Source organism: Toxotes jaculatrix, chromosome 20 (genome assembly GCF_017976425.1).
Source record: "Toxotes jaculatrix isolate fToxJac2 chromosome 20, fToxJac2.pri, whole genome shotgun sequence".
NCBI classification, from domain to species: Eukaryota; Metazoa; Chordata; class Actinopteri; family Toxotidae; genus Toxotes; species Toxotes jaculatrix.
The window spans coordinates 16,861,138-17,005,316 of NC_054413.1; the positions used below are offsets into that span (position 1 = coordinate 16,861,138).

Sequence of the window (144,179 nt, forward strand, 5' to 3'; positions counted from 1 at the left end):
ATGTCATAAAAAACGTCATAGTATAGTAAGGCGTCAAAATCGGACAAAAAAAGTCATACTTTAGTATGACCTCAAAATGTCATAAAAAACGTCATAGTATAGTATGGCGTTTTTTTCGGGCAAAAAAAGTCCAAATTTTTTTCGGCCTCAAAATGTCATAAAAAACGTCATAGTATAGTATGGCGTTTTTTTCGGGCAAAAAAAGTCCAAATTTTTTTCGGCCTCAAAATGTCATAAAAAACGTCATAGTATAGTATGGCGTTTTTTTCGGGCAAAAAAAGTCCAAATTTTTTTCGGCCTCAAAATGTCATAAAAAACGTCATAGTATAGTAAGGCGTCAAAATCGGACAAAAAAAGTCATACTTTAGTATGACCTCAAAATGTCATAAAAAACGTCATAGTATAGTATGCCGTTTTTTTTCGGGCAAAAAAAGTCCAAATTTTTTTCGGCCTCAAAATGTCATAAAAAACGTCATAGTATAGTATGGCGTTTTTTTCGGGCAAAAAAAGTCCAAATTTTTTTCGGCCTCAAAATGTCATAAAAAACGTCATAGTATAGTATGGCGTTTTTTTCGGGCAAAAAAAGTCCAAATTTTTTTCGGCCTCAAAATGTCATAAAAAACGTCATAGTATAGTATGGCGTTTTTTTCGGGCAAAAAAAGTCATACTTTAGTATGACCTCAAAATGTCATAAAAAACGTCATAGTATAGTATGGCGTTTTTTTCGGGCAAAAAAAGTCCAAATTTTTTTCGGCCTCAAAATGTCATAAAAAACGTCATAGTATAGTATGGCGTTTTTTTCGGGCAAAAAAAGTCCAAATTTTTTTCGGCCTCAAAATGTCATAAAAAACGTCATAGTATAGTAAGGCGTCAAAATCGGACAAAAAAAGTCATACTTTAGTATGACCTCAAAATGTCATAAAAAACGTCATAGTATAGTATGCCGTTTTTTTCGGGCAAAAAAAGTCCAAATTTTTTTCGGCCTCAAAATGTCATAAAAAACGTCATAGTATAGTATGGCGTTTTTTTCGGGCAAAAAAAGTCCAAATTTTTTTCGGCCTCAAAATGTCATAAAAAACGTCATAGTATAGTATGGCGTTTTTTTCGGGCAAAAAAAGTCCAAATTTTTTTCGGCCTCAAAATGTCATAAAAAACGTCATAGTATAGTATGGCGTTTTTTTCGGGCAAAAAAAGTCATACTTTAGTATGACCTCAAAATGTCATAAAAAACGTCATAGTATAGTATGGCGTTTTTTTCGGGCAAAAAAAGTCCAAATTTTTTTCGGCCTCAAAATGTCATAAAAAACGTCATAGTATAGTATGGCGTTTTTTTCGGGCAAAAAAAGTCATACTTTAGTATGACCTCAAAATGTCATAAAAAACGTCATAGTATAGTATGGCGTTTTTTTCGGGCAAAAAAAGTCCAAATTTTTTTCGGCCTCAAAATGTCATAAAAAACGTCATAGTATAGTAAGGCGTCAAAATCGGACAAAAAAAGTCATACTTTAGTATGACCTCAAAATGTCATAAAAAACGTCATAGTATAGTATGGCGTTTTTTTCGGGCAAAAAAAGTCATACTTTAGTATGACCTCAAAATGTCATAAAAAACGTCATAGTATAGTATGCCGTTTTTTTCGGGCAAAAAAAGTCATACTTTAGTATGACCTCAAAATGTCATAAAAAACGTCATAGTATAGTATGGCGTTTTTTTCGGGCAAAAAAAGACATACTTTAGTATGACCTCAAAATGTCATAAAAAACGTCATAGTATAGTATGGCGTTTTTTTCGGGCAAAAAAAGTCATACTTTAGTATGACCTCAAAATGTCATAAAAAACGTCATAGTATAGTATGGCGTTTTTTTCGGGCAAAAAAAGTCCAAATTTTTTTCGGCCTCAAAATGTCATAAAAAACATAGTATAGTATGGCGTTTTTTTCGGGCAAAAAAAGTCCAAATTTTTTTCGGCCTCAAAATGTCATAAAAAACGTCATAGTATAGTAAGGCGTCAAAATCGGACAAAAAAAGTGATACTTTAGTATGACCTCAAAATGTCATAAAAAACGTCATAGTATAGTATGCCGTTTTTTTCGGGCAAAAAAAGTCCAAATTTTTTTCGGCCTCAAAATGTCATAAAAAACGTCATAGTATAGTATGGCGTTTTTTTCGGGCAAAAAAAGTCATACTTTAGTATGACCTCAAAATGTCATAAAAAACGTCATAGTATAGTATGGCGTTTTTTTCGGGCAAAAAAAGTCATACTTTAGTATGACCTCAAAATGTCATAAAAAACGTCATAGTATAGTATGGCGTTTTTTTCGGGCAAAAAAAGTCCAAATTTTTTTCGGCCTCAAAATGTCATAAAAAACGTCATAGTATAGTATGGCGTTTTTTTCGGGCAAAAAAAGTCATACTTTAGTATGACCTCAAAATGTCATAAAAAACGTCATAGTATAGTATGGCGTTTTTTTCGGGCAAAAAAAGTCATACTTTAGTATGACCTCAAAATGTCATAAAAAACGTCATAGTATAGTATGGCGTTTTTTTCGGGCAAAAAAAGTCCAAATTTTTTTCGGCCTCAAAATGTCACAAAAAACGTCATAGTATAGTATGGCGTTTTTTTCGGGCAAAAAAAGTCCAAATTTTTTTCGGCCTCAAAATGTCATAAAAAACGTCATAGTATAGTATGGCGTTTTTTTCGGGCAAAAAAAGTCCAAATTTTTTTCGGCCTCAAAATGTCATAAAAAACGTCATAGTATAGTAAGGCGTCAAAATCGGACAAAAAAAGTCATACTTTAGTATGACCTCAAAATGTCATAAAAAACGTCATAGTATAGTATGGCGTTTTTTTCGGGCAAAAAAAGTCCAAATTTTTTTCGGCCTCAAAATGTCATAAAAAACGTCATAGTATAGTATGGCGTTTTTTTCGGGCAAAAAAAGTCATACTTTAGTATGACCTCAAAATGTCATAAAAAACGTCATAGTATAGTATGGCGTTTTTTTCGGGCAAAAAAAGTCCAAATTTTTTTCGGCCTCAAAATGTCATAAAAAACGTCATAGTATAGTATGGCGTTTTTTTCGGGCAAAAAAAGTCCAAATTTTTTTCGGCCTCAAAATGTCATAAAAAACGTCATAGTATAGTAAGGCGTCAAAATCGGACAAAAAAAGTCATACTTTAGTATGACCTCAAAATGTCATAAAAAACGTCATAGTATAGTATGGCGTTTTTTTCGGGCAAAAAAAGTCCAAATTTTTTTCGGCCTCAAAATGTCATAAAAAACGTCATAGTATAGTATGGCGTTTTTTTCGGGCAAAAAAAGTCATACTTTAGTATGACCTCAAAATGTCATAAAAAACGTCATAGTATAGTATGGCGTTTTTTTCGGGCAAAAAAAGTCCAAATTTTTTTCGGCCTCAAAATGTCATAAAAAACGTCATAGTATAGTATGGCGTTTTTTTCGGGCAAAAAAAGTCCAAATTTTTTTCGGCCTCAAAATGTCATAAAAAACGTCATAGTATAGTATGGCGTTTTTTTCGGGCAAAAAAAGTCCAAATTTTTTTCGGCCTCAAAATGTCATAAAAAACGTCATAGTATAGTATGGCGTTTTTTTCGGGCAAAAAAAGTCCAAATTTTTTTCGGCCTCAAAATGTCATAAAAAACGTCATAGTATAGTATGGCGTTTTTTTCGGGCAAAAAAAGTCATACTTTAGTATGACCTCAAAATGTCATAAAAAACGTCATAGTATAGTATGGCGTTTTTTTCGGGCAAAAAAAGTCCAAATTTTTTTCGGCCTCAAAATGTCATAAAAAACGTCATAGTATGGTATGGCGTTTTTTTCGGGCAAAAAAAGTCCAAATTTTTTTCGGCCTCAAAATGTCATAAAAAACGTCATAGTATAGTATGGCGTTTTTTTCGGGCAAAAAAAGTCCAAATTTTTTTCGGCCTCAAAATGTCATAAAAAACGTCATAGTATAGTATGGCGTTTTTTTCGGGCAAAAAAAGTCCAAATTTTTTTCGGCCTCAAAATGTCATAAAAAACGTCATAGTATAGTATGGCGTTTTTTTCGGGCAAAAAAAGTCATACTTTAGTATGACCTTAAAATGTCATAAAAAACGTCATAGTATAGTATGGCGTTTTTTTCGGGCAAAAAAAGTCCAAATTTTTTTCGGCCTCAAAATGTCATAAAAAACGTCATAGTATAGTATGGCGTTTTTTTCGGGCAAAAAAAGTCCAAATTTTTTTCGGCCTCAAAATGTCATAAAAAACGTCATAGTATAGTATGGCGTTTTTTTCGGGCAAAAAAAGTCCAAATTTTTTTCGGCCTCAAAATGTCATAAAAAACGTCATAGTATAGTATGGCGTTTTTTTCGGGCAAAAAAAGTCATACTTTAGTATGACCTCAAAATGTCATAAAAAACGTCATAGTATAGTATGGCGTTTTTTTCGGGCAAAAAAAGTCCAAATTTTTTTCGGCCTCAAAATGTCATAAAAAACGTCATAGTATAGTAAGGCGTCAAAATCGGACAAAAAAAGTCATACTTTAGTATGACCTCAAAATGTCATAAAAAACGTCATAGTATAGTATGGCGTTTTTTTCGGGCAAAAAAAGTCATACTTTAGTATGACCTCAAAATGTCATAAAAAACGTCATAGTATAGTATGGCGTTTTTTTCGGGCAAAAAAAGTCATACTTTAGTATGACCTCAAAATGTCATAAAAAACGTCATAGTATAGTATGGCGTTTTTTTCGGGCAAAAAAAGACATACTTTAGTATGACCTCAAAATGTCATAAAAAACGTCATAGTATAGTATGGCGTTTTTTTCGGGCAAAAAAAGTCCAAATTTTTTTCGGCCTCAAAATGTCATAAAAAACGTCATAGTATAGTATGGCGTTTTTTTCGGGCAAAAAAAGTCATACTTTAGTATGACCTCAAAATGTCATAAAAAACGTCATAGTATAGTATGGCGTTTTTTTCGGGCAAAAAAAGTCCAAATTTTTTTCGGCCTCAAAATGTCATAAAAAACGTCATAGTATAGTAAGGCGTCAAAATCGGACAAAAAAAGTCATACTTTAGTATGACCTCAAAATGTCATAAAAAACGTCATAGTATAGTATGGCGTTTTTTTCGGGCAAAAAAAGTCATACTTTAGTATGACCTCAAAATGTCATAAAAAACGTCATAGTATAGTATGGCGTTTTTTTCGGGCAAAAAAAGTCCAAATTTTTTTCGGCCTCAAAATGTCATAAAAAACGTCATAGTATACTATGGCGTTTTTTTCGGGCAAAAAAAGTCCAAATTCTTTTCGGCCTCAAAATGTCATAAAAAACGTCATAGTATAGTATGGCGTTTTTTTCAGGCAAAAAAAGACATACTTTAGTATGACCTCAAAATGTCATAAAAAACGTCATAGTATAGTATGGCGTTTTTTTCGGGCAAAAAAAGTCCAAATTTTTTTCGGCCTCAAAATGTCATAAAAAACGTCATAGTATAGTATGGCGTTTTTTTCGGGCAAAAAAAGTCCAAATTTTTTTCGGCCTCAAAATGTCATAAAAAACGTCATAGTATAGTATGGCGTTTTTTTCGGGCAAAAAAAGTCATACTTTAGTATGACCTCAAAATGTCATAAAAAACGTCATAGTATAGTATGGCGTTTTTTTCGGGCAAAAAAAGTCATACTTTAGTATGACCTCAAAATGTCATTAAAAACGTCATAGTATAGTATGGCGTTTTTTTCGGGCAAAAAAAGTCCAAATTTTTTTCGGCCTCAAAATGTCACAAAAAACGTCATAGTATAGTATGGCGTTTTTTTCGGGCAAAAAAAGTCCAAATTTTTTTCGGCCTCAAAATGTCATAAAAAACGTCATAGTATAGTATGGCGTTTTTTTCGGGCAAAAAAAGTCCAAATTTTTTTCGGCCTCAAAATGTCATAAAAAACGTCATAGTATAGTAAGGCGTCAAAATCGGACAAAAAAAGTCATACTTTAGTATGACCTCAAAATGTCATAAAAAACGTCATAGTATAGTATGGCGTTTTTTTCGGGCAAAAAAAGTCCAAATTTTTTTCGGCCTCAAAATGTCATAAAAAACGTCATAGTATAGTATGGCGTTTTTTTCGGGCAAAAAAAGTCATACTTTAGTATGACCTCAAAATGTCATAAAAAACGTCATAGTATAGTATGGCGTTTTTTTCGGGCAAAAAAAGTCCAAATTTTTTTCGGCCTCAAAATGTCATAAAAAACGTCATAGTATAGTATGGCGTTTTTTTCGGGCAAAAAAAGTCCAAATTTTTTTCGGCCTCAAAATGTCATAAAAAACGTCATAGTATAGTATGGCGTTTTTTTCGGGCAAAAAAAGTCCAAATTTTTTTCGGCCTCAAAATGTCATAAAAAACGTCATAGTATAGTAAGGCGTCAAAATCGGACAAAAAAAGTCATACTTTAGTATGACCTCAAAATGTCATAAAAAACGTCATAGTATAGTATGGCGTTTTTTTCGGGCAAAAAAAGTCCAAATTTTTTTCGGCCTCAAAATGTCATAAAAAACGTCATAGTATAGTATGGCGTTTTTTTCGGGCAAAAAAAGTCATACTTTAGTATGACCTCAAAATGTCATAAAAAACGTCATAGTATAGTATGGCGTTTTTTTCGGGCAAAAAAAGTCCAAATTTTTTTCGGCCTCAAAATGTCATAAAAAACGTCATAGTATAGTATGGCGTTTTTTTCGGGCAAAAAAAGTCCAAATTTTTTTCGGCCTCAAAATGTCATAAAAAACGTCATAGTATAGTAAGGCGTCAAAATCGGACAAAAAAAGTCATACTTTAGTATGACCTCAAAATGTCATAAAAAACGTCATAGTATAGTATGCCGTTTTTTTCGGGCAAAAAAAGTCCAAATTTTTTTCGGCCTCAAAATGTCATAAAAAACGTCATAGTATAGTATGGCGTTTTTTTCAGGCAAAAAAAGACATACTTTAGTATGACCTCAAAATGTCATAAAAAACGTCATAGTATAGTATGGCGTTTTTTTCGGGCAAAAAAAGTCCAAATTTTTTTCGGCCTCAAAATGTCATAAAAAACGTCATAGTATAGTATGGCGTTTTTTTCGGGCAAAAAAAGTCATACTTTAGTATGACCTCAAAATGTCATAAAAAACGTCATAGTATAGTATGGCGTTTTTTTCGGGCAAAAAAAGTCCAAATTTTTTTCGGCCTCAAAATGTCATAAAAAACGTCATAGTATAGTATGGCGTTTTTTTCGGGCAAAAAAAGTCATACTTTAGTATGACCTCAAAATGTCATAAAAAACGTCATAGTATAGTATGGCGTTTTTTTCGGGCAAAAAAAGTCCAAATTTTTTTCGGCCTCAAAATGTCAAAAAACGTCATAGTATAGTATGGCGTTTTTTTCGGGCAAAAAAAGTCCAAATTTTTTTCGGCCTCAAAATGTCATAAAAAACGTCATAGTATAGTAAGGCGTCAAAATCGGACAAAAAAAGTCATACTTTAGTATGACCTCAAAATGTCATAAAAAACGTCATAGTATAGTATGGCGTTTTTTTCGGGCAAAAAAAGTCATACTTTAGTATGACCTCAAAATGTCATAAAAAACGTCATAGTATAGTATGGCGTTTTTTTCGGGCAAAAAAAGTCATACTTTAGTATGACCTCAAAATGTCATAAAAAACGTCATAGTATAGTATGGCATTTTTTTCGGGCAAAAAAAGTCCAAATTTTTTTCGGCCTCAAAATGTCATAAAAAACGTCATAGTATAGTATGGCGTTTTTTTCGGGCAAAAAAAGTCCAAATTTTTTTCGGCCTCAAAATGTCATAAAAAACGTCATAGTATAGTATGGCGTTTTTTTCGGGCAAAAAAAGTCCAAATTTTTTTCGGCCTCAAAATGTCATAAAAAACGTCATAGTATACTATGGCGTTTTTTTCGGGCAAAAAAAGTCATACTTTAGTATGACCTCAAAATGTCATAAAAAACGTCATAGTATAGTATGGCGTTTTTTTCGGGCAAAAAAAGTCCAAATTTTTTTCGGCCTCAAAATGTCATAAAAAACGTCATAGTATAGTATGGCGTTTTTTTTCGGGCAAAAAAAGTCATACTTTAGTATGACCTCAAAATGTCATAAAAAACGTCATAGTATAGTATGGCGTTTTTTTCGGGCAAAAAAAGTCCAAATTTTTTTCGGCCTCAAAATGTCATAAAAAACGTCATAGTATAGTATGGCGTTTTTTTCGGGCAAAAAAAGTCATACTTTAGTATGACCTCAAAATGTCATAAAAAACGTCATAGTATAGTATGGCGTTTTTTTCGGGCAAAAAAAGTCCAAATTTTTTTCGGCCTCAAAATGTCATAAAAAACGTCATAGTATAGTAAGGCGTCAAAATCGGACAAAAAAAGTCATACTTTAGTATGACCTCAAAATGTCATAAAAAACGTCATAGTATAGTATGGCGTTTTTTTCGGGCAAAAAAAGTCATACTTTAGTATGACCTCAAAATGTCATAAAAAACGTCATAGTATAGTATGGCGTTTTTTTCGGGCAAAAAAAGTCCAAATTTTTTTCGGCCTCAAAATGTCATAAAAAACGTCATAGTATACTATGGCGTTTTTTTCGGGCAAAAAAAGTCCAAATTCTTTTCGGCCTCAAAATGTCATAAAAAACGTCATAGTATAGTATGGCGTTTTTTTCAGGCAAAAAAAGACATACTTTAGTATGACCTCAAAATGTCATAAAAAACGTCATAGTATAGTATGGCGTTTTTTTCGGGCAAAAAAAGTCCAAATTTTTTTCGGCCTCAAAATGTCATAAAAAACGTCATAGTATAGTATGGCGTTTTTTTCGGGCAAAAAAAGTCCAAATTTTTTTCGGCCTCAAAATGTCATAAAAAACGTCATAGTATAGTATGGCGTTTTTTTCGGGCAAAAAAAGTCATACTTTAGTATGACCTCAAAATGTCATAAAAAACGTCATAGTATAGTATGGCGTTTTTTTCGGGCAAAAAAAGTCATACTTTAGTATGACCTCAAAATGTCATTAAAAACGTCATAGTATAGTATGGCGTTTTTTTCGGGCAAAAAAAGTCCAAATTTTTTTCGGCCTCAAAATGTCACAAAAAACGTCATAGTATAGTATGGCGTTTTTTTCGGGCAAAAAAAGTCCAAATTTTTTTCGGCCTCAAAATGTCATAAAAAACGTCATAGTATAGTATGGCGTTTTTTTCGGGCAAAAAAAGTCCAAATTTTTTTCGGCCTCAAAATGTCATAAAAAACGTCATAGTATAGTAAGGCGTCAAAATCGGACAAAAAAAGTCATACTTTAGTATGACCTCAAAATGTCATAAAAAACGTCATAGTATAGTATGGCGTTTTTTTCGGGCAAAAAAAGTCCAAATTTTTTTCGGCCTCAAAATGTCATAAAAAACGTCATAGTATAGTATGGCGTTTTTTTCGGGCAAAAAAAGTCATACTTTAGTATGACCTCAAAATGTCATAAAAAACGTCATAGTATAGTATGGCGTTTTTTTCGGGCAAAAAAAGTCCAAATTTTTTTCGGCCTCAAAATGTCATAAAAAACGTCATAGTATAGTATGGCGTTTTTTTCGGGCAAAAAAAGTCCAAATTTTTTTCGGCCTCAAAATGTCATAAAAAACGTCATAGTATAGTATGGCGTTTTTTTCGGGCAAAAAAAGTCCAAATTTTTTTCGGCCTCAAAATGTCATAAAAAACGTCATAGTATAGTAAGGCGTCAAAATCGGACAAAAAAAGTCATACTTTAGTATGACCTCAAAATGTCATAAAAAACGTCATAGTATAGTATGGCGTTTTTTTCGGGCAAAAAAAGTCCAAATTTTTTTCGGCCTCAAAATGTCATAAAAAACGTCATAGTATAGTATGGCGTTTTTTTCGGGCAAAAAAAGTCATACTTTAGTATGACCTCAAAATGTCATAAAAAACGTCATAGTATAGTATGGCGTTTTTTTCGGGCAAAAAAAGTCCAAATTTTTTTCGGCCTCAAAATGTCATAAAAAACGTCATAGTATAGTATGGCGTTTTTTTCGGGCAAAAAAAGTCCAAATTTTTTTCGGCCTCAAAATGTCATAAAAAACGTCATAGTATAGTAAGGCGTCAAAATCGGACAAAAAAAGTCATACTTTAGTATGACCTCAAAATGTCATAAAAAACGTCATAGTATAGTATGCCGTTTTTTTCGGGCAAAAAAAGTCCAAATTTTTTTCGGCCTCAAAATGTCATAAAAAACGTCATAGTATAGTATGGCGTTTTTTTCAGGCAAAAAAAGACATACTTTAGTATGACCTCAAAATGTCATAAAAAACGTCATAGTATAGTATGGCGTTTTTTTCGGGCAAAAAAAGTCCAAATTTTTTTCGGCCTCAAAATGTCATAAAAAACGTCATAGTATAGTATGGCGTTTTTTTCGGGCAAAAAAAGTCATACTTTAGTATGACCTCAAAATGTCATAAAAAACGTCATAGTATAGTATGGCGTTTTTTTCGGGCAAAAAAAGTCCAAATTTTTTTCGGCCTCAAAATGTCATAAAAAACGTCATAGTATAGTATGGCGTTTTTTTCGGGCAAAAAAAGTCATACTTTAGTATGACCTCAAAATGTCATAAAAAACGTCATAGTATAGTATGGCGTTTTTTTCGGGCAAAAAAAGTCCAAATTTTTTTCGGCCTCAAAATGTCAAAAAACGTCATAGTATAGTATGGCGTTTTTTTCGGGCAAAAAAAGTCCAAATTTTTTTCGGCCTCAAAATGTCATAAAAAACGTCATAGTATAGTAAGGCGTCAAAATCGGACAAAAAAAGTCATACTTTAGTATGACCTCAAAATGTCATAAAAAACGTCATAGTATAGTATGGCGTTTTTTTCGGGCAAAAAAAGTCATACTTTAGTATGACCTCAAAATGTCATAAAAAACGTCATAGTATAGTATGGCGTTTTTTTCGGGCAAAAAAAGTCATACTTTAGTATGACCTCAAAATGTCATAAAAAACGTCATAGTATAGTATGGCATTTTTTTCGGGCAAAAAAAGTCCAAATTTTTTTCGGCCTCAAAATGTCATAAAAAACGTCATAGTATAGTATGGCGTTTTTTTCGGGCAAAAAAAGTCCAAATTTTTTTCGGCCTCAAAATGTCATAAAAAACGTCATAGTATAGTATGGCGTTTTTTTCGGGCAAAAAAAGTCCAAATTTTTTTCGGCCTCAAAATGTCATAAAAAACGTCATAGTATAGTATGGCGTTTTTTTCGGGCAAAAAAAGTCATACTTTAGTATGACCTCAAAATGTCATAAAAAACGTCATAGTATAGTATGGCGTTTTTTTCGGGCAAAAAAAGTCCAAATTTTTTTCGGCCTCAAAATGTCATAAAAAACGTCATAGTATAGTATGGCGTTTTTTTTCGGGCAAAAAAAGTCATACTTTAGTATGACCTCAAAATGTCATAAAAAACGTCATAGTATAGTATGGCGTTTTTTTCGGGCAAAAAAAGTCCAAATTTTTTTCGGCCTCAAAATGTCATAAAAAACGTCATAGTATAGTATGGCGTTTTTTTCGGGCAAAAAAAGTCCAAATTTTTTTCGGCATCAAAATGTCATAAAAAACGTCATAGTATAGTATGGCGTTTTTTTCGGGCAAAAAAAGTCCAAATTTTTTTCGGCCTCAAAATGTCATAAAAAACGTCATAGTATAGTATGGCGTTTTTTTCGGGCAAAAAAAGTCATACTTTAGTATGACCTCAAAATGTCATAAAAAACGTCATAGTATAGTATGGCGTTTTTTTCGGGCAAAAAAAGTCATACTTTAGTATGACCTCAAAATGTCATAAAAAACGTCATAGTATAGTATGGCGTTTTTTTCGGGCAAAAAAAGTCCAAATTTTTTTCGGCCTCAAAATGTCATAAAAAACGTCATAGTATAGTATGGCGTTTTTTTCGGGCAAAAAAAGTCCAAATTTTTTTCGGCCTCAAAATGTCATAAAAAACGTCATAGTATAGTATGGCGTTTTTTTCGGGCAAAAAAAGTCCAAATTTTTTTCGGCCTCAAAATGTCATAAAAAACGTCATAGTATAGTATGGCGTTTTTTTCGGGCAAAAAAAGTCATACTTTAGTATGACCTCAAAATGTCATAAAAAACGTCATAGTATAGTATGGCGTTTTTTTCGGGCAAAAAAAGTCCAAATTTTTTTCGGCCTCAAAATGTCATAAAAAACGTCATAGTATAGTAAGGCGTCAAAATCGGACAAAAAAAGTCATACTTTAGTATGACCTCAAAATGTCATAAAAAACGTCATAGTATAGTATGGCGTTTTTTTCGGGCAAAAAAAGTCATACTTTAGTATGACCTCAAAATGTCATAAAAAACGTCATAGTATAGTATGGCGTTTTTTTCGGGCAAAAAAAGTCATACTTTAGTATGACCTCAAAATGTCATAAAAAACGTCATAGTATAGTATGGCGTTTTTTTCGGGCAAAAAAAGACATACTTTAGTATGACCTCAAAATGTCATAAAAAACGTCATAGTATAGTATGGCGTTTTTTTCGGGCAAAAAAAGTCCAAATTTTTTTCGGCCTCAAAATGTCATAAAAAACGTCATAGTATAGTATGGCGTTTTTTTCGGGCAAAAAAAGTCATACTTTAGTATGACCTCAAAATGTCATAAAAAACGTCATAGTATAGTATGGCGTTTTTTTCGGGCAAAAAAAGTCCAAATTTTTTTCGGCCTCAAAATGTCATAAAAAACGTCATAGTATAGTAAGGCGTCAAAATCGGACAAAAAAAGTCATACTTTAGTATGACCTCAAAATGTCATAAAAAACGTCATAGTATAGTATGGCGTTTTTTTCGGGCAAAAAAAGTCATACTTTAGTATGACCTCAAAATGTCATAAAAAACGTCATAGTATAGTATGGCGTTTTTTTCGGGCAAAAAAAGTCCAAATTTTTTTCGGCCTCAAAATGTCATAAAAAACGTCATAGTATACTATGGCGTTTTTTTCGGGCAAAAAAAGTCCAAATTTTTTTCGGCCTCAAAATGTCATAAAAAACGTCATAGTATAGTATGGCGTTTTTTTCGGGCAAAAAAAGTCATACTTTAGTATGACCTCAAAATGTCATAAAAAACGTCATAGTATAGTATGGCGTTTTTTTCGGGCAAAAAAAGTCCAAATTTTTTTCGGCCTCAAAATGTCATAAAAAACGTCATAGTATAGTAAGGCGTCAAAATCGGACAAAAAAAGTCATACTTTAGTATGACCTCAAAATGTCATAAAAAACGTCATAGTATAGTATGGCGTTTTTTTCGGGCAAAAAAAGTCATACTTTAGTATGACCTCAAAATGTCATAAAAAACGTCATAGTATAGTATGGCGTTTTTTTCGGGCAAAAAAAGTCATACTTTAGTATGACCTCAAAATGTCATAAAAAACGTCATAGTATAGTATGGCGTTTTTTTCGGGCAAAAAAAGTCCAAATTTTTTTCGGCCTCAAAATGTCATAAAAAACGTCATAGTATAGTAAGGCGTCAAAATCGGACAAAAAAAGTCATACTTTAGTATGACCTCAAAATGTCATAAAAAACGTCATAGTATAGTATGGCGTTTTTTTCGGGCAAAAAAAGTCATACTTTAGTATGACCTCAAAATGTCATAAAAAACGTCATAGTATAGTATGGCGTTTTTTTCGGGCAAAAAAAGTCATACTTTAGTATGACCTCAAAATGTCATAAAAAACGTCATAGTATAGTATGGCGTTTTTTTCGGGCAAAAAAAGTCCAAATTTTTTTCGGCCTCAAAATGTCATAAAAAACGTCATAGTATAGTATGGCGTTTTTTTCGGGCAAAAAAAGTCCAAATTTTTTTCGGCCTCAAAATGTCATAAAAAACGTCATAGTATAGTATGGCGTTTTTTTCGGGCAAAAAAAGTCATACTTTAGTATGACCTCAAAATGTCATAAAAAACGTCATAGTATAGTATGGCGTTTTTTTTCGGGCAAAAAAAGTCCAAATTTTTTTCGGCCTCAAAATGTCATAAAAAACGTCATAGTATAGTAAGGCGTCAAAATCGGACAAAAAAAGTCATACTTTAGTATGACCTCAAAATGTCATAAAAAACGTCATAGTATAGTATGGCGTTTTTTTCGGGCAAAAAAAGTCATACTTTAGTATGACCTCAAAATGTCATAAAAAACGTCATAGTATAGTATGGCGTTTTTTTCGGGCAAAAAAAGTCATACTTTAGTATGACCTCAAAATGTCATAAAAAACGTCATAGTATAGTATGGCGTTTTTTTCGGGCAAAAAAAGACATACTTTAGTATGACCTCAAAATGTCATAAAAAACGTCATAGTATAGTATGGCGTTTTTTTCGGGCAAAAAAAGTCCAAATTTTTTTCGGCCTCAAAATGTCATAAAAAACGTCATAGTATAGTATGGCGTTTTTTTCGGGCAAAAAAAGTCATACTTTAGTATGACCTCAAAATGTCATAAAAAACGTCATAGTATAGTATGGCGTTTTTTTCGGGCAAAAAAAGTCCAAATTTTTTTCGGCCTCAAAATGTCATAAAAAACGTCATAGTATAGTAAGGCGTCAAAATCGGACAAAAAAAGTCATACTTTAGTATGACCTCAAAATGTCATAAAAAACGTCATAGTATAGTATGGCGTTTTTTTCGGGCAAAAAAAGTCATACTTTAGTATGACCTCAAAATGTCATAAAAAACGTCATAGTATAGTATGGCGTTTTTTTCGGGCAAAAAAAGTCCAAATTTTTTTCGGCCTCAAAATGTCATAAAAAACGTCATAGTATAGTATGGCGTTTTTTTCAGGCAAAAAAAGACATACTTTAGTATGACCTCAAAATGTCATAAAAAACGTCATAGTATAGTATGGCGTTTTTTTCGGGCAAAAAAAGTCCAAATTTTTTTCGGCCTCAAAATGTCATAAAAAACGTCATAGTATAGTATGGCGTTTTTTTCGGGCAAAAAAAGTCATACTTTAGTATGACCTCAAAATGTCATAAAAAACGTCATAGTATAGTATGGCGTTTTTTTCGGGCAAAAAAAGTCATACTTTAGTATGACCTCAAAATGTCATAAAAAACGTCATAGTATAGTATGGCGTTTTTTTCGGGCAAAAAAAGTCCAAATTTTTTTCGGCCTCAAAATGTCACAAAAAACGTCATAGTATAGTATGGCGTTTTTTTCGGGCAAAAAAAGTCCAAATTTTTTTCGGCCTCAAAATGTCATAAAAAACGTCATAGTATAGTATGGCGTTTTTTTCGGGCAAAAAAAGTCCAAATTTTTTTCGGCCTCAAAATGTCATAAAAAACGTCATAGTATAGTAAGGCGTCAAAATCGGACAAAAAAAGTCATACTTTAGTATGACCTCAAAATGTCATAAAAAACGTCATAGTATAGTATGGCGTTTTTTTCGGGCAAAAAAAGTCCAAATTTTTTTCGGCCTCAAAATGTCATAAAAAACGTCATAGTATAGTATGGCGTTTTTTTCGGGCAAAAAAAGTCATACTTTAGTATGACCTCAAAATGTCATAAAAAACGTCATAGTATAGTATGGCGTTTTTTTCGGGCAAAAAAAGTCCAAATTTTTTTCGGCCTCAAAATGTCATAAAAAACGTCATAGTATAGTATGGCGTTTTTTTCGGGCAAAAAAAGTCCAAATTTTTTTCGGCCTCAAAATGTCATAAAAAACGTCATAGTATAGTAAGGCGTCAAAATCGGACAAAAAAAGTCATACTTTAGTATGACCTCAAAATGTCATAAAAAACGTCATAGTATAGTATGCCGTTTTTTTCGGGCAAAAAAAGTCCAAATTTTTTTCGGCCTCAAAATGTCATAAAAAACGTCATAGTATAGTATGGCGTTTTTTTCGGGCAAAAAAAGTCCAAATTTTTTTCGGCCTCAAAATGTCATAAAAAACGTCATAGTATAGTATGGCGTTTTTTTCGGGCAAAAAAAGTCATACTTTAGTATGACCTCAAAATGTCATAAAAAACGTCATAGTATAGTATGGCGTTTTTTTCGGGCAAAAAAAGTCCAAATTTTTTTCGGCCTCAAAATGTCATAAAAAACGTCATAGTATAGTATGGCGTTTTTTTCGGGCAAAAAAAGTCATACTTTAGTATGACCTCAAAATGTCATAAAAAACGTCATAGTATAGTATGGCGTTTTTTTCGGGCAAAAAAAGTCCAAATTTTTTTCGGCCTCAAAATGTCAAAAAACGTCATAGTATAGTATGGCGTTTTTTTCGGGCAAAAAAAGTCCAAATTTTTTTCGGCCTCAAAATGTCATAAAAAACGTCATAGTATAGTAAGGCGTCAAAATTGGACAAAAAAAGTCATACTTTAGTATGACCTCAAAATGTCATAAAAAACGTCATAGTATAGTATGGCGTTTTTTTCGGGCAAAAAAAGTCATACTTTAGTATGACCTCAAAATGTCATAAAAAACGTCATAGTATAGTATGGCGTTTTTTTCGGGCAAAAAAAGTCATACTTTAGTATGACCTCAAAATGTCATAAAAAACGTCATAGTATAGTATGGCGTTTTTTTCGGGCAAAAAAAGTCCAAATTTTTTTCGGCCTCAAAATGTCATAAAAAACGTCATAGTATAGTATGGCGTTTTTTTCGGGCAAAAAAAGTCCAAATTTTTTTCGGCCTCAAAATGTCATAAAAAACGTCATAGTATAGTATGGCGTTTTTTTCGGGCAAAAAAAGTCCAAATTTTTTTCGGCCTCAAAATGTCATAAAAAACGTCATAGTATAGTATGGCGTTTTTTTCGGGCAAAAAAAGTCATACTTTAGTATGACCTCAAAATGTCATAAAAAACGTCATAGTATAGTATGGGGTTTTTTTCGGGCAAAAAAAGTCCAAATTTTTTTCGGCCTCAAAATGTCATAAAAAACGTCATAGTATAGTATGGCGTTTTTTTTCGGGCAAAAAAAGTCATACTTTAGTATGACCTCAAAATGTCATAAAAAACGTCATAGTATAGTATGGCGTTTTTTTCGGGCAAAAAAAGTCCAAATTTTTTTCGGCCTCAAAATGTCATAAAAAACGTCATAGTATAGTATGGCGTTTTTTTCGGGCAAAAAAAGTCCAAATTTTTTTCGGCATCAAAATGTCATAAAAAACATCATAGTATAGTATGGCGTTTTTTTCGGGCAAAAAAAGTCCAAATTTTTTTCGGCCTCAAAATGTCATAAAAAACGTCATAGTATAGTATGGCGTTTTTTTCGGGCAAAAAAAGTCATACTTTAGTATGACCTCAAAATGTCATAAAAAACGTCATAGTATAGTATGGCGTTTTTTTCGGGCAAAAAAAGTCATACTTTAGTATGACCTCAAAATGTCATAAAAAACGTCATAGTATAGTATGGCGTTTTTTTCGGGCAAAAAAAGTCCAAATTTTTTTCGGCCTCAAAATGTCATAAAAAACGTCATAGTATAGTATGGCGTTTTTTTCGGGCAAAAAAAGTCCAAATTTTTTTCGGCCTCAAAATGTCATAAAAAACGTCATAGTATAGTATGGCGTTTTTTTTCGGGCAAAAAAAGTCCAAATTTTTTTCGGCCTCAAAATGTCATAAAAAACGTCATAGTATAGTATGGCGTTTTTTTCGGGCAAAAAAAGTCATACTTTAGTATGACCTCAAAATGTCATAAAAAACGTCATAGTATAGTATGGCGTTTTTTTCGGGCAAAAAAAGTCCAAATTTTTTTCGGCCTCAAAATGTCATAAAAAACGTCATAGTATAGTATGGCGTTTTTTTCGGGCAAAAAAAGTCCAAATTTTTTTCGGCCTCAAAATGTCATAAAAAACGTCATAGTATAGTATGGCGTTTTTTTCGGGCAAAAAAAGTCCAAATTTTTTTCGGCCTCAAAATGTCATAAAAAACGTCATAGTATAGTATGGCGTTTTTTTCGGGCAAAAAAAGTCATACTTTAGTATGACCTCAAAATGTCATAAAAAACGTCATAGTATAGTATGGCGTTTTTTTCGGGCAAAAAAAGTCATACTTTAGTATGACCTCAAAATGTCATAAAAAACGTCATAGTATAGTATGGCGTTTTTTTCGGGCAAAAAAAGTCCAAATTTTTTTCGGCCTCAAAATGTCAAAAAAAACGTCATAGTATAGTATGGCGTTTTTTTCGGGCAAAAAAAGTCCAAATTTTTTTCGGCCTCAAAATGTCATAAAAAACGTCATAGTATAGTAAGGCGTCAAAATCGGACAAAAAAAAATCATACTTTAGTATGACCTCAAAATGTCATAAAAAACGTCATAGTATAGTATGGCGTTTTTTTCGGGCAAAAAAAGTCATACTTTAGTATGACCTCAAAATGTCATAAAAAACGTCATAGTATAGTATGGCGTTTTTTTCGGGCAAAAAAAGTCCAAATTTTTTTCGGCCTCAAAATGTCATAAAAAACGTCATAGTATAGTATGGCGTTTTTTTCGGGCAAAAAAAGTCATACTTTAGTATGACCTCAAAATGTCATAAAAAACGTCATAGTATAGTATGGCGTTTTTTTCGGGCAAAAAAAGTCCAAATTTTTTTCGGCCTCAAAATGTCATAAAAAACGTCATAGTATAGTAAGGCGTCAAAATCGGACAAAAAAAGTCATACTTTAGTATGACCTCAAAATGTCATAAAAAACGTCATAGTATAGTATGGCGTTTTTTTCGGGCAAAAAAAGTCATACTTTAGTATGACCTCAAAATGTCATAAAAAACGTCATAGTATAGTATGGCGTTTTTTTCGGGCAAAAAAAGTCCAAATTTTTTTCGGCCTCAAAATGTCATAAAAAACGTCATAGTATAGTATGGCGTTTTTTTCAGGCAAAAAAAGACATACTTTAGTATGACCTCAAAATGTCATAAAAAACGTCATAGTATAGTATGGCGTTTTTTTCGGGCAAAAAAAGTCCAAATTTTTTTCGGCCTCAAAATGTCATAAAAAACGTCATAGTATAGTATGGCGTTTTTTTCGGGCAAAAAAAGTCATACTTTAGTATGACCTCAAAATGTCATAAAAAACGTCATAGTATAGTATGGCGTTTTTTTCGGGCAAAAAAAGTCATACTTTAGTATGACCTCAAAATGTCATAAAAAACGTCATAGTATAGTATGGCGTTTTTTTCGGGCAAAAAAAGTCCAAATTTTTTTCGGCCTCAAAATGTCACAAAAAACGTCATAGTATAGTATGGCGTTTTTTTCGGGCAAAAAAAGTCCAAATTTTTTTCGGCCTCAAAATGTCATAAAAAACGTCATAGTATAGTATGGCGTTTTTTTCGGGCAAAAAAAGTCCAAATTTTTTTCGGCCTCAAAATGTCATAAAAAACGTCATAGTATAGTAAGGCGTCAAAATCGGACAAAAAAAGTCATACTTTAGTATGACCTCAAAATGTCATAAAAAACGTCATAGTATAGTATGGCGTTTTTTTCGGGCAAAAAAAGTCCAAATTTTTTTCGGCCTCAAAATGTCATAAAAAACGTCATAGTATAGTATGGCGTTTTTTTCGGGCAAAAAAAGTCATACTTTAGTATGACCTCAAAATGTCATAAAAAACGTCATAGTATAGTATGGCGTTTTTTTCGGGCAAAAAAAGTCCAAATTTTTTTCGGCCTCAAAATGTCATAAAAAACGTCATAGTATAGTATGGCGTTTTTTTCGGGCAAAAAAAGTCCAAATTTTTTTCGGCCTCAAAATGTCATAAAAAACGTCATAGTATAGTAAGGCGTCAAAATCGGACAAAAAAAGTCATACTTTAGTATGACCTCAAAATGTCATAAAAAACGTCATAGTATAGTATGCCGTTTTTTTCGGGCAAAAAAAGTCCAAATTTTTTTCGGCCTCAAAATGTCATAAAAAACGTCATAGTATAGTATGGCGTTTTTTTCGGGCAAAAAAAGTCCAAATTTTTTTCGGCCTCAAAATGTCATAAAAAACGTCATAGTATAGTATGGCGTTTTTTTCGGGCAAAAAAAGTCATACTTTAGTATGACCTCAAAATGTCATAAAAAACGTCATAGTATAGTATGGCGTTTTTTTCGGGCAAAAAAAGTCCAAATTTTTTTCGGCCTCAAAATGTCATAAAAAACGTCATAGTATAGTATGGCGTTTTTTTCGGGCAAAAAAAGTCATACTTTAGTATGACCTCAAAATGTCATAAAAAACGTCATAGTATAGTATGGCGTTTTTTTCGGGCAAAAAAAGTCCAAATTTTTTTCGGCCTCAAAATGTCAAAAAACGTCATAGTATAGTATGGCGTTTTTTTCGGGCAAAAAAAGTCCAAATTTTTTTCGGCCTCAAAATGTCATAAAAAACGTCATAGTATAGTAAGGCGTCAAAATTGGACAAAAAAAGTCATACTTTAGTATGACCTCAAAATGTCATAAAAAACGTCATAGTATAGTATGGCGTTTTTTTCGGGCAAAAAAAGTCATACTTTAGTATGACCTCAAAATGTCATAAAAAACGTCATAGTATAGTATGGCGTTTTTTTCGGGCAAAAAAAGTCATACTTTAGTATGACCTCAAAATGTCATAAAAAACGTCATAGTATAGTATGGCGTTTTTTTCGGGCAAAAAAAGTCCAAATTTTTTTCGGCCTCAAAATGTCATAAAAAACGTCATAGTATAGTATGGCGTTTTTTTCGGGCAAAAAAAGTCCAAATTTTTTTCGGCCTCAAAATGTCATAAAAAACGTCATAGTATAGTATGGCGTTTTTTTCGGGCAAAAAAAGTCCAAATTTTTTTCGGCCTCAAAATGTCATAAAAAACGTCATAGTATAGTATGGCGTTTTTTTCGGGCAAAAAAAGTCATACTTTAGTATGACCTCAAAATGTCATAAAAAACGTCATAGTATAGTATGGGGTTTTTTTCGGGCAAAAAAAGTCCAAATTTTTTTCGGCCTCAAAATGTCATAAAAAACGTCATAGTATAGTATGGCGTTTTTTTTCGGGCAAAAAAAGTCATACTTTAGTATGACCTCAAAATGTCATAAAAAACGTCATAGTATAGTATGGCGTTTTTTTCGGGCAAAAAAAGTCCAAATTTTTTTCGGCCTCAAAATGTCATAAAAAACGTCATAGTATAGTATGGCGTTTTTTTCGGGCAAAAAAAGTCCAAATTTTTTTCGGCATCAAAATGTCATAAAAAACATCATAGTATAGTATGGCGTTTTTTTCGGGCAAAAAAAGTCCAAATTTTTTTCGGCCTCAAAATGTCATAAAAAACGTCATAGTATAGTATGGCGTTTTTTTCGGGCAAAAAAAGTCATACTTTAGTATGACCTCAAAATGTCATAAAAAACGTCATAGTATAGTATGGCGTTTTTTTCGGGCAAAAAAAGTCATACTTTAGTATGACCTCAAAATGTCATAAAAAACGTCATAGTATAGTATGGCGTTTTTTTCGGGCAAAAAAAGTCCAAATTTTTTTCGGCCTCAAAATGTCATAAAAAACGTCATAGTATAGTATGGCGTTTTTTTCGGGCAAAAAAAGTCCAAATTTTTTTCGGCCTCAAAATGTCATAAAAAACGTCATAGTATAGTATGGCGTTTTTTTCGGGCAAAAAAAGTCCAAATTTTTTTCGGCCTCAAAATGTCATAAAAAACGTCATAGTATAGTATGGCGTTTTTTTCGGGCAAAAAAAGTCATACTTTAGTATGACCTCAAAATGTCATAAAAAACGTCATAGTATAGTATGGCGTTTTTTTCGGGCAAAAAAAGTCCAAATTTTTTTCGGCCTCAAAATGTCATAAAAAACGTCATAGTATAGTATGGCGTTTTTTTCGGGCAAAAAAAGTCCAAATTTTTTTCGGCCTCAAAATGTCATAAAAAACGTCATAGTATAGTATGGCGTTTTTTTCGGGCAAAAAAAGTCCAAATTTTTTTCGGCCTCAAAATGTCATAAAAAACGTCATAGTATAGTATGGCGTTTTTTTCGGGCAAAAAAAGTCATACTTTAGTATGACCTCAAAATGTCATAAAAAACGTCATAGTATAGTATGGCGTTTTTTTCGGGCAAAAAAAGTCATACTTTAGTATGACCTCAAAATGTCATAAAAAACGTCATAGTATAGTATGGCGTTTTTTTCGGGCAAAAAAAGTCCAAATTTTTTTCGGCCTCAAAATGTCAAAAAAAACGTCATAGTATAGTATGGCGTTTTTTTCGGGCAAAAAAAGTCCAAATTTTTTTCGGCCTCAAAATGTCATAAAAAACGTCATAGTATAGTAAGGCGTCAAAATCGGACAAAAAAAAATCATACTTTAGTATGACCTCAAAATGTCATAAAAAACGTCATAGTATAGTATGGCGTTTTTTTCGGGCAAAAAAAGTCATACTTTAGTATGACCTCAAAATGTCATAAAAAACGTCATAGTATAGTATGGCGTTTTTTTCGGGCAAAAAAAGTCCAAATTTTTTTCGGCCTCAAAATGTCATAAAAAACGTCATAGTATAGTATGGCGTTTTTTTCGGGCAAAAAAAGTCCAAATTTTTTTCGGCCTCAAAATGTCATAAAAAACGTCATAGTATAGTAAGGCGTCAAAATCGGACAAAAAAAGTCATACTTTAGTATGACCTCAAAATGTCATAAAAAACGTCATAGTATAGTATGGCGTTTTTTTCGGGCAAAAAAAGTCCAAATTTTTTTCGGCCTCAAAATGTCATAAAAAACGTCATAGTATAGTATGGCGTTTTTTTCGGGCAAAAAAAGTCATACTTTAGTATGACCTCAAAATGTCATAAAAAACGTCATAGTATAGTATGGCGTTTTTTTCGGGCAAAAAAAGTCCAAATTTTTTTCGGCCTCAAAATGTCATAAAAAACGTCATAGTATAGTATGGCGTCAAAATCGGACAAAAAAAGTCATACTTTAGTATGACCTCAAAATGTCATAAAAAACGTCATAGTATAGTATGGCGTTTTTTTCGGGCAAAAAAAGTCATACTTTAGTATGACCTCAAAATGTCATAAAAAACGTCATAGTATAGTATGGCGTTTTTTTCGGGCAAAAAAAGTCCAAATTTTTTTCGGCCTCAAAATGTCATAAAAAACGTCATAGTATAGTATGGCGTCAAAATCGGACAAAAAAAGTCATACTTTAGTATGACCTCAAAATGTCATAAAAAACGTCATAGTATAGTATGGCGTTTTTTTCGGGCAAAAAAAGTCATACTTTAGTATGACCTCAAAATGTCATAAAAAACGTCATAGTATAGTATGGCGTTTTTTTCGGGCAAAAAAAGTCAAAATTTTTTTCGGCCTCAAAATGTCATAAAAAACGTCATAGTATAGTATGGCGTTTTTTTCGGGCAAAAAAAGTCCAAATTTTTTTCGGCCTCAAAATGTCATAAAAAACGTCATAGTATAGTATGGCGTTTTTTTCGGGCAAAAAAAGTCATACTTTAGTATGACCTCAAAATGTCATAAAAAACGTCATAGTATAGTATGGCGTTTTTTTCGGGCAAAAAAAGTCCAAATTTTTTTCGGCCTCAAAATGTCATAAAAAACGTCATAGTATAGTATGGCGTTTTTTTCGGGCAAAAAAAGTCCAAATTTTTTTCGGCCTCAAAATGTCATAAAAAACGTCATAGTATAGTATGGCGTTTTTTTTTCGGGCAAAAAAAGTCATACTTTAGTATGACCTCAAAATGTCATAAAAAACGTCATAGTATAGTATGGCGTTTTTTTCGGGCAAAAAAAGTCATACTTTAGTATGACCTCAAAATGTCATAAAAAACGTCATAGTATAGTATGGCGTTTTTTTCGGGCAAAAAAAGTCATACTTTAGTATGACCTCAAAATGTCATAAAAAACGTCATAGTATAGTATGGCGTTTTTTTCGGGCAAAAAAAGTCCAAATTTTTTTCGGCCTCAAAATGTCAAAAAAAAACGTCATAGTATAGTATGGCGTTTTTTTCGGGCAAAAAAAGTCCAAATTTTTTTCGGCCTCAAAATGTCATAAAAAACATCATAGTATAGTATGGCGTTTTTTTCGGGCAAAAAAAGTCCAAATTTTTTTCGGCCTCAAAATGTCATAAAAAACGTCATAGTATAGTATGGCGTTTTTTTCGGGCAAAAAAAGTCCAAATTTTTTTCGGCCTCAAAATGTCATAAAAAACGTCATAGTATAGTATGGCGTTTTTTTCGGGCAAAAAAAGTCATACTTTAGTATGACCTCAAAATGTCATAAAAAACGTCATAGTATAGTATGGCGTTTTTTTCGGGCAAAAAAAGTCATACTTTAGTATGACCTCAAAATGTCATAAAAAACGTCATAGTATAGTATGGCGTTTTTTTCGGGCAAAAAAAGTCCAAATTTTTTTCGGCCTCAAAATGTCATAAAAAACGTCATAGTATAGTATGGCGTTTTTTTCGGGCAAAAAAAGTCCAAATTTTTTTCGGCCTCAAAATGTCATAAAAAACGTCATAGTATAGTATGGCGTTTTTTTCGGGCAAAAAAAGTCATACTTTAGTATGACCTCAAAATGTCATAAAAAACGTCATAGTATAGTATGGCGTTTTTTTCGGGCAAAAAAAGACCAAATTTTTTTCGGCCTCAAAATGTCATAAAAAACGTCATAGTATAGTATGGCGTTTTTTTCGGGCAAAAAAAGTCCAAATTTTTTTCGGCATCAAAATGTCATAAAAAACGTCATAGTATAGTATGGCGTTTTTTTCGGGCAAAAAAAGTCCAAATTTTTTTCGGCCTCAAAATGTCATAAAAAACGTCATAGTATAGTATGGCGTTTTTTTCGGGCAAAAAAAGTCCAAATTTTTTTCGGCCTCAAAATGTCATAAAAAACGTCATAGTATAGTATGGCGTTTTTTTCAGGCAAAAAAAGACATACTTTAGTATGACCTCAAAATGTCATAAAAAACGTCATAGTATAGTATGGCGTTTTTTTCGGGCAAAAAAAGTCCAAATTTTTTTCGGCCTCAAAATGTCATAAAAAACGTCATAGTATAGTATGGCGTTTTTTTCGGGCAAAAAAAGTCATACTTTAGTATGACCTCAAAATGTCATAAAAAACGTCATAGTATAGTATGGCGTTTTTTTCGGGCAAAAAAAGTCCAAATTTTTTTCGGCCTCAAAATGTCATAAAAAACGTCATAGTATAGTATGGCGTTTTTTTCGGGCAAAAAAAGTCCAAATTTTTTTCGGCCTCAAAATGTCATAAAAAACGTCATAGTATAGTATGGCGTTTTTTTCAGGCAAAAAAAGACATACTTTAGTATGACCTCAAAATGTCATAAAAAACGTCATAGTATAGTATGGCGTTTTTTTCGGGCAAAAAAAGTCCAAATTTTTTTCGGCCTCAAAATGTCATAAAAAACGTCATAGTATAGTATGGCGTTTTTTTCGGGCAAAAAAAGTCATACTTTAGTATGACCTCAAAATGTCATAAAAAACGTCATAGTATAGTATGGCGTTTTTTTCGGGCAAAAAAAGTCAAAATTTTTTTCGGCCTCAAAATGTCATAAAAAACGTCATAGTATAGTATGGCGTTTTTTTCGGGCAAAAAAAGTCCAAATTTTTTTCGGCCTCAAAATGTCATAAAAAACGTCATAGTATAGTAAGGCGTCAAAATCGGACAAAAAAAGTCATACTTTAGTATGACCTCAAAATGTCATAAAAAACGTCATAGTATAGTATGGCGTTTTTTTCGGGCAAAAAAAGTCCAAATTTTTTTCGGCCTCAAAATGTCATAAAAAACGTCATAGTATAGTATGGCGTTTTTTTCGGGCAAAAAAAGTCATACTTTAGTATGACCTCAAAATGTCATAAAAAACGTCATAGTATAGTATGGCGTTTTTTTCGGGCAAAAAAAGTCCAAATTTTTTTCGGCCTCAAAATGTCATAAAAAACGTCATAGTATAGTATGGCGTCAAAATCGGACAAAAAAAGTCATACTTTAGTATGACCTCAAAATGTCATAAAAAACGTCATAGTATAGTATGGCGTTTTTTTCGGGCAAAAAAAGTCATACTTTAGTATGACCTCAAAATGTCATAAAAAACGTCATAGTATAGTATGGCGTTTTTTTCGGGCAAAAAAAGTCCAAATTTTTTTCGGCCTCAAAATGTCATAAAAAACGTCATAGTATAGTATGGCGTTTTTTTCGGGCAAAAAAAGTCATACTTTAGTATGACCTCAAAATGTCATAAAAAACGTCATAGTATAGTATGGCGTTTTTTTTCGGGCAAAAAAAGTCATACTTTAGTATGACCTCAAAATGTCATAAAAAACGTCATAGTATAGTATGGCGTTTTTTTCGGGCAAAAAAAGTCCAAATTTTTTTCGGCCTCAAAATGTCATAAAAAACGTCATAGTATAGTATGGCGTTTTTTTCGGGCAAAAAAAGTCATACTTTAGTATGACCTCAAAATGTCATAAAAAACGTCATAGTATAGTATGGCGTTTTTTTCGGGCAAAAAAAGTCCAAATTTTTTTCGGCCTCAAAATGTCATAAAAAACGTCATAGTATAGTATGGCGTTTTTTTCGGGCAAAAAAAGTCCAAATTTTTTTCGGCCTCAAAATGTCATAAAAAACGTCATAGTATAGTATGGCGTTTTTTTTCGGGCAAAAAAAGTCATACTTTAGTATGACCTCAAAATGTCATAAAAAACGTCATAGTATAGTATGGCGTTTTTTTCGGGCAAAAAAAGTCATACTTTAGTATGACCTCAAAATGTCATAAAAAACGTCATAGTATAGTATGGCGTTTTTTTCGGGCAAAAAAAGTCATACTTTAGTATGACCTCAAAATGTCATAAAAAACGTCATAGTATAGTATGGCGTTTTTTTCGGGCAAAAAAAGTCCAAATTTTTTTCGGCCTCAAAATGTCAAAAAAAAACGTCATAGTATAGTATGGCGTTTTTTTCGGGCAAAAAAAGTCCAAATTTTTTTCGGCCTCAAAATGTCATAAAAAACATCATAGTATAGTATGGCGTTTTTTTCGGGCAAAAAAAGTCCAAATTTTTTTCGGCCTCAAAATGTCATAAAAAACGTCATAGTATAGTATGGCGTTTTTTTCGGGCAAAAAAAGTCCAAATTTTTTTCGGCCTCAAAATGTCATAAAAAACGTCATAGTATAGTATGGCGTTTTTTTCGGGCAAAAAAAGTCATACTTTAGTATGACCTCAAAATGTCATAAAAAACGTCATAGTATAGTATGGCGTTTTTTTCGGGCAAAAAAAGTCATACTTTAGTATGACCTCAAAATGTCATAAAAAACGTCATAGTATAGTATGGCGTTTTTTTCGGGCAAAAAAAGTCCAAATTTTTTTCGGCCTCAAAATGTCATAAAAAACGTCATAGTATAGTATGGCGTTTTTTTCGGGCAAAAAAAGTCCAAATTTTTTTCGGCCTCAAAATGTCATAAAAAACGTCATAGTATAGTATGGCGTTTTTTTCGGGCAAAAAAAGTCCAAATTTTTTTCGGCCTCAAAATGTCATAAAAAACGTCATAGTATAGTATGGCGTTTTTTTCGGCCTCGAAATGTCATAAAAAACGTCATAGTATAGTATGGCGTTTTTTTCGGGCAAAAAAAGTCCAAATTTTTTTCGGCGTCAAAATGTCAAAAAAAACGTCATAGTATAGTATGGCGTATTTTTCGGGCAAAAAAAGTCCAAATTTTTTTCGGCCTCAAAATGTCATAAAAAACGTCATAGTATAGTATGGCGTTTTTTTCGGGCAAAAAAAGTCATACTTTAGTATGACCTCAAAATGTCATAAAAAACGTCATAGTATAGTATGGCGTTTTTTTCGGGCAAAAAAGTCCAAATTTTTTTCGGCCTCAAAATGTCAAAAAAAACGTCATAGTATGGTATGGCGTTTTTTTCGGGCAAAAAAAGTCCAAATTATTTTCGGCCTCAAAATGTCATAAAAAACGTCATAGTATAGTATGGCGTTTTTTTCGGGCAAAAAAAGTCATACTTTAGTATGACCTCAAAATGTCATAAAAAACGTCATAGTATAGTATGGCGTTTTTTTCGGGCAAAAAAAGTCCAAATTTTTTTCGGCCTCAAAATGTCAAAAAAAACGTCATAGTATAGTATGGCGTTTTTTTCGGGCAAAAAAAGTCCAAATTTTTTTCGGCCTCAAAATGTCATAAAAAACGTCATAGTATAGTATGGCGTTTTTTTCGGGCAAAAAAAGACAAAAAATTTTTCGGCCTCAAAATGTCATAAAAAGCGTCATAGTATAGTATGGCGTTTTTTTCAGGCAAAAAAAGACATACTTTAGTATGACCTCAAAATGTCATAAAAAACGTCATAGTATAGTATGGCGTTTTTTTCGGGCAAAAAAAGTCCAAATTTTTTTCGGCCTCAAAATGTCATAAAAAACGTCATAGTATAGTATGGCGTTTTTTTTCGGGCAAAAAAAGTCATACTTTAGTATGACCTCAAAATGTCATAAAAAACGTCATAGTATAGTATGGCGTTTTTTTCGGGCAAAAAAAGTCCAAATTTTTTTCGGCCTCAAAATGTCATAAAAAACGTCATAGTATAGTAAGGCGTCAAAATCGGACAAAAAAAGTCATACTTTAGTATGACCTCAAAATGTCATAAAAAACGTCATAGCATAGTATGGCGTTTTTTTCGGGCAAAAAAAGTCATACTTTAGTATGACCTCAAAATGTCATAAAAAACGTCATAGTATAGTATGGCGTTTTTTTCGGGCAAAAAAAGTCATACTTTAGTATGACCTCAAAATGTCATAAAAAACGTCATAGTATAGTATGGCGTTTTTTTCGGGCAAAAAAAGTCCAAATTTTTTTCGGCCTCAAAATGTCATAAAAAACGTCATAGTATAGTATGGCGTTTTTTTCGGGCAAAAAAAATCATACTTTAGTATGACCTCAAAATGTCATAAAAAACGTCATAGTATAGTATGGCGTTTTTTTCGGGCAAAAAAAGTCATACTTTAGTATGACCTCAAAATGTCATAAAAAACGTCATAGTATAGTATGGCGTTTTTTTCGGGCAAAAAAAGTCCAAATTTTTTTCGGCCTCAAAATGTCAAAAAAAACGTCATAGTATAGTATGGCGTTTTTTTCGGGCAAAAAAAGTCCAAATTTTTTTCGGCCTCAAAATGTCATAAAAAACGTCATAGTATAGTAAGGCGTCAAAATCGGACAAAAAAAAATCATACTTTAGTATGACCTCAAAATGTCATAAAAAACGTCATAGTATAGTATGGCGTTTTTTTCGGGCAAAAAAAGTCATACTTTAGTATGACCTCAAAATGTCATAAAAAACCTCATAGTATAGTATGGCGTTTTTTTCGGGCAAAAAAAGTCCAAATTTTTTTCGGCCTCAAAATGTCATAAAAAACATAGTATAGTATGGCGTTTTTTTCGGGCAAAAAAAGTCCAAATTTTTTTCGGCCTCAAAATGTCATAAAAAACGTCATAGTATAGTAAGGCGTCAAAATCGGACAAAAAAAGTGATACTTTAGTATGACCTCAAAATGTCATAAAAAACGTCATAGTATAGTATGCCGTTTTTTTCGGGCAAAAAAAGTCCAAATTTTTTTCGGCCTCAAAATGTCATAAAAAACGTCATAGTATAGTATGGCGTTTTTTTCGGGCAAAAAAAGTCATACTTTAGTATGACCTCAAAATGTCATAAAAAACGTCATAGTATAGTATGGCGTTTTTTTCGGGCAAAAAAAGTCATACTTTAGTATGACCTCAAAATGTCATAAAAAACGTCATAGTATAGTATGGCGTTTTTTTCGGGCAAAAAAAGTCCAAATTTTTTTCGGCCTCAAAATGTCATAAAAAACGTCATAGTATAGTATGGCGTTTTTTTCGGGCAAAAAAAGTCCAAATTTTTTTCGGCCTCAAAATGTCATAAAAAACGTCATAGTATAGTAAGGCGTCAAAATCGGACAAAAAAAAATCATACTTTAGTATGACCTCAAAATGTCATAAAAAACGTCATAGTATAGTATGGCGTTTTTTTCGGGCAAAAAAAGTCATACTTTAGTATGACCTCAAAATGTCATAAAAAACGTCATAGTATAGTATGGCGTTTTTTTCGGGCAAAAAAAGTCCAAATTTTTTTCGGCCTCAAAATGTCATAAAAAACATAGTATAGTATGGCGTTTTTTTCGGGCAAAAAAAGTCCAAATTTTTTTCGGCCTCAAAATGTCATAAAAAACGTCATAGTATAGTAAGGCGTCAAAATCGGACAAAAAAAGTGATACTTTAGTATGACCTCAAAATGTCATAAAAAACGTCATAGTATAGTATGCCGTTTTTTTCGGGCAAAAAAAGTCCAAATTTTTTTCGGCCTCAAAATGTCATAAAAAACGTCATAGTATAGTATGGCGTTTTTTTCGGGCAAAAAAAGTCATACTTTAGTATGACCTCAAAATGTCATAAAAAACGTCATAGTATAGTATGGCGTTTTTTTCGGGCAAAAAAAGTCATACTTTAGTATGACCTCAAAATGTCATAAAAAACGTCATAGTATAGTATGGCGTTTTTTTTCGGGCAAAAAAAGTCCAAATTTTTTTCGGCCTCAAAATGTCATAAAAAACGTCATAGTATAGTATGGCGTTTTTTTCGGGCAAAAAAAGTCATACTTTAGTATGACCTCAAAATGTCATAAAAAACGTCATAGTATAGTATGGCGTTTTTTTCGGGCAAAAAAAGTCATACTTTAGTATGACCTCAAAATGTCATAAAAAACGTCATAGTATAGTATGGCGTTTTTTTCGGGCAAAAAAAGTCCAAATTTTTTTCGGCCTCAAAATGTCACAAAAAACGTCATAGTATAGTATGGCGTTTTTTTCGGGCAAAAAAAGTCCAAATTTTTTTCGGCCTCAAAATGTCATAAAAAACGTCATAGTATAGTATGGCGTTTTTTTCGGGCAAAAAAAGTCCAAATTTTTTTCGGCCTCAAAATGTCATAAAAAACGTCATAGTATAGTATGGCGTTTTTTTCGGGCAAAAAAAGTCCAAATTTTTTTCGGCCTCAAAATGTCATAAAAAACGTCATAGTATAGTATGGCGTTTTTTTCGGGCAAAAAAAGTCATACTTTAGTATGACCTCAAAATGTCATAAAAAACGTCATAGTATAGTATGGCGTTTTTTTCGGGCAAAAAAAGTCCAAATTTTTTTCGGCCTCAAAATGTCATAAAAAACGTCATAGTATAGTATGGCGTTTTTTTCGGGCAAAAAAAGTCCAAATTTTTTTCGGCCTCAAAATGTCATAAAAAACGTCATAGTATAGTATGGCGTTTTTTTCGGGCAAAAAAAGTCCAAATTTTTTTCGGCCTCAAAATGTCATAAAAAACGTCATAGTATAGTATGGCGTTTTTTTCGGGCAAAAAAAGTCCAAATTTTTTTCGGCCTCAAAATGTCATAAAAAACGTCATAGTATAGTATGGCGTTTTTTTCGGGCAAAAAAAGTCATACTTTAGTATGACCTCAAAATGTCATAAAAAACGTCATAGTATAGTATGGCGTTTTTTTCGGGCAAAAAAAGTCCAAATTTTTTTCGGCCTCAAAATGTCATAAAAAACGTCATAGTATAGTATGGCGTTTTTTTCGGGCAAAAAAAGTCCAAATTTTTTTCGGCCTCAAAATGTCATAAAAAACGTCATAGTATAGTATGGCGTTTTTTTCGGGCAAAAAAAGTCCAAATTTTTTTCGGCCTCAAAATGTCATAAAAAACGTCATAGTATAGTATGGCGTTTTTTTCGGGCAAAAAAAGTCCAAATTTTTTTCGGCCTCAAAATGTCATAAAAAACGTCATAGTATAGTAAGGCGTCAAAATCGGACAAAAAAAGTCATACTTTAGTATGACCTCAAAATGTCATAAAAAACGTCATAGTATAGTATGGCGTTTTTTTCGGGCAAAAAAAGTCCAAATTTTTTTCGGCCTCAAAATGTCATAAAAAACGTCATAGTATAGTATGGCGTTTTTTTCAGGCAAAAAAAGTCCAAATTTTTTTCGGCCTCAAAATGTCATAAAAAACGTCATAGTATAGTATGGCGTTTTTTTCGGGCAAAAAAAATCATACTTTAGTATGACCTCAAAATGTCATAAAAAACGTCATAGTATAGTATGGCGTTTTTTTCGGGCAAAAAAAGTCATACTTTAGTATGACCTCAAAATGTCATAAAAAACGTCATAGTATAGTATGGCGTTTTTTTCGGGCAAAAAAAGTCCAAATTTTTTTCGGCCTCAAAATGTCATAAAAAACATAGTATAGTATGGCGTTTTTTTCGGGCAAAAAAAGTCCAAATTTTTTTCGGCCTCAAAATGTCATAAAAAACGTCATAGTATAGTAAGGCGTCAAAATCGGACAAAAAAAGTGATACTTTAGTATGACCTCAAAATGTCATAAAAAACGTCATAGTATAGTATGCCGTTTTTTTCGGGCAAAAAAAGTCCAAATTTTTTTCGGCCTCAAAATGTCATAAAAAACGTCATAGTATAGTATGGCGTTTTTTTCGGGCAAAAAAAGTCATACTTTAGTATGACCTCAAAATGTCATAAAAAACGTCATAGTATAGTATGGCGTTTTTTTCGGGCAAAAAAAGTCATACTTTAGTATGACCTCAAAATGTCATAAAAAACGTCATAGTATAGTATGGCGTTTTTTTCGGGCAAAAAAAGTCCAAATTTTTTTCGGCCTCAAAATGTCATAAAAAACGTCATAGTATAGTATGGCGTTTTTTTCGGGCAAAAAAAGTCCAAATTTTTTTCGGCCTCAAAATGTCATAAAAAACGTCATAGTATAGTAAGGCGTCAAAATCGGACAAAAAAAAATCATACTTTAGTATGACCTCAAAATGTCATAAAAAACGTCATAGTATAGTATGGCGTTTTTTTCGGGCAAAAAAAGTCATACTTTAGTATGACCTCAAAATGTCATAAAAAACGTCATAGTATAGTATGGCGTTTTTTTCGGGCAAAAAAAGTCCAAATTTTTTTCGGCCTCAAAATGTCATAAAAAACATAGTATAGTATGGCGTTTTTTTCGGGCAAAAAAAGTCCAAATTTTTTTCGGCCTCAAAATGTCATAAAAAACGTCATAGTATAGTAAGGCGTCAAAATCGGACAAAAAAAGTGATACTTTAGTATGACCTCAAAATGTCATAAAAAACGTCATAGTATAGTATGGCGTTTTTTTCGGGCAAAAAAAGTCCAAATTTTTTTCGGCCTCAAAATGTCATAAAAAACGTCATAGTATAGTATGGCGTTTTTTTCGGGCAAAAAAAGTCATACTTTAGTATGACCTCAAAATGTCATAAAAAACGTCATAGTATAGTATGGCGTTTTTTTCGGGCAAAAAAAGTCCAAATTTTTTTCGGCCTCAAAATGTCATAAAAAACGTCATAGTATAGTATGGCGTTTTTTTCGGGCAAAAAAAGTCATACTTTAGTGTGACCTCAAAATGTCATAAAAAACGTCATAGTATAGTATGGCGTTTTTTTCGGGCAAAAAAAGTCCAAATTTTTTTCGGCCTCAAAATGTCATAAAAAACGTCATAGTATAGTATGGCGTTTTTTTTGGGCAAAAAAAGTCATACTTTAGTATGACCTCAAAATGTCATAAAAAACGTCATAGTATAGTATGGCGTTTTTTTCGGGCAAAAAAAGTCCAAATTTTTTTCGGCCTCAAAATGTCATAAAAAACGTCATAGTATAGTAAGGCGTCAAAATCGGACAAAAAAAGTCATACTTTAGTATGACCTCAAAATGTCATAAAAAACGTCATAGTATAGTATGGCGTTTTTTTCGGGCAAAAAAAGTCATACTTTAGTATGACCTCAAAATGTCATAAAAAACGTCATAGTATAGTATGGCGTTTTTTTCGGGCAAAAAAAGTCATACTTTAGTATGACCTCAAAATGTCATAAAAAACGTCATAGTATAGTATGGCGTTTTTTTCGGGCAAAAAAAGACATACTTTAGTATGACCTCAAAATGTCATAAAAAACGTCATAGTATAGTATGGCGTTTTTTTCGGGCAAAAAAAGTCCAAATTTTTTTCGGCCTCAAAATGTCATAAAAAACGTCATAGTATAGTATGGCGTTTTTTTCGGGCAAAAAAAGTCATACTTTAGTATGACCTCAAAATGTCATAAAAAACGTCATAGTATAGTATGGCGTTTTTTTCGGGCAAAAAAAGTCCAAATTTTTTTCGGCCTCAAAATGTCATAAAAAACGTCATAGTATAGTAAGGCGTCAAAATCGGACAAAAAAAGTCATACTTTAGTATGACCTCAAAATGTCATAAAAAACGTCATAGTATAGTATGGCGTTTTTTTCGGGCAAAAAAAGTCCAAATTTTTTTCGGCCTCAAAATGTCATAAAAAACGTCATAGTATAGTATGGCGTTTTTTTCGGGCAAAAAAAGTCCAAATTTTTTTCGGCCTCAAAATGTCATAAAAAACGTCATAGTATAGTATGGCGTTTTTTTCGGGCAAAAAAAGTCATACTTTAGTATGACCTCAAAATGTCATAAAAAACGTCATAGTATAGTATGGCGTTTTTTTCGGGCAAAAAAAGTCCAAATTTTTTTCGGCCTCAAAATGTCAAAAAACGTCATAGTATAGTATGGCGTTTTTTTCGGGCAAAAAAAGTCCAAATTTTTTTCGGCCTCAAAATGTCATAAAAAACGTCATAGTATAGTAAGGCGTCAAAATCGGACAAAAAAAGTCATACTTTAGTATGACCTCAAAATGTCATAAAAAACGTCATAGTATAGTATGGCGTTTTTTTCGGGCAAAAAAAGTCATACTTTAGTATGACCTCAAAATGTCATAAAAAACGTCATAGTATAGTATGGCGTTTTTTTCGGGCAAAAAAAGTCATACTTTAGTATGACCTCAAAATGTCATAAAAAACGTCATAGTATAGTATGGCATTTTTTTCGGGCAAAAAAAGTCCAAATTTTTTTCGGCCTCAAAATGTCATAAAAAACGTCATAGTATAGTATGGCGTTTTTTTCGGGCAAAAAAAGTCCAAATTTTTTTCGGCCTCAAAATGTCATAAAAAACGTCATAGTATAGTATGGCGTTTTTTTCGGGCAAAAAAAGTCCAAATTTTTTTCGGCCTCAAAATGTCATAAAAAACGTCATAGTATAGTATGGCGTTTTTTTCGGGCAAAAAAAGTCATACTTTAGTATGACCTCAAAATGTCATAAAAAACGTCATAGTATAGTATGGCGTTTTTTTCGGGCAAAAAAAGTCCAAATTTTTTTCGGCCTCAAAATGTCATAAAAAACGTCATAGTATAGTATGGCGTTTTTTTTCGGGCAAAAAAAGTCCAAATTTTTTTCGGCCTCAAAATGTCATAAAAAACGTCATAGTATAGTATGGCGTTTTTTTCGGGCAAAAAAAGTCCAAATTTTTTTCGGCCTCAAAATGTCATAAAAAACGTCATAGTATAGTATGGCGTTTTTTTCGGGCAAAAAAAGTCATACTTTAGTATGACCTCAAAATGTCATAAAAAACGTCATAGTATAGTATGGCGTTTTTTTCGGGCAAAAAAAGTCATACTTTAGTATGACCTCAAAATGTCATAAAAAACGTCATAGTATAGTATGGCGTTTTTTTCGGGCAAAAAAAGTCCAAATTTTTTTCGGCCTCAAAATGTCATAAAAAACGTCATAGTATAGTATGGCGTTTTTTTTGGGCAAAAAAAGTCATACTTTAGTATGACCTCAAAATGTCATAAAAAACGTCATAGTATAGTATGGCGTTTTTTTCGGGCAAAAAAAGTCCAAATTTTTTTCGGCCTCAAAATGTCATAAAAAACGTCATAGTATAGTAAGGCGTCAAAATCGGACAAAAAAAGTCATACTTTAGTATGACCTCAAAATGTCATAAAAAACGTCATAGTATAGTATGGCGTTTTTTTCGGGCAAAAAAAGTCATACTTTAGTATGACCTCAAAATGTCATAAAAAACGTCATAGTATAGTATGGCGTTTTTTTCGGGCAAAAAAAGTCATACTTTAGTATGACCTCAAAATGTCATAAAAAACGTCATAGTATAGTATGGCGTTTTTTTCGGGCAAAAAAAGACATACTTTAGTATGACCTCAAAATGTCATAAAAAACGTCATAGTATAGTATGGCGTTTTTTTCGGGCAAAAAAAGTCCAAATTTTTTTCGGCCTCAAAATGTCATAAAAAACGTCATAGTATAGTATGGCGTTTTTTTCGGGCAAAAAAAGTCATACTTTAGTATGACTTCAAAATGTCATAAAAAACGTCATAGTATAGTATGGCGTTTTTTTCGGGCAAAAAAAGTCCAAATTTTTTTCGGCCTCAAAATGTCATAAAAAACGTCATAGTATAGTAAGGCGTCAAAATCGGACAAAAAAAGTCATACTTTAGTATGACCTCAAAATGTCATAAAAAACGTCATAGTATAGTATGGCGTTTTTTTCGGGCAAAAAAAGTCCAAATTTTTTTCGGCCTCAAAATGTCATAAAAAACGTCATAGTATAGTATGGCGTTTTTTTCGGGCAAAAAAAGTCCAAATTTTTTTCGGCCTCAAAATGTCATAAAAAACGTCATAGTATAGTATGGCGTTTTTTTCGGGCAAAAAAAGTCATACTTTAGTATGACCTCAAAATGTCATAAAAAACGTCATAGTATAGTATGGCGTTTTTTTCGGGCAAAAAAAGTCCAAATTTTTTTCGGCCTCAAAATGTCAAAAAACGTCATAGTATAGTATGGCGTTTTTTTCGGGCAAAAAAAGTCCAAATTTTTTTCGGCCTCAAAATGTCATAAAAAACGTCATAGTATAGTAAGGCGTCAAAATCGGACAAAAAAAGTCATACTTTAGTATGACCTCAAAATGTCATAAAAAACGTCATAGTATAGTATGGCGTTTTTTTCGGGCAAAAAAAGTCATACTTTAGTATGACCTCAAAATGTCATAAAAAACGTCATAGTATAGTATGGCGTTTTTTTCGGGCAAAAAAAGTCATACTTTAGTATGACCTCAAAATGTCATAAAAAACGTCATAGTATAGTATGGCATTTTTTTCGGGCAAAAAAAGTCCAAATTTTTTTCGGCCTCAAAATGTCATAAAAAACGTCATAGTATAGTATGGCGTTTTTTTCGGGCAAAAAAAGTCCAAATTTTTTTCGGCCTCAAAATGTCATAAAAAACGTCATAGTATAGTATGGCGTTTTTTTCGGGCAAAAAAAGTCCAAATTTTTTTCGGCCTCAAAATGTCATAAAAAACGTCATAGTATAGTATGGCGTTTTTTTCGGGCAAAAAAAGTCATACTTTAGTATGACCTCAAAATGTCATAAAAAACGTCATAGTATAGTATGGCGTTTTTTTCGGGCAAAAAAAGTCCAAATTTTTTTCGGCCTCAAAATGTCATAAAAAACGTCATAGTATAGTATGGCGTTTTTTTCGGGCAAAAAAAGTCCAAATTTTTTTCGGCCTCAAAATGTCATAAAAAACGTCATAGTATAGTATGGCGTTTTTTTCGGGCAAAAAAAGTCCAAATTTTTTTCGGCCTCAAAATGTCATAAAAAACGTCATAGTATAGTATGGCGTTTTTTTCGGGCAAAAAAAGTCATACTTTAGTATGACCTCAAAATGTCATAAAAAACGTCATAGTATAGTATGGCGTTTTTTTCGGGCAAAAAAAGTCCAAATTTTTTTCGGCCTCAAAATGTCATAAAAAACGTCATAGTATAGTATGGCGTTTTTTTCGGGCAAAAAAAGTCATACTTTAGTATGACCTCAAAATGTCATAAAAAACGTCATAGTATAGTATGGCGTTTTTTTCGGGCAAAAAAAGTCCAAATTTTTTTCGGCCTCAAAATGTCATAAAAAACGTCATAGTATAGTAAGGCGTCAAAATCGGACAAAAAAAGTCATACTTTAGTATGACCTCAAAATGTCATAAAAAACGTCATAGTATAGTATGGCGTTTTTTTCGGGCAAAAAAAGTCATACTTTAGTATGACCTCAAAATGTCATAAAAAACGTCATAGTATAGTATGGCGTTTTTTTCGGGCAAAAAAAGTCATACTTTAGTATGACCTCAAAATGTCATAAAAAACGTCATAGTATAGTATGGCGTTTTTTTCGGGCAAAAAAAGACATACTTTAGTATGACCTCAAAATGTCATAAAAAACGTCATAGTATAGTATGGCGTTTTTTTCGGGCAAAAAAAGTCCAAATTTTTTTCGGCCTCAAAATGTCATAAAAAACGTCATAGTATAGTATGGCGTTTTTTTCGGGCAAAAAAAGTCATACTTTAGTATGACCTCAAAATGTCATAAAAAACGTCATAGTATAGTATGGCGTTTTTTTCGGGCAAAAAAAGTCCAAATTTTTTTCGGCCTCAAAATGTCATAAAAAACGTCATAGTATAGTAAGGCGTCAAAATCGGACAAAAAAAGTCATACTTTAGTATGACCTCAAAATGTCATAAAAAACGTCATAGTATAGTATGGCGTTTTTTTCGGGCAAAAAAAGTCATACTTTAGTATGACCTCAAAATGTCATAAAAAACGTCATAGTATAGTATGGCGTTTTTTTCGGGCAAAAAAAGTCCAAATTTTTTTCGGCCTCAAAATGTCATAAAAAACGTCATAGTATACTATGGCGTTTTTTTCGGGCAAAAAAAGTCCAAATTCTTTTCGGCCTCAAAATGTCATAAAAAACATCATAGTATAGTATGGCGTTTTTTTCAGGCAAAAAAAGACATACTTTAGTATGACCTCAAAATGTCATAAAAAACGTCATAGTATAGTATGGCGTTTTTTTCGGGCAAAAAAAGTCCAAATTTTTTTCGGCCTCAAAATGTCATAAAAAACGTCATAGTATAGTATGGCGTTTTTTTCGGGCAAAAAAAGTCCAAATTTTTTTCGGCCTCAAAATGTCATAAAAAACGTCATAGTATAGTATGGCGTTTTTTTCGGGCAAAAAAAGTCATACTTTAGTATGACCTCAAAATGTCATAAAAAACGTCATAGTATAGTATGGCGTTTTTTTCGGGCAAAAAAAGTCATACTTTAGTATGACCTCAAAATGTCATAAAAAACGTCATAGTATAGTATGGCGTTTTTTTCGGGCAAAAAAAGTCCAAATTTTTTTCGGCCTCAAAATGTCACAAAAAACGTCATAGTATAGTATGGCGTTTTTTTCGGGCAAAAAAAGTCCAAATTTTTTTCGGCCTCAAAATGTCATAAAAAACGTCATAGTATAGTATGGCGTTTTTTTCGGGCAAAAAAAGTCCAAATTTTTTTCGGCCTCAAAATGTCATAAAAAACGTCATAGTATAGTAAGGCGTCAAAATCGGACAAAAAAAGTCATACTTTAGTATGACCTCAAAATGTCATAAAAAACGTCATAGTATAGTATGGCGTTTTTTTCGGGCAAAAAAAGTCCAAATTTTTTTCGGCCTCAAAATGTCATAAAAAACGTCATAGTATAGTATGGCGTTTTTTTCGGGCAAAAAAAGTCATACTTTAGTATGACCTCAAAATGTCATAAAAAACGTCATAGTATAGTATGGCGTTTTTTTCGGGCAAAAAAAGTCCAAATTTTTTTCGGCCTCAAAATGTCATAAAAAACGTCATAGTATAGTATGGCGTTTTTTTCGGGCAAAAAAAGTCCAAATTTTTTTCGGCCTCAAAATGTCATAAAAAACGTCATAGTATAGTAAGGCGTCAAAATCGGACAAAAAAAGTCATACTTTAGTATGACCTCAAAATGTCATAAAAAACGTCATAGTATAGTATGCCGTTTTTTTCGGGCAAAAAAAGTCCAAATTTTTTTCGGCCTCAAAATGTCATAAAAAACGTCATAGTATAGTATGGCGTTTTTTTCGGGCAAAAAAAGTCCAAATTTTTTTCGGCCTCAAAATGTCATAAAAAACGTCATAGTATAGTATGGCGTTTTTTTCGGGCAAAAAAAGTCATACTTTAGTATGACCTCAAAATGTCATAAAAAACGTCATAGTATAGTATGGCGTTTTTTTCGGGCAAAAAAAGTCCAAATTTTTTTCGGCCTCAAAATGTCATAAAAAACGTCATAGTATAGTATGGCGTTTTTTTCGGGCAAAAAAAGTCATACTTTAGTATGACCTCAAAATGTCATAAAAAACGTCATAGTATAGTATGGCGTTTTTTTCGGGCAAAAAAAGTCCAAATTTTTTTCGGCCTCAAAATGTCAAAAAACGTCATAGTATAGTATGGCGTTTTTTTCGGGCAAAAAAAGTCCAAATTTTTTTCGGCCTCAAAATGTCATAAAAAACGTCATAGTATAGTAAGGCGTCAAAATCGGACAAAAAAAGTCATACTTTAGTATGACCTCAAAATGTCATAAAAAACGTCATAGTATAGTATGGCGTTTTTTTCGGGCAAAAAAAGTCCAAATTTTTTTCGGCCTCAAAATGTCATAAAAAACGTCATAGTATAGTATGGCGTTTTTTTCGGGCAAAAAAAGTCATACTTTAGTATGACCTCAAAATGTCATAAAAAACGTCATAGTATAGTATGGCGTTTTTTTCGGGCAAAAAAAGTCATACTTTAGTATGACCTCAAAATGTCATAAAAAACGTCATAGTATAGTATGGCGTTTTTTTCGGGCAAAAAAAGTCCAAATTTTTTTCGGCCTCAAAATGTCATAAAAAACGTCATAGTATAGTATGGCGTTTTTTTCGGGCAAAAAAAGTCCAAATTTTTTTCGGCCTCAAAATGTCATAAAAAACGTCATAGTATAGTATGGCGTTTTTTTCGGGCAAAAAAAGTCCAAATTTTTTTCGGCCTCAAAATGTCATAAAAAACGTCATAGTATAGTATGGCGTTTTTTTCGGGCAAAAAAAGTCATACTTTAGTATGACCTCAAAATGTCATAAAAAACGTCATAGTATAGTATGGCGTTTTTTTCGGGCAAAAAAAGTCCAAATTTTTTTCGGCCTCAAAATGTCACAAAAAACGTCATAGTATAGTATGGCGTTTTTTTCGGGCAAAAAAAGTCCAAATTTTTTTCGGCCTCAAAATGTCATAAAAAACGTCATAGTATAGTATGGCGTTTTTTTCAGGCAAAAAAAGTCCACATTTTTTTCGGCCTCAAAATGTCATAAAAAACGTCATAGTATAGTAAGGCGTCAAAATCGGACAAAAAAAGTCATACTTTAGTATGACCTCAAAATGTCATAAAAAACGTCATAGTATAGTATGGCGTTTTTTTCGGGCAAAAAAAGTCCAAATTTTTTTCGGCCTCAAAATGTCATAAAAAACGTCATAGTATAGTATGGCGTTTTTTTCGGGCAAAAAAAGTCATACTTTAGTATGACCTCAAAATGTCATAAAAAACGTCATAGTATAGTATGGCGTTTTTTTCGGGCAAAAAAAGTCCAAATTTTTTTCGGCCTCAAAATGTCATAAAAAACGTCATAGTATAGTATGGCGTCAAAATCGGACAAAAAAAGTCATACTTTAGTATGACCTCAAAATGTCATAAAAAACGTCATAGTATAGTATGGCGTTTTTTTCGGGCAAAAAAAGTCATACTTTAGTATGACCTCAAAATGTCATAAAAAACGTCATAGTATAGTATGGCGTTTTTTTCGGGCAAAAAAAGTCCAAATTTTTTTCGGCCTCAAAATGTCATAAAAAACGTCATAGTATAGTATGGCGTTTTTTTCGGGCAAAAAAAGTCATACTTTAGTATGACCTCAAAATGTCATAAAAAACGTCATAGTATAGTATGGCGTTTTTTTCGGGCAAAAAAAGTCCAAATTTTTTTCGGCCTCAAAATGTCATAAAAAACGTCATAGTATAGTAAGGCGTCAAAATCGGACAAAAAAAGTCATACTTTAGTATGACCTCAAAATGTCATAAAAAACGTCATAGTATAGTATGGCGTTTTTTTCGGGCAAAAAAAGTCCAAATTTTTTTCGGCCTCAAAATGTCATAAAAAACGTCATAGTATAGTATGGCGTTTTTTTCGGGCAACAAAAGTCATACTTTAGTATGACCTCAAAATGTCATAAAAAACGTCATAGTATAGTATGGCGTTTTTTTCGGGCAAAAAAAGTCCAAATTTTTTTCAGCCTCAAAATGTCATAAAAAACGTCATAGTATAGTATGGCGTTTTTTTTCGGGCAAAAAAAGTCATACTTTAGTATGACCTCAAAATGTCATAAAAAACGTCATAGTATAGCATGGCGTTTTTTTCGGGCAAAAAAAGTCCAAATTTTTTTCGGCCTCAAAATGTCATAAAAAACGTCATAGTATAGTATGGCGTTTTTTTCAGGCAAAAAAAGACATACTTTAGTATGACCTCAAAATGTCATAAAAAACGTCATAGTATAGTATGGCGTTTTTTTCGGGCAAAAAAAGTCATACTTTAGTATGACCTCAAAATGTCATAAAAAACGTCATAGTATAGTATGGCGTTTTTTTCGGGCAAAAAAAGTCCAAATTTTTTTCGGCCTCAAAATGTCATAAAAAACGTCATAGTATAGTATGGCGTTTTTTTCGGGCAAAAAAAGTCCAAATTTTTTTCGGCATCAAAATGTCATAAAAAACGTCATAGTATAGTATGGCATTTTTTTCAGCCTCAAAATGTCATAAAAAATGTCATAGTATAGTATGGCGTTTTTTTCGGGCAAAAAAAGTCATACTTTAGTATGACCTCAAAATGTCATAAAAAACGTCATAGTATAGTATGGCGTTTTTTTCGGGCAAAAAAAGTCCAAATTTTTTTCGGCCTCAAAATGTCATAAAAAACGTCATAGTATAGTAAGGCGTCAAAATCGGACAAAAAAAGTCATACTTTAGTATGACCTCAAAATGTCATAAAAAACGTCATAGTATAGTATGGCGTTTTTTTCGGGCAAAAAAAGTCCAAATTTTTTTCGGCCTCAAAATGTCATAAAAAACGTCATAGTATAGTATGGCGTTTTTTTCGGGCAAAAAAAGTCATACTTTAGTATGACCTCAAAATGTCATAAAAAACGTCATAGTATAGTATGGCGTTTTTTTCGGGCAAAAAAAGTCATACTTTAGTATGACCTCAAAATGTCATAAAAAACGTCATAGTATAGTATGGCGTTTTTTTCGGGCAAAAAAAGTCATACTTTAGTATGACCTCAAAATGTCATAAAAAACGTCATAGTATAGTATGGCGTTTTTTTCGGGCAAAAAAAGTCCAAATTTTTTTCGGCCTCAAAATGTCAAAAAAAACGTCATAGTATAGTATGGCGTTTTTTTCGGGCAAAAAAAGTCCAAATTTTTTTCGGCCTCAAAATGTCATAAAAAACGTCATAGTATAGTAAGGCGTCAAAATCGGACAAAAAAAATCATACTTTAGTATGACCTCAAAATGTCATAAAAAACGTCATAGTATAGTATGGCGTTTTTTTCGGGCAAAAAAAGTCATACTTTAGTATGACCTCAAAATGTCATAAAAAACGTCATAGTATAGTATGGCGTTTTTTTCGGGCAAAAAAAGTCATACTTTAGTATGACCTCAAAATGTCATAAAAAACGTCATAGTAAAGTATGGCATTTTTTTCGGGCAAAAAAAGTCCAAATTTTTTTCGGCCTCAAAATGTCATAAAAAACGTCATAGTATAGTATGGCGTTTTTTTCGGGCAAAAAAAGTCCAAATTTTTTTCGTCCTCAAAATGTCATAAAAAACGTCATAGTATAGTATGGCGTTTTTTTCGGGCAACAAAAGTCATACTTTAGTATGACCTCAAAATGTAATAAAAAACGTCATAGTATAGTAAGGCGTCAAAATGGGACAAAAAAAGTCATACTTTAGTATGACCTCAAAATGTCATAAAAAACGTCATAGTATAGTATGGCGTTTTTTTCGGGCAATAAAAGTCCAAATTTTTTTCGGCCTCAAAATGTCATAAAAAACGTCATAGTATAGTATGGCGTTTTTTTTTCGGGCAAAAAAAGTCATACTTTTGTATGACCTCTAAATGTCATAAAAAACGTCATAGTATAGTAAGGTGTCAAAATCGGCCAAAAAAAGTCATACTTTAGTATGACCTCAAAATGAAATAATAGGAGTTTTCATGCTTGGGCTCTAATAACCCCTTCAGTTACAATAGGGCTCTCGCATGTTTTTCGTGCTCGGGCCCTAATTACAAGACTTCACAGTAGTGGAAATCTGGGCATGGCTCTGAGTAAGCTTTGGATAAATAAGAGCATCCTATGGGGATTTCTTTTATCGAACACTTCCACCCTTTCATTGGAAAGCTGTTGATTGGATGCCGCAGTTGATCTGACAAATCAGTCTGCATTGAAACAGCAGCATAAGAACACTGCAGTGGGGTCAAAGCCACCAGTGTAGACAAACATCAGCACCAACCTAGATGTGATCATTCCATCTGTTAAATTCTACTTGTTTTCTTCTTCAATTGATTAAAATAATTGGATCTGTGCTAAATGCAGGTCTGAATCAAAGACCCATAAAATCCCACTTTTTTTTCACCCTTCTAATGTTTCTGCACGAAAAAGCTTCATTCATACTCCCTATCTCTTGTTTCCTTTAAAGCATTCATCTTGGCTCACAGTCAGTCAGGTACACGAAGAGAATCTGTGATAAATCACCTTTAGCCCTAGGCTGGGATTTTGAGTTTAATTTTTATTTTGGGCTATTTTTCTTAAAACTGTTTATCATAATACTCATCTGTATGACAAACCAATTAGCCTGCAGACTTCATTTAGATTTGTTTTTTTATCTGTTGTCATCTCTCAGTCATGTCTGGTCCTTGAAGGAAATTGTTCTTACTGACATTGTTGTCATTAAAAACTGCCACAGGCTACAGAATAAACATATAATTCATCAAAAATGTAGCCAACATATATAGTCCCATATATTCTAATATAATGTTTTGTTTTTTTCATTATTAATCTTATTATCTTAACCTGCAGCAGTAAGCTGCACCAACAAAAGTCAATAACAATTTATTGTTCTGAAATTGGATATATGTTGATAAATGACTGGTGTATTGGATGGAACATTAGATTAAATGGACTTACACACTGAATTATGGTTTAATTGATCTTTGAATTTTCTAAGAAAGAGGTTGGTTTATATAGAAATCTGCTCATCAAACCGTTGATTTTGAGGAAAACCATATACATGCACACATATTTTTTTTACATTTTTTTTGTTGCCCTGTTTTTGAAATCTGTCACTTTATATGTAGAGACAGTGGGTCAGTGGCACTAAGCCAAATAGTTAAGGCCCATTGGCAGATGATCGAGCTGTGCAGCAGACATCAATAATAGATGTTGCTTCAGATGATGTTTGAGAGGGATTTAGGTACTGAGAGACTGAGAGACAAAGGCATAGGAGCTGGCAGTGACTCAAAAATGTACTGTATGCTGAATCACATTAATGACTGGTTTGTCTGAATTATCTAAGGAGCTAATGTAAGAAGGACTAAAACATGAGTATGTATCCCCCCCTTCCCTTTTTCTGTTTGTTTGTTTGTCCTGGTTTGTTTAACTCTTGAGAAATAAATATGTGGTTCTCTGTGGTGTGCTGGATGATCCACTCTCCATCAGGCACTCCATAAGTGTGTGGGCTGAAAGCTGCAAAAAGCTCCAGACTGGTCCGTTGAGTGTCAGTGGGTTTGGCAGCACAGACCACCCTGTCATTAAACGGAGAGATATTTGAACAATAGTTGTTGCTTTACATTGAATCAAAAGAGGTGTGACATTTGGGCTCATTGCACGGGCAGGGGATAATGCCTAGTTCTAGATTAAAATGTCACTTGAGTCAGCGTCAGCTGAGGCTAAAGAGAAGTTTGAAAATGGGAAAAAAAAAAAAAAATCTGGGGATTTGATGTTAGAATGAAGTGAGTGCACCAAAGCTCTGTAGGACATAATCATTTTGATGAAATCAGTTAGAAAAAAGCATGAAATCCTGTAATTTTTTTCTCCACATTAAAGACATATTTTATCCAGAAAATTGGCATTTTGTGTAAAATACAGAATGCATTTTATATTAACAAACCAGACAAAACGCTGATATTGAACATGTTTTGAAAATTTTGTCAGCAAAAATATTATTATTGTTGTTGTTATTTATAACAATTTGAAGAGCTTGGAGGCATATTTTTCTGTGATTGTATTATAGGCTGGAAGTTTTTCCCTGCTGCCAGTCTTTGCTGCCTTAGCCAAACTAAGGTAAACATGTTCTAGATGAAACTCTCAGTTTTGATAAAAGCAGAAAATAAAGTATTTTCCAAAATGACACAGTGTGCCTTTAATAGGGACGTCTCTGGTGACTAGATATTCATTAACATTTGTCACATTCAAGATCTCAGAAAGTCATTGCAGTCATGCCAGTGTAACTTAGACAGTGGATTTAGGCAACTGAACAGTGGGAAGAAGCTAAGGGACGTGTCTTCTGTTTTCACATTCATGTCACTGATTTGTTTTCGGTACCTGAGATGCACCAAAACAACCTTGAATTGATTTGACAGGAGGGTGTCACTCTCACATCCTCCTGTGTATGCAGTTTGCTTGCTTCACTCAGGCCCCTATGGCAACCTGCAAGGATTTAAAGGAGAAAGGAGGATTTTGCTGGAAGGGTCTTCCATATTGCATGGCACTTACATCTGGAACTGCAGTATGGCTGCATCACTCCTGCATGTTGGATACCAAGATGCAATAATGTTCTGTAGACACATACACAATATATATATATATATATATATATATATATATATATATATATATATATATATATATATATATATATACACACACACACACACACACAAAATACAAACCAGTAACTGAACTGGCTGATCAGTGTACAGTTTAATGAGGCAGGCTTCACGTTTTGACGACACACATTCAACACTCAATTCTCCTGGGCTCTCTTTTTTAATCAACACACCCACTCACTTATAGGAATGCAGCACATTTCCATAACTGCCTTAATACCACTTCATCTATCGCTCCTGTTGGGTTAAACTCACACACAGCTTTGTATTCACTCAGTTTGAGGTGACATGGCCGTTGTTGCCATATTCAGTCATTGACAGCCGTCCTAAACCCACCGCAGTATATTTTTTGGCTGATATGCCGAATCCTTTGGGGTTTGTAAATCCTGCAGCATTGAGGGATGCTTAGCAGTGATGGGTCCACACATTTCCATTCCTCTAGGCGTTTTGTGGAACAAAACAATCTAGCAGGGTTAGAAAGTCACACGGTACATTACAGTGACGGATTCCTGAAAGCCCAGTAAAGACCCTTACATCAATGCCAGTTTCAATTGATTACTTTTAATGAGTGCAAATAAATAATGCAGGACCATTCATGCACACTCACACAAAGACACACACACACACACACGCAGTGAAAAGCAACGGAAACTTAAGCAAAGTTTAATGCCCTTCAGTTCCTTTGCCTTTGTAAAAAATCTCTTTGAGCAGAATTGCTTGTTAGCACTTTGCAAGCCACCAGATCTCAACAGCACCAATAAGATGATGTCAGAGGACCCTCCCGTCTGTTAAGTCCGAGGCAACAGTCACCGTTTGTGAAAGCATGTGAAAGATTCCTATTCATTTCTGGGTTTCCCAAATTAGCCAAATTGTACAACATTTTCAGCCTTTACTTAGAGCAGATCGTAGATTTTGTTTAACTGATTTGTTCGGACAAAAGTTTGTGGGGAGGACGTGCACACGACTCATTTTTGTGTGATGGTCATTCGTAACAGTGTAGGAACGCACTAACCAAGGCAAGATTATCAGCTGGGCAAAGCAAGTGACTGACTCCTTGAGGGCCCTCCCTGTGGCCATGCAATATCTCATCTCTCTGAATATAATCCAGAGAGAGAGAGAGAGAGAGAGAGAGAGAGAGAGAGAGAGAGAGAGAGAGAGAGCAAAGGGTTTGTTATTAGGGGCCCAGCAGCACATTTTTGCAATGGGGGACCCCATATAATCTGATGATATCATGATATCATCTTTGTGATCAGAGGACGATCATGTGACTTGCAAAGCCAAATGTTCTGAGTTGTTGTTCAACCTGAACAACAACTCAGAACATTTGGCTTTGCAAGTCACATGATGTTGTTGTTCAACCTGAACAACAACTCATCCAAACCATCAGGTTTGGATGACCAAACTTTTGGTCATCCAAAGCTTCCAAAGGCGCTAAAATCTACGCTTGTCATGGAATTGGATGATTACAGTTTTAAGGAAAGATGAAGAACCCTTTTGAAATTGGGAATTCCATTAGCTCTTATAAAGTGTTTGTCTTCATGCTGAACTTTACATTGAAGCCAACCCAAAGCAGCTTGTCAGTAAGTACAGAAAGCATAATCAACATTGCAGCCTCAAGGAGCAAACACTTTGGAGTTGTTCAGCGAAGTAACAGCACGTCTTGTTTCCTGTTTTTCTTGCCCAGATACTTTCAGTCAAATCCTCTTCTCTAACCTTTAGGCCACTGCATTCCCGCGGTGTTGTTATGGTTAGATCTTCCCCATTTTATCTGCCATACATTGCCATCCGTGCGGTGTGAAGAAGCAGTTGAGAACACATTGCTGTACACATGCAGTGTTACCAGTGGGGTGCTTTGCATTAAGGCTAGAATCACAGCAGTTCTCTGGCTCAGCGTGGATCCTGTCTCTACAATGTATATATGTATATTTCATGAGCATATGAAATTGTAAACTTCAGTTATCTCGCTGTGTTCTTTCACTCTACATGGAAGCACACACAAAGATGAACAGATCTTGGACATGTGCGTTTCATCGACACTGCCACAACACAACATATTTGAATATGCAAGATTTAGACAAGCTTAGTCACATGATAAAGTCCACATCTCCTATTTCTTTGTGCAGCAAAAGGAGCAGTGCCCTGATTAGAGTGCCAGAGGCAGGCCGGTGGTTTGCTCTGCCTCCACATAAATAACTGTGTCATTGCTTGCTGAATTAACAAACACGGGCCGAGGGTTAATTTTGTATTGTTGCTCGTCTACCTCTCCTGCTCTCGCTCCCTTTTGCGACTGTGCCTGCTTTGCATTCTGAATTCACTGATTAAGTAAACCTGATTAGTTGAGCTGCTACTGCCAAATTCACTCCTCAGTTCCAAAGATGATCCTTTTATTTTTTTAATCTCTCTCCTCATTTTCCATTCCTCTATCTTGTCTTTCAAACAGATGAGTGGATGATGAGATTTGACAGGCCCATTTTTACCAACAGAGAGGTAGTTTCCTGTTTCCGAGGTTTACACTGATGAAGGCTGACTGCCAAAACCAAGAGAGCTGCAGTAAGACCAATTTGCAGTATCACCTGCAAACTGCTACTCTCTTTCTTCCCCCTCAACTTTAAACATCACAAGAATCGTTTGTGAGGGGTCTGGATTGCATTGTGTTTAGAAAACAATCAAAGTTCAACTCTTTTCTTAGAAATACAGTGTAGTTGTTTTGTCTTGAGCACCTTGGTGCCTCTTTTTCATGTGCTCTCGTATCTTAAAACCACCACATATTACCATTCGTATATCAATGAATGTGTAATTCTATGCAGAGCCATGTTTTTCATAAAATTTGCATATATTTGCACATTTAATGAGGAATTCCTGAGATACAGCTGTTTTTTTTAAAGACACCTTTGTCCCTTCCTTCCTCCTACAGTTATACCGAGACTTTTCATATGACAGCTTCTGTGTAATTCTCGAAACATGGGTGCTGTGACTTTTATTATTAACAACTGTTATGCTTTATGAATTATTAATGTTTTAATACCATCTCCGCTGTCATTCATGATTTGTGTGCACACTGATCAACTGTAAATAATTTCATTATGATGACACTTGATTTTAAAAGTCTTAGTGCATGGAGCAAGTGCCTTTAGGATGTGTCCAAATCCACTTTTGCTAGTTTAACAGCAGAAAAGAAAAAAAAGGTGGCAGCACCAGGCGCATGGTTCAGAAGGGTTGCACTTAGTCTCTGAATTAATCATGAGTTTGTTTTAGATGTAACATGTCATAAACCAATCAGTTCCATCTCCCTTGCCCTTGCACCTTGGCAGATTGCTATTGTAATCCAATCCACCAAGGTAGATTTACCTGGTAGAAGGAATCTTTTGTATGTTTGCGTGCTGCTGCACATCCGTGTATGTGTAACAAGTAGAGCGTATGGGTGCCGTGCATCTGCATACGTAGGCGCAAATTATTATCTTGATAATGTGCCTTTAGAATAAATAAATTTTTCTCATTTGTTTGTCAGTCACGCAATTGTTGTCCTCTACGTCAAGATAGCAACCCGCCAACAGTGCACGTGACCACACCTGCACTAATGCATTAAAGTCTTTGGAGGTCCATTGGGCCTCACTGTGTTTATAAGTCAGCACATGTATACAGAGCAAATGTCATTATGCTGACCGGTACAGTCTGAATTATGTAGCATAAAGTATTAACACCTAATGCTGAAGTGTTTTTAAGCTCCCATTCCATCCAAAAACACCTATAACTCAGTCAATACATTAAGGTCACATGGTTTTCATATAATTAGAAAGTCATCCAAAAATCATCCCATTCAGCAGCAATGCCAATCACATGTACTTTCTTCGAGAAATGCTTCTCTAGTTTTATATTACTGCAATCTCATTCATTTTTTCTCTGTCTCTGGGTGGTTGTATGAATGAAGGGTGGGCTGATTTTGAGGTACATTAGCAGCATTATCAAATGAAAAAGCGATTAAGCTCACACAAAAAGTAACTTTCTTCTGAGTTGGATACTGGGCCGGTTTTTGGCTCTGTCAGCACTTTCTCTCCAGTTCACTCGCTACAAAGCTCAGTATGTTAACAACCAAACAGATGGGATCCTTCAGTGTTTGAATTTCATCTGTGAAAATGATTTATTTAAATATTATTCTGATATTGTCATTATAATACAAACTGTTGCAATGTTCCAGTACAGAAGCCTCACACAATACCAAAGAAAAGAGAATTATAATTCATCAGAATTTTTGACAGCTCAACAAACAGACAGGACCGCATTGAAATGAAATACATTAGAAGAAACAAATACATCTAGAGTGGATGAGTAGCGCGGCATATAAAACAGAACATGAAAATGGTTGTGTGTGTGATGTTTCTGAAATATCATCCCTGGATGAAGGAACCGCTGCTCTTGCCGTCATTGTGAACTGTTCTCCTCTTTGGTAATAGAGGCATTGTTGCCCATAAGCACGTCTGCCTCCATCAAAACCCAAACTCGTGACTCCGTTTTTTTTTTTTTCTTAACTAAGCATCATTTTTCCATCACTCTGGTCACAATATCAAATCAGTCATCACTTCAATCTTTCATTCCTCGTTATTCAATATGCTGCAAAGACCCACAGTCGAGTGAGTCCGCTAGATTACGATGAAAGCTTTATAAAGGAGATGTTTCTAATATATATAGATATATATATATATTTTTTTTGTCAAATACATTTTATCCAAGTTCATTTTGAAGAGATGATGACCCACTTTGGACTTGTTAACACTTGAATATGAGTACATGACACCATTGTTACAAGTACAGAACATCACTGGCCTCTGCCTTTTTAAGTTTTTTTCTTTTTAAAAAATGTTAACATGCTGATTATTTCATTTACAAGTTGTACAGATCTGTAACTTTTTACATGAGGGTTGGACAAAGTCAACATGTCCACTCAGACTGTGCACACTCTTTCCAAAGTGCTCGGGCACATTTCCAGTATAGCATCAACATCCAAATCGCATTCTCAGTACCTTAAAATAAGCTGTACTTTTTTTTTTTCTGCAAACTAAACATTCTGAATCATATTACATAACATGTCTCATTTCAAAACACAGCAGTCTATTTCCAGTCACAGCAGAGTGGCATATACATTAAAGTGATGCTAGATTAACTGTCCAAATACACCCTGAAGCTATCTGAAACTTGAGGGATTAGACAGGGTTGCCCGCTATTGCCCACATATCTTGTACTCAGGCTAGAAGCTGCTGATCAGGAGATGTCTCTGGTCTGATCCCAAAGCATGACATGCTCTGTCAACCTTTGAACCTCGATGCTGAATCAACAAGTTTCCCACCACAGTTCTTTGGGAATGCAGTACAACTATACAGGGGGAGAGAGGAGGGGGGTGGGGTGGGGATTTTTGCTTTGTCTGCAAAGCAGAATAAAAGCACGCAGTGAGGTGAGTATTTTGCTTTTTGAAAACGCACAGCACAGTAATTATTGGCAATTACATCTGCATGTTATGTATGAATGTTAGATTATACCATACAACACATGAGGAACTAGATAATCATGCTTCATGTGTGACCACCTTAAAGTTGGTGTAAGTTTTGGGCATCAATTGAGCAAAAAAGTAAAAATAAAAAAAGTATGTGCTTAGGGAACAATGTCTACCAAAATAAAATATTGATCTCATTGCAGGGCAACTGCTGCTCTCAATAGCAGCTTAGACTCATGGTAGATAACATTCACTTACAGCATGATTCTTGAGACATAAATCAACTATTCTATTATTTATAAATATTTTAGTTTGAATTGGAACACCTGAATTTCTGACGGATGGTGTACAATATATTCTTCGGCTCAAAAGTTAACAACAACAAAAGAATCCTGTGTATTCTGCATGTTACAGTGTATCATGGTCATGATCTGAACATAGGAGTTGTTGCACTGTGAAACCGAACAACACCTCTGCCTGTGTTTGTGTCAGATTGTCAAAGCGTTATGCTTATAAATGCTCTGCGTGGATAAAAATCTCAATGATATACATCGTTGAAAATAAAGCTGAAAAAATATAGATCTATGAGGGGGAAAAACATGAGTCATATGTCAGGTCAATGTTGATGATAAGCAGTTCTACTCTCTATGTTGCGCTGCATCTCTTGTTACCATCCAGTCACTAGAACATCTGCTTGTAAATGTGCGAACATGTGTTGGTGTGCTGGTTAAAACATGGTACAGACTAGCATTATTCATGATCCAAGGTGGGTAAATATGCAGTCATCCTCTGTAATAATGAGACATACCAGGGAGACGCACGGCAACTGAAGCATGCCATTTAAAACATGGTGCAGGTCAATTAAAATCAATCATCCAATGGTCACATATCAGGATTTTGAATGACTCACAAATTGTGACGTCCTTTTTTTTTTTTTTATTCCTACTGAGGATGCAATACAAATTAAAATGACAAGGGACAATTTGTTTTTCTTTTTTTTTTTTCCACACCGAAAGGTAGCACATTAAAATAAATAAACTAAATTCAACATACTGTAACACTGAGCTCCAAGTGTTAACTTATGTCGTTCAAATAACATGTGTCTTTTAAGCCTTCAGACCAAAAAGCATGCACAGCTGTATATGTATCGCTAACAAGATGTAAAATTATGCACATTAGATAATTTGGATGGCCAATACAGCTGAAAGAAAAATGAGGAATTTAACCTTTTTTAACCTCATGGTTAATGTTAACAGTCTAAATTAACATGTACTTGAATTTCTTTTGTATCTTTGAGAGGGCCTGAGTACCTATTCACAATGAAGCTCCATGGCCAATATGGTGAGTGTCAGCTATGTGTACAGCACATACAGCAATTCTAGGTGTTTCAAATAAAACATATATATATATATCTGGAATCATATATATTACACAAATATAGATTCTCCTTTTTTCTTGTTCACTTTTGAGCAATGAACACATGAACTGGAACATCGAAACAATAAGAAAGTCTTTCTTCCATGAGAATTATCCAATAAGATACAGAGTCTGTTTTCACACCAGAGCCCTGCACCTCAGATGGTGTTGAGTCGACGTCTGTACAAAAGGTAATCCACCTGGTTTAAAGGTGACTCGTGTTTACAGTGGCTAATAACAATGTGCTGGGTGCAAGAGCAGTGGTTGCTGGGAAATGAGGGCCAACTGTGCTGTCCGCATGGTGGGGGAGGGAAAATAAAACAGGCAATTTTCTCGTTCACTTTGGGAGCAAACAGAGAGAGAGAGAGAAAGAGAGAGAAAGAGAGAGAAAGAGAGAGAGAGAGAGAGAGAGAGAGAGAGAGAGAGAGAGAGAGAGAGAGAGAGAGAGAGAGAGCGAGATCTGGGAGCAAATCATGTCAGTTCTTCAAATTATAACAAGGCATCCCTCACCAAACCACACGCCAGAAGGAGGACAGCCAGTCCATAGCTGCATGATATTCTTGTACCTGTAAAGAGAAGGAACAGAGGATTAAAAACACATAGTTGACAGTACATTTCCTCCTCACTGGTTCCACAGACTTCTCTGCTTGTTAAACGGACAGCAATGAAAACTGTAGTGTTATATTAGAGGTCTGCAGCATATACAACTGAATGTAAAGCCAATGAGAAACAGTGGCTTGAGACGGAAAACACGGTTTACTTTCAATGGATTATATATGCTATACATTTCTACATTATGTAAACTAGAGTCCCATATTTACTCCCATTTTAGCTCCACAAACTGCTGAAAAAGTTTGTATTAAAAAACTTTATTATGGTCAAGTTTATTATGTATATGTGTGTGTGTGTGTATATATATATATATATACATATAAAATATATATATATATGAAAAGTCAGCAAAATAGTGGTGGTTTGTGAGGGGATATAATATCTGACATGAAAGGGAGATGCACAGAATGGTCCATTTTCTGTATTTTTTTCTTTTTTTTTTTTTATAATTGTTATTAATTTATATAACATGTGGTTGCCTGCTTGTGTTTCACCCTCCTCTGCATTTCACATTTTACACCATATGGTTTCATTAGATGAAGACCATAAGGCTGCAGTCACCTATAAAACCTGTCAGCACCACTTGGCTGCAGATTAGCATTTATAAACGTGGATTCAAATGCAGACGTAGAATCAGGCAAGGATTATTGTTTGGGTTAAAAGCATTAAACTCATTTCCAAACTTAAGGAAATCACTAAGCAATTCACACTCACATTGATCTCTGTGACTCAGCTGGTAGGCATTTAATAACACGCCACTGTTTTCCACTGTCACAAAACAGAAAACTGGGACTATGAGTTTCTGCTTTGTAACAAAAGTGGCGTATACATGTGTTGAGCTTGAATCTGAATTTAAAGTTGGCCATGCCTTGATCTGCATATTCATCTTCTCACACACACACACACGCATCATGCCGAGGCTGCTCGGCATAACTGCACAGCTGGAATCCGTAGAAAGTGACACAGCAGTCGAACACAACTGCCAAGGTCTAAAATGAACCCTGTGCTTATGATGATTGGACTTTAATTTAAACTTACATATTCTTACATGAATGCCACTATCTTTACAAGATAACCACAGAAAACTACAAGTGTAATCCCCCTTAAAGTAAACAGCCTTTGAACTGCTACATGGACGATTTACATGGGCAGCTACCGTCGTCTTGGCCCTAACAAGCTGCTATCATCACTGCAGGCATCTCTGACTGTTTACTGAGCGTCTGACATGACTAACAAGTGCAAACTAGAACAGAGTCTCCTCAGCTTACAGTTTGATTCGCCCGCATCTCGGGAACATCGAACCTGAAATGATGAGAGCAAAGTACCATATGACAACTGTACAGTTCTACGCAGCAGAGTTTTGTGGACAAAGTAGTTTACTTTCCATCAACAGAAAGTGCTTAGATAGAGAAAGAAAGGATCTGAGAAAGATGTGAGAGAAGTGAGAAACAAAAGAAGTACGAAGTTGTAATCCTGTGAAACAAGGCAGTACTTGGGAAATAGAAAGTGAAATATTCCCTAAATCATATTGACATTTACTGGATTCCTGTGTCAGACCAGGAGAGGGTTCTGAGATGGAAATCATCCAGAGGAACACTTTGTTCCTCGCGGCCCAGCTCTGGATTGTCTGTGCTGCTGGGGATTGGGGGATGAAGGGAGGAATGGTAAAAAGGGGGGGAGGAATGGAGGACAGACATGGAGAGCTTTGACCCTTTATTCCTCCCCACCACATCTCATTTAGCTTGAGGTGATCTACAAAACAGGAGTGCCACAGAGGAGCAGCAATCACTCTGGGCCAAAACATCCTTCACACAGAGAATAATTAATCAGCCTCCAGCTAAGAGTCAGAGCGAAGCATAGACGGGGAGACAGTACACAGAAATGTAGAGCAAAAACATGCACTAATCCAGTAATATCAAGCTTTTTACAGCAATCTCCTCAGCAAGTGTAGAACGAAAGTCAAAAATGTATCATTTCATTTAAAAAAAAAAAAAAACAATGAAAACCTCTTAATTATCACAGAGATATGGAGGATGCGTGTTTTTGGATACAGCCTCAGAAATAAAACAGCAGGTTTTCCTGCCTCCTGGTTTTATATTATCATCCTAACATGCTAAAGTAAGATGGTAAACATGGTAAACATTAAACCTGCTTAACAACAGCGTTGTCATTGTGAGCATGTTAGCATGCTGATGTTAGTATTTCGCTTAAAGAGCAGCCTCTCAGTGGAACTAAAACCCACTTGTTTACATTTGCACCATCACAGAAAGAGAATTTTTCATTGCTGGGAGAGTAACTAGCAGAAACTCCTGCTCCCGAGCCATGTACAGTATGTGGACTTAAATATAGAAAATCCATCAGTGGTGCTTTAGCAGCACTGCTTTAACCAGCTATGGCTCCTGGCTGCATTTTTATTATTACTATTATTATTTTTAAACGCAGCACATTGCTATTAGGCAATCAGTGCATGCTTGTGAAAGTTTGGTTGCAAAGATTTGTTATTCAAAGACTGAACAATGACTGTATTAGTTCACTTACTGCAAGGGTCACTGTTTTTGTAGATTGCATCAGGGCAGCCTTCTTATGAACTGGAGGCAAAGAGTTCCTACCACACTGCACAGCTTCAGAATCTCATCGAATTTCATCGAATAATTTGTTTGATAAACTGCAGATGAGCTAAAATTTTCTTTGTGTCACTGTGTATGTAAAATTTACGGTTATTCCAACTAGTTTATTGAGCATGACCCAAGGTTTAGGCGGTTCATTGGCACACTGTGTTCAGGCTGACTGCTAACAAATAGTGTTTGGCCACGGAGTGAAATCCCACTGCTTGCATTAATGCAAAATGAAAAAAAAACCAAAAACTAGCAATACCTGCACAGACGGGCTGGTACAACGGCTCACGTAAAACTATAGGTTCAAATATATAATGGGGACAATGGTGTCAGACATTTGGACCTTTGGATTGCTTCTTGGGTAAAAACACTCTGAGATGCAGGCAGGAGGGTGTAATGCGGAACTGTACATAAACGTTTCCTGAAACACAAGAAGACAGAAATACACTGAGGCAGGGCTACCAAGGATGGGTAATAATGACCCCCTTCTGGGTATAACACAGAATGATGGGTCACTGCATGCCACACATCTGTGCTGGGTCATTTCTTTAGTGTCAGTTCTGACATCTTCCAGACACACTCTTTAAAAAAAAAAAAAAAAAAATCCTCTGAATCAGCTCCAAATGTGGCTGCACTTCCTCTAAAAATCTGGTGATCAAGACACACTTGTACAGAGCAGGAGGGAGATTTTTATTCATACATTATTGATTTGCTGTTGTGCCGGCTTCTGTTGTTTTATATGGTATTTGCAAAACGTTTTTTTTTCTTTTTCTTTCTTTCTTTTTGCCTGTCTAAGAAAACACAAACAGTAAGAGAAGGCGCATGTAGATATGGTTTTATCAGCTAAAAAATAAGAGTAGCTGAGAAATCCAGTCAAAAATCACCTTCAAATACAAAACAAGCCCACCCCTGTCAATGTGTCAGTGATGTTTTTTCTCTTTTAATCTTCAGTTTTTACATTCAGAAGAATTTGTCTGCATTAAGGTAGACAAATGACATGACGTAATAATGTTTACCTAGAGGAGAATTTAGCTCTTACTTCATAGATTAGGCCATCTGTTCTGTCAGTTATGATAAAACTGGACTGAATAATTTAAAATTAATGTGCAGTCTCATATTTTCTCCATTGTTCCACAAATATTCGGAGAAAACACAACATCAGAGCTGGTACAGGAAAGTTGAATCTTTTCACATTTAAGACTTTGATGGTGAAGATACTTTTATGTATGCAGCACAGAACTGGATAAACTGTCTTTTCTATCCCTGACAACATCTGATATGTTTTATTTTATAATGCATTGGAATGCTGTCAATAAAACAAGTCAAGAAAACAAAGTCAAAGTCATAACTTAGATCTAGGAGCAAAGCCAGATTGCCACAGTGAAGTCTGATGGGGGAAAAAACAGATCACAGAGCAGTCAGACAGGTTGTAAACAAGCCAACTGTTTATCCACATGATCTTTACTACCGTTTCCCTACCTTGGGTTGTTGGGTTGTACCTATTCTGTGACCTTTTGTCAGAGGTTACACATAACTGTGAGCTGTGAGTAGTTTAGCCAAAGAATGACCTTTTCTTCTCAGATTGTTTCATCTGAATGATCTTTAAAGGCGGAAAGAGCTTCAATCCTGCAGCACAAGAAAAAGAAAAGATCTGAGTCATTAAAAAAATATGCAAAACTTTCGTTTTCTTTTCTCTAAATGTTCTGATCTGATCTTCTAACAACCGTTCATTTGCATCTTCTGGAATGTTAGAGTTCTTTTCAGAAGGTGTACATATCTGTGGGAAGTTACAGTTTAAAATTGCACCAAACTAACCGGAATAAATGTGATGGATGTTTGGAAAAGACAGTTGTTGTGAGGATAACACAAAAAATATTTTCGTGTGAAACAAAGAAGAATGATTGACACTCAGTGCTTAGCTTCAATCGGCAACATTTAACTAACCATGTCAGAAATCTCAGTGTAGTCTTGGACACAGATTTAAATTTTGACATGATTGGTTTAGGGTCAAAATTTCTGATCTACTGCAACGGTATGAACCATCCAGACCTTTTTAGATCTGAGTGAAAACTAAACATGGAGAAGCAGCATTCAGTTTTTTTTTTTAATGCACCACATATCTGAACAAACTCCCAGAAAACTAAAGATCTGCCTCAACTCTCAGTTCTTTAAAATCAGAACTTAAGAATCTTCTGTTTGCTTCAGCCTTTAATTAAATGAAATTTGGGGCAATTTATTTATATCACAGAAAGATTCTATGATACCTGAACACATTTGAGATTGTTTCACCTTGCTCTACCTATTATCATGCATCTGGTGTGAGAATGTTTCCATTTGTTCTATCCCTGACACCGAAAGTATATGTAAGCCGTCCACATACAACTGGAAAGCAACACTATGTCTAAAGCTATTACTCTCACGTAGAAAACACACACGTTCTCTTAGCTATTTTTTATGTGAGCTGTTTTTCACTTCAAAACTAACCTTGCCAGTAAGCATACTAAAGGTAAAGGTAGCTTCTGTGCCCCTGTGCTATTTTTAGAAAACAACAAAGGAAGAACATTTGTGAGTTATTGTTGTTTTTGTAGCGTACCATGCATTTTAATTGCTAAGTAAAGAAAAAAAATAAATAAATACAAAGAGTCCAGCAATTCAGCTGAATACTCAAAAAAATATGCTCTGCATGGGCAGTGATATTTGTGTATTATTTAATTTATCCACTGCTAAAAGCATCTCCACCCATTCCCTGTCATAGTCTGCTTGACTAGGTCACAATGTCTTTGCATGAAATTTGGAATTAACTTTACATGACTGTTCAGCAAAAGTGGGGAAGCTGTAGGAGAAGTGAATGCTTGGTGAAACAGGTTTCCATTTGCAGATATGATCAGGAGATGTCTGGCTTTTCTGTGATGTCTCACGATTTTGAACTGTTCATAATGCCACTTTATTTGAGTTTGCATTTTCTCCATCCTGGCTTTCCTCCACAGTCTGACTGCAGGCTGAATTATCTGTAGGTATAATGAGTGACTGTATCTGCCTGAGCTAGTAGAGACCTTTTCAGGCTTTCTTGGTACATGCTGGGATAGAATAGAACCCACAATGAATACTCTTCATTTTGTCCTACTTAACCTAACACAACACTCCACATTTTGCCAAAATGTTTTTGGCTCGGTGAAATGGTGATGTGGAATATCGATTCCAGGCCAGCGAGGCAGTCAGGTTCAGTGAGGCAGAGAGGTGAATCACCACAGCACCTCCACAGGGAGCTCAAACTGGCTTAGTGCCAGTTCCATCTATTCCTGCTGATCCCTGGCTGGCCGACTGGCTAGCTGACTGTCTCTTTGACTCGCTCCCTTACTTGCCTGGTGGCTCTGTTATGAAACTTGCTGTCTGGTTTGCTCGTTGACTGATATGCTCTCTGAGTGACTCTCTGCCTGCCTTAGCCATGACTGGATTTTTGGCTGACTGACTAGTTGAATATAAGTGGATGTCATTACCTTGGAGCTTGACTGTTTAACTGTGGATGAGGCTAAATGTGAAAACACAATCTGTTATGTGATGTACAAGCTCCAAAATTACCATCCACCACATTTGAGAGGATCACACCAGCAGTTTTGTGTGTCTCAGCCAACATTACTGCAACCATTTTCCAAACCATATAGCCATAAATGACATGAGCGCTAATTAGGGCTCACCGTGGAGTAGTGTGACTTATTGCTCAGTCTTCTTAGTATGTTTCTTTCCTCAAACAAAAATCCTGATTCTATGAATTTTTCAGCTTTTGTCAACATCCATTTTCTACCTGTTGCCATGGGAAGTCACAGCAGTGGAATGTAAATGAGTACTTGCATTATATTTGAACCTAATTTGAGTGTTTCCTTTTTATGCCTTTTTCTACATCTACTCTTCATTTCAAAGGGAAATGTTCTATTTCTCACTCCACCACAATTATTTGACTGCTTTAATTAGTAGTTGATTTATAAACTAATTATTTTTTCATCCAAAACATATGAAGAGCTTACAAAATATAATACTTTATCATATATTAAAAACTAAGATTAAACTAACAGTAAGTACAAGTAGAGCTTGTAGCCTACAAAATGTGTAGCTAAATAGCTGGCTTACAAAATTCTTAAAGATTTTTCCTCTTTGTTTTCAGTTCTTGGTTTGCTATGAAGCCTTAATTTTAAATTTCTTATCTACACCTTGATGTTCCCATAAAGCAATAATATGAATAAAATCTGACTTAGGTTTTTACAGAGGAGACTGTGTCCATGTCATGTACATTTGTGGAAAGTGAAATATCCAAACAAAGATTCCCCAGAACTCAGCCTGAGATGTTTTGGTGTCTTTGATAATGCTTGGTTTGTAATGACAGAACTTGTTAATGGAACATAATGCTAACCAAGATAAGACACCCTTTCTACCAAAACACTACCTTGCTGCTAATTCCATGGCTGTCCTACTCCATGTGAACCAGATTAGCCAGAACAATCTGTAACTTTCATTCACACTGCATAATCTATGTTAATGGGAATATTATTATTAATCAGAAGAGGCCCTAGAACGAATCCCTGAGGAACTCTACATACTATAAAATTATGTTTGCCTCACCTTAGTATTGCAACAATAGCTTTATGCTAATTTGAAAGCACCACTTTAACCCAAAATAACCAACCAAATATCTCCTGACACCTGAAAATCATTAAGAGGAAATAAGATTTAGTTTATGATTTTAGGTACTGTTCATTGATTATCAGATACATTACTCTTGGTAGGTGAATTTTTAGTTATGTTGACTGGTTTTGAACACATATGACAGAAATTTATCACATTTGTGCCGTCCCTGTGTTTCCCCATGCTTCTACTGCCTGTTGGACACAAACTGCCACTGCTGCAGCATCATTTTGTGAGAGGACATGTAGCCACATCCACCATGAGACTTCAGTGTATCTTAGACTCGGGCTTTCTCCCGACCGTCCACTCACAGACATTAACCAGATTTACATGTACTCACAAGAGTAGTGTGAGTGAGGAAGGACCAGTGGAAAGGTCCACTTGAACCTGAAGTGACACATTGGCATTGCGTGCGACTGCTTGAGCAATATGAATGCAACCGTGAACAGCAGTCCTGCTGTTCCTAACCACCTAGCGGAGCGATGACTCATTGGTGTTCTTTCCTTAGACATACGCAGTCGAGGCAGTTTAAAAAAACATGGTGGTTCTTAAAAACAAGGTCAGTGATTTTTTTTTTTGGATGAATGCTTATGCAATCAAGCTGAGTCCATATTTGTTTTTCTTTCATGTGGGAACCAGGCGGGCCTCAGGGGTGGAGGGACAAGTCTGGCTTCGGGGACATTTTTCTTTCTTTTTTTTTCGCATTCAGCTCCGGTCACCTCTGAGCTTTGAGAGAACAACACTGCCAGGAACGATGGAGGCCGAGCTGTGATCTAACAACAGCTGACACACTGGTGGGGAGTAGCTGTGAACAACCACTCTGCTGCTGCTGCTGCAGCCGCTCCACCAGCCACAGCCATATTCCCCCCATCTGGAAAGTGCCTCATTGTTTACAGATGCAGCAATGCGGAAAAGGAAAATATCTGCACTCTCCCAGGTTTAATTTCATCTCAGCCCATTTACCTATTGTTGCTCATCTGCCTCAAACCTGAGCGCAGGAGTAATAGAACTCTGTCGCCCTCAGCCGTAACACCTCCCTGCCGCTCATAGAAGGTGGCTAAGGCTGCCTGAGCAGCTACAGAGAGGCATTTATCAGTGTCAGACACACCGCACAGAGGACTCACTGCAACACAGTTGTCAGCATAATTTGGCTGCCTCATAATCTCCGACTCTGCAGCCCGGGGGATTATTCAACTTTTTACCTCTATTCAGTGGCAAGTAATATCTTTCTGTGTTTTGCTTCAGGGTGCAGAGGGCTATCTGAGCCCAGAGCAGGGCTGATTTTGTGTTTGAACTGTCTGACCAGTGGGGAAAACGACTGGCATTTATAGATGAGAAGGAGCAGTACAATTATAACACAATTTGATGGAGAATTTAAAATATTGCCAAGAGTTAATGAGAACATATTTACCCTGAAGCACCTGAGGGTAAAGTGTGTAGGCTGCTACACAGGGACCTGTGATGTTAGAAGTTGAACAACCTGAAGATTCAAGACTGATTTCCTCAGCTTTGCTACGCTGAAGTCCAAAAGATAAGAGGAGAATCTGGACAATGTAAATGTGCATTGTGCATCATGTTCTCCCAGCCATCAATTTGTCTCACTGCACATTGCTTACACGCTTACATATAACCTGTGTAAGCAGCCAATTTCTATAAATATGTTTGTCTATTAATTATGAGAATATTGCCACACCAGTGTTTTTTTTTTTTTTTTTTTTGATGGTTTGACACAGTTCTCATCAGAAAAATATATGGCATCGATGATTTGTAAAACAACATATGTTTGCATTTTCTGACAAGCATGCTCTTAGGTTTATGCAAATAACAGTCTGTGCACTGTGATGTTTTGTAGATGTTGTTATAGTGTCACAAAATCCTATGGGGAGGTGCAAAGGGTCTGACTTTGACGACTTTGAAGATGTTGCTTTCCTCCCAATATCTGCCAAACCTAAGCCCAACAGATTTAGATGCCTGGGTTAACAGGTCACAGGGTGCCACAGGGTGCCAGAGCAGAAAATGTACATATTGTATGGGTTGCTATAAAGGGCAGTGACAAACAACCTGCACCCTTTCCCTCATTTCAGATAAAAAAAAAAAAAAAAGTTTCATTTCATGTCCGTTTCATGCCAGGAAGTGCAAATTTTATGGGAATGGCCAAAAATTACACACTAACATCAGGTGGAAAAACAGTCCTCTCTGGTTGAAAGTTAAAGGTATATTAGATGTGGTATATTAGAAGTGTGCTTGATGAAACCTCATATATGACCTCAATCCCCATACTTCCTTACAGATCAGTATGGGTTCTGTTTTTTTTAAAATCATAATTACACACATTTTAATGCAGTGTAATGTCTGAATTAGTTATACTCTGGTATTACATTTCCTGATTTATCATAATTTTAACTATGACAACAGCTTGTACCAAAACATTGGACATTCCCTCTTTGTTGCTGCTGGTAATCATTAATAATTGAGACTTAAGATTGCTTGCATATTATTTCATTCATAAAAAAACAGGCTACAGTAAGTGGATAATCCAATGTCTCATTGGATTTGTTCACATTTCTGTGGTTACTGTAAGCTAATGTTATTAACACGTGGAGCCGTGTCCTCTGGGCTGTTCAGACATATGAATTAAAATAGCTTGGACAGTGACAGCTGTTTTCTCATTGTGAATGAGACCTGTCTTTGCAGCCGTGTGCCCCCCTCCCCCCGCTGAGCTCGACAGATTCAAAAAGCACCCAGCTACAGTGCAGGGAAAGTTGAGACTTTCCCTGCACTGTAACCATATATATCGATGCCACAGAGCTCTTTACTGCACCACTTCACGATGTGAACAGTTCTATGAAATGTCTGTAATGAGTTAATGGGAGATAAAAATAAGAAGAATGACGCATTGAAACTTAATGGCAGACATGGTGACAGCTTATACATGAGAAAACAACTGTCCAGTCAGAGCCTGTCAATTACATTCTCGACACAACACACCTCCAGAGCTACACATTCATGAGAGGTCAGATACTGCCAACTGCTTTGTATCAGCGTGTTTGAACTCACTGTCCAGCAGAGCATTTGTTTCATGTAAATTTAAGTATCCCGTCATAAAATCTTAGAAAATGTCTCATATGAGATAGTGAATGTGAGTGATTAGTGATTAGTAGCTGTGTATTATTGCTGTTTCTTGAATAGGTGGATTTTGCTCGTGTTTGTCCAAGAGAATTGCTGCGAACACTGCTGACCTCCGAATAAATGAAAGGGTTAAATTATTCCCCACAAGCTTGGAGCATACATTCTCCATTTCTTGCAAAGGCTGAACATGTCTGCGCTCACCAAGGCGGCTCAGTGGGCATTGCACCGCACACATCTTTGAAAGGATTTCTTCGCTACTGCTTGATGAAGGACAAAGGTAACATTAATATTCTTTGCAATCTGCTGAATGTAATTACAGCCTGGGTATTAGAATGAATTGGCAGTTAAAGATGCGCTGGAGCTCCCATGATACACAAATACTGCAGTAAATCTCATGAATTACACTTGTTCAATAAAAATAATAACTTTAAGCCTGAACGTGTAGCGTTTTTCGGTGCTTATAATATCTTTAAAATTATTCTTGTTGTGTAATTTTATTTATTTTTTTGTCTGTAGAAAAATGAGACAATTCGAGTGAAAACTGTTGAGCCCCTTATAATACAGAAAGTTTTAGATGCACCAGAGGACGCCTACCTGAGGAGCTCAGTAGCTGTTCATCCGGCATGAGAATTTTCTAAAATATATCAAGGAGCCTGACTGTGTAATGTCTTCAACATTATCATTAAAGTCTTAAAATCAATTTTAAAACTCACGGGGCAGCCCGTGGAGAGAGGCATGAATGAGTGAAATATGTTCTCATCTCCTAGAATTAGTTAAAAGCCTTGAAGCAACAGTTTGGTATGCTATACTTGTAGCTGATCCCTGAATAGAGACTCCAGTTCAGCTGGATGGAATAAAACAAAGACCAATATCTGTATTGGCTTGAAAACAACCTCATTTTGGTTGGGATCCTCAGCTGAAGGAAACAAGACTGCATCATCCTGGTCACTTGGCAATCAGTAATAATTATTAATATTTTCATGGTGAGTGGTTCTTCTAAACAGCCACTCACTGTAACCACTCTCCTCCTGGGCTCTGCGAACACATAATGCACACCCATAAGCTTCGCTCCAACCACACACATCTCCTTGCTGATGATTGGCTGGCCTCCATTACCCCTGACTGAATCACTTTCCTCTGCGTCCCCTTCCAAAACACACCAGCAAACAGAAAGCCAACATATTTTTCAGATGCAAAGAACGGGCAGGCAAATACAAAACAATGCATGTGCTGTACAGTGGTAACATGCAGGTGGCTGGGCCGCAAGGGGATGAAATACGCTATGAGACGGGACTCAAGACCTCGAATGTTTCTATGGAGATGCACTGAAATTCTTGACCTTGTTTCTCAATTGCCAGGTATTCTGAATGGCTCTTAATGGTATTTCTATTTACAACTTATGTGCGACATGTGCAGGTGTGCTGCTTTCCATAGTGACAGATATGGTCAGAATACGCAGTAAAAAAACATTATATTTAAATGAAACCCTCAACTAAGGATCCTCAACCTGACTGGCTTTGAAATATAAAATATACAAGACATTAGTTGGACTGGCAATGGGACAAATCCCGCTGGGCTGCCACATCTGTGGGCTGCTGGACTGTTAAAATATCCATTAAGCTTTTTACTGGTTCTGTCAGTCTTTTTACTGGTCCTCTCTGTGTGCCTGTCATTCAGGATGCACATGAGAGTGTGCTGTGTGCATGTTCTGGCCAATCACAACCGAGTCATGGTAGAGTGTCAGCAACGATGCATTAATACTACCTGACTTGTGAAGTAAACTAAACTAAGGTCACCTGGCCACCTTCTCTGATTTGTGGCTCTCAAATCACAGTTTTGGGCTTTAACTCTTGTTTTGCAACACCTGCGTTTTATCTTATCAGTTTTGAGAGAGTAGAAAATCTCCACAGTGTCTCTTTAGCTTTTAAGAGCCTCCAGACACTGAAGGTCTCGCTCTCATTGGATCAACAGAGTGAATCACAGAAATGTGTCGATAATTCTGAGTGACGCAGGTGCACTGGTCTCCATCAGCCTGCCTTGAAGCATGGGTACCTTTCTTATAAGGGAGATCTGCACCATTTTAGACCTAGTTGTTGTATAACATTGTCAACCAAACAACCCCTTTTTAACCAAAATAAGTTGCTCACAAAAGTGTCAAACACATCAGGAGTGTTGTGGATCAAACTTCATGCTGGCAATAAAATCTGTGGCTGTGAGTCTTTTTTGTGTTTCACAGTGTCCTCGTTATGTAACCCTCCCTTAGGGCCTTACCTGAGCCGGGGTTGTGTTTAGCTGTATTGGAGGACGTGTGAGAGGTGGAGGTTGAGGCCACCCTCTGGTCTGAACTCATGCTGTCCTGGCCCAGAGATGAGCTGGACTTTCTCGGCTTCTTGTCCGTCAGGTGCAGTGGGGAGGTCTTCTTGGGTGGCGGCAGTGGTCGCCGTGGCCTGGCCGTGGCGTTGACCTTAAGCCAGGCTTGGGCTTTGTACTCCACAATCTCTCCGTAGTTAGCTCGCGTCACCCGGCACTCGTAAAGTCCTTCGTCACTCTTGCTGACTCTAGAGATCTGCAGCTTGTGTGAGATGTCGTTGCCCTGGACTTTCACTGTCTGTTAGTGTAATTAAAAGAGACCACACTGTCATAACCTCAGACAGTATGATATACAGTAACACCACAAGGCTTCATTACATATTATGTCACTTTAATACTACTAAATGCTACAGTATCCTCATCCTGTGACACTTGGATAAGAGCAAGTTCACAAGCATGTTGGCCTTGGTATAAATTAACCTGTACAGAGATGACAGTGATTATTACAGATGAAAATATTTAGCAAAAGCACAGATTTCTTGGTTGAGAAAGTATGAAATATAGTTTGCAATGTCATAATACAACCAGAAATTTAAGGTGTAGCAAACAAATATAGCAGACAAATTTATATTTCCTCATGGTTTCTAACATCATATCACCCAGCCCCTGTTTTAATTTCGTTTTATTTATATATCTACTTGTTTTTCCAGGGTTAGCATTCGTTTACTTTCTGGAACTGGAATTTACCTTTAAAAATACACAGAATAGCTTCATCTGAGAGCAGTAATTTTACTCTAAATATGGCTGTTTGACTACATCTGGACTCCAGTGAGGTCATCCTAAAGAGGATGGTGGAGTGCAACGGGAAGTAGTATTGAAAGCCCCTCTGGGCACAGAATGCACATAGAGAGTGGCAGGAAAATAGGGGCGGACTAGTTGCTGGGCCATGAATGCAGGAAGGGAACCACTATGACAGTAATTATACACTGCCACTGATTTCACTGATTAGCTCCTTTCTCTAGTTGAAGGTGTATTATTTGGGGAAATCAGCTGCTGTTGTGTTTGCTTGGAATGAAGCGCTGCCAACGTGGGTCACGACGGCACATGGCTGAGAAGCACTGGGCTACGACCGTATGAGCTCAGATTAGGGTCAAAATATTTTGAGTTTGTAAAAGTGATGTTCACAAATAATTCTAAACTTAGTAGCTGCAAATCAGCCTTTGTAAACCTGTGGAATAAATCTGAATGAGAATGTTTGTAGGTGCTGAAAAAATGTAAAAAAAATAAATAAATGAATGAATAAATATATAAAAAGAAATTAGAGGACAGTCCAATCACAAGGCATTGTCCAGACTGCAGGCAAGGGGTTTGTTGCCTTCATCTCCACCGTAGTTCTTGTAAGATGTAGTAGATTTTTAAGATGGATGAAGGTGCAGGCTCATCTGTAACCCAGGTGGTTTTGTACACAGCACATTTAAGGCACAGCACATAACATTTACCATTATTTTATTCAGCATGATCAAATGTTATTAAACCCACCACCGTCTACACTACACCACTACATCTTTCAGGACCTGTGGTGCAGATGAAGGTAATGCAATTACCTGCCCTCTGATTGGACTCTGCTTTGAGACTGGACTGTCAGTGTCCAATCAGATTCAGATGCAAAAACAAGGTCAACAAATTGTACTCATATCTTTAGTATCACACATACAGTGTGGGAACTTGAAGCACTGAGTTTTACATGCAGTTTTCTGCTTTGTATATCTGCACAGATGTTAACAAAAGTGTTTCCTTTTTCACAATGTCATTGTGTTACCTCACTAGTGATTTAATGTGTTCACTGATTTTATTCATGCTCCTTTTTTCCCCCTTTTTCACAAATACAGATCTTTTCCACACATGTACAAATCTGAATTTCTCATGCAGCTGTGTTTTTACAGGTTTACAAAGGTTCATTTACAACTACAAACTTTGGAATTATTTCTGAACATCACTTTCCAGTCTCTAATAACTTCTAGTCTACAAGACAGGGAATACGTGACATGTTCTTCAACTTACACTTATTTTTGTCCCCTCGTCATCAGGATCAGGCTCTGGTATCATCTCCATCTGGGCACACAGAAAGAAAGAGAAAGAGAGCATTAGCAAAGTGATATTATCCTGCTGAGAGCAGTAGCTCTTAAAGAGCCACTCTGAGGACACATTCAAAGAAGTATTTTATGCAAGTCTAGTCCCTAAAACCAACTATGACACTACTATGACAACTCCGCAAAAAGGCATCATCAATCCAATGATGGTTATAAATCTTTTATTCCAGCATCAGCACATAGTTTACAGACTGAGTGGCTGCATTCCTACTGTTCTGCCTTTAAAAATAAATGCTCAAAGATGTCACTCTTGCCACTGTTTTTGATTTATTTTTAGATTCTTTGAGTGGTTCTGTGGAGAAATTAAAGACAGCTTCCAGACGGCACGGCGAATCGCGGGGAAAAACTGGTTCAAACCAGGATGCTGTGTGACAAACTAACAGCTTCCTGAGACAAATTATGCCTCAAAACCTCCATCAGTCTCTGCAGTAAAAGTAATATTACCCATAAAAACTTATGACAAATAATAAAATGTCAGAATGCCGGGAATAGCTTTTCAGTAAAAAAAAAAAAAAAAAAAAAATTCAAAGCAGAAAAAAAAACCAAAACACAGAATAGCAGACCTTCTGGGCACAAGAAATGCCCCTGTTTGAGGCCCAGTGGCATAATTCTAGCACGGTGGCAAGCACTAAGCCTACAGCCTACATCATGGACTGGGCATTGATTTTAGAGGCTATAATTTATTTATCCAACATCGGATGCCAAATGGATGTGTGCCCGGATAAAAAAAAAAGTCTGCTGACTACAAAGCTGAAGAAGAGCAAGAGCGGTGCAGCAGAAAAGGCTTGGGAGAAGGAGGAGGAGGAGGAGGAAGTTTCTTCAGAGGACATGGAAGCTATTGGCTCCACAGCTGAGACAAAAAAGGAAGGGCAGGAGAGGGATAAGATGGCTACTTATGAGCATTTGCTCGAGAGAGCGTTCCTTCAAGCACTGTAATTACCTCAAAGGAACCGAGCGCTTTTCTCTGGAGGATGTTCAGCCGACACGTGATTAATGAGCAGAATTAGAAGCCATAGCTTTCCCTGTCTGCATGTATGCATGACTCTTACATCTCGACTCCACAGACGGACCTGGCATCCTCTATTTTATCAAGGAGACATCTTTAACGGCGAGGCAGGATTAATTGTCCTCAGTCTTGGCATAGGACTGTTTCAAGCCATCAATTTCTGCCTTCTCTTTTACAAACTTCACAGTAGTTAAATGGGCTGGGTGTGTAGTCTATATATGTCACCTGAGGAGGACAGAGGTAGAGCTGCAGTGGAGGACACAGATCCTGGGCTCTGCTCTGCACATAGTGGCTGCCTCAGTTTGCAAAACATGGCCACAGTGACAAAGAAGATGGAGCGAAATAGTTTAATTGCTTCTCACACATTTCATTATGGAAAATCCTATGGGGCTATTAAAATGGCTTTTCATCACAACACAGCTGAACTCTATTATTTTCCAGCTTCCAGCGTCTAATTGATTAGTGCATTTTTTTGTAATATAAAATGAATGGTTTTAATTCTTTGTTTTAATTAAAATCCTTTACTGACTTCTCTCAAAGCAGTAACACAAGCGACATACTGTCACTGCCGCATTGATTACTTCGTTAGAAATGGCGGATAGCTAAACTTTCTAATCAGCGATCTGGGAATTTTGTATTATTTTTCTGGAAGTTCAGTTAAAGTGGAATTACACTGACCATCACAACGAACAGTACTTAGCCTGCGTAATGTCTTCTATGTCTTTGCATGAGCTTTGTCAAGTCTGAGAAAATATTGTAACCTGTGCTTGGAGAGTTTCTTTTTTTTTTTTTTTAAGGAAAAGCCAAATATTAATTGAATTTGATAGTTTGCAGGTGTTGTAACCTGCAGAAAGGCTCTAACAAAAATAACATTATGGACTGTGGATTTTGGAGTTGCCTGTGATTGAGCTGGAAGTTCATCGGATGGTGAAGAACACGAACTTCAAACGCAACCACAGACATTTATCGAGAAGGCCTTGAAAATAAGCATAACATTGTTTGCTATATTCTGTTCGGGCTGATCAAAGGCCCAGTGGAATGAATTCTTTAACAACTGATATTTATGTACTGTACTGTCTGGGAGCAACTTCCTCCTGCACTGTGTTTTAGTCACTTTGATTTCATCATTCTCTTAATCATCGCAAGCTCTTTTGATGCCAAGCTTCAAACACGGTAGCTGCTAATCCAAACATTTTTTTGTTCTTCATGACGTTAAATGAGTCTATTTGTGCACATATTGAACGTATTAAATTCTCTGCTTATAGCTATAGTGAAGGACTGAGACACTGCTGATTTAATGTGGTTCAGCCAAGACTGATTATAAAGCAGCCTGTAGGACTGCTTAATAATTTTAATTTGCTTTTTTTTCCCTTCAAAATTTTGTTATCATTGTAATTTGGGTTGCACTATGTAAATAAATCATCTTTTTTTTTTTTTTTTTTAAGTGTAAATGTTTCTTGGGCCTGCCTCCTAACACTTCCCTGAAGCCTTAGGTTTCCCTACAGTAACCCAGCAAAGACAAAAAACATTTGAAGCTATGTATGTAATTACAATATGACTACACTGAAGCAAAATATCCCGTATCTAAAAATAATGCATACAAGATATAAGTCCCATCTGACAATCCTTATTATTGATTCATCCTGTGCACCTATACCTATGAGTTATAAACTACTAGGACATTTTGAAGATGGTCAAAATATGTGTCTGGGGGATTTGTAAGAGCAGCATCCTGATTGTAAAGATAGTGCTAAAATAGCTAGCCTAAAAGTCAATAATGAATTAAGTCAAATAGCTTATACACAAGTGTCTACTGTAGTACCTACAGTATCCTTCAGGATTGAGTAGATTTACAGAACTTGCATAACTTCCAAGACAGCAGCATCAGGACATAGACTAATCGCACACAGCTGCATTTTAAAGAGCCAACAGCTATGACCTAGTGTACTGTATGTGGGAACAGTGGGGTAGGTTAAAGGGAACAATTTTTTTTTCGTTTTCATGACAATATCTCCCCTCTTGACTCCATGTAAGCTGACAATACATGCCACGTCCACTTATTGAGAATAAATTCACGTCTGGGTTCACCTGTCTCTTTCAAACATTTCAAAATATTTCCTCCAAACTTACTCTTTGAATTCACAGGCACTAAAACTAAAAAAAAAATTTTATGAATGTGAACCCATTAGTCACCCAGCTCTGTACAAGTGCAATTAAGGTAATTGTGACATAATGAATGTCCAATATCAATTCAGAATCCTGACATTTATCTTCCGATGTAAAAGGCATTTATCTGCCACTAAGATGTTGCTTTGTGTGTCCTTAAAAAGAACAGATAAAAATGCTGAAGTGTTAAACCTTTTATAGAGAGTAATCACTCTTGTTGCGTTTAACTGCTTCAACTCACCAAGAACGACTTTTTCTCGTCTAAATGTGTACCTGACAAATGCTCCCTGAAGTAAGTTTCGAGCCTGTGACAGCAATGTTAAAGTTTTCAGTGACACTGTGGGAGTAAACCTACATTATTTTCCCATTTATATTTCATTTCTGTCGCATGAGTGCTTTCTGAGCCAAAGCTGCTTGCAGCTATCTCAATTTCAATCGCTTGTCTCTTTATTGCAAAACCCTTCCACCATGACATGGCTGCTATTCTTCATGCAAATCTCAAATTGACTTCTTGTAAAATGTGCTTCACAATTATTGTGCATCAAAAAAACTTCATTGAGTTGCTGAGACTAAATTAACGTCACATGAAGAAAAATGGTCATCATTTAAACTGAACTAGGCTAGGCTAGACCACCTGCGTTGCTGTGATTGTATTACAGTTTTACTGTGTTGGTATAAGATCTAATGTGAGAGCCCTGACCCGGAATGCAACGGCCGATGAAAACACATTAATACGAATAAATATATAAATGATTTTGTCCAAAAGTCATCGGTTCCACAAACACAAACACTAAGAGAAGGTTAAATGCAGGTCATGCACTTCATATGACATATTAAACCCTGTAATCTCAAGCTATGATGGAGGAGGAAATGTGTCAGTGTACACTGAAGTGAAAAGCTTATCGCCACCAGTTTGCATTATATGATACCAGATTAGTGGTGGTACTGAAATACACATAAAAAAAAACTGTCCTTCACATATGACAGAAAACTAAATCATTTAACTCGAATTCTTCTGTGATGCTATATGCATCAAATAAGTCTTAAAGCAACGGATTTAGGTATATATTTGTGTATAGAATGAGTATGAAAATGCAAGCAGATTTAAACATTAGAAATTATTTCAGAAATTTCATCATTAGCTGTTAATTTCATTTATTTTTTTTTAAAATTATCTTTAGTACCTGGTGTACACCGGATTTTTAATAGCAGTTTTGCTGTGTTTCGTCACACTGAGGAAAAGGTCCAACAAGGGAACACTGCTCTCATCTAGATTTCTCTTTTGATGTTTGATTGGCAGTCATTAGGCTAATTAGTGCCGAGAGAAGGCGACCTCCCAACTTCTGTGAAGTCTCCCCTGGTTGCCTGACAACCACATGATGATGCAAGACTTTAGGAAGACACTGAAGAAACAACCTGTCACTTTGACTTTGATTTTGTTACCTTTGGACAGAGCCAAGCTAGATGTTTCCCCCTGTTTCCAGTCTTTGTGCTAAGCTATGCTAAGCATCTGCTGGTTGTACTCTTTCATTTAACAGGCAGTAATATGAGTGTTATTGTCTTCTCAACAAAACTGCATTTGAACTGGATTCAGAACAATACAGTAAACACAGCGTGATTAGGAAAAGCACATACGTAGATGATAAAATGAATGATGACTAAATACTATTATGCATTGTGATATACTGAGGCTTATGCCATTCTCACATTATATTGTTTAAACTGCAATTACAAGCAGGCAAGTAGGAAAAAAACCATTCATGTCACAGATACAGGGAATTTCTGACATCGACAATATCTCCCAAATGGTGAAAAGAACTAAAGACATATCAACAAACTGTCGCCGCCTATGAAATTAAGAATCAACACTAATACAGTCGTTTGTTACACAAGAGTTATACACTGACTGTATCTGGTTTCACGTGGTAATGAACTGCTACAAACACTCAACACAAGAAAACTAACCACTTTAGGCTTTTTATCTGGTCTGACCCACAAGATTAGCACTGGGACGAATTTTTACTGTTCTTCCCATTCCGCCAACATTGTGTAAATGCAGCATTTCAAGGCCATTGATAGCGTTAATATTAACATTTGTACTTTTCTCACAATGTCATGTTAAATTGTCTCCAGTGAAAAAGGCCTATTGTGCTACATCACCACCACCAAAAATCCTAAATCAAGTTTTCTATACTTGAAGTACCTAAATACCATAACACATCCATTATAGCACCTCTTGGCTGTGTTCCCTGCACATCTGGGTCCATTTTGTTATTAGCTGGTGTGTCTCTGTTTAACTGGCCAAATGTGCACAATGTCACATAATGTCAGGACATTTCCGGTGCAGCATTAATGGGGTCTGATAGCAGAAAATGTCCTAAAGATCTGAAACACCATGTCTTGGTGTCAGTCTCTCATGATCAAAGAGCAAGGCTTTCTTTGTAGAGCCGCCATTTTCACTGATGCTCAATAATGCTAGAAGGAGAAATCCATCATGGAAGAGGACAAGATAACAGTTTCTCCTCCCACAGCAGCAGGAAATAAACCAACATCTGGTGTAACAATATGATGACATGTTGTGCGTAAGACAAATAACCCACAACTGAATGTTCCCACTTTGGAGCTAATTTTATGCCTGTACACCCACTTTGATCAAAAGCAATGAGTTCACGGCCTTTCTCTGAGAGATGCTGATGAGGAATGTAGGACATCATGAGCTGAAGTCGAGGTAGAAGAGGCAACCTCTGACGCATCGAACATCACAAATTGATGATGTTTAACAATGTAAGAGTATCTGTTGGGATTTTTTTTCTCACTTCATCTGGTGTTGAAAGGATACATCTGCAAAAGGCAGCACCGATGCTGGAGTCAGAATGACAAAGGCTGTTTGATTTGATTTGATGAATATCATAAAAAGAGAGCTGCCGTAAGCGAGGATAAACAGAATAATCTTCCTCTCTTTATTAGGATAGTAAAGAAATGGCAACTAAACACAAGTATTGACACAGATTCTTACATCACCTTTTAAAATATATATTCTCAAGCTTGAAAAACAAGTAGTGTTGTCATCTTAAAAGAAACTGCCCGCCTGAAAGCAGACTTGACCAACAACATAAAAAGGCATCTCCTACACACTCGCACAGGATGAAAACTCTGCCTCTTTCTGAACTGCCATGAAGACCAATGGGTTAGACAGGGTCATTTTAATAGTCTCACTCAGTATAAAGCAATGTAAAAATAACTGCATCAGTTACTACTTTTTGTATTTCTTTTGGAGAAAAAAAAACTGCTTTTTCAGCTGATCATACAGGTTTATAATGATGATCCTCCACCAAACAGCCAAGATAATAAAGACAGATATACATCTAGCATATAGTTAAAATGTCCTAGAAACAGTGTAATATACGCGGTATAGTAGGTTTGTCTACTTTAGAGTCTTTCTTTTCATTACTTATCTCATGGACAAGAAGATTGTCTAAAAATCCAATGCAATTAGCAGCACTATTCAGTTTAAGTAAGACATCGTTATCAGTATAACTGTTGTATCATACCAATTGGTTAAGCATGATCTTGAAATGGTCTTACATGGTCATCAGGCTTTTTAGGGTATGCAAAGCTGAGTAAACCATCAATATAAAAAAATATGACTACATTTGGAAATCACCAATTTCAGGCAGCCTAGGGGTGCTAGGGGTGTCACCATCAGGTTGGGTTGAACACAATAAGATATCTTAGTCAAATGAGACACAATCAAATGACTGAGAAGCCACCATAGTCCATCTGGAACCACATTAGTGAACCCCTTTTTTTTGGCTTAGGTGTCACGGGCAAGACGGCATGTTGTTATTTGTATTGAAGAACATGAACCACACCAACATCTAACTGGACCCGACTGACATTTGCAGGTACATTTACGTGCTGTTTAATGTGCTGCAGCTGAGCTAATTAGATATCTAGCCTGCAGATTGACATTGGCAGGGTACATTTCCCTGCTGAGAGTTTGTTTGGTCGCTCATTCAACAAGCTAAGGTGCAGGATCAGATGTGTATTCCTGTCTGTGAGAGGGAGCCTTCAGCAGGAAAGCTAACCAGGGTTGTTGTTCAGAGTCTGTGGCTCTTGTGATCTCTAGCAGGCTGCTGTCTGGCTCAGTGTGGCTGTCTGCTCTGCCTATGATACAACGCTGATGTAACTGCTTTATTCAAGATATAAATGGCTGAATGGAAAGTTACAACAAAAACTAAGGGTATTCCGACAAATTAATGCAAGACCAGGGGGTGCCATCAAGAAACCGAAAACAGAAACCAAATAAATATATTTAGATAATAATAGAAACAGGAATTTCTCCCTTGTGGCAGATTTTTTTTTCTCAAAGAAGAACACAGGACAAATGACTTCCAGAGAAGATATGTGTGCTGCAGCAGACAAACCAAGAGGCTTTTCATCTCAGTTGGACTTTAAAACATTCGTGGAAAGGGTCTGTTTCTTCCATTTCAAAGTACATATACCAAAGAGAATCTTACCATTTCTGCTACTAAGTCTATAAAGGTTTAGGTTTGCTACACTTATTCTACCATTGTGAAACTGAACTTCTCTTACCTTCTGAAAATATTCCATGTAAAATCCTATGAGCTGTATAGAGTTGGATGTAATGTGATCCTCCCTCGACTCAAAACCGTGGCAGCTCTCTTTAAACTCCAGTGATCCAGCTTAAGCACCACTGCCACTAGTTTGTTTACTTAGTTTAATGCAAGATCATTCATCTTGTAAAATACATCTCAACAAACCCCCAGAGGCAAAGCAATAGAAAAGTAACCGCTGCATGTGTGAGGTACCTGCAAATTGACAGTGTATTGATACTCAGTGACACGTATCCAATTATGATGGATGGGATGTGTTTGGTGTTTGGCGCCATCAAGATCCATTACAGTCAGGACAACTTAATCATGTCCGATAATGAGATATGAATGTTGCATGCATTTCAAATCCAATTTCTCCTCCAGCTGTGGCCCTCTGTAGCACCATACCCCCTCTTTCACAACAAAGTGGGGTCATAGTGGGTGTAAAGTTAGAGTACATAAAGCACAGTAGTGCGCCCTGTAAGTGCTTCCTAATTACAATGCTCACTGACTCCCGCTTGAAGATGTTTTGGGTCTAAGCTTAGTTGTTAACCCTAATTACATTCCACAGCTGACAGGGGTCCCATTCACATGCAAACACTAATCCCCTTCACACTCCATTGGTTTATGACAAGGGCCATGTTAATTACATGTAAAGCCTGCAATTGTGCATGTAGAAAACATTAAAGTACTTGAATTGCGTACAATTACTCCATTACTTTATCCAGTGAAGGGGAAATGATCCTTTGACAAGCCAATGTTACAGGAATTAAAGACCAAAGGAGCGGTTATTGAACTGTGAGATGGTCTCAAAGCAGAGCTGGAAAAAAAAATATAAAAAGAGGTATAGGATGGTTCCATGGGCCGACGCTAAAACTGCCATAAAAGTTACATAAACTGCATCTCTGTTATCATATCAGCTCTGTTCATGACACCCATGCACACTTTGGCAGTCACATTAGTGTTGGAATGAGGACACATCAGTCCCAGAGCGCAACGCTGAAGTAAAAAAAAAAAATCTAAGGTTTGTCCTCTTTTCAGCTACCGTTTTCACAAATAGCCATGCAGATGTTCCCCGACATACACTTGACTCCCGTTGTGTTGGAACGTCAAAATCACACAACATTAGCTTCAGCGAATTACAATTAGTTGCCTGGGCCAAAAGAGCTGGAGTGCTTTTAGCTTTTCCATCATCTGTTAACATTTCATCAAAATTGTTGCACTTAGGCAAATAATCCTTCTGTCTCATACATGTATCAGAATGTCAGTTTATAACGTGTGTAAATGAAAAGAAAAAAGCCCTGTAAATGCCTCTAAGCCTTAAATTCAAAAATATTTGCAAAGCAGATTTGCACAGGGTCTTTCAAAGATTATTTTCTCTAACTGCGAATCTGAGAAACACGCATTTTAGATATTTAATAATCGTTGTATTTAATTTTAATTGTTTCTCATACTTTAAGTTTAAAGCTGCCTTTCTATGCTATAATTTCCACAACATGGTGGCGCTTTATCAGGCAAAAAGATAAGCGTTCATACTGCTGGATTGCAAACTTTAAGGAAGTAAGCCAAAAAATGATGGATGGCCTTTAACTCTTGTTTTGTTCCTGAAAATAATGTGAACAAATTTAGTAATTCTCAGAATCTGCTCATCAAAACGCAATATTTCATTTTTTTTTTCTTCTAAGATTTCACTACACTGGAGCGTGGTCACTATATTGTTGCCTGCAGCTGTAATTACTCGTTACTGTAATTAAGCAGCTATTTTTGTCCACTTGCCTTTTGTTCTCAGTTAGAAATTTTAATCAGTATGTTGCGATAAGAACTGCATTTTGCGTCGTCTTAAATTGCATTCTTCCATTATCCTGTTTTCAGATCTTGCAGACATGTCAACATCTCTTGTTTAAACAGTGGTGAAATCAGTGAAACTAAAAACAGCCTCCGAGAATGTGTGTGTGTGTGTTTGTGTGCTATATGAACAATGACGTGTGCTGCTCTCACGTAAACCTGTAAATGTGTCTATTGGAAAACACATCGACCTTAGCCAAGTGGGGAAAAAAAAAAAAAAAACATCTCCTGCATTGAAAAACAAAAAAGAAGAAAGAGGAAGAATTATGCTTTTAATAGAAATTGCAGGAAAGTTGCATCATTGTGGCCCGGTGGTTTAAGGCACACACAACATGACCACATGTAATTGCAACAGCTGGTTCAAATGGGGACCTCTGTTTCATGTCGTCCGGCCCCTATTAGCTGACAGCCATGAAATGACATGGAAAGTATCATGAACAAGTGTCATGAGGATAAAAATAATAAATCAGACAGGCGCAGAAAACAACACACACAATTTACAAGTCCTCAAAAATGAATGACAAAACATTTTAATTGTCATTACCTCCAAAAACAAATATGAATGTTTAGGGATGCGAGGCAGCAGGACATCATTTGTTTATGCTCACAGCGCTCTGAGCCCGCCTCGTCTGATACCCCATACCCCTGATGTCATAGCAACTGAGGCAGGATCTGTTCCAGGTGTTAGTCCCATTGGTGAACTCCCACCGGTAAATGCACCAGCCAGCCTGTCAGCACAAATCAAGGCCATTCTGCACTACATAATCAGTGACTGATCAGGCCATGCAAAATGTTTCTCATCCTAATAAAAAGATACATTTATGATATGCAAAAAATCTACAGAAGTCCAGTAAACATTACGCGGTTACTTCTTCTGTCCTAAAGATACTTCCCCCTGCACAATTCCTCTACCGAGAACAATTATTACTGGCTATGAGAAGGTGCACAACAGAACCTTTTTCCTTTATAAGCTGACCATCTATTTTGACAAGTCATCTCAACTGTCTGTCACTGCTCCTTATCCAAAGATAGATCACAGAGATACTGGACAAGGATGGCGTAATTACATCCCTGAAGACCAAGCACCTGATATCGTGCATTGTGAAGCATCTAAGATAACTGGGTGTTTGCCTCTCCCATTCATGTGACTGTGCTCATAGATGTAAATTATACTTGTGTACAAGGCAAAAGTGCGGCAAAAGAGGAGCAAGTGGTGCATCTGTTCACAGCGCAGCAAAACACAATGTGGGCTGACTGTTAAACTGATGACTGACAACTGCTGCAAATTTCTACATTTCACTTAAGGCTAAAAACGTCAATCTGCTGGTAGTGCTACAGAAAAACTCAGAGGATCTCCAAAGTCGGAAGACTTTATTCTTATAGCTATGCAGTGGTGGAGTGACTGAACAGCGTTACCATCACTAGTGCCATGTGGCTAACATGGTTTTGTTAAGGTTACTCACTAAAACTTAGCCAAGCTTAGGAAAGACTGTTGTCGTGGATTAAGAGAAATCAACGTTGCCTGTTTTGGGAAACAATAAATGCACAGCTGACTCCCATATCCAAATAACATGGTTTGTTGACCCATGTATCCACTCATATCCTTGAGTAAGAAATGTTGTTGTGATACTGTTTTTGAGTTATAAGAATGGAGGCATTTCAGTCATTCTATGACTGAAATGTTTTAAAATACTGAGCTCCACATTTTTATGTTACACAAATATATATATAAAACAATGTCTGTCATATTTCATTTACTATGGGTGAATTGTAAATGAGCTGCTTTATGCCTGTGTTACATCAGAAGTTTTCAATTAATTTTACTTCCACATGAATAAGAAATAAATAGCAAAATAACTGTCCCTAACTTGAAAAGTCTACTTTAATGCTCTCTCCTAACCTTGCATTAAAATCACAGCTTCATATTGGCATCTCTCCTTCTTTTAAATGTCCATCTTTGTAGTTTGGGATATAGCAAAAGTGCAACCAAGTACGGAAACATACAAGCGTAGAAAAGGGTGTGATGAACAAGCATGAAAATGAATCTGCACCTTGGAGGAGCCCTAATTGATTTGGCAGTTTAATTTTTGTCCTGGCTGGCTAATCCATTTCCAGGGAGACAAAAAGGTGAAATGGCATGGCTGGAAATGAGGGGACAGAGGCAAAGGCAGCCTCAGAAGAATACTGAATGAAATGAGAGACGCTGAGTGAAATGTCAATTCAAGTCGACAGCTAGCAGAATGACAAAGTCCTTACTAGTCGCAATGGGAATGCCTAATGAGAGCCAAGAGGTGACATTTGAGAACGTTGAATTGTGACAGCTTTGGTCGAGTTTTTAAAGCTCAACCAGGCTATTCTGTACACTGGCAGCCTCGACTGACAACTGTTTGAAAAAAAAAAAACAAAAACCTGAACTGAAACCCTGAAAAGTGACATCAGCCAGTGGTCTGTCCAACTTTATCTGGACTGTGCATCGCTCACTGCACTTTAGGAGACGCCTTTAGAGACATTTAGATTTCTCTCTTTCTGGGGACAGGCTTTTCCATCAGTGACAACACAAAGAATAGCATCTAATTTGGACAAAAGGGAGAAACTACAGCCGTTCAGTTAATGGAAAGCCCTTTTCTTTTCCAGCCCGACTTTGAGATTTTAGGCAGGTCGCTGTTTAGCCTATTACAGCTTTAAGTCAACCCTTCCAACTTCCAAATGAACTCTGCTCTTTCTTTGGGGAATCCAATCAACTCTTGTCTTCTGTTCTCTAGATATATTATAATATGTCAGCAATCTTGGTTGCACAAAAAAAATAATAATAATGAGATCACTTTATATTTCAGACCCACTCAGTGATGATTTTAGCACAATATGGTCGAAACACATTGAGGTGATCCCTAACGAGTTCGCAAAAAACTTAACAGGATTCAAAGTGTTCCCCCACAAGAGTTTGGGAGGATGAAGTCTGCTTACAGTATTGGTGTGAGCCTGTTAAAAAAGAGCCACAGGGGTGGTACAGTAATGGGAGCAGCACATGAAAAAGGTCTTTGAAATAACTAGATCACAGTTACAAATGCAGCCACACAAGCGAGTCAAATCAAGCTGAATGACAATTAGCAGTATACAGTATGTGTCAGCAGAGAGGAAGCGTGGAAGAAGTCTGGCAGCCGCCACTTTTATAGCGTACAGAATATGTGTTTAAAGCCACATGAGGAAAGTAATGGTTACCTAGAAAACATATTGTCCCGGATTGAAAGAGAACTTGTCACATAAAGAGAAAAGGCTGAAATTGGGCATCAGTAGGAAGAGCAAGTTGCACTGATTCCACCAAAATGCACATTATTGTTATTTATGTGGATCCTGATTTGACTGATTCATGACACTCTGGAGAAGGGTATGTTTTTTTTGCCTCAATTTAACATTATAGGTTTAATGTTTACTGAAGAAAAATTACACTATGACCACCTCACTGACAAAGATGAACAGCGGTGGCAAAAGAAATGATCTTCTATCCAAGATTATGCAAAGGTGCACATAACCTGAAGGACTATATTATCACACTATAAATGACTGAAGAAAGAATTTTCAATTTATATGTTGTTGTTGTAGCTGCATTCATTCCGTAAAGTAGTAAGCACAACTCTCTGTCACATTTAGATTAGTTCAATCTCTAAACTAATGTGTCTCTAACTTCCAGAAGCTTAATGAATTTTACGTGTAGTGAGGCTTCTCCTTTGTCTCCAAAGCTAATATCTTTTTTTTCTGTCACTTTTGAAAGGTATAACCAAATCCTGTTGTTTCCGACAAGCAGATCCTCATAACAGCCCTTCAAAGCCACTACTCATAAAGTAGTGTGCCTCCGGGGTCCAGTATCATTACCTGTAGCAACATCCCTGATATATGCTGTTACATAGCATGGTTATAGTCACTGGAGAAAAGGGGGAATGAATGCTATGTGTGTTTTTTTTCCAGAATATTTTTGTCTCTTTTTTAAAAAGCAAACTGGACCTTTCACTACATGCTATCGTGGTATATTGCCTTTATATCTTGACGACTCAAGATGACTATTCAACAGCTGAAAGGGGTAAGTGTTGCACTATTCATCACTTAAAACTGCAGTGTACCGCACACAGCTTGCTCATGTTTACCAACCAGCCCGACGTGTGGTGCTTCATAGCAAAAGAATACCAAAGGGAAAAGCAAGGCAGAACATCTATCATTTCCTACAAAAACTGGAAATACCTGTCTCTGAGGTAGCATCATACGCTACATTTTTCTGTTCTGCTCATAAAATGTGTTCTTTCAATACTTCCTGTTCTCTGAGGAGGCTTCCTGGCAGTTGTCATTTCCAACAACGTGAGTTTGTACGGACAAAACCAGGCCTTGTGGTTTATTGTGCCCCATTTCTCATATGTAGAGTGTCACGCATCACTGATGGGCATTTAGTATTTACAGAATCTGTGGCCAGTGTTTTGGGCTGCTTCCCAAGGATCAGGACATGTTTAGCTGTGTTAATCTTTTATTACAGGGGATTCAAATAAAGTAATACAGAGCGGATGGTTTATCCGCTGAAATATGGACAGTACTTGAATCCAGTGTTGTATCATTTCTCAATACATTCCTCTCCTCCTGGAGAAAATGGTTTTATTTAAATCACAGACAGTTGGATGACAACCATTTTTTTCTTCGTCTTTTCTAATCTTCTATAGGTTTTTTTCCGAAAGAGTCCCCTCAACCCAGGTCTGTCCTGGAGCCCCTTTCGGTTAGTGTGGATTTATGCACGTCTGGTTTGGGTAGATATTCCACACATCTGTTTTAAATTGGGTCTAAATTTTTTCACCCAATATCCCCGTCTCTGCAAGACAAATACTCTGACCCATATCCATTGTGTTTCAATTGGTTTGTGCATCAACATTTGCATAGTGCGTATCCCTAAATGAATATGGATTTAATCAAATGACCACAAATAGGGGGTCAGTATGGGCTGAAAGCAAATTTTTCCCCTAGAAATTTAATTTGGTCATGGTTTAGTGACTGTTACACAAGTGTTTCCATCCATGCTTCACCATACCTTTCAGTACCTTATGCATTTTAATCTGTGCAAGACAGATTGAAGTGGCCTTGCCTCAACAGTGCTGATATTCATGTTTGTTCCCTTGAAACAAATTTGATTTTCATAGCTAAATCTTGTTTTTTATTGTTTTTTTATATGCACCTCTCATGTATTAGCCTCATAATGGCAGCACCTTGATAAAGTTAAATCTGCACTCTGTGTTTCCAAATATGGATAAAAAAAGTGTGCATACTATTTGAATGCACATTAGAGCCTTTACCAGTCTGCTTTTACAGCATTTACATACTCTAAGGGTTTCATGATGGAGATCATCTACTCAAGATCTGATTCAGCTCAGCTAGTTATGTGTTGGACCAATCAGTGATCTACAGGGAGCTGTAGATGTTGAATCTGGAAACTCCAGGACCTCATCAACAATCAAGTATGTGTTGTGGATATACAATAAAGCATGATTCAGAAGCTGCATGACATATTTCTAACACCAAATTTATTCTGGCACAGAACCTGATGAATACTTAAAAATAATTAGATTTTTTTTTTTAGTACTGTTCATATGTGTTTCCGGTTTGAAAATCTAATGCATCCAATAACCACTCAAACAAGTTTATGTGTGAACAACGGAGACAACTGCCAGTAATACTGTAACGGACAGTCTACTTGAGGTCAATCTCACGCAAATCTATCTACAGCGTTACCAAACAATGTTGTTGTGCTTTTCCAGACTAGCATTCGATGACATGTCCAGTAGCACCAAATGATATTTCATGGTGTAAAATCAACTGTTCATGACAGAAAAGTACAGGTGTAGAACTCAGCTACCACCCATTTCTTTTAAGTCACAACAATACAGAATAGCAACAGGCAAACCTGGATCCACAGTAAAGGTTCTGAAGTTAATGCAGGCACTAATAGTAACTGCAGTGTAGATGGAGTGGACTGGAAATGGCACTCAAAAATAATGTCGGCTACTGTTGATATAGTAAGTAAATAAATGACAAATGATGTAACAACACACAATTAGGTTTAATTACAGATATGGCAAAAACCAGTAATTAAAAAAGACACCATATGAACAGTGGTGCATTCACTTACTGAATGAAAAAAGGCATATACTGTTCCAAACCTTAATGGAAAACTGGGGCATTTTGATGTGAGATGTGACATGATGTGAAAGGCCGAATTTAAATATAACTGTGTTTCACCACAAGAAAACTACACAGGGCAAGAGGAAGAAGTAAAATGATTAACTACCAAACTTTATTGTTAACATAACAATGTCCAAATCCCCGCTTAGATCTTGTAATGTATATAAATATCATTCAGACAGAACATTAAAACCGGTAACTGGTTTAATGTTGTGGCTAATGGAGATGTTGTGTCGGAGGCGTATAAAAAATAAAAAACAGCTGCTTTTGTTAGTCGCAGTGGAAATGAATAATAATACCAGAGGTGCTTCAAGTCAATGTTACTTAACAATTGCTCTGGGGTTTGCAGTCGAACCTTTTCACTTTCCCTCCTGTGAACCCTAGCCGGGGATGATGTGTGTGCTGCATTATTGAGGGGCTGTGCTTCAGCGGTGCTTTGATTCCATAAGCAATAGACCTCTTTAAGCAGATAAAAAAGTTTGCCAGAGAGAGAGAGAGAGAGAGAGAGGGAGAGAGGGAGAGAGAGAGAGAGAGAGAGAGAGAGAGAATACTTTGCTATGAATCCATATCACCTTTGAAGTTCAGATTCCTGACTTCAGAAGGTAATAAAATAATTATCACAAAATTTCCCAAAGTTAAAAGGCAGGAACGGAAGCAGGGAAGGGGAGAAATTGCACTTAGATGTCACATTCCTTTAAAGAAGATGGTGAAACTGATTCCTCATTGATTTCTCATGCAAGAATTTGCTCCCTGGATAAAGTATATCAGACTTATATTACATCATTAAAACATTATTTGTAAAACATTTTCATAAATCAGAGCATCCACTCATTTACCGCCGGTATTAAAGCTTTCACTCAGTTCAGCTATCGCAGGGGATGAGCCTCTCCAGTCCAGACCCACAAATCCTGCGCCCATCATCCTAATAGACAGCCATTCTATCGGTAAAGTTTAATTGCATGTTGCTGGTGGATAATGGATAGTGTTTCAATCTGAGGAGCAGCCTCGGACAACTTCTTCAACTCTCTCACCGGCAAGCATTAGTGTCTTAATCAATTTTATGAGGTAAACGATCACGGCAGCCAGTGGAGACGTCAGAGGTGTGGGCGTTGGGGGAGGCAGATGGAGGGACATAAATTGTGAAAAAATGAACTGTATTGCAGATGTTTGCAGTTATGACAGGAAAGGTTTGACTTTAATGATGTGATGTTGAAAGTAGTGATTAACTGGATTATTAAAGTGGGGGAGTCTGAGTGCTTCCCTTTGAATTTTAAAGAAAACATTTTTTTTTTTTTTTTTTGGACAGCTCCACCAGTAAATCTGCTGTCCAACAGTGATGCAGAGAAACAAATCCCAACAACTACTGAGCAGATTGCCATGTAATTTGTTGTGAATTTCTATGGTTCCCAGAGGATGATTCCTAATGACTCTGGCGATTCCCTTAACCTTTTTCTAGCTCACCAATTAGGGGAAGTTTTCATCTTGACACTTTGGTCCATGACAAGGTAACTAATGTAGTGGCTGATTTTGATATTCGCTGTGGATGTTTATGGTCCCCACAGGACCAGTCCTAATGTTTTTGGTGACCCTCTAGTCTTTCCTCCAGTGCCACCGTCAGGCCAAAATCTCCCCTTGCACACAAGAAAATTAAAATCTAATGGGCAGAATGCCATAAAATTAACCAAGCACATTCATGCTCCCTAAAGGAAGAACCATTTCTATTCATCTGTGTTAGTTTACCCTGATCCCCATCCTCAGGCCAAAGCCTCAACTTTGAACAAATTACATACACATTAAGGCTCTCAATACCTTTTGCACCAGGGGCATTAATACATCGCCCGCAGCACAAATTACCTGCAGCACAAATTTCAGATCTATGGCCCCACCATGTAGGACTCTAAACCTTTCTTTACACTTAAGAAACTCAAGCACTCAAACATTTTTACGTAAACTGAACCTTGAAACAACTTTCTGATACCATGGACCATGACTCAAGACTCAAAAATCATCTGGCTGTTTCCTGAGGAAGTGAAAATCTTGCGTCAACCCATCACAGTCATTTTATATACATGAAGTGGAATATACAGTAGTTAGGGAGGTATGGTGGTGTAATTCGGTGTCTTTGATTTCGTTAAATTACAGAATATTCATGACCTTCCTAGTTAGATTTGTTTTGTTTATTATTTTGGCCTTTGCCCACCCTGGAGGCTCTGCATATTTTATAATACACTGCAAACAAAATTGGCTGTTTTTCCTTTGCTGTATATTAGAAAACCTCTAGAAGGCGTGTAACACCGCTGTCAGCGATATTTTCATGTGACCCTCCCTTTTGTTTTGAATTACTTCCCATACCCTTCACCATTACAAAATGAACTAATGATAACACCGGCAGCTGAAGTGTTTTGACAAAGCTGTTACATAAATTCTGTTTACTTGTTGAAGAAAAACTCTGTTGAAACGTGATGTGGTTTTTTTTGTTGCTGCTGTTGTTCGTCCTACTTCACACCGTCCTTGGAAACAGCACGTTGATGTTGTCAGCAGCCATCAGATGCTCTGCCCTTATCTTAACAAAACTGAACCTTAATCTCCCAACTGTCCATCAACAGGAAACAGTCTTTTTAACTAACATTCACTTCAACAGAATAAAAACCTTCGCTGCGGTTTTGTATCTCCCAGCTCCTCTTGCTATTTTATGTTTTGGTAACATTTCTAGTTTGACTTTTTTTTTTTTTCCTCTACATAAGAGTTTAAATCCTGGGCATTTTTTATTTGATTCTTGCTGTTATGATGGTCTTATGGCTGTTTCCTTTGAAAGGTCTATTTCAGTCATAAACAGAGCTCATCAATTTAAAACAGTCTTTAGTCATTTAATACAGTGAAATAAAAATGGAGCCTTTGATGGTGACATTTTAAAAACAAAGCAATAAGATGTCAACTTGGTGCTGCAATATTAACACCTATTTTGTGAAGGATTGCAACTGAAGTGCATTGCCTTTAATGTTGTACAGTAATATCCTGAGAATCGTGAAATCCAAATTTCCAGTTTGTATATATTGGACTATTCAAGCACATACACACATTATTATGCACCCAGTTACAAGATTTCTACCAGTATTTGAAGACACTGTGTGTTGTTGCTGGTGCTGCTAATGTGTAGGACAAATGTGGAGAATGTAGTAAATAATGAGGTGAATATGGGACATTTGGAACCACAGTGCTAGTGGAGTTCTTCAAATAATTTTCTGTTCTACTAAAGCTGTTAGATAAACACAATAATACTAATGTCAAGTGTGTTTATAATAGATGCCTATATGCTCTGAATGCTTTTCTCTTCTTTTTTTTTTGCTTTAACTGAATACAACCTTTGGCCAATTTATTCCGTGTTTTTAATTTAACTTTATCAAAGTGCATGTTGCGGAAAAAAAAATAATTTTAATTCAGAATTCCTTTATTAAAATTAAGTAATCAAAATTAACAGAATTCCCTGTCCACAAGCAATATTGTGTGTTTGTCAGCTACCTTTTTAGTCAAACACAGTTCCATAATACACACCAACCCATTAACCTTTATGATGATAGTTCGCAATTCAGTGTTGGCAGCCATTATATACAGCAACACAGAATGACAACATGGGAGGTTTTACTTTAACTGTAATGGAAATAAGGGCAGGGGTGATGGAAAAGTATGTTTCCTCTTGTTTCTGTCACTTTGATACTGCATGTACTGCTTTGTCTGCTACTGACCAGTGTGATCACTACTTTGGTGATCAGAAGGGATTCTGCACAGTGTCTTTATTTTATAACCGACCGGACACATCGGGCCAGTGATCCAGATCCCCATAATAAATCCCAGGTTGTCACTTGCTTTTTGGTAATTTGATTACTAGCAAATTTGTTTAAAAATTTGCATGAATAAAGTATCCTGTGAGCGTGGTCCTATGTTTTAATGTACTCTTGTAGTCCTGTTTTATTGAGGGGCCCTATGTTAAAAACTGTTATCTAAAGGACCTTATTTTCTGAATTAAAGAAAAAAAAAAAGAAACAAACAAAAAAGTAAACTTGGAATTCAAGAAGGGACCCCACAGCAATTTTTTTTTTTTTTTTTGCATGGAGTAAATTTGACTTGAAAATTCTTATTCAACTAAAGCCCTGGTGTGCAGGCTGCTGCCGATCAGTCACAATTGCAGTCACAATTCCTGACGCATTCATGGACAGAGAGTGATCTCCAGTAACTAGTCCTCAGTTTGAGTCTAATGTCACCGCATTACTGGTATAAACCCCACTGCAGTCTGGGTGATTGATACCTCCATCTTCAAGCAGATGTCGGCGATTTGCTTTGATTGACAGTTTGAAATGACTTTCTTTACTCACCGAAAGTGCTTTCTGTCTGCTTCCACCTGAGGATATCGAATCAGTAATTCCTGCTGCACCCCCCTCCGCACACACACACACGCGCACACACTCACAAGCCGCTCTCACACATGCACTGCAACTTTTCTAGGCATCACCCAGAGGAGATGTAAGTGCGAACGCAAATGTCCGAGTCAGTTGACAGGACATTAAACGGACTTTACCCTGCAAGCTTTGTAGTACAACGTCTGTCTAATGTTGGATTGAGCCGGTTATTGTCCGGAGAATTCATAGCGAGCAAGTGGGCATGTTGATGATGTTTCTATCCTGCCTCCTGCACATTCTACCCTGGGTCCTAACCCCTTGCTGAAACCAAACGGAGTATTTCCAGCAGGTGTGAATGTGTCTCACATAGACAATTTATAGACATTTGTGTGAAAACATATGAAAACAGCTACACACACACATATATTTTTTCATTTAAAAATTTCTTTTTCCTTTTCTTCCTTCAAGTGTATGCTGGTCTTCAGACTGCCATTGACCTGAGACTGATAGAGCCCTGACAATGGAACGTCTGCAGTGTGGGTGTATTTAATTATTATAAGCCAGCCACAACTTGTTTGTCGCAACAATAGATTTGCATAAACAAGGTCTGGAGAACATGATCGCATTATCTTATTTGACTGAGTTGAATTATTCCTTCAATTTTCCCTGCGAAGACACAGAAAGCCATGTCATGTGGTTTGTATAATTTACATTCACATTCCTCACCTAGCACCATAGACGCATACATGGCAGTGCTGTGGCATCTCATCTGGGGCTATGTAAGTGGAGACTACAGGTAATACTTAAATAAAGCATCACTGGGAGTGTAATTTCTTTTGAATGCAAAAGTGGTGGCGCTTCATCATCTCAAGCACGCTGTGGAAAATTGCCTAAATGTTAATCCAACTGTTGTAGAAGCTTGTGACAGCTCCTCTACCCTTCCACACCAACAGCAATCCTCTTCTTTTTGTTCTCTGCTTCTGTTTTCCAAGACAGTTACTCTATTTGCCATGGTAACATTATTGTTCCAGACAAAGAGGTAAAAAAAAAAAAAAAAAAAAGAAATGAAATGCTGAAAGTAATTCAAATAAAAACCCACAGGATGAGTCAAGATTTAAGTGGCCATTTAAATTAGGTGTGAGGAGTTAGAGTGGAATGAATGTGAAGTCTCAGGTGATGAGGCAGTGTCACAGGATGAGGCAGGCTTTAAATGAGCTCATCCCTGTTTGCCAGAATGCAAAACAAAACATAATGAAACAAGCAATTTAAAAAAAGGAAGAAAAAAGGAAAAGAAAAACTGAGATCTGTGTCAGGATGTGTTTGATGCGGCCTTGACCCACTGAGTCAAAGGTCATTCAATTTACATTAAAGCTCTATTAAGGGGAATTTTCCTATTAGCATTAAACCAAATTACTGTATAATATGAAAGGGCCGCTGGTTCTCCTAACCCACTGGGAAACAACAGCCAACCCTGCAGCTCTACGCAGCTTTTAGCCAATTTAAGCTTAATGTTTGGGGTTTCCAGCCAGTACAGACTGTGTGCCGGATCGTGCACAGACATTTTGAGGGGGAGTGAGTCAGTTCCAAAAAACTGCAAATATACTTATGAAAAAAGAGGAAAGCAAAAATAAAGCCTCATTCTTACCACTCCCATCAACCTCCAGCATCAGGCAGCTGTTATCAGCAAAAAAAAAAGTTCTGATACATCCACTCTATACTACCTGTGCAACACCAAACAGTTGACACTATGGTAGACAGTCTGAGATTAGCTAGTGAAATAGCTAGTCAAATATTGCTCTCAGATGTTGGTGGAGACCAAAACAAGAGCTAAAAAAGAGAACATGCGTTGTACTAGTTTCAAAAGATATAATCTTTATGTATTTATTTATTGCTATTTAAGTGAGATATTTCTGAAACTGTCTCACGCTGCAATTATAGATCCTTGAAGACACACATAAACATCTCCGTGGATCTCTGCAAACAAATACTTGTATGAATGTGAACATATTACTCATTCAGCCCAAAAATGGATGATCCAGTCTTTACCCTCATCCATAATTAGGTTTAATGTCTTACAGCTGCCAGTAGCTCCTCAATTTCAGTTGTGCATTGCTTTGTGGAACAACAGCATCCATCAACACCACATTCAAAAATCAACCCATTTTGAGAAGGCTAAATATAGTCAGTTTTCCAGCATAAACACTCTATACATGTGCAAAACCTGGTTAGAATTGGTATGTATTGCAGAACTGGGACACAGTTCAGTCTCGCAAATATCTCTTCCTAACTGCCCCACTTAGCTCTTTGTCTTCCCTGCCGCCTCTCTTTTAAAGGCACTGCCAATATGAGGCTTCATTTAGAAAGCTACATTAACCTTAGCTAACTACAGTCGACAATTAGCCTCTAACAGTGTAAAGCAATTATAAGCTCAAGAATATCCACTGCAGGATGATGAAAGCAGTCCTAAACTATTTAGTGTAGGAGTGAGCAGTTACACCATCATAGTTTTAAATGTCCTTTAACTTTAATACACATTACAAAACTTTTATTTTTTTCATATACTGTAAGTTGTTGCAGCTGCTTCAGGTTAGCTGCTTGCCCACCCCGTATGATTTTTTTGGCCAAGCACCTTCTGCAAAAAGCTATTTGGTGGCCTGTTAGCCCTGCGTCTTAATATACATTATAAGGGTTCAAGGCTAAGAGCTACAAAACATTAACCACACAACCAAACTCAAATAAAACCGCTATGCAGAACGCTGTATGCTAATTATCTGATTAATGAGAACCACTTAAGAATGAGTCGGTCATATAGCCTAACCTTGGATTCAGGCAAACAACCGTGATAGCTGATTAAATCAACATTATTTTTTTTAAAGAACTGCTGACATTATTTTTACTCAAAGAAAAGGAAGCAAAAAAGAAGAGAAAAGTTGTTGTGAGGAAGAAGTGCAGCATGCACTTTGAAAGCAGCATTTTGAAAGAAAGGAATTCAGACAATGAAAGTGATGATGTCGTTGCTAATTGCTGCTTTCCAATAATAATTAAAAAGATAAGCTTTGTCAACAAAAAAAAAGGCTATTACAAATTGTACAGAATCACATTTATCTGTATATTTTACCCTTGAAGGGCACCACAACTAAAGAGAGCAAAGGCCAATGGCTTTTGAACCTTATCTATCAGGCTAAAAAGACTTCTTTTTCCCTGGTGTTTGTGGAGACCAAACAGTGCTAAAAGTAAATTGAATATTGGACTTCCATTTATCAGCTGGACAGAGAGGCACTGGTGGGATGCTCATGTAGATCTGTGTCTGCTGGGCATGTAAGTGGGGCACTGCTTGGTAATATGTCAGCTATCAGACTTGATATCAGGATTTCTGTGTGTTTCTGCGAGTTTTGAGCTTTCCATAAAAACAATGTAAATTATCTAGTGGAACTACAATAGAGAAAAGTGTCCTGACCCACCAGTCAGAGAGAATTCATTCAGTTTATTTAAATTAAACTCTTGTGCTGCATATTGGCTCTGGATAAAAAGCGAGGAGGAGCACATATAATAACCTCACAGGAGTTCTGGGCAATAAAATCCATCAAAACTTTTAAAACACCAGCTGCTATCTCCTGCTGTCATTTAGAGCTGCTAAAGTGAGACATGGCTATAGCGCAGCGTTAAAATAAACAGTCTGACATTTTGGGAAATACACATTGATTGCCATCTTACCCAGAGTCAGATGAGTAGATCAATATCATTTTCATCTCAGTGCAACCACTACACAGATTCAAGCCTGGAATCAGGGGAAGCTGTTAACATGGCTGCTGCATCAAAAGGGAAAAGAAAATGCCCTCAAAATTACTCCAGAGCTGTCCCTTTTGCACCTTGTGCATTATTGACATAGAAATATGAATGTAAAATCAATACAATTCTAAAGTGTTGGTCACTGGAGCTATTGGGAACACGTACAAAAACAGCTGTTGAGGTTTGGCAACCGTCAAGAGTTGGTTAAGGTAGAAGAATAATTATGGTTTTGGTAAAAAGAAACACATTTCTCCCTCCAGAGTCACATGCTTTGTTGACCCTATCCATCCACTCTGACCTCCACATTACGAGAATTTGTGTCTCCATAAAGTTAATCATAAACGTTCATATTAAGACAAAGGCTTCGTTTTCCCGGAAGGATGGTCTCACGGTTTTAGAGCTCTTCAACTACAAGCCCAAAAGAGTCCCAAACAGTGCCGTGATATTGAGATGTTGAGTGTCTTTTTATTTTCTGTATTTACGGGATACAGAGCTCTAGATGCACATTAACGTGATATGTGGGTATTCAGTGGAAATAATATGCATCATCAGCAGTTCAGTATATATGGTAAGTGTCGAAGGCAGGGAGTGTGTGCGATAGCTGGTATCAGCAGCAGCTGGATTGAGTGGAGTATACAGGTTTGCAGAGGTCTGTAGTACTGAATGTTCTCAGCAGCGAGCGCAGACAGCTAAGGTAAGCCCCGAGGGGAAAACGTGTCAGTCAGTCACTACCTGCACTGCTTAAAGCTAAACTTTATCCCACAGTACTCAAGTGAGTTTGTAACACTATTTAAGTGTGTAATGCTTTCATTTATATGGCTGGCAATTAGTTTGGTAATATATAAACACTGAGTCGGTAGGAGAAGCCAAAAGCTTTATAGCGTTAGACTTAGAGTGTGGGTATATGCCTGTTTCCTGGAGGAAATATATGCACCAGTATAACCTCCAAAACTTGCAAAAAATACCAGTATCAAAATACCAATAACACACAGTCAAGTTAAAACATTTAGTGTTTACATATCCACAAGATGCCTGTATTGACTCTACTACTGAGGTTGCTATTTAAGGTTAAATGTAGAATACGGTTAAAAACGTTCGATGAATCAGCAGCTTTGCCAGCTTCACTACTCTATTTTACCTCATCAGTCATTACATGATTCAAACAAAGATTGTGAGATCATGTTGCTGTATCTAAAACCACCTTTACTTAACTTTTGGAAACCAACAGATCCAATAAGCATGCCCCGTTTACAGTGTTTGGCCAGTTGTGGAGTTGGAAAAGTAGGAGGACTGGCACGCTTTCCATTTTCATTCTGCTTCCTTCACTTTCTGTGTGTACAGCCAAGTCAAAACACATTGAATACCTTGTCAGAGACTGTGAAAAAGTGTGCATTTTAATCCCCATTTGAACAATTTCCACACCTCACCCCTCTCTGATGGAAGGTTTTTCTCACTGCTTTCAAGAGTGGCCATTTGGAACAGCCACAACCACTTTTGCTTTTAGACATGGACTAGATGACACTTCGTACTAACTTGTTTATTTTGGTCAATCCCTTTCTTTTAGGCTGTTTTAGTAAATGGGCCAATGGATCCTTGGCAAACAGTATTATTACGGAGCTGACTGAAAAAGAAAGGGAACAGAAAAGTACTTGGTCAAATGGGACGGACCCTAAGTTCATGCTCCACTAGATTTGATCTTGACCTATGACCGAAGATAAATCTTCGTCCTATTCCTTTAAAAATCATTGTAGACAAAGAAGCGTCTCGAAAAGAGAGGAGGGCAGGGATGAAGGAAATCATTAATCTGGCTCTATAAAATATCCATGTTGGATGGAAACGGAACGCTCCTCCGTCTGAGTTATGCTCCTAATCAATTGCCGTAATTGTTTGGAGGCGGCCCCAATCGATGAAAGGATTATTGGCACTGACAACACATGAGTACATACTGTATCAGTGTGTGATCAGTGTCATAACTGTTCTAGTGCAACAATACATTACATTTAATATCCTTGGACAGCTATCCAGCCAGCGGAGGCCTAAAGCAATTAAAGGCAGAATCAATGCCCTGAGTCAAAACACTGTGACAGCTCTATTATCCCTGGATATAGGAAGCCTAGTGGAGTCCCATTTCTCTGCTTCTCTCTCTTCCTGTTGTCTGCTGCACACACTCACGCATTATGTCTCATCTGTCTTTAACTATCTGCAGTGGAGTAGATACACCGCCGCACTATCACACACATAATACATCGACCTTTCACGTTTTTAGCCATTTTCCTCCTTTTTTTTTTTTTTTTTCCTCTCCAAGAACATTCTTACCGTCTTTCAGCCTGAAATAATCCCTTCTGGTATTTTCTTACTTTTTCCTTCATTACCTGCCTCTCCCTGTCCTGTCTCCTTGTCTGTCAGCATCAGTATTTTGCCGTAGAAATCCACCCCATCAATGTCAGCCGCACATCATCACTGACAGCGCTTTTATCTAATCCCACTCTTTAATGTGCTCAGGCTCTTCTAGTTCTCTCGGCACCTCAGGTGAAAATGATTTTTGCCTACATTTGTTCATTTTGACACATAATACTTTGCTTCATCGACCACTGCCACTGTAAGCTCAAAATGATCTCAAATAAATCTTTCAAAATCACATTCCCCCCACTCTTTTGAAGACTAACACTTAGGGCCCCGATACACCGTGCAAACAAACCAAATAAGTAGCTACTGTTTAACACACTGAGGTCATGTCCTTGGGAAATTCTCTGGCAATTTGGGGATTTTAGCAACTTGGAAGGAGATGACATTCTACAATTAAAATCTTGCACACTTGTAGTCTAATTCCAGACCCAGACGTAATTTTAGACCCAATTTTCTTCGACCAGGATTTTGTTCCTGGCAGTGTGAAGTGCGCTTTGAAACACCATTTAGGCTCTCATGTTAGAAAATAAAATGGTAAGCGTTTCATTTCACTCACTGTGTTGAGTTTATGAGCAGTCATTGATCAGAAGGAACAGCTCTGTATAATTCAAACCTGCAAAAAAAAAAAAAAAAGCCTGAAGCCTGCAGCCTGTTGTAGATGCTCCTGCTCATTTTTAGCTTCCTTCCTCTATCATACTTGTTTAACTTTTTACTAGTAAGTTATTTAAGCTGTGCCCAGCAGAGTAATCGGAACGACGGACATCCCTCAGAAATCTGGAGGACACACAGAGGATGCAGAGGAGGAACAAAGTGATGAGGGAAGGGAGCTGGGTCCAGACAACAGAGACTGTTGCAGAGGAGGAGATAAAAGTCGTATCTCCCTTCTATCATCATGGGCAACATGAGATCATTGGACAATTAGATGGATGAGCTTGCGGCAGCCTAGAGAGAACTCAGAGAGAGACTTCAGTCAGTGTAGAGTTGTGTGCTTGACAGAGACATGGCTACAGGAAGATACTCCAGATCTCATCGCTACTATCGACAGGTTTCAGACGGTTCGGACGGTTTGGGCAGGCAGGAGGGAGCCTTTTTTGCAGCCCAGGTATTAAACTGTTAGCTGTGCAGCTACATCCATACTAAATTCCCATGTTCTCACACACCCCAGCTTGGTCTGGTCATCCATTCTGTTACTGCAGCACACCAGACTCTGCACACCAATGCTTTCTTTGTGATGTCTGGGGAGTTCAACAGGACAAGACCCCCCCACTTTCGCGGATCCTGGACCAGGACCTGCTCTACGGTGATGTTAATGAAGCCTGGTGATTCTACCACACAATTATAACAAAGCAATTTCCCTGCAGGGATCAATGACGTTTTTTCTGATTCTGATTCCAGCATTTATTACTGTTCGTCCAGTGGGGGAACATTATAGATTCCTAAAGGCCGTTGATTCAATGTGATGCGTTGCCGAAACAACCACTGAGAAGGGTCGACTATAGTGAACGGACAATGCCACACGCACTGCAAGAGCTAAAGGCAGCAATCAGACACAGATGATTAACCATGGCACAACAGCACCTGATATTCAAATTTCACCATTTCTACAAGATTATCAGGTACTGTTTGGCCATGGTTGATCATCTGTGGCTGATTGCTGCCTTTTACAATGAGTTTGGCATTGTCTGTCTTACATAATTCACATAGAATACATAATAAAACAGATATGACAAAAGATATTAAAGTAACTACAGAAAAAAATAATAAGACTTATGTCATATCTATTTTATGAGGTATTTTACATGAATGATGGAAGAAAATCCCTGCAAATCCCTCTGTAAGTGAACCAGTGTTTATTCATTAAAGTGAAAGAACAACTTCACCCTCTGAGAAAAGATATACATAAATTTATGCTTTTAGATGATAAAACTAGCTCTTTCAAATGTATGTGGGTCAAAGAGAATGACTGTATTTACTGTAAAGTTTCAGTCTAACAGCATAACAGATGCACTCGTCCTGTTCACCTGTGTTGCTTTGTCCGTCAGCATCATGTTTATTAGTAAGCTTAACGCCAGCTGACAGACAGGGCTGACTGATAAGAATGCAGCCCGGGGATGTGACACGCATGCAGGGTCCGTACATGTGTTTTTGTCACTTCACTGTCCGTAGGGTGGTTTTAATGAAGTGTAGCAGGTCCTGCAGCCTGCCAGCCTCACCTCACATGCAATCATTGCTACTACCCAAGCATCTGTAATGACCACAGTGCCTCATTTATCCTGCAAATATAAACCAAAGTCAAAACTAAAGCCTTGTACAACAGTCATGTCCTGTTTGACATTGGGAACGTTCCGCAACAGTCACACTGACACTGTGATTTGCTACGGTGTCATAGGTGTTATGTCTCTGTGCAAGGCCAAATGTTGCAGTTCACAATGAGTTGTGTTGAGTGTTTGCCACTATGATTGTTTTATAATCATTTGTTTTAGTTCCCCTGGTTTTATTAATTGGAAAAAGATGAGCAATGCCACAATTTGTAATTGCCTGGAAATTACCACTCATCACATGGATGATCATGAACAGAAATATTATAGATATTTAAAAAAAAAAAAAAAAAAAACAGCAAGCAGAACAAGTGGCAAACTGAAAAAGATCAGATGTTTCAGAGATACTCTCCATTAGCCACACCAACCACAGCAGAATTATTATTTTACGTAATTTTAATTTGCATGTGGATAATCAATCTGACTCTTTTGCTTTGTTATTTTTAAATTTGCTTAACTGCATGAATTTTATTCAACATGTTACACAGCCTACTCATAACAAAGAATTTTTAGGTCAATTTAGGTCTTTTCATTACCCAAGACTTGTCTGCAAATATTTCTTCAGTTGTGGATGTAGGCTTATCTGATCACCTCTGTGTCTTTTTTTACTTTTCAGGGTTTTATACAAAAGGACGTTCCAGAACGAACTGTGAGGAAACGCTATCTTACTAATGAAGTGGCTGCAAATTTTATTGATGTTTTTAGTGACACTCCAGCAGACATTTTTACCTTCCTCCTGTGATTTTATTGAAGGTAGTTTTAACAGTAAACTAAGGTCAATCCTTGATACTGTGGCCCCACTAAAACTGAGGAAGATTACTCCCAACCCAACACCTCCGAGGAGAAATGAGGAAATTAAAAAATTAAATAGAAACTGTAGAACAGCAGAAAGATGATGAAGAAAGAATAAACTTACAGTCAACTATGAAATTTCCAATTTACAATAAAGTCATTATAAATGCAAGATAATTTCACTTCTCAAAATTGATAACTGACAAGCAGAACAACCCAGAATCCTCCTCTCAACCACTGAACATCTAAGTAATCATGTTTTTTTTATGAAGTCTGGCAGTATGTCTACCAAATCCAAGTGTGAAGATTTTGCAGTCCGCTACAGAAGTGAAATAAACTCTATCAGATCAAATTTATCTCAGTGTCACCATACGAATTTTATCACCCCCAGAGCCTTTGTCTTTATGTGAGGAAACACTGAGATGCTTGGCAAAGTAATTTCCCAATTAAAACCAGCACCGTGCCTTTTACTTCCCATTCTTACATGCTTTTTAAAACCTCAATACAGGACAGTATCCAATCTACTATTTTTAATAAAAAGAAAATTTAGGAGCTTGTTTTTAATCAGTTAATTCATTTTATAAAGTCTCACAATATTTTTGAAAAATACCAATCTGGTATTGGACCAGTCTTACTAACACGGAATTTTATGCAAGCAGGGGTGAATATTCATCTAAAAGCTATAAAATGAACTGTGGTCTTCCCCAAGGTTTTTAACCTTTACATGCTGCCACTTGGAAATGCCATCAGGAGGCGCATCATCAGCTTCAAAACTTATGCTGACGACATGCAGCTCTACGTTGCCGTGTCTCCTGATGACCCAAGGCCAATTGATGTCCTTTTAACTGTATTTTAGATATCAAGTTATGGATGGCAGAGAATTTTCTAAAGCTCAATCAGGACAAAACTGAAATATCAGTCATTGGTACTGAAGCTGAGAGAGAGAAACTGGTTTTACTCACTTTGACAGAGTTGCTCTTTTTGAATTTGAATCCTTTTTCAGACTTCATTTTGATTTCTTTTATATTATTTACCTTATTCTATTGTCCACCATTCTTATTGTTATTTATTTATTGTGTAAAACACTTTATGCTACAACATATTTGTATGAAAAGTGCTACACAAAGTCTGACTGATTGATTAATCGATGCATTCGCAATTCCCAAGAAAAAGTGAGCTCATCTAATTGTAGAAGTTGTGTCTGTCAGCGATGCTGTTCATATCTGTTCAGTACATATTATCTTTACATAGCAGTATAATGTATTTGTATTCTGTTACATCCCAACAGTGCACACAGTGTGGAAGAAACTAGATGCTCAATGGGGGCTGACAGCTCATTTTTTTCTGCCCCCGACTCCCCTAGTGGTTTGATCCAGCTCTGTTACTGTTAATGATTTGTAATGACTTCATCTTGTCACTACAATTTGGTTATGCACTCTCTTTTTTTTGGAATCTCTAAAGGTCCCACTGAGTCACCTAGACATATTTGTAGAAACAATAGAGCAAAATCTTCTGTGGTTCAGCAGCCATCGCCGATTTATTTTAGGTAGATCAATTTAGGCCTCTGCTCAAAAATATGGATGGAATTGGAAATGGTTAAAGTAATTTTTTCAACTAAATAAGGAACAATGCAGTCTATATTTAAAATCTGGCAGCTGGTATGTAATTATCTGTATCTCAGTGAAGATAGGTGAGTAAAGGGACCTCAAGCCATTAGAGAAATTAATCATGATAGCCAATAAAAGTCCACTACATTAGATCTAAGCTCCTCAGGGAAAGCATTATGGGCCATGAGTCCTGTAAGCTGAAACAAATCATCCCTAGCTCTTGCTCTGGCAATAGCCTGCTCCCATTATGATCTAGAGTTAAACGAAAGCAATACTTCCCTCCTCATGTACTGTTTAGCACGGTTGTCCTGCCTTCCAGCTCAAACTTGGAATTTTTATAAAATTCAGAAAGAAACAATCTTTGCAGTTTTATGCATAAGTCATTCATCAAGTTTTTTTCTTTTAATTTGCTCATGAGTCACAGTTGTTATGCTTTTCAAAAGTGACATTTACACTGTAAGTTTATTTATTATTAATCTTAAAACACTAAACAGAATCACGGACAAAAGCTCCGGCAAGTAGAACATCTGGAACTCTACTTTTCTATTTGTTTCATTTGTTCCTGTGTTGCGAGCGTAACATGAAATATGAAATATAGGGATGGAGAAATACGAGGGATGACATGCAGCCACGGACATGGATAAATATAAAGCATTACAGCATTTCCCCTCTTCTTTGTTACATTGTTTACATTAACTACAGTATATTATTGTTATATTGGTTAGCCTTCTTCTTTCCCTTCCCTTCCCTTCCCTTGCCTTGCCTTTCCCAGCACATTTCTATGTTTCTTGCTGATGAGTGGATTGGCTGATGAGAGACTGTCAGAGGAAATGTGTGTTGCATGCTCATAAGTATGCACGTACATGCTCTTGTACGTGAATGAGATACAAACAATTAGGGGATCCACAAAATTTTTATCCACAGCACTACAGGGGGTCATTCTAATCATTTATAAATGGATTCAGTGTTAAAGGTATTTTTCCCTACCCCACACTGATTTTCATTTAAAGAATCCATCAGCAGACTCTTGAAACTTACTTGAGATGTCATTGATCACATGGACAATAAAATGTTCATATTATTGTCAATGTTACATTATCATTACTGTATGAGCACAAACTTATTAAAAAGTCCGCATTGCATTATCATAGAATAATAACTTTGAAATATAATAATGATTATATATATATTGCACAACTCAAGGAATTATGAAGGGTCAACTAATGATCACATCATTAAAATATTAATTTATTTGAATAGGTTTTTTTTGCTCCAAAAGAAGACACTGAGAAACAAAAGCCTACTTTTACAACTGTGCTGAGCTAATATTAAATCAGAGCTAAAAAAGGACCAGCTAACAACAGATAACAATCATAACAAGGACAAATACATCAACTGAGGAAGAATTTTTATTAAAAAAAAAGTCAATATCAATTAAGATCATCGCGGCTAAGATTAATCATGCGCTTAATGAGTTCTCTGAAATTACTCAGAGACACCAGAGCATCAAACTTCGAGATCTATTGGAAATGAATCCCAAAAAAATGCAGCATCGTATCTGAAAGCAGACTTCGATCACTATAATGGACCTTCAAAAGGGAAAACAAAATACCCTCAAATGTCTAAACTGTCTAAATACATATCTGAAAATTACACACATGCAACAGTCAGAGACGTTGCTACATCGATACACCCGCCCAAATTCTGTGTGAAATTTGATCAAAATCAGCAAAGAGCCACAATCACCTTACTTCTTTACGGAATCTGCTTCCTGAAAACACTCTGACACTGACAGAAATGTTACACTCAACCATTTCAGTGCAGCCTCAGTCTGTAAAACATCAAGCGCTCACATAAAACATGCCCGTGGCACCACAAACATCGCTACCAGTCACCTGCCAATGTTAACCGTAAGTCTCCATACAGTAATTAGCTGGCGAGCTAATTATCTTTTGCAAAGGTCATTTAAAAACAAATACAGCTGTTCTGAAGGTATATTCACACCCTTCTAACCATCGCACTGAAAAATATTATGTCTGGTGAATGGTTAAAAAAAAAATCTGTGGATAGGAAAGAGAGATACGACTTGGGAGACAGATTAAAAATCTTTTTTTTATCATTCAGTGGAATATAAAAAAATGCTTTGGAATATTTTTGTCAGAACAGTGCTAAGTGTTTTTTTTTTTTTTAATTACACTCTGAGCTCTTCTAACATTGTTGGTTTGTTATCTTCTGTTATCTTTTTGAGGAACTGTTACCTCTCTGAACCCCTTGAACTATATTCTAGATGGATGTCACTGAGGCTGAATCCAAGAAAAACAATAATCAGTTGGTGAATATTTCCCCATGTTGTTTAGTGGCAGAAAATTAAATAAAATGAAAATTAATGTTGATAGAATACTGGTCTTTTCAAATCAAACAGGTTTTGACTCGCAGTGAGTCATGTTGTTACAAATCTACCTGTGCATGTTTCAGAGGAACAGATACTTACCCCTGCATGATGCCAACCAGACCCTGTTTTTCCTCCAGACTCTATGGACATGTGGACAACTATGATCAACACGACTTGTGCAAATGAACAGAAATACATCCCTGTGTCAGACAGCGCAGCACAGAGTGACAGAGGAAAGAAAGGGGTGCAAGTCGGCGACGCTTCCGACAATGGAGAAGTATTCCAACAGACCTGACATCATCTGCACGCATCCAGAGAAGTCTCTGATTCAATTTGAAGAGTACTTCTCTGAGTCTGACAGCTGCTGTTGTGACACCAAATGGGTTCAGTTTCCTTTTGGTGACAGTGCAACAGTGGGGTCAAGAAGAACAGTGACAGCGAGCAAAGGATCCACTGATTGAATTATCTGCAGCTGCTGTTAGAAAAAGGCCGATATGAGATCAACCGCCCCTCTTGTCTGGTTCGTGGATCGGCTGCAAGGCGGTTACCAAGGCTGACATCAAAAGCAATAAAGTGACTTTTCTGTTTACGACCACGTATCTGTGAGAGTGCATTCTGCAGCCTTGTGTACGAGAGGAACAAACACAAAATACCATGCACAAATAGTGAGTCTGTGTCCAATGAAGAAGAACAGTAATGTGTGCGGTTCAGGTGTGTGCTCAGATCTCCCACTCGCAGGATTAAAAATCCATTTTAAACAAGTCCACAGACTGCTTAGGTGGAGGTTGAAAGCAACAGTGATAAAAAAAAAAAAAAAAGCACTGCCCACTGTAAAAGTGAAGTCCTGATAGTTTGAATGAATACATGCATCGCATCAAGCAGCAGCAGGTCCTATTTTCAACGTAATCCTCACTGCCATATCAGCAATAAAAGATATAGAATAAAGCTTGTGCATTCACATCAGCATGAAGAAAATAGGCAGTGTATATAAGCTGATTTCCATGGTGTTAAAGTCACAGCAAACCTTAACACCTCCGTCATTACGCATGTGTTATAATCTGCCGCTACTATCAAGCAGCAAAGATAAACCATCTCCCTAATCCATGTTTAATTTCCTGTCCCACTGTGATGTATATAAGCCCTTTTTTCTGCCATCATTGGTCATTATCTGCTGCTGATTAAAGCACCAAAAGGAATATGGTGGATTACGGGGAAGCTGCTGGTAAATATATGGGCTGCGGTGAACGCACAGACATGTGAGAGCAGCGGTGACTGATGTGCATCCCACTGACTTTTGGATGATTTTTTCCTAAATCGATACTGTTTGCTGGTGCCAGTGGCTTCAAAGTGGGGTTGAGAAGTTAAGATTTTTAGTGTTTGAAGCTCTTGACATTTACTGGTTCAAAAGCATGTCCTCATTGGCTGCATTTGACACGCACCTGCGCTCATGAAAGCTTTTACGTGTAATGTTCTATTCTATTCGATCTATTCATCTGGCTGTTTGTTTTTAGGGGGAAAAAAAGGGGGGACGGTGTTCACAATGAGTTTCATGGTCTTCATTACAAAGCTCCTCTCAGCTATGCTGAGTGTTTCCATGACTTCTTAGCTCATTGTTTTGGTCCTCAGCTAACTCTGCACAACCCTAAACAAACAGCTATATGTCTATTTTGTTCCCTCAGGTGTTGGTGGAGACCAAAACAGAGCTAAAAACAGAGTGAATATGGGAACGCATGGTCCAAATGAACTATAATGTTGCTCTGTCTGTGCTGGACGTGTAAATAGGCAACTGTCTGCCAAAGATATTCTTTGAGTTGATTAAAGAAGAAAAATACTGTTCTGCTTCAGGTCTTTAAAAGTTTTGCAAGTGAAGTCTGCATCCGGTCTCGCCTAGGCCAGGCTAGTTTTCACACAGCTTCTCATCAGTAAGCAGTAACTAGCCACTGTTAGCTCTCCAACCATCGTTATGGGCAAGGAGCGGGAACAGCTTGCTTCAGTTACACATCAAGTCCCTGCTTTGTGAGTCTACTGTGTTCATGTGACACAGTGTGGCGAATATGGAGAGCCGTGTAGATACACATGGGACAGTAAATGAGGATTTGCTTTGCATGCACGTATGAATTTCTTCCAGATATTTCCCCAGAGGTATCCTGTATCCTTATTGCATCATACCTCCCATATGTTTTTTCCATCTGCCCATCCCTTCATCAGCTCATTCCTCCACAGCACATGAATAGACCCGACACGGCTGAGGCTGCCCTGGATCCAACAATAGAGCCATTTAAAGTTCCACATCAGGGTTTTACTGGCACTTTAGAAATGAAAATTCAGAGAAGGAAAGCGACAGGGCTCTCAGAAATAGAAAAAAAATAACACAGCAGCATTATTTATTAACCTTATTTACTGGTTTGAATGTGTGCACATGCTTTGCTAAATGAGTTTTATTTATGTAACCCATTTAAAAACACTGAGAGCCACATCTTCATGTGAGAGCAGGCCCCCGTCGCAGACAAAACGAAACCCACAGAAACTGCAGGAAAGAGTGTCATAACATCATAAAAGGCAGACCAAATTAAAACTGTGAAAATCCAAGCCGAGTTAAAATCCGTGAAAGATGAAAAATCTTCTCTCTGACCTTCAAATTTTCTGAACGCATTATGTTTGTGTTGCATGACAGACCAATGAGTCATTCCATCGCTTTGTTTTTCAAAGAAGAGAGAAGCAGACAGGCATCTGAATCAGCTTTATCAATATGGAGAGAGGTATAGCCGTGGAGGTATTGTAGAATCGGCCGGCGGAGCTCCGTCTGTCATTCTCTGTGACACCAGAACGGTCAATCATATTCCATAACACTCACTCTGCTGCCATCATGAGAGAATATATGCCCTAGCTACAAAACCTTGGCATAACCTTTCTCCAGTGTTGGCTTTGTCCATTAGTCACCATTCACTTTAAAAAGCAAAAAAAAATTTGCTTTTATCAGATTCTAGTTATTCACATTTTAAAGCATCAGACTATTTGTTCACTTACTGTTGACAAATGAGAAGACTAAAACCAACACTGAATGTATCCTACTATCAGGTATTGTGTTTGTATCTAAAGCCCGATATATCTTATTCCTCTATGCCACAGTGCTCCACCATTGTCCGAAAACCCATCAATGAGCCACAGCGTTACACCTTAATCATTTAGCTCCTGGGGCACCTCTTTACTTTCTCCTTATCCTCTAACTTAAAAACATGGAGACGTGTCTTCTGGTGCACCTTGCCTTGCTGAATTGGTGACCAAAAACCTGCACTACTAACACTAAGTTCACAGACTAGATAGTTAGATAGCCACTCGGATGTACCACTTGGAAAAGCTTGAAACTGAATCTGTTTTTTCAAAATGTTTTCAAAATACTTTGACCCTTATTCCACTGCTAGTAAAACCGTATGTTCTTGGTTTGTTTGCATTGTGCTGACGTGTCCTTGCTAGCCGTCATTCAAACATGCACACCAGCCTGACTACTCAGAGGCTAAAAGGCTAAAGGGACAGTTTCTGCTCAATCTCTCATTTCAGGCCATTTTTTTCCTCTGTTCAAATAAAGAACAGATTAATGAATAATTTAAAAATAATTTTATTTTATCAGTACATTAATTTTGACTGCAAAAAAGGAAAACTAACTGGTTACAGTTGGATGTTATAGATCTATGTCAACAGTATGAACCAATGGGCTTGATGCTGAAAATCAGACATTAGTGTTTTTCTGTCCTTACATACAATAAATGTGATGATTTTACATTGTCAAACTGTATAATTAGTTTTGAAATATTATACTGACACCTGCTTTAAAATGACTGGCCACTCCAGAGGAGTAAACTTGTACTTTGAGCCATCACAATGGCTAAACTGAAAGAATCAAAGGTCATACAATTCTATAGTCACTTGGATTTATTTGGTTTCAGATTAGAAAGAGAGTAATGGTGAGAAAGTGACACTGGTGCAGGAAAATGCAAGCCCGTTGCACCAGTAGCACGATGCAGCAATGCAGCTGCTTTCAGTGATTTCAAAGGAGGCCTGCTTTCCATGACTGATGACTGTAGTGGAGCCTGACTGAACAGTCCACAGTCCACTAGTTGAAAATGAAAGCAGCAGGCTTTCTCATGTGTCAGTGCATGCTCACACAAACACAGCAGCCTCCTGCAGAGAACTCATGTTCACCACACACCATTTGGAAGCCATTACAATCATTACCGACGTGTGTGTGCATAGCAGGGCGACGGAGTTGATGAGAGCGGTAACTAGGACTGCGCCTGGTGCATCATATTGACTCCCGGCGCAGTTATGGGAGCGAGTGTTGGAAGAGGCTGCGCAGGCTGCAGTCAGGCAATGATGGAGGGGCGGAAAGGCAGACAGTAAGGTCACTCAGAGAGCACAGCAGCCAATGGATTTTATGCTTCCTTGCTGTTACACCCACTGGATTTATAAACTCACTTGTTAAGAGAGGTAAAGCTTGCTGTGGCTTGAGTGCATTTTGGTCAAAGTGCGCCGGTGGATGTTTTATGTAATGGTCGTTTGTATTCTGACCACAGGCCTCAGCTGATCCCTATTTTCACTCGCAGGCCAGGCCGAGGAAAACCTCGCATCATGTCATTTTTTTTTTTTTTAAATTCATCTCACATTTACAGACACATCACGCCACCTTTTAACTTATCCCAGGTCAGGTAAATCCACATTTGAATCCAGCAGCAGCCAAGCCATTCATACACTCCAGGCGGTATTTGAGGAATGAAACGCAGTATGAATTTTTAAACAGCACACATCTGCGTCGAGTCTCCAGCATCATCTCTGATTCTTTGTGCCTTTGCTTGATCCAGCTTCGAAATTCATACTGTCAAGGTGTAGCCTTTCAGATATTCCAGACGTGCAAAGACTTTTTTTTTTCTCCCTCACAAACAGCATTAAATTGATTCTAAACTGTTTTTATTTTTCATGTATTTATTCTGAAACTAAGCAGGAATATAAATATGTGAGTCCAAACTCACAGAGCACTGGCTGAAAGGATCAGAACAGTTACCTTCACAGATATAACTCAGCTTTTCTCCTCCCCCCCCTACATCCAGACATAATCCCACACCAAATAGAATTACCAGTGGACAGGGTTGTAAAGATTTACTCAATAAATTGATCTTATGGCAAACAACAGTGGCCGGATTAGCTGGATAAAAAAGAGAGATCAAACCCAGAGAAGAATCAAATCCACCTCTTCAGAATAAGAGGGATTTAGGGTTTAAAACAAAAAGGGGAATTCACTAATGTATTTTTAAATTCAAATACATGGTAATGAGGCTCTTTGTCCACCGTGTGTGACATACCTTTCAGCTATTACCATTACCCAGGAGGCTATGTTCTGTTCTGTCTAGGCTTTCTGGTTCTATGATGGAGGTCAAAGCAGCAAAGCAAAAAAATTCACAGCCTCTGGATATACTTATTTACTGTTGGTGTATTTATTACCTCCCCTGAGAAAGCACATTATGTTTTCACCTCTGACTTTTGTGTATGAAATTACATAAGAGTGACTACAGATCTGACTGATATGTGGTGGTTAGATCAGACATGAATAGGCGGTATTGATCTGGATCTGTGATGTCCGGTATTAGGTGATTTACAATTTTAGGTCATTTATCATGGCAGGCTCTCACGTCAGCTGCTAAACGGTATTACCCTAACATGGATTTTTAAGAGAAAAGCAGAACAAAAAGATAAATGCCGTTTTGTTTGTGCCTTCTAGTCAGTTAGACATTTAAATTTATATTGATTTTGCATCTCAGAAAGGTTATTAAAAGTCACTGATTTTGCGTTTTCAGATCACAATGAATAAAATGCATAAATGAAACTAAGCCTTCGGGCTACTTCAGGCAGCCAAGTTCAGTCTGCTACTACGCTCACATGGCACATACTGTTGTCAATGCAATGAACCTTTCTCATAATGGCGGCGCACTTAACTCTTGTTTGGTTGACTTTTGCTTCCTTGTTGTTTTAGGTAGCACTTTTTCTTTTTCTTCTGACCTTATTAAAACCCAAACGTGTAGAAAACTAATGATGCATGTTTGATGAAGGTAACAAAATGTGAAAATTACCATAAAGCACATGAGGAAATATTTCATGCTTTATGTGGGCTGTGGCTGTGAACAAATTTATGTTCGTACAGCTGTAGCTCCTTAAGGCTCTGAGTCCAGGGGGACTCTCTGTGGCGCTGAACTCGGTGTTTCCTTGTGCTTGTTCCTTTGAGGAGATCAGAGCCTGGACACCCGTAACTGTATGAACCCTAATTCAGTGGGGATGTGCTGTGGTCAGCTGTTGTTTAACTTTGACATGGTCACAGTTGGGTTATCCATAAGTATTAAGGATGGAGGAACTTTCAGTATACATTGTTTTGGAAGTTAGGTTTAGAGTGTGCATAATTTACTGTGGTGTACTGAAAAAGAAATGGGGATTCAAACTTTTAATCTATTCTATCTGGCAATTTAGCATTTTGTAGAGACTGTTTTAAATAGTTATGTTTTGCATTTACAGTGATTTATATTTCTCCTGTTCTACCCTCCCTTTTAGTTTTTGTATCTTTAAAGCAAAACTTAAGATATAGTATTTTGTAAATACATTCTGGAAAGATGATGGTAATATTGATTTGCATACTTATCATCTACGGTGATTACAGATATTCAGATGTGTTCCTTTGAAGCCATGGGTTTAATAGAATAGGACAGAAAAAAAAAAGTTTCGCAACCAATGTTTCATTCATTTTTTTTTTTGTGACACCTTTCTCACCTTTGCTTTTTCCTTAGAACTACTGAATGTTTAACATTTTAGGCCGCTAAAAAAAAATAATCACTAACATATTTTATTTGTTTTCATTACAACTGCCTCTCACATCAAATTGGTCAGTGTTAGAGAAAGATTATGGGCTTGTTTAAACAGAGTCAACAACGCTTTCAGACACAGGACAGGACATGTTTACCCTGTCAATATTCGACAAAAATCATGAACCTTTTCCTAAACTAGAACCTGAACGTAACCACACTCTGAGCTATGGACATAAACCTCTATCTCCAGTGGCAGAGTCCTGCGTATGCCCATGTATGTCCACCATTAACCCGACCTCCTCCCTACACAGTTTGAACATGTAGGGCTTTGTAGACAGCAATTACGTTTCCTTCAAAGCATGTATGACAAAGCAAATGAGTGGTACACAAATGTAATTTCTTGGACAGAGTTGGGGTCACAGGTTCACAATGCTATTCCTTAAGTGCTCACAAACTATAGCTACTGATATATAAGTCACAAAGCCGATCAGTGGACTGTACAAGGGAAGCAAAGACAACCTCAGACAGTAGATTGATGACAACAAGATAGATAGACACAGCTGATGACTGAGGACTGCTGTATGGATCACTGTCTTCCTCGAGGTTACCCGAAAACGGTTCCAAAACATCCAAAACAAGTGGACTACATCCTAATTCTGCAGAGACAGGACTCTGCCAGATTAGTATGACACACTACACCTCTTACTCTAGTCCTCATCCAGCTCATTACTGTCATCTTTTACAGCTGATTTCAAAAATGCACCCTGCATTTAAAAATGAAATAAAAATGCCATTGCTGTGACACGTCTGCCTTTTTAAATGACAGAAGTGCTACATAAGCCCTCCAACAAACTGCTTCTCCGGCTCCTAACTTAAAAATTCATCCCCAAATCCATAAAATAATGCTGTACGCAGTTATATTCTTTATTTCTTTAAGAGCCACCTTTAGCTTCTGTGCGTTATAGTGAAAAAAAATGCCAAAAACAGACCCAGAACAGGCAAATAAAATCAAACAAATACAACACTTCCTCAGTTTGTGGTTGAAATACTGCATCCAAAATGCCATCCAGGCTGATGACCCAGCACCACGACAGCAATCTGCTCATGTTCTGTAACAGCAAATGTTTAGCTCACACTTGTGCTCCGCCATCGCTCTCCTCCTCTCTGTGTATCTTTACTCTTTGACTTGAATCAACAACATCGCAAGTGTAGCAAATCCTGTCAGCAGCACGACTCCTCTTTGTCATGGAGGTGTGAATATTTTCTTTCTGTCTGTCTGTGTTTGTGCATAATTATGAACTGGCAGCGTGTCATTTATAATCTGAGAAGAGAATCATTTACCACTTGTTGTGAAAGCTGTAGCCAAACAGCAGCGTTCTCTGTTGACACGTTTGGTTTTATTCCCTTTCTCTAATCCGTGTTCGGTGCCGCTTCATAGAATTTCATGAAATGAGCGCAAACGTTGCTGCGTGAACCTGATGGAAATTATTTTTCGTCCAATACAAATTTTATTTTGTGAAAACTAAACAAACCGGGCACGGCATTAGCGGAGCTCGGTTGTTGTCCAACTATTAAACACATCAGTGAGCCACACTGTTGCACCGGGTGACGTGTCCCCTCATTACCACGGACACACACACTGTCGTTTATTTTGACTCGGTCCCACACACGCTGTCCTGCTGCCCCAAATACTCATTTGAGCACCAAATGTGTGTTAATTCGCCTGAAAAATGAAAGTTTTCTGAAAATAGTCCTGAAAAACTGCACGATTCCTTTCTGTTCTTTTAAATCCTGTTTGATAAAATCTATAGCACTCAGCATTTTTAGGAAATTACTGAGACCAAAACGTATTGGTTGGCTATACATAATAATGCCGACCTCATCCTTTAAAATGAAGCATCGCCTGGTACATATGACTTGGGTTATGATCTGGTCAAAGAAAAAGTGATATTTTTCTTCCTGTTCTATTGGAATAATTTCAGTAATTCACACGGGAAGAAGAAGAGAGGAGAGGAGCGTCTGAAAAAGTATTTACTTTTAATTCTGCTTTATTCTTCTGGCAGTCTTTTAGCTATCATTTTTCAATTTATCTTGATTGCCTGAACATCCTTTCAAAGGACTGCTGTTGAATATTAGCTGGCTGGCTAACACTGGGACATTTTTTTAAAGGATAATCAGTGTAAAAATCATCCTTATAAATAAAAATATGAAATAAATAAGTATATATAGGGATATATGTAAATCCATTAATGCATTTATGTATATATAAGACCATAAGTTCACTGCATGTCTATATATACATGTTTTTCATGGCACAGGCATGAGTAAACTGTGAAAACAAAATCCCCTTCTGGGACAATAAAGAGAAAGACTAAGAGTTAATTCTATTCTAAATTCCAGAGTTTCCAACGTTCACTACCTAAGTAGCAACTAAAGCATTAATAGTTTGTTAAGATTCAATGCTTTGTTATTATGGAAGAGATGAGGGACTGTAATTGTTGGTGACATATATGTGTATATTCATTCACTGAGCTCAGTCTTACGTTTGGATTGAAATTAACCCCAGATCAAGAAACTACAAGCTTAGGTTGATCACTAAAAATAGCAGATTGTGATGTAAAGATCACAGCAGGTCAGAGCGGAATGGTAATGGCTAATACATGGATTCTAATGCTTTGGAGTAAAGGCAGTTTAAATCCTGGCTGACTGAATTAAGCAGCCTGCTGCACATGAAAACTAGAATTACCTCCTTGTGGCTGTATGCCTCCGCCAACCAATCAAGTTGCATGTCCATGTCCATCCAGACTCATTTAACAGACATAGTCTATATAATCTGGACAGAAATAATAAAGACTTTGGAGAAATTTAATAAAACTTAAGTGAGAGTGAGAGAAAGAGTATTTTCTGATTTGTGATGCACGGATTTATAAATAAAATTGATTTGACTTAACTTCATCAAGAGTTGTCTATTGTATTAGTGTTTAACTTCGCTGAGAGAAACAAAAAAATCAAACCACAATCTATGTGTTCACATGTTTAACCAATTAAACTGATCCTGGTGGGACGCAAAGCTGCAGCCAAGACACTAGACAATGCTTCAAATATGGATGTTGCTCCAAAGAAGCTACAAATTCTAAAACAGATGACTACACACACACACACACACACACACACACACACATCTTCAAAGTGGGCACTGAAGATTAGTGTCTCCCCTGCTGTTAGGTTATGTTGAACAGTGGCTATTATGATGTCATAGCAAAGCTGACCTTTGACCTTTTGGATATAAAACATCATCCCTTCATCATTTCATCTTAGAAGATATTTGTGTAAAATTTTATCATAATTAGCTTATTAATTCTTGAGTTATGGCCAAAAACGTATTTTTTGAGGTCACAGTGACCTTGACCCTTTGACCTTTGACCACTAAACTCTAATTAGTTCGTCCTTGAGTCCAAGCGGACGTTTATGCCAGATGTAATGAAATTCCCTCAAGGTGTTCCTGAGATATCACGTTCACCAGAATGCGACGGACGGACAGCCGGGACGGATGGACAGAGGGACGTACGTGCCTCTGGCCGCAGCTGTCGCCGGCGTGGAGGCATAAGAACGGACATGAAGGAGATGGGAAATGTTGGGGTTGTTTTTACATATATGGAATCCATGTCTTGCCTGCTCGAGTGGACTCTTCCACACTCCAAATGACTTTATGTTTATTAAACAACAAAATTTAACTGCACTGCAGTTTTTATCTTTTCTTGGTGTGGATGTGATCCTGCTATGGGATCAGATGTCACAATGGGGGGTGGGGTTATGTTTTGATGTGTTTCTTTGTTTGTGATATGACTGACAAGATGTAAAAACACATTTGAATAATAAAGATTGTGGCTAAAAAAAAAAAATTATTTAATCTCACAGTAGAATACTTTAAAAGTTGAGAACTGATCCTGGGTCGTTGAGAGTTGACAATAAAGTAACCACCCACCCTTCTACCCGACTCTTGCTTTCCTTCCTCCGCACTGTTACGAATACGAAACTGCTGTCTGTTTTCTTGACTTTCCTTTTTTCATGTCATCCTTTCAAAGCTCCAACACACTCTTACTTTTCATGAACGCAGCTCATATTTGCATACATATTTGCATTCTAAGTCATCATGATCATTTCCTCTAAATTTCCAGGAGACCAGCTGGTTCCCAAGCAGCATCTCTCACACAGCCTTGACTCTGTTCCCATTCAAACTGCAGCGCTGCAGGACAAACATCCACACACACATCCACATACATCCACACACACACAAACACACACACACACACACACAGCAGCTTTCATTTCAAACAGACTTCGGTGATAAGAAATGTGGGTAACAATGTGATGTCTGCATCAATAGGCCACTTCAGCCCAACATCCAAGAGTCACATGGGATCAAACCCACATCAAAGCCTGGCCGACGCCACTATGAGAGCTGAGCAACAATGGAACAATAATTAAGCCACATGGATATCCAACCACCCCCCTGTCTCTCTTTCACACACACACACACACACACACACACACACACATCGCTGTGTCACCGAAATAGAAAGAGCACCGTTTGATGCCTGTCACGACAATACACCATCCCTTCCAAATCTTGACATGCAGCTACCTTGCCATACAATATGTAAGCAAGTCATTTCCATACATTTAAATGCAGTAAACATATTTAGTCACTTTCATCCACTAAGCAGCCGATCATTATTTGGGGCGAGGGAAGCTGTCATAACCAGCAGTAATGCAACAGCAATACATAACAAAATGCCAAAGCGCTTCCAATGCACTGTTTAATGAGGCAATATACAAGAATATGCTTTGGCTGTATTGATTCAACCACTTTTTTAGCCATTCATGAATAGTCAGGCTCATTTACTTCATTTATCGTGTAATTAATATCCAGAACAAGCTCATTTTTTTCTTTTTCTTTTTTCACAGTAGTCCTTGATTAATGTTCCTTTTTTTTCCATCACTGCTCCCTGCTCAGTGTGAGGAGGGATTATTTTAACTGTTTGAGGGAAAGAAGGGACATCTAATACAAAACCATCAAATCGAGTATGTAAAATGAAATTGCACATCCCAAATTCAGGGAAAATTGATGAATATGAAAAACTCCAACCGTCCTTTCTAAATAAAAAAGGGTCTGTTTCTGTGTAGATGACACTTGTTTCCAATCATTTGAGAGAAAAAGAAATTTAAAGCAACTGCGCATGAAGTTTGGATCACTTTAAGGCAGCAGCTGAAGATATTTGAAGGTTATAACATGTATTTTCCTTGCAAGAAAGTCCTAAGCAAAAAAAGAAAAAGAAAAAAAAGTTCTGGCATTAGCGCCCGACATTCTCTTCAGGGCTGCTACACAAGCACGACGCAGATGACACAGGGTGCTTGTGCGTAATAGCGCGGAAACATGTTGGATACCCTTATTCCCTTCATGAGTGGGTGTGCTTAAAGCATAACTCGCACAGCGCTTAATAGGGAAGGGGGGGTGGGGGGTGTGTGCGGGGGGGCAGAAAAAAAGGTCCCTTGTACCTCCTCAGCATCGACGTCCTCCTCGCTGTCAGTGGGTTCCGGTGCTTTCACGAACCACCATTGGATCTCCAAATACACAGACGCGGTTCCGCTCTGGAAAGCACACGCCATTTCTATGTTTTGTCCCTCTTTAACCGTCATGTTGGAGGGCAGATCCGTGAAGCGACCTGCAGATGAGAGAAGTCGGGGGTGGGGTGGAGGGAGGCAGGGAGGGGGGGCTTGTTATATGATGAGGACAGTTTGTATGATTTCTACACGCAATTAAACGTCTGCTCGCGGCTGCAGTCATGACCGTAGAAGGTAAACGCAGTCACAGCTGATGCGTTACTGGAACCAAGAGCTTGATTAAGGTGCGTTCTGGTTTTAATTGAGGGAGATGGCGGGCGGCCCCCCCCCCCCCCCCGTCTCGGATACTGACGAGTCTTCATCGGGAATTTACATAAGATGGGTAATTTACATAACGCACAGTCGCGCCATGGCCACATTATTCAGGCACTTAATCACGAAGGGGTTGAAGTCCTTATGGGAGTTGGGGTTTTTTTTTTTATTCTTTATTTTTATATTTCTCATTCTATGTTTTCTATCATTCTGTGGCCGTTGTTCAGCTATTTGAGACCTCGATCAGACACAATATAAACTTCACTGTACTAGAATGTGAACAAACACAAGAGAGCTTAAAGTCTTAAAAGCACAAGAAATAACAAAGGAGTTTGGTTCGAGGGATGCTACAGAGAGCCTAAAGGAGAGTGGAGGCAGGAAAAAAAAAGCGTGAGGATATTCGTGCGTGCAAACTTTGATACCAAACCCTCTTTTCCCTTCTGTATCTGCAACTACAACCGTTCTTAGACTTGTTTGTAGGTTTGTGCGCGTTTTCGAGGTGATTTGGGAATGCGGCTTTAAGGAGGAAGAAGAGCACAGAGGCAGTTTGAAAGTAAGCTCAGATGAAACAGGGCAGACAGGCTTCTGGACCGTCGCTTTCAGGACCATGGACAGCCGCATGCAGCACCGTCCAAGGTGCTGAAATCACCGGCTGATCGGGTACTTTTCATCCACAGCGACTATTACAAGAACTTAAATCTTTTATGGTCACAAGCTATTTACTAACACGAGAGGAAATGCACGAAAAAAATAAACAGTTGCTTTCTCTCCTCCACATGACGCCAAATGACTTGATTTCAAACGATCACCAGTTGCATTCTTTCGTCATCACCAGTAAGAAAAGCAAAAAACCAACAATAAAACCCAAAAACGCAACCTTCTTCATTTTAAGCTTTAGCTTGGTTTTCCCCTTTCCGCGCTCATTACAGTGCATCTCACTTCAAACATTTTCCTCCCAAAAACCATCCGTTGCTTTTTTCCAGAAAGGCTGCGCACTTTTAACACTTTCTCCGACCGAGCAGCTCTTCCACCATGCAGGGCTGCAAGCCCGACACGATGATACACCGAAGAAAATCCGCGATTCTTACCTTCAAAGGAGAATCCGAATTGCACGCAAAATCCGGCTAAGAAAACAAATCCAACAGTATCATGAGAGGTCCACATCATTCCAATATAGAGGGAGAGGTCTTTTTTTACATCAGCCGAAGGGGGGAAAAGAGACGAATCTTTCCCACAAAAAAAAAAAAAAAAAAATAGCCTACACACCAGCAAAATCAAACAGTTGCTGAGCGAGTGTGTTTAAACGGAGATTGCCGAAGGTGGAACATGCTGCAAAACCACAGCTTGTCGTTGCTGAAGTTCTTTTTCTTTTTTTCTTTTTTTTTTCTTCTTCCCCTTCCTCCTCTCTGTCTCTCTGCAGGAGAGACTGTCGACTGCTTGGCTGTATTGAAGTCTGTAAAAGAGCCGGGCTGCGGTCTTCGTCTGCGCTACCGGAGAGACGTCAGTCTAGTGGATCACTATGGCATCCACACACTCCACACCTCTGCAAATCTAGTCCTCACCCGGCCCCTTACTGTCACCTTGACCGCTTGATTTAAAAATGCGCCGCGCATTTCTGCCGCACAGACATTTCCATCAGTTCTGAGGGATTTTTTCTCATTCTCATTCTTCTTATTATTATTTGATTTGGTTGTCTCCACAAATGATGCGGAGTTTTCTGGTTGTTGTTGTTTTTTTTTCTCCTTTACTTTTTAAAGGAGATGTGTTTTGAACGCCTACCTCCCCAGCCTACCTAACAGGAAAATCAACAAGCATAATAGAAAACTTCCTCTGTCAAAGCCATAAAAGTCTATAAGGTAAAGAAGAAGGAGAGGAAGTGTGTGTGCGTATTTAGTGTGGGTGTGTCGAACTCTTGAATGCTTATGCAGTCAGGAGACACTCCGCCAGCCAGTGTAAGAGGCTATAAAACAATATTTTAGCATTAGATGGGAGCAAACAGAGAGAGAGTGGAGGGGGGTAAGGGGTGGGGGTAGGGGGTGGGGGTAGAGGGGAGGGGGGACCAGCGACCCGGCAAGTGCAGGGCAAGCACGGCATGTCCAGAGTCATTAAGACAGAAGAGATCCTGCTGGAATATTATTGGTCTCCTGAGCAGACTGAGAACACTTTGCCCTTTTGTTGCAACGAGCACAAATCGTACCACTCCTAATATTTGCCCTTAATTGATTCAGAGACCAATCAGGGATCATCCTTCTGGGACCAGCACTTTTCTCTTCCATCAACAAAAGTGTCTGTGGGCAGAGGTATTAAAGAGACTGGTCTAAAGTCAGCTGGATAATCACCGGTCCCAGCTGTCATCCGGTTCACAGCAGTTTCACAACTGTACTTCATGCTGCATGTGAGTGTGAATCTGTTCTAAAGTTGCACCACTTGAAAACACAATGATTTCATTAGTCTTTTTTTTTTTCTTCTCTGAGCTGTTGATAAGAGTTGTAGCAACACGGTTCCTCTGTGAGTAGTGAAAGTTATTTATATTCTTTATTAATGAGAAACCTCATCCTTCTTCGAGCTTCAAGTTTTTACTGTCAATCAGTAAATGCTTTTAAGTCATTTTGGGAGGCCATTTACTACCTTTTATTTTGACAGTGGATCGTAGAGAGGTGACAGGAAATGAGGGGAGAATGATGAGGGATGGCACGCAAGAAAGTTCCCCTGCTGGGCTCCAGCGTTTTAGGACGGGATCTCTTTGCAGTCACTATGGACAGTATGTACAATTACAGCAGCTAGTAACACTTTAAATGTATTATAAATGAGCATGTCAGTATTATTTAAATATATACTTGGAAAAAAAATGTGGTCTTATCCTTTAATTCCTTTTAATCATTTGAGTTTGCAGCTAATGGAGGAAGAACAAAACTGACAGATTTAAAGTTTTCATCTCAGCCAGACGAAGCAGGGGAGACAGATTCTGGACTTTGGGGCATGAAGCAGCTGTCTGTGGAGCTAAAAATCACTCACCCTGCAAGCTGGATAATTGATCATATTTCATGCAAAGAGCTCCTTGAACTTTGCATTGTTGCTTTTTAGCAAAACATTAAATATTCATGACTAAAAAAATGTTTTTTTTTTTTTTTTTAAGGGTTGAAACACTGCAGATCTGTTTCATTAGAACTGTGTGGGTGTGTTGTCACCAGATTTGAATGACACTGGCCTGGCTTCAGCACATTAACAAACAAACAAACAAACAAACAGAACAGCAAGCAACCAACTTAAATCAGTGAAAAAAAAGCACACGAAAAACGCAAATATAGAAATGTCTCATGTGAAACCATACTAAAACGGTGCGTTTGTGTAGGACCCATTACTCATGATAAATAGCTCATTCAGAAAATAGGTTTGCAGAGCCTCTAATGAAGATGTAAGAAAGAAAAAAAAACAACCATAATCTTCTTTGTGTATTAATGTTACAGCTGCAGACAGATAATTTAAAGTAGATTGATTTTATTCAGCTAAATCAGACACTCATGTGCCTTATGTTTTGTTGCTAAGAGGAAATAACAGACCAGCCCCAACAAGTTCAAGCTGGAAACCATGAACACAGGGAGAGAAATATTTGCTTTTCTGACAATTTACGAGAAGAATTCGAAGATATTTTTAAGCAGAGGGGCTGCACCAACATCTGCGCATACACAGCTTTTTGAAAAACATCTTAAAAATCTGTAGTCTTAACAGAGCGCACAAGCACCTTTGGAAATATGTGCAGCAGGAACACATGATGACAGAAGTGTCCATGCTGCCCTTAGAAATACGTCCTCACCTCAGCCTCCCTTTTGAGATGGAGCAACTCTGATCACCGAGCTGCCGTTTACTAACTACACCTGGCTGCTGTTCAGTTTGAAAACACTTTGCTCTGGTTCGCAGCATGTCTTTGGCTGAAACAAGTTTCCTCCCATCTGTTTTGTAGCAGACTCTGAGACGTGTTTGCTCCTGCTTGGTGGGGGTGTTCGGAGGTGTCACCAGATGATACATAAACAATATGGTTTTTAACCCCCCCCCCCCCCCCCCTTTTGTTTTTTATTTCACATTTGCTGCACTGGCACACTGTGTTTGAGACAAATGACTGACGTGCACCTGTTTAGGACATTAAAATGCATGTTTATCCGAAGTAAACTTTACACAAATGATGTGCACGTTCTTTAACAGGTGTTCCCATAGAAGGAAGAAATATGTTTGCAAAACTTTCATGGATTAACTACAAAACAATAGTTCTTTATCTAATTTTATTTAATTTATCCCTGTCCATAGTAACCTTAATTCATATTTCATTAAAGTCCTATAAAAAAAAAAAGTTCAAAACTTTAGAAAAAGCACAAACACGTCTAAAAGCACGTCAGTTAGTCAGTTTATTTAAGATCTAAAGGAATATTTACTGTAAGTTTCCCGTCAGCACCCATGTGCCTGAACGTTTCAGGTCATGCAAAAGAATGTTCCACGCACGACTGCCTCCAGTTCAGACAGTTTGAACTTTGAGCTAAGTGCTTCCTTGTGAAGCTGTGAGCTGTGCTCCGCGGTCAGCTGGGTACCACCGCTGCCCTCAGTATGACACAACGGCGAGTTACCACTGAAGGATTCTGCTGCCTGTCACGTCAAAGCCAGATGAGCTGAGAAGACGTTTGAGCGCCGGCGGTTCCTCATGCTTGGAAGTGCGGCACTTTAAAGAGTCACCTTGGAGTCCGATGGACTTATTAACATAAGGATTTAGATCATAACAAAGTCACTGGATTTTTTTTTTTCTCCAGGAAGAATAAAATAGCATGAGTTTTATACAGCTCCTTTTGTGCAAAGAGTATAATTATTGAAGATGAATTGTGCCTCTGCTTTTATCAGTTAAAAAAATAAAATAATAATTTAGTGACTCAGTAGTTTCTAAATGCAACACATTTTTTAAAAACATTTTTTTAATTTTAATTTTTGAATATAAACTTAAACTGACCGTAAATGTCTTTTTATAGCCTAAAATTAGATATTCTGTTTAAGTCAGATTGCAGCAGAGAGTCCCACAGCAAAGAATAACTGTGTTTTCATATCTTTATGAATTTAGATATCTTAGCTGGTGGGCTATTTAATGACTTTTTTAAATTGAGTTCATTTTCTTTCAGTACAAAAACAGTCTCTTGTGTCTCATTCTTTACCTAAAAGGACCCAAATGTAGTATAAACTAAGACAAAACCAACATGTCATGGTGTTCATCAGGAAATCAGGAGTTTGCTCAGTCGGATTGGAGTTGATTGAGTTGACAAAACGTTCGGTTCAAGTTTGGCATTCAGGTGACATTTCACTAGCTGTAAATCTCCTCCAGGAAACATGAGAGATTCTTCTGGAGAGTCACATGTAAATGTGATTTTCTGTCCCAGCTGTCTGATACAGCATGCTGTACTTGTTTGATTAAAAAGATTAAGTCAGTGTTGGATCATGAGCAAAGGAAAAAAAAGAAAGAAAGAAAGAAAGAGTTGAGTTACTGTCCTCCAGATGAAGCACATGAGCTGTTTAGCGTTCCTGCGTCTTTCTGATTGCTTCAGTCCCTGCGCTTCTCTTCACACTCATTTTCGGTTTCAAACTAAAGAAGAAAAACAGCTGCATCAGCTGTTTGTTCAAGTGGCTAAGTACGGCGTATGTTTATGCGGTCGAAAAGGACCTCAAGCAACTGTGTGAATAATGACTCGTGTGTCTTGCGCAAAGGCAGAAGCAGCCAGATGGTATAATGGTAGCCACAAAACCCCGGGCTGGAGATGTGTGTACCTACTGACCCCCTCGCTGTAATGATTATAACACAGTTTTAAACTTATGGAAGGGTTGTGATCCAGCATTGACTGTAAACAAAGAGCAATTTGTTAAAGTTTGATGTTTCGTTGACCCATCCTCCCACGCCCACCTCCACCCTCCTACACAGATTTGTGGCTTTGTAATAATGTCACCTGACTTTCTCCTATGCTCCCACCATAAATACTACAGCCACTAGAGGGCTGCGGAAACAGCTGGTGCTGTTGCTCTTCTTGAAGCACAGTCTCCAAATGATATATTTTGTGATTCACTTTGGGCTGTAGTTCCTATTGAGGACACATCCTTTTGTACTTCGTGGGAAAGTGGTTGAGTGGACACTTGTTGGATATCTAATAGGCTGTTTCCATCATTTCTTAGACTCAAAACACTTATATTTAACTGTATATGCTGAACAGTGTATTTAACTGTGCTCAAACATTCAGTACATTTAAGATTTACTTCTTTGAGGCAATCAGAAAATACAGGAGTCACTGGAATCTGTCTGCACGTAGAGGTCGTCAACAGACTTGATCTTCATGGTGCAAAATAAAATTTAGAGAAAATTTACAGAACTAACTGGATAAATAAAGAATTTACTTTTTGTGCCTTGTGGGGGGAAGAAGAAACAATCAACCTATTTCTAAAACCCTGCCTTCTGCCTTGTTTTTTTTTTCAGCTTCTAATTGGGTTGAGAGAGAACATACAGGGTTATTTCTTTTAGTATCTTAAAGTTCAGCTACTGCAGACACTAATTATCAGAAGGCGCAAAAAAAAAAAAAAAACTTCAAAATGAAGCAGTGTCACCTCTTCTTCAGCAGACCTCAGTGCATCTCCACTGTCAAGAAATACCATCTGCCCTGTCAGTACAATAGCCATTAGGCAGTGAAACCACAGTTTAGCTGGTTCCCTGCCAGCATCCATTTTGTCAGCCTGAGCACACTCCACGAGGCTCGCTGAGTGCAACAGAGTGCATCAAAAAATAATTAAACACTTTTTCCAGGGTGATGATGCAAGCAGTAATTAATTTGCCTTTGCATTCAGTAATGTTCATTAATGTGAATGCCACAATAATAATACTTTCTACCAAACTGCCTCATCTCTTGTTATCTTGCTTCCCAAGGTTTCATGGTCATAATATCTGGTTGTGGAGAACAACTAGCATATCAATAAGACCCCAACCCTCCCCCACAGTAGCCAGTGTAGTAGTACACACTGAGCAGTATTTCTAAAAGTAGTGCAAACAAGGAAGATATTTCCATGTAATTAAAATTTAAAAAAATGAAAAAATAGTCCATTTGAGTTTACCTGAACAGCTTATTTTGTGCTTCACTGCCCTAATTTTTTTTTTTTTTTCTAAGGCAGATAGTTCTCAGTTCCTCCTTATCATCATCAACCTCCCAGCAAAGTGTTGCATCCTTCCTGAAACAGCCTGATGGCAGAATGACGCACAGCTTTGGTGTTTGTGCAGTGTGTGAGAGACAGAGGTCTGTGAGATGAGCTTGTAGTGTCTTTTTCACTTTGATGGAGGCAGAAAGTCATTTATCAGATGAAAAGAACTAGTTGAGCTGAGTGTGTAATTCATGATGAAGGCCAATGAACTTTTAATGGGAAGTTGTATTTTACTGGCCCCTGTGGGTGCAGGTCAGAGGTCAAATTCAGTTACAAGGGACTTGACCTCTGGTTGGCTTTATTTAGTCAAGTTATGTGTAACCATAAACACGTCTGTGGTTCTACAGGAAGCAACATTTGGCAGCAACATTTTACCACCTGTCAATCAAACAAGCACCACATGTAAAATATTTCCAGCCTTATCGACGCTTTCGAGTCCCATGATTCTTAAAATTACAACCGAGGCGCATCATAGTATTAGTCTACATGCTTCTCTGTCCATTGCAGACCATGTAGTTGAGCCTCAGTGGCTGCATCACAGAGCGTTGCATCATTTGCATTAGCACCACACCTGTACAAGCACCTGTTGCCTCTTATACACAGAAGAAGCCAAGATCTGGGGGAGCAAACATGATAAAATGTCTGCTCTTCTGGAAAGTGAAAGGGGAACACCACACATTTCCCATGTCAAAGTATGTTTCCAGATGATAGGGAATATTACTGTATGTTTAAAAAAAAAAAAAAACAGTTGGATAAAGCTATTTGTGTTTCCAGAGGGAGCTGTGCGCTGTCTGATAAACTGCAGTTGGGCCTGAAGACTACAAGTTAAAAAATAAATAAAAATAAAAAAATCTCGGGTGTGGAGTTTACCAGACCTCTGTAGACCAAACCAAACAACTGCAAACCATGCCCAGAGTGAGTTTATTTTCCTCTACTGCTTGTGACTGTGGGAAAATCGCTGCTTGACATCATTCATTTAAGGAGTTCTAGCTGTTCTAAAGCTACATCTCTGCACAAAACACAACGCACAACAAAATACTCAGGATGTTCTGTCAATTAAATGGATGGGTTTAGGTTTACATCATAGAGGTTAGCTTTAAGGGCTGCGGCTGGTATATGAGCAGAGATGCCCGTAGAGATATATATTTTTATTTGACAATAATAAAAGTAACTGGAAGGCCACGTTCATCCAGGTGTAACACATCTTAAAACTGCTGAGGATCCTAATTGGATGGGTGAGAAAGTAAGATAAAAAAAGTTAAAAGCAACAAGAGCTTAAAACCACTGTCAATTACCTGTTGCTTATCACTGTTGTTCCTACAGCTGTGGGGCTCCGGCGATAACAAATCTTAACTTACCTGACTAGTCAATACCACTCTTGTGCTAAAAACAGGAAGCTGGTAGGATTTACTTTGATAGATTCGGTGCCTTCAGTTCAATTGTTCTGGACCACTAGACCACCTTGCTGGGTACTTTTACATGTAGCAATAAGACGGCAAGGTCGGAGAAAACTAGACTGAGCAACTGGAAAAAAAATCTTCTCTCTCCTTTTTGTTCTGTTTTGGTCTCGCCAGGGAGAGACAGAGCTGCTGGAGATAGAGAGAGCGAGTGCTGAGATTGAAACACAACAGTAAAAGAATGGGCTGTAAAACCAAAACAATGAACTAAAAGATGCTAAACTGCACTGTCCAGATGAGGGGAACTGCGGAAGAATTCCCTCTGGGGGGACACAAATATTTGATTTGATCTCTTACTTTGCCACCTTTACTACATTCGTTGATAAAATGCTGTTTAGTTAACTAAGCAATTTAACGAAGCAACTCTTCACGTATCATGTCAAACAAAAAGTGTAGAAAGATGAAAAGTTTTTGAAACTATCCTCAATGAACTGGCCCTAGACAGACACACTTTTGCCCCGACTTCAGATAGGAAATGCATGAACACATCTTGTCTGTCAAGTGCCATCCTCTCTGAGCATGTCCGCCATGGCTTTACATAACAGCTCGGTTAGCAGCTCACTTAAGTAAACAGTGTGAAAGCAAAGTGGGATGACCTTAACAACAAGAAGCCTTGCGTGTGGAATGTTTCCTGAGATCTGTGGCTAAGCTGCGAAGCGGCCACAGATAAATGATAATGTGGGTCATCATCGTTATCAGGGGAACAAGGCATGTATGCTCTGAGCAATGTGTTTAGGTATAAAGGGCTCGAGGAACGTTGCATGAAAAATTCATGGGCCTCCTCAGACGTGTTTTGTAATCCTGAAGCATCATGTCCCACTCTGCTTTAATATTTTTTTTTTGTTTTTGATGATGAGTCTTCCACAGAACTGCTTAAATTACTGTTTACTATTCACTCTGTTTTTTCTTTCTGGCTCCCAGCAAAGATTTAAAGGATCATTTCAGATCTGGGTCTTTTATAATTCTGACCATAATTCATATGGTTAACGACACTGTGTTCAAGACGCGAATTGCTAAGATCCGTCACTGTCAGATGATCCGACAGGTTGTAAACGAACCCCCCAGGTCAGTCAAATACTTGGAAGAGATAATGAAGGCGAGAAGTAAAATTACAATCGGATCTGATCTTTGTGAACATCCATCACAGTTTACAGACCTGCCTAAACTTCTAACTAATATACTTACTACAGCAGTACCAACCGGCATAGCTAAACAACCATACAATGATCAGCCACAACATTACCAGAAGATCCCACATTAATGGTGTGGGATCTTCTGGTCTATATTCTTCCTATGCAATCTCTCTTTTGTTCTTTTGTTTTTTTTTTTTTCTTGGGGTGAGATAAGTTTGTGTTTCACATCAGACTCAGCAAACCTTCTCAGCTGCACAATTTTCCTGCTTAAACTGGTCACACAGCCATGGAATTGCTATAAAACCCCCATTCCACTTTATCTGTGGGCAAGTTTAATTGTTTCAGTGTCACCAAAGAGTCAAAAGAACAGCATCATTGTGCAGAGCTTTCAGTCCTGCTGACGGACATCAACGGAGCAAGTTTAGCTGTCAGTGGTGGCATTAAGGGACCTGAGAAAATGAGAATATGTTACTACAGCTGGTGCATGACTCAGATGGTCAAGGGAATGAGACAGTCATGGAGATAGATGAGAGAATGTGCTCCATCACTTGTAATGTTACACTGTTGGATGTTATTGAGGCAGATGTTCTCCTGATCAGCGACCCCGAGGCAGCTGATGAAATGTAAAACTTTTGCAGCGACTGTACGAACTGTTGACATGACAATAAAACACAAAATCCACTGTGGATCTAAGAGGAGAAGGAGAGAAATGCGGAGCCTGTCAGTAAACAGGCGAAATTAATTTTTTAAAATGTCCTTGTGTGTTTATTTTAGATGATTTCAGTAACATTTGTATAATCCAAATTCAGTCAGAGTAAGGGTAATATGATTCTTAACTATTATCTAACATTATTTTTAACACTTTGGCAGATGTATCTGTATGTGACTCTTATAATAGGTTACAATAAGCCTGGGGCACTCTGCAGTTTTGCTGGCAAAATTAGCAAGGCTGCAAAATCTTGGTACTTAATACCGGGCACCCATAAAAACAACAGAAAAAAAATATTTTTAAAGGTAATAGTCGCATTAACTATTCAATTTTTAAAACTTAATGACTATTTGAAAATCATGACCCTCCCCTCTATGGAACAGAAGTGCCATGAATAGAGAGGATCCATATACAGTACAGTCATATAAAGTCATTCTTGTAAACTCAGTGTATTTCAAGAGAAAGTAAAACTTAATGAGTAAAGTTAAATAATTTAAAAAGAAGAAGGCGTTCCCTAGACCAAAAAAAAAAAAAAAGTACTGTGTACTCTAGTCCACTCACTGAACTTTTAAAATTCAGAAGGTAACGAGAGCACATTCACTGAAAACTAATGGCAGCTCACTGCAAGAGAAAAGAGTTAAAAAGTTCAAATCGAGAGAAGAATCTCCAGATTTGTTGCATTTTGGGGAAAAAAAAATTACAGACTTTTAAAAGTTGTCAAATCTAGTGATAAAGTTGCAACAACTGCCAACACTGAGTTGAGATAATTAGTGGGTATGACAAATTATCTGAAACTACTCTTACATGCCACATAACCCTTAAGTGCATAGGTTTTTAGCCACTATATGAGATTCCCTCATCAGGACGAATTCCTCTTGAGGCTGCTACTTGGACGGTATCTTAGCTATTGTGCCATTCAGAGCTCATGTCATCTGAGCTAGCTTTGTCATTCCCATGCTCCATTTCTACTTTTAAATGATCTGATTCAAAAAATAGCACAAAAGCTAATTCCTCTCCATCACTCGTCTCAGGTACATTTTCATTTTCAGAGCTATTGTCATCAAAAACCCTACACAATGCTGCTGTACACTAAATCTGAAACACAGTTACCAGGCCATCATGTCACTGTGACTGCAAGTTAATATAAAGAGACATCAACATCACTGTGTCTGTTTTTTATTCATATTCACAGTGAGACAACAGTGCCATTATGAGGTCAAACTGGAAAACACAACATTTCCCACTATCACCTACATACAGCATACAGTGGCAAAAAAAAAAAAAAAGACACTCCTACACACCTCAGATTGCTGGAGACACAATAAGCTAAGTGCTTCGTTGAATGAAATGAATTAATTAGACAGGGTGTAACACAGGCCTGGGTCACTGAAGACCCAAGGTGTGCATCTGAGGACGAATCTATTTGGAGTAGATTTGTCTTATATGAATAAAAGTGACCCGATGATTTTTTTTTCCTCCTTCGCCTCTGCACTGGAGGAGAGACTGGTTCTCTGTTACTTTTCCTGAGGTTTGTCCTTTTTTTTTTTCCTTTCATTATCCAAATTAAAGGTCGGAGAGCAGAGCTGTGCGTTGAGCAGATGGCAAATGTGTGAACTGGCCAATATAAATGAAACTGACTTGACTTGAGACAAGTCTGAAGTCACAGGACATTGTGTTTTTGTCATAGGAATGAGCATTAATGACCCACGGGGGCCTGATTGATTGAATGCAGGGTGGTAGACGGTAATTGCTCACAACTTGTTTCACGGTGCTGACCTTTGACAAATGAGATATTTGCGTGGAATCGGTATATTGTGAAAAGCCCTCTCCCCAAGTCCTTGATCTTATCAACAGTGATTGAGGCAAACACTATCAGTGAGGGAAACCTGTGAGCCTTTCTCCGGCTATAATGCAAAGCCAGTCGCACATCAATGAAAACATCTCATCAAACATTTATGCTATCAGCTCCGCAGCAAATCCATTTGAATCCGCTGAGCCCCAGGTATAATTACAACCCATGATGATAAATAATCTCTTCAGCAAAGTTACTGGGACACATTCAGGCATTAGGTTTCTCCCAGCCAATGCATGTGATGAAGTAATTAATAGCAGCATGAAAATCATGACACAATTTTACACTTGATGCTAATTACCTGCCTCACCGCGGTGGATTTCAGCAAGCTCACCATATTTTTGTCGATTTAATGCTATAAACCCGAGGTCTCAGCTCTGTGTGTGTTTAATGAAATAATATGGGGCAATATGTAGCAGCAGACAAGAAGACGTAATGAAATTAAATGTATTTTTGAGCCTATGGGGAGATTAGCAGACTGTTGTCTGGTTGGACTCTTCTGGAGAGAGGGGGATTTAGATAAACGGATGAGTGAGAGTTTGAACGACGAAGTCAAGTAGTATGAAAAATTGAGAACGATTACGGGTGGAATATTGATATTCATTGTATAAATTGTTGTTCTGCAAAACTCACTCCATTATGAAGCTTACGTTTAGTGCACAGACTCCATTTTCCTTTTTGTTGTCTGTGTTTGATTTTCTCACAACAGACACTCGGTCCAATGCTGCTCAGCACTATTCACAGTTTTTGTGGATCTGGGAGCTCACAACCAGCCCATAAATGCATCAGTTAGAATAAGGCAACTCTTATAAAGGGTTTATGTGTTACACTAATGACTTTATTAATGATCCATAAATCATTTACTAATGCTTTATAGACCTGTTAGAAGCCATTAGTGCAAACTACTTTTGGGTTTTCAAATTATGACAGGTCTCTCTTCCTGGCGATAGCCATTAACAAAGGGTCATGAATTCTGCAGTTCTAAATGGTAGTAAGCCATTCATAATGGCTGAAACAAATAAAGAACACGTTAAACAGTCGATACGGTAAGACCACGTTCGGTGCATGTATTTTGAGACGGCACAACACGCTCATAAATCCTTACAGAGTCAGTACAAGTAAAACTGAAAAAAAAATAAAAATGCCCTTTGCTTATATAAAATACAAATATTATATCGTTACAGATGAATCAATGATGTCCCAAAAGGCAAGCGAAGCTGGCACTGTTCCCTTTCTTGCTAAAAAACACTGTGGGCTTGATCTTGACAGGCTGCAATTTGTGTAACGTGCATGAACGCAATTATTCCCCACGATGGAAAACGGTGAAATGCAAACTAAAACTAATAAAAACAGACTTCAGTGTAAAGAATAAAGCCATTAGGGTACTTAAGGCATTCCTCAAAACACCTCCTTAGCTGCTGGATTTACTGCAGCCCTCCAGCTCTTCAGTGCTTCTGCTCAAGAAGTGTCACATGAGGTACAAGTAGTTTATTATTTAGAGACACATACAGATGGCTGACAAATTAAAAACCCTCACAAACAAAAAAACCCCAAAAAACCCAATATAAAGTTTCTAGAGCAGCTTCTGTTCTCCTTGTCGTAGATCCTCCAGGTGTCTGGAGCGCCACGTGACGCATGATCAGCATTATTCTATAAGATTATCCTTTATATAATGGTGTTTCAATGTTTGGTATTTAATAGCAGTGTCTAACAAGTGTCTAACAGTGAGTGTTCACCTGGGTTGAGAAGGGGTGACAGGGAACGCCACAGTGTGTAATTGTTTTCTCCACTTATTTCTTCTTTTTTTTAAATTTCTTTTAATTATTATTTTTTAAATTAAATTTTTTTCTTTCTCTTTAAAAAAATAAAAGTAAAAAGTTTGCAAAGCTCATTGTAACCCAGCTCTAATGTTTGCTTCTATCAGGCCGGCAGACTATCAGGGTAGAGAACCAAATTCTTGTGATAGACAGACAAACACGAGGCTGGACCTCTGTGAGTCCAGAGGGTGACAGGCAGTCCTCCTGCATCATTAACCCAGTTTGTTGTGAGGACCTGCTGCCATTGTGAGGTTGTGTTTTTGGCACGCTGTGTTATCAGTAGTGATGGGGAGACTGATTGCAGCTACACAAGGGGGGGGAGGAAATTTCCACAGCCCATCTATCACAGCTTCAGATAAACAGATGGAAGACTGTCGGCAGTACAGGCCGAGCACACTTCCTCCCCTGCTGTCCATTAAAGCTGAGGATTCAGTGGATCAGGCAAAAAAAGCAAAAGAAGCACTCCAGGCAAGATTCCTCTTAATGTAAAAGAAGCCTTCATCATTCTTTACAAAGGACAGATCCCATCAGTATTAATCCAGATGTCACAGATTCACACTTCTCTCCATTTTTTCCCCCCACATTAAAGTCTGGAATCATAATTGTCCTCTCCACAAAAAAAAAAACAAAAAAAAAAAACGAGTGACTGAGAACTTAAAGGACAACATAACTGATCAAGAGCCTCATCTTTATGTATGTATCATAGCTTAATATTCCAGTATATCCCCATTATACGCTCTGTAGCCCTCATCCCCACATGCAATGATGCAACTATCTTCGAGAATGGTAAGAGAAAGAAAGTTGGAGCTTTTAAAAGGCTAAAAGCCTAAAACGATCCATTATCAATGTCTTAACACTTCAATGTGATGTCGCGAAACCTGAGCGATTGACCAATAACAGCCCATCACTGTGTTTACTCAGGCAATATCAGAATCTCTTAATTTAGCACTGAGTGGTGGTGTGGATGTGGTTTTCCCGATGCTTGTCAACAATGAATATTTCACCGACAAGAGCACGTACCAGTCCAGCTCGGTATGCCAAGGAATTATATGTCCATAATGGACAATTTTCCACCTCAGTGTTTATGCATCCAATGCCAACATTCAGTGCCAATGCAGAAAAGTGTGTGTCTTTTATGTAGCAATGAGGAAAGTAAAGGTGTGGAGGATGGGATGGTGGATGGGCGTATGAGACTTTAATGCAGAGGTCTGCAGCTAAAGGTGTAGTCCATACATTTTACACAGGAAATACATTTTACTTGTCAAAATAAATGCAGCTGAGCTTGTGAGGAAGCTTTTGAGGAAATGGTTTTGTTTTTGAAAACATTCAGGAAGATTTACTAATTTAAAACAAGGTAGTTTAAGTTTATATCATTTCTATTTAAATTTTGATTATTAAATATCATTTAAAGTATAGGTTCCTCTGCAATAACTAAACCTTACCAGATAATTTCAAGGAAATTTAGGAATATTATACAAGGCTAGAAAGGCTAATAGTTGTTTCTGAAATGCCACAGCTGCTGATATTGTTTCACTACAGCACAGAGTTTGCTTCCAACACACTCAAACAACTAGGACCAGAAGCACAGGCAGTTTATTTATCAAGCTTTTTTTTTTTGCTTCAGTTAAAATCTCTTCATCCTTACATTCTGTACAATGAAACTTTAAGCCACAGTTGTCTAAAGAGCAAATCTATCCACACAGTGTATTGACTAAAAATGATCTGAGTGGAAAAACATCATATTTCTTGAAATTTGTATTGAATTAGATTCAAAATCTATGGTTTCAATATGAGAGCCAAATCTGATTTTATTTTATTTTTTTTATATTTTTTACAGACTTAATAAAAGCATGATTTGTTCATGCAAGGTAATTTGGTCACCATGGTAACATGCGTGTGCATCACCTGATCAACATGAGTAGCAGCTAAAACAGTGGTGTGTTGTGCTTGTATCCTTCTCTGTGTGTTTCAGCAGGTTCTCATTAAAAAGCCCGAGAAAAATTGGATCTTATAACTATATACGAGTAAGACCAGGGTACAAATGTCATCTTAATTTAATGCCTTTATTCATGATATATGAGGACCAGTTGCAGTCTCGACTTGTAATGCTCAGAATCGGTTGTTTCTTAATGAGCTATTTATGAGACGGAAGGTACATCAGAGTACCTACTTATTAATATCATTGTATTTTATTGTAACATTTATTGGGGAAGAAAAAATCATATTAAATATTATTATAAGTTTTAGTCTCTGGTTCATGTTAAAAATCACATAATGATTATTAAATAATTACAATTAAATGAAGAAATTAAATTAATTTTGGGAAAAGTATGTAAACATTAACATACTGAATGAGGAAAATATTGTAATATATTGCCGAGTTAAGCTATTTGTGTTTTTATATGGGAGAGAAATTTATATGTCCACACATAGAACTCTGCATATTAGCAGTTCTACAAAAAAAAAAAAGGTTTGACAGCAACTTTTTCTGCCTGTGTTACGTCATATTGTCTGTAAAAAAAGATGAATCTAAAACACAACAGCATACTGTGGATATGTTGCATGTAAAATTAATCCTTTGCAATAAATAGGCTACAAAGTACAATGACATTGGTATGGTCTGCAAAAACAGTATTACATTTAACATTTGAAATAAGCCCATTATTTTGTTTTAAAAATACAAACGTAACCAAGAAGCAGTATTCTGTCCTCGAAAATGATCAGCACAAACCTACACACACTGACACAGTCCCAGTCTGTGTATCTGGAACTGATTCTTACAGCGGCCGCGGTAAGCACGCCCTGTAAGACTGTCGATTGGGACCTTGGTTTCTGATTGAATGCTGGCAAAACTGGAGGGAGGACAGGCTGGCAGGGATGGCACGATAATAAGCACACAGAGAACAGCGTTGACTTTAAAACAACTGGCCCTGGAACTTCAACATCCAAGGCTGAGGATTGCATATGTATGTGTGTGCGCTCTGTGTGGGCATGCAGAGATGATTCATGACACCAGCCGGTGACTCACCTTAAAACTGCAGAGGACAATAACAGAATGTTGCAGAAAAGAAAATAACAACTTAGCCAGCTGTAAATCACACAAGATGTTCCAGGCTGGCATCTGTTAATTCCTTCATGCTAGAAATACCGTAAGAGACGCCACACTCCCTGGAAAGTGCTTCCTTTAATTAACATAGAATCTTTGCCTTTGTTTATTATTTTATCATTTTTATTTTACATAAAATAAAAAATAAAAAAAGTCAAATTCAGCAGTGAAAAGGTTAACTAAACCACTTAGCATTCTGGAGGGATCCAGCCTCAACTAGCAAGTCAATTGCAATGAGAGGACATCAATAAGCCATCTCCAGCTGAATTGATCATTGTTATCCTGATGGCCATGTGCCATTTGCACTAAAAGGCTGATCTATGGAATGCAAGTCGTTTTCAGGTAAGACAGGCCTCGGGCGTCTGTTTCTCATACTGCGGCAGATGTATGCGATGTTATGGACTTATATTTATTGTGTAAATCCTTTCCAGATTTGTCTTAAATCTTCTTACAGCAACCATCCTCTTGTTTATCTTTCAGCCTCTAACAAGGATGATGCCAGGTCTGACCCTCCAGCTGTGATAATAACATCCCAGAGAGGTGAGTGGTTCTTCTAACGACCTATGGTACCAAACACATACACACTAAAAACACACTAATGTCCGTCTGAATCCTTTCACGGAACATGAAAGGAATTTTATGTCTCAAAGTGGAAGGATCACTTAGCATGAATGAGCACGGGCAACGCGGATGATTACCTGAATAATGTGATAATTTTATAACAACATAGTAGATATCAAAAGTAATCAGTTTGGTAACCCTGTAAATAACATGCTTGAAATTAATCCAAAATTAGAGAACAATTACACCAAAACACCAAAGCGAGTGGGAGCAGCCATTCATGAAAAAAGGCAGAAATGGTCCAATGACTGGAAAAGCATTCCTCAGATTCAAAGATAATTACACAATTACTGTAAAAATCCATTTAGTTTAAGAGAAACAAATACAGCACCATGGCTACTGTTGCAGATATTGTAAGGCTGAGGTTTCAGCAATTTAATTGTAGTTTTATAATAAATTTTGGCCTGATCTTAGTCCCATTGGTGAGGCCGCCAGACACACAGTGGTGGAGTAAAGACAGGAGATGAGCCTTTCAGTTAAAATACCTTGATCCTGAGGGACAAAGTGGCGATGAGGTGGTTGGTGTGGTGTCGTGCAATCCCAGGCCTGAAGTGACAGAAATGCTATGATATTTAAAGAAGGGCCTCTGAGGACTGATTGGCTTGAGGAAAGGGGGCAGAAAGATGATTGGGCCAGATAAGGCAACATCCGAAGCGAATGAAAGGGATTTTTGACAAGGGAAAGAGAAAGTAAGAGAGTGCAAAAGCAGGAAAATAACAGGGAAAAAAAGAGAAAATCAGTCGCAGTTAGAGAACTAACCGTGCATATTCAATGTCCAGCAAAAAAAAATGTCCCTAACTCAAGTTAAAACCTAACCTACACTCTCAGATTCAGTCTAGTGGATCAGTGAATTGAATCTAAGATACAAACATAGAAATATACTCACATTCAGGTGTTTATTTTATGCATTAAAGGTGCTATAAGGGCATAAGTTTAATAAGTCTCACCACATGATTTTTGTTGTTTTGTTTGTTTGCTTGGGTGCGTGGTCCACAGTTCCCAAACAGAAAACAAAGTCAGAAATGTTGTGCAAACCGCTGCTGGGGAACATTGTAGGAGTACAGGATGCTTCACATCCTTGACCCTGTCTGTCCTCGATCAGTCTGTGAATCAGTATGTGACAAAGCAGCTGCAGAGCTTTTGAATAAACCTGCTCTAACATTAAGAACAACCACCCCCACCCCTCACCACCTACATTCCTCTTGGTACAAAATCAGTCCCTTGTATTTTGTATTATTCAGTATTTCTGCACCTTTTCCATTCTACTATCCCAATATCTCTGATTCCTTCCTAATTCATTGAACACTAAGCACCTTAAACTGGACTGAGTGAGTAAGTTTTGTCCTTAACAAACAAATTGAAATGGTATTTTCTACTGTAATTCGCTTTGAATGAAAAATAGCACAACCACACGCCTTGGTTTTTAGTTCAGTCGTATGTTATAATCCTCAGTCCTGAATTAACCAGCTCTGAAGAGAGCCGCACACCTCTCCAGGCTCTCAAATATCACTGCCTAATTTCAGCAGAATAATTCTGTCATATTTTAATTGGGCCAAAATAATTACGTTCCAGTTTTATGCTGCTGTAACATTTGCAGATCCGGGCCCATTAAACCCTGCACTACTTCATTACTGCAAGGTGAAATCTTGAACAATTAATGGCTTTAGCCTGTGCCGAGGTGCAACCATAAAGCATTTTTTTTCCACTTAATGTAATCATAAAATGTGTCAAAAATCTGTTTTGTGCTTTATTAGCCTTTGAAGAGGGATTTCTGAGTACATCCAATTACGTTGGGACGCACCACCAAATGTCATTGAGTGCTTCGCAAGACCACCGCTTCATATAAATGCTTCAATGAGTCTTTGCCACCATTCATGATAACGCACTGATGGATAGCACAAGAAGTGAATTATGAGGACGTTGGAGAAGCTGGTGTGTGTTTGTGTCTTGTTCCTGTGCAGCTCTCTGTGTGTTTCACTCTGATGATGCCTAATGAGAAGTAAATGAAGCACTTGTAATGTTGCATGAAGGAGTAAATACTTTGTAAGCGCAGGTATGATTTAAATATGAACACATAGCAAAACACAATTACATGAGGTGTGTACACGGGGAGGATGTTTGATTTTTTCATTTTAATCTAAAAAAAAAGAACGTCCTTTTCTTTAACCTTGTTTTTGGGCTTTCATTTCAGACCTCTACGCAATAAATTGTAAGATTTGAGAGACTGCAGTTTTTTTGATATTCACTAACTGTGTTGACTGAAACTATATTCCTCCATTAAAAACAAAGGTACATGTGAATACACAGTAAAAACTCAATATTGTCTAAATTTGTAGCACATTTTTGACTCTCTGACTGTAAAATTGTGGCCTCTTTCAATACTATGTACATTTGATCAGTGTCACATCTTGCTCCTGAGTCAGGTCATTTTTGTTTGTCTGCTTCCCCTTGTGTCACTTCGTGTTGTGGGTTCCTGTCTTATTTTGGTAATCACTAACCTCTTGTCTCATTTCAGATTCACTTCCTGCCCTCCTGTGTTTCCTGCCTGTTTGATTACCTGCCCCACCCTAATGCGTTGCACATGTCCAATTGTCTTCCCGCCTCCTTGTGTATTTAAGTCGTGTCTTCCCCTTTGTTTGTTGCCAGATTGTCTTTGTCCTTTGTGCCAAGCTTTCCAGCCTGTTTCTGTAGGGTGCTCTGACCTTAGTTCTCCCTTGTGGTCTCCCTTTTTCCTGATTTCTGCCTCATGTTTTGGACACCTCTGTTGTGACTGTCCTCTTGTGTACCGAACCTTGCCCGAAATAAAGAAAATTTTTGCTTGGGTTGAGTCCCAGGAAGTCGAGCAGTTGAGTCCTCAGTCCTGAGCCCAGACAATCAGAACTTATCTTAAAAAGATATTTAACTTTTCTACAAACATTTTATCTTTCTGTACTTAAGGTTGTGCACAAAAACAGAAGGATTATTAATGTTTTACAAATCCCACACACTTTTTTTTCTCCTCAGGCACTTTTCTTGACTAAACCTGGTCAATGAGGCCAATTACCATTTTCCATGCTCTCATATTCCTTTCGTCAAGGATGTGCCAGGCATTAGTAATGGTTCCTAATCCAAATCTAATGGCAAGAAACAGAAATAATCTGATTTTCATTATTATTTGTTTTGTGAAGCCCAAAGCTGTAATCCATTAAAAATGTTCCTTCTTGAATTCTTTCAGAGACCACACAGGTGTCTGCCTTCAAACTGCATTGTTTTTACATGAGTGCTGGACATTTTACAAACCCTGCATCAGTCTTGTAGACTGTGAAATCTAAGGAATCCATGTTCTCTACCCTTCACATAGTCCTTTCTTTTTGATTCATGTCAGCCCACTTGTCTCATTTATCTCCCTGTCATGTTATTATGCTAACAACTGTGGACTCATTTTAAAGAATCCACTACTGACCTGTGATCCCTTCATTTTCATCTGACACACGAAGGGGATCTAAGATGTGGCTGCTCAGTAGCGTTGCTCTAATGAGTTCTGCTGAGAAAATCAGACCAGAGGACCCACAATAAGCAAACATGGGTATTAAAAACATCCAATCTTATCTAAATGCTTCTTAAATCTTTGTTGATAGCATTTGCTGTCTAAAACACAAAGAACTGTGATATGAAATAGTTCAAAAGGGTTGTTTCCTCTAGTCTTTGCAGATTTATTTGGGAATTTTCCATATCGCACTAAAAATAATTATTTTCAGGTTTGATCTTTACCTGCGTACTCAGTGCCACAGCAGGCTGGAGCACCGAGTCAGGGAGTGAAAGCCAATCTGCACACATCACTTCTGTATCACAAGTGGTCTGTTTTTTTGCTTTTGTATAATCCTAATTAACCCTAATGTTGTGTTTGGGGTCTTAGAGACCCAGAACCCCATTTAACAGCTGAAAAACATACTTAAGAAGATCACTTTTTTTGCTCATTGAGATCTTCAAAGTTAAAGTTTATCGGCTGACACTGAGTCTGATCAAACAGTTGCCTAAATATTCATTACACATGTAACAGACACACTGGAATAACAGCTGCAATCTGCTCTTGCTATGTCTGGCTACTGCCAATCCAGGAACATGAGGGAGAGGACCCAAATCAGGAACAGGGAAGCAACCAGGTACAAACAGAAAGATGTCCACAGAAACCAATCACGGGCAAAATTAACATGAATAAACAGAGACAAGAACAGATACAAACTTGGGATCAGAACAACAGCAAGAACAGACTAGGAAACGACAACAGACAAACACAGATTCCGGGACAAGAACAGACAAACTGACAAAGGGTCAGGGAAGTAACGAGGCTTATATACACAGGGGTAACAGACAACAGGTGAATCACATAAGGACAGGACAGACAATCAACAAAGGCGGGAAACAAGACAAAGACAGGAAGTGAACTAGAAACAGATACACAAGTAACAGGACTTCCAACAAAATAAGAGATACTGAAAAAAAAACGCTCAAGAACCAAAACAAGAATATCATGACTTCAATATACATCAGGAATTACTGGACAAACCTGGAATCAGTACCTATAAAACAGGATTTCAAACTAAACAAGAAATACAGAAAATACAGAAGAAACCGAAACAAGAGTCCTAAAATAGGCCATAAAGATTAAATAACAATCCACGCGAAACTCAAAAACAATGAGCAACACTAGCAGACTGAGGTGGACAACACAGGAAACATGTACTCCAACATGCATTCGGAGTAGTTTTTGTTTATCTGTATCTGGAAATGAGGTTCATGAAGGTGGTGAGTGTGAAGCTGTTGACCGTAAAACCAAAACAATGAGCTGAAAGATGCTAAAACGCGTCCTACTCCACCACTACGCATCATATAGAAATTCAAGCATTAGTCATACAGTAATAGTATCATATTTGACTATTTTTCTTCAAAGAATTATGAGAAAGATCTTGCATTTAATGATAAAAACTGTCACAACTTCAGAAACCAAACGCTGTGCTGGACAGAAAAGATGTTTCTGCATCACTGCTGCTCACTCTGGCCTGATTGGCCCCCAGCTGACCACCCCTGCCCACTTCCTCTCCTCCTCTCCCTGATCTCTCCCATCTCTCCCACTGGTGGACACTTTACAGCCAGCCATAAACAATAAGCAGAGAGCCTGTCATTGTGCCCACCAATGCAGCAGCAGCCATCTCCGGGGGTCATTTAATTAATGCAGGGGATTATTGCCGGGTCCCTGGGCCGAGGCTGGGCCCTGCTGTCTGAATAGGGTTATTATGGGAGGTAATGAACAGGGTGAGCAATGAGTTTTGGGCTGACTTGGCAAGGGGCTGCCTCAAATGTCAAAGCCACAATGTAATCATCACTTTGTTTGAGGCACTGGGGATGCACTTTATTTGTTTTTGTGCAGCTAGCAGTGTGGAAACTGCATCGATGGAGTCATGAATGGATTTATTTGGAAGGACGAGGGAGGATTGGTTACTGGTAAAATCCCTCCTCAATGACAATGCTAATGTTTAAAGGGTCACTGTTGGCACTGTGACTGCCCCACAGTGGCTATCGTGGGTTCAGCAGTTTGTCGAAGACGTTTTGACCTTGAGACTCATGTAAAAAATATGGCATCAACAAAGCATTTTTTTTTTTTTTTTTAATCTCTATGCCCATGGTTATGATGGGTATGGAAGATTTAAAATGCCTAAATGAAAAAAACAAACAAACAATTGGACATGTTTTTTTTTTTTTTTTTGGCATGGACGATGCCAAAACCAAGGACATTTCAGTGTGGCATGGGAAATTCTTGTCACTTTTTTTTTTTTATTTTTTTTGATATAATGTTAGCTAACCATTGCATGTTAATATAAGACTCAGGACCTGATCTGCCAGCCTACTGAAAATGCAAAAACTGTAGAGGTGTATATATGGTCTTTCAAATATGGATAGGAAGAGCAGAACTACAGAGTTCAGCATGAATTATTAATTAAAATTTACCATATCCATCATAGCATACAGCTGCAACATCAGCTGCCTGTTCATGGTCAAATGTTTAACAGAAAAGTAAATTTGGCGGCATAGATAAATAGAAAATAATAAACTTTTTTTTTTTTTCCTTTAAGTAGTCCTGGGATTTAACTAGGGGTGACTTTTTGTCACTGTATCATGTCTGAAAGACTGAATGCAAGAGGTTTTAAAGGGTTTTAAATGTTTGTCATTTGTCAGTGTGTTACAATTTTTTAATATTTTGATTTAATGTTTGGGCGTCACATGGGATAGACCAGACCTGGGCAAACTACGGCCCACGGGCCACACCAGGCCCTTTGTGCATCCCTGTCCGGCCCACGTGAGGCCAATCATAAATTAGAATATAAATGAATCACTGCTCTAGTGACTCCTGCTGGTTGGTCAGGGAGCCTTGGACATGCATTATGCCGTGTTTGATACTTCTGATAGGTGAAATGAAGCAGATGATGACTGCTTGTGTGTTGGAGGAAGCACATGCCTGTTTACAGTCTTTAATCTAAGAGCTCATTAGCAGCAATAAGGACTGTCGTGCAGGGAAAGTGGTTAGTCCAGAATGGGAGGAGAAGGGTAAAATGCTTCGATGAAAGCACTGTCTTTTTTCAAATATGGATTATCTAGGAGTGTTTGAACCCCCTCTCACACTGCTCTCTTAGGCTGCTATATTTTTTTCTAAAACTGACACACCAACAAGTACACCCACTTTATATGGTGAGTGGCCATGTGTGAGGATGTGCAAATGTAATACAGTGAATGAACTTTTTTTTTCCTACAGCTTTTTCTCCATTCTTCCCACAACTATTTAAATAGAAGCACATTTTCATTTGCAACACACGAATCCCTGACTGTCTGAAAGTTTGCACCCACATTCTCATTTGTATGACTCATTGCATCAGGAGTACGAAGACACACAAAAGACACTTCTGTGAGAGAGTCCAGGGAGGCACTGTAATGCGACCTGAAGAAATAATGGCAGTGTAAAAGTTACTAACACTTTCACTTTTAAATGTGTTAGGACAACATCGTGTACAAGCTCGTTCATTTCAAGCACTTCAACTCTCAAATGTACCATTAGCAGTGTTATGATCAATGCTGTTTTGACAGCCTTGTAGTTGTGACTCCTGCGCAAAGCTGACATTTCAATTATTCAACTGTGACTGAAGACACAGACTGCATCTGTGTCTGACCACGTATTATTGTACAGTGTATTACTGAGTTGGAAGACACTGTAAAGCCCTGGAAAACTTGGCTCTAATAAATCATCTCCTACGAGACACAACTGTGCAACCAGATGCAGAATCTATGCAGAAAAAAAATGTTCATTATTAACACATGGTATGTCACCATATGCGCATTGTAAACAAACCTTTAATTAACATCACAACCGCATCAGGAAATGTCATGAAACAGTAGCTAGCATTACAGTATGAATCAGCTGTTAATCAGATGGTTTAGAGGCCATATGGCTACAATGACATGAGATATGTTTTTGAGCACATCTGAGCCTTCTTCTGTCATTCTGAATGCTTGGTCGACTGCAGCCATGTGACTCCTCAAAGCTATGTGATTTGTGTTTTGGGGTGCTGCCCTAGGCACTCCAAGGTCTCTGCTTAAACTGCAGTGCACAAAATCAGCGCCAGACAGAGAGAAACACAGCAGCGCCTGGAGAGACGTACACATTTCCCACTGAGTGCAGTTAACTTTCACTACACCCCTGTATGGAATCATCAGTTTTAAATCTTCCATCATGTTATTTTCTTTTCTTAACGATCAATGTGGCTTTAGTACAGAAAAAAAACAAAAAAACAAAACCTAGTGTATAAGTCTGACTTAGCATCACCCAATCCACGTTTGCTCTCTAAACCCAGGTAGTTATCATGAGCCATCCATTTGTTCTGATCAGAGACAAAGGATGCCAAAATATTTTTGTCCTCCTCCACATTTTCAAGTTCCTCCTGGAAAATCCAGACCAGCTACATGATGTAATCCCTCCAGTGTATTCTGGATGTGCCCTGAGGTCAACCGATTATGCCTGGAACATCTCCTGAGGGACACACCCGTGGGACACCTTGGGTTAGGCTCACACATGCAGCCATTCTTTGATGAATTTATCATACAGACTGCCATGTAAGAAGCCCCAGTGCATTAAATTGATCAATAGGAAGAAAGTCATGAATATATACTATAAATTGAGCAAAATATATATGTGTAAAGATTTGTGAAATTATAGGAGACATTATTAAAAGTCATTATTATAACGTTATTGTGGCCATCTACTTAACATTACATTACTGTACAACACCGAGAGTGATACACTTCTCCTGTGTGTCTCCTTGAATTCAAAGAATCTTTTCTCTCTCTTACAAGTGATGCCCACAGATATAAGATCACAAGTTTACTATACACAGAAGCACAACATGTTGGTGTTGCTTCTGAAAATAACAGAAAATTGTGTATTGCTTTTCAGATTTGTCAAGACCTGCAAATATGTATTAAATTGAGTGAAATGTTTTCTTCATTTGCTTGTGTTTTGTCTATTTGCATGTAGATTAATGGTAGAAAACAGGTGGTGATTCCTGATGACGCACAAAGATTGATATGCCATTTTCCATTTCACACATTTCAAAAACAAGCGATTAAGCATTTTGTCTAACTTCTATTGCTTGTTCTAAAAAAAAAAAAAATCCTTTCAGTTTTTCTACTTACTTTCTACTGAAAGCCATTGTCTTCATGCAGAGTTGGTCACTCAGCTAAACTCACCATTTGAAAAAGTGCACCAAGTTCAGCTGACGCTTACTGTTGTTGCTGGGGAACCATTGCATTGTACAGTAGTCCATATTGCTTAGTGACAGGGGAACCCCCCCCTCACCAGCCCCCCTCGAAGGGAGTGGATCTCATAAAATGCAGATTGCCAGATTGGCAATGACTGTCTTAGTGTTGAGATGAGATGACACATTATGTAAATGCTATCCCCCTATTTCTCTTGCTGGTGTGTCATACAGGACAGATGTGAGTAATGTTAACAACATCAGCAGATGCTAGGCGCTGGATGGCTGACAAGCCGGAGAGACACGTTCAAGATTTCATATTTACCAGAGAGAAATGAGTTTCCTTCTCCACCACCACTGGACCTTGATGTTATATTGTGTGTGTGTGTGTATGTGTGTAAACTCACTGTCCTTGTACTTGCTGGGAATTAAGTTTCACTGCTAGTGAAAGTGGTGCATCTACCCGTAGTTCTTGTGTCCTCCCAATAAAGTTCTAGGATTTTTTCCAAGCTTTCCAGAGCTGTGTCAGAATCAAGAGACATTACAGGCTGGGTGTACATGAGAGATAATCTAGCTGTTGTAATGTAGTGCGTACAGCTAGCTGAAGTGTTGTATACTCAAAAGTAAAACATTAAAATTTGTGATCTGAACAACTAGACCAGATTTTTTTTTCAACCTTGCAAAGTAGATGCTACTTTTTAAAATGAATATGATACTTACATTGCAACAGAAACTTAAATATAATATAAAAACATATAAATATAGGATCTTGGTTAAAAGAATTAAAGCAAATAACAGCTGGAATGAAAAGATGTGAGCTCTGGTCATCACGACAGCTGGAGATGGTACATGCACATTAGCACCTAAACTTTCTAAATATTTGATGTTTGACATTTGTATATTTATTGATATTTTGTGTATTTGCTGACTGAAATACATGAAAACATATAAATACAACTTGAAAAAAAAAAAATCCATGACCAGTGGTGAAGGTCAGCCCATCTGTGACTCTGGCCTGAACAGCTTCACTTGAGTCATTATTGGTGCAAAATTCAAATGTTGCTCCAGGGTAAATTATTCTATTTTACAAGTGTATGTGTGTGTGCACTAGTGTGTATGCATCCATATGTTCACTTATGACTTTCACATCACGTATTTGCCATATGTCTGAATGACTATCAACTTTTTTTTTTTTTTTTAAGTGCTGATTTTGGCCACTAAAGTCTCCATAGTTATGACATCTCATCTTACCATGTAGCAATGTTGAAACTGTAAAGTAGGCCCTGAGGAAAGTGCCGCAAGAAAGCCTCCAAAACTGCAGCCAAACATCGCCTGGATAAATGTATTATTTTCAGCTGCTGTTTAAGAGAGCAAACCAAACACAGCACTGACTGCCAGAACTGCTTAAGAATGCTTAGGGATTCCTCTTAATGCAAATCTGTACTGCAGGCCAGAAAGTCCAAAGAATTTATATACTAACAGATATCAAGAGTGACAATGTATATGCTAAACAGCTCCAATATTTCCCACACAATGTTGCTTCTGTCAACATGACCCCATTTACACCTGCTGTTGAAATCCACCTGTATCTGAGCGGCTTATCTTGCATGTTAATATAAAAGTGCAAGTGCAAACAGTTACTCCCAGGCAGGGAACTGAATCTACCAGAGTAGGAGAACTATGTTATACATGAGCATTTGTTTGACAATTATAAGCTCAGTTCTGAAGTACTGGTAGATGAATATTATAATGTAGATACTTCATATGTCAACAGGGTCACAGGGGATTTCTGAGACTCATATTGATACTGTTATGATTTTGATTCTGACAATTTACCTGCACTTCCTGTATCGAAAACAGCAAAAAAAAAACTTGTGTAGTGATACGTAAATGATTTTGAGTGGCAAAGCATATATCAATAAAGTATTCACATGAATTTATGGTGTTGTGCTTCTGGCCAAAGAGCAAAGTTCTCTCTCCTTCTAGCTCTTGTTTG

General features: G+C 37.1%; 1 protein-coding gene across 1 annotated transcript; it reads right to left on the reverse strand.

Moving 5' to 3' along the window:
* Positions 1-54,178: 54,178 nt before the first annotated feature.
* Positions 54,179-116,669, reverse strand: vstm2a (V-set and transmembrane domain containing 2A). The gene is made up of 5 exons (XM_041066079.1): positions 116,591-116,669; positions 115,125-115,291; positions 69,094-69,144; positions 66,994-67,330; positions 54,179-54,255 (listed from the first exon to the last, which is right to left on the reverse strand). The coding sequence occupies exons 1-5, from the start codon at positions 116,667-116,669 to the stop codon at positions 54,179-54,181; spliced, it is 711 nt and encodes a 236-aa protein (XP_040922013.1).
* Between the last annotated feature and the right edge of the window lie 27,510 nt (positions 116,670-144,179).

Excerpts from the sequence above, each read along its gene's own strand:
- vstm2a (XM_041066079.1), bottom strand. The coding sequence starts at position 116,669 with ATGATGTGGACCTCTCATGATACTGTTGGATTTGTTTTCTTAGCCGGA. Across the intron at positions 69,145-115,124 it reads AGGACGTCGATGCTGAGGAG|ATGGAGATGATACCAGAGCC; the intron begins GTACAAGGGACC and ends CTGTGTGCCCAG. Across the intron at positions 67,331-69,093 it reads ACGAGGGGACAAAAATAAGT|ACAGTGAAAGTCCAGGGCAA; the intron begins GTAAGTTGAAGA and ends TTACACTAACAG.